The sequence below is a fragment of the Lethenteron reissneri genome, chromosome 54 (genome assembly GCF_015708825.2).
Source record: "Lethenteron reissneri isolate LAM-NWPU_2019-01 chromosome 54, ASM1570882v1, whole genome shotgun sequence".
NCBI classification, from domain to species: domain Eukaryota; kingdom Metazoa; phylum Chordata; class Hyperoartia; order Petromyzontiformes; family Petromyzontidae; genus Lethenteron; species Lethenteron reissneri.
In genome coordinates, this window is record NC_083832.1 from 511,907 (window position 1) to 656,085 (window position 144,179).

Consider the following 144,179-nt stretch of genomic DNA (forward strand, 5'->3'; position numbering starts at 1 on the left):
TTTTTATATTACATGACTAAAGGCTAAAATACTAATTTCTTAAATCATCGAACATTTTTTGGCCAGAGCTTGGGGATATTTTTAAAAAAGGTCTGCCACGGTGGTGAGATGTTAACTATCTCGCCTGATATACAGGATGTCATGGGTTCGATCCCGACCCTGATGTCTGTATATTTGTAATTTGCGTGCTCTCCCCGTGGTCGTGTGGATTTTTCTCCGGGTCCTCTGGTTTTTCTCTTCACATTTAGAATGAACATGCATTTATAGTATTTGGCTGCTATAAATGTCCACGTGATAAGCCACTTCGTTGCGCTATCATTTATGGTCAGGTCGCTTCTGAAAAATAGTCGTATAGCTTAGTGGACCTTACCTGATAAAATAAAAATAGTTTAATGGTTTCTGTATAAAAAAAAGGCTACTTTATACTTACGAGTGCTCCACAAGAGTGCCACGTCTCTTATCCATGGCCCCTTTGTCCGAGTTGTTATCCATCGCGAAGGCGATCTGTGAATCCCACTTACCCAGGCATTGCTACTTTTATCCTGTGATCCATGGCATAAAGGGGGGGAAGCTCGCCTAAAGACTCTCCGAGGAGATGACAACCAATTGAAAGATTTATCCGTGCTGTAGAGATGTAATGGCCCAGTTACTCTGCGTGTACAGGAAGCTCTCCCCTGGTTGTTTTGAGCAATCCGACACTCTTCCTGCAGTTGTTTTTACTTTACAAATCGCAAAAGTTTTATCCGTGGTGGCGTTTGCTGTGGGTAATGATTCCAGTGAAGGTGGCGTTGGGGCTTACACATTGTGGCAAGCACTTTTACAGTGTCTTCTGTGCCTTGCATTATTATCCAAGTGATTTAAAAAATATAAATTGTGGTAAGAGGAAGTAAAAAAAAAAATTACCTCTACAGCTGAAAGTTAGCCCCAGATAATGTGCCTCTGCTAAATTTGTCTGCTTGCCGGGTGCAGATTATACCCTCCCAAGATACTGTGCATTTCAACTGCTTTTTCACAGCTGGCATTATTTGACGTTGAGCCTTTGTGTCTGTTTTAACAAGCTTATGCCGAGCTATTTGATGCTGCCAGAACTCTTCATCTTTTAAAATCCGAATTGTGTTTTTCAAACGTGCTTTATCGGAAGAATGTGTTTGAAGTTAGAAAATCACTGTGCTTTTAATTGTACCCTTAGAGTACTCTGTATAGCTGTTTAAGGGAGCCTTGAGCAAGATTCGTAATGTTTTTAGAGTTAAGAATAACCACTTTAGAAAATGCACGTTTGTCTTAAAAGTTTGTACAGAACGATTTGAGAGAGCTAGAAAGAAGTTTAAGAATCAATTTTTAAACGCGGTGTGTGGTGGTGGTGGTGTGTTGTGAATTTATGATCTTAAATCCTGCTTACCTGAGAGCACAAATATACTTTGTAAAATATCCCGCTGGGCCTAAAATGTTAAATTGCATTGTGCAAAGAAATGAGTAGGTTCATGGTTCAATCCCTAGTGCAGAGGAGAACGTCACATGACGGGCACCCGGGTGCAGTGAATCGAACGATGCTGGCGGGTGGTCACGGAGATGAGACGCGAGTGTTTAGGCCTTTCTCTTCATCAGCGGATGTGGTGTGTTCTAGTGACTGTATGATACAGTTCCACTGTGCTGTGTCTTTGGCTCTCTGTAAGCCTTGTTACTGTCGATTCTGGAGGACAGGTGGCAGCCGACTGCTGGGTACTCGCGATATACAAGCCTTCTCTGTGGAGGCCGATGCTGAACTAAACACAGAGGTCCTCGCAAATATTTTTTTTTAACGTGGCACGTGCTAATAACCGAGTTTCAACTTAAAAAAACATTTTACAATGCTGTATTGAGTTTTTAGGCTGTTCACTGCCGTGGCGGAACCAATCGCAGTAATTATGTTCCCACGCCAGGACCAATCTCTGAAATCTTAACCACTGTTAGCTTCCTTGAGCCTATTGTACAGGGCTCATATTAAGAGTCACTGGGATTTGCCACAGTGGTAATTTGCAATTCATGATAAAATTCAGTCTTCCAAAAATCAATCCATCCTGCCCTTGCCGGCCTCTTCATCATTTCAGACCCAATCCACATTGAAGAATTGTGTACACGTTACACTTTTTTCTCCAGTTTCCTTCCAACAATGGTCAGACTTGAAAAAGATTTTGACTTAAAACGTTTGTGACTGCAGGAATTCATATTCTTTGGTTATTTTGATAAAAGTCACGTAGATAGAAAATAAATAAAAATAAAGTGAATAAAAAATAATAGAAACAAAACCCACTAATGTAGACTAGCCTGCTTCTTAGTGTACTGGCAGTCTATAATGTAGACTAGCAATGTTATTAAGCTAGGTGAGTGTACTGGCAGTCTATAATGTAGACTGTATCCTATTCTTAGGTTTTTTTGGTAAAGTCACGTAGGTAAAAACATTAAAAATTAAAATCAAATAAAAATTACGACGTTTCGGAGGCAACACAAGCTTCCGTCTTCAGGTGGTACCGTCACAGCCACGACAGCTGTATCAAGTAAATGAGAGATTGCAGGAGCTACCATTCCGTTTATATAATGGTTGGAGAAGGTGGTGGGGCAAGGGCCGCATACTTTTTATTAATATGGTAAGGTGAGGCTTAAGACTAAGAATAGACTGCATAACAAAGACTGAGCCTTTGTTATGGAGAGGTGCGGTTTGTGACTCAACCTGTAACAGGGAGAACCACCACTAAACATGGTAAAACTGTGATGGTTGTCTGTCAAATACGATTGGCAAATAAGTGTAGTTAAATCTTTTTTGCATGGTTAATCACATCTTTCCAATGATTACTCAGTTTGTAACCGTCATCACGGTTGAAATTATGTCTGTGTTTGTATATTTGTATGGCTTCGTGTACAAACCTTTGATGGTAGCCAGGAGGTTTGCAGAGAACCTTGGTCTCGGAAAATACAATTTCATGAGAGCCCACCGAGTTGTAGCAATGATCGGCAACGGCCGAAGAATCAGTTCTGCCGTGTTTCAGATCTGACTTGTGCTCGCGGACACGATCAGAAACATGACGTTTCGTTTCTCCAATGTAGCAATCACCACAAATGCAACTCAATTTGTAGACTCCAGGATACTGTAAGTCAGGAACGACATCCTTCACAGATGGAATCAAATCACGGATTTTATGCACTGTACTGAATCGGACTTGAATCTTATGTTTGTTTAGAATTTTGGAGATCTTTTTGGTCACGCCTGCTATGTATGGCAACGGTGAGGACACAGCAGCGGATGTGAGTGTGAAAGCGAAGGTAATAGCCTATCACGATGGGTATTACCTTCGCTTTCACACTCACATCTGCTGCTGTGTCCTCACCGAACTCTAAACAGATCTTATTTAAAGCTAGCCTATCACTAATCTCGGAGAGAATAAGGTTACTCCGATCTGAACTCGATAATTTAGACAAGACTCTCTTACAAACACATTTAATGTTAACACAAAAAATGTCACCTTCCGATTGGAACCACGTTGATTACATGACTTCTGCTTCTGCTGATTCAATGTCAGCCAAATGCAAAGCTAACCTGATTTCTAAATTCAACCTATCTAAGAAGAAACCAGAGCCACACATCGCAAAGCTGGATGTTAACAAGACCGTGATTAATCAGAGTAACATCCCAATTTCTGACAATCTAAAAACGGTACTGGCCAAAGGACTAAATTTCGCCGTCACCCCTAAATATATACCAGTAGAGGATATGATTTTTCAGATTGATGTAGCCCTCAGAGGCATAGAACACATCCATGCGGATGTAGCAAGAGCTGAAATAGCTACTATTCTTAAGAATGCTAAGAAACCCACTAGTAACATCAGCAAAAACGAACGCTCTGAACTCGCGGACCTAAAAAAGAGAGATGATATAGTCATCCTCTCGGCAGACAAGGGCAATGCCACGGTCATCATGGATAAAGATTCATACAACAACAAAATCCTGGACCTTCTTAATGATGGGAGTTACTCCAAAATTAAAAACGATCCCACTAAAAACCTAACGACAAAAACCAACAGTATCATCACGAGTTTCCCTAATCGAACCAAGCAAACGTCCCTCTCTAAAACCATCGGCGGCTAGACCTCCCAGACTCTATGGTCTTCCCAAAATCCATAAAGAAGGCACCCCGCTACGACCCATCGTGTCAACGATAAACTCTCCTACGTACAAACTAGCCCGTTTTCTATCAGATACTCTGCTCCCCTTCACAGGCAAGACCTCTTCGGCAGTACTCAACTCAACCCAATTAGTCTCTGGTTAAGGACATGGTACTATCTCCTGATGACATCCTCGTCAGCTTTGATGTAGTATCTTTGTTCACCAAAGTCCCAGTACCGGACACCCTAACAATAATTGAGGACTTAGTCCAACATGGATTGAATTCTGATGTACCTGCGCTGGTTAGGCATTGCCTCACCAACACTTATTTTACCTGGAATGGCACCTTCTACAAACAGAATGAGGGTACCCCTATGGGCTCCCCCTTGTCACCAGTTATAGCCAACATGTTCATGGAAAAGTTTGAATCAAACACCATCCAGACATCCACCCTGCGTCCTTCCTTGTGGAAGAGGTATGTGGACGACACTTTCGTCATCTGGCCACATGGCCTCCCAGCATTGAACCACTTCTTGGACCGCATCAATTCTAGACATCCATTCATCAGATTCACCATGGAAGTGGAGAAAGACGGTAAACTACCATTCTTGGATATTCTGTTTGAGAGGAGGCCTGACGGATCCTTGGGACATTCTGTCTACAGGACAGCCACCCACACAGATTCCTACTTGAAACCAGATTCCCACCACCACCCATCTCAAAATAATTCTCTCATCAAAACGCTATACCACAGAGCCCATGGCATTTCCGACCAACACCACCTGGCCGGTGAATTAAGACATGTATATCGGGCCCTCAGGATGAACGGATACTCTGACCGCACAATCCGCCAAGCTGTTTCTCCCACCATACAGAAACAGCCACATGAAACTCCGACCAAAACTATCACGTTGCCATACATAGCAGGCGTGACCAAAAAGATCTCCAAAATTCTAAACAAACATAAGATTCAAGTCCGATTCAGTACAGTGCATAAAATCCGTGATTTGATTCCATCTGTGAAGGATGTCGTTCCTGACTTACAGTATCTTGGAGTCTACAAATTGAGTTGCATTTGTGGTGATTGCTACATTGGAGAAACGAAACGTCATGTTTCTGATCGTGTCCGCGAGCTCAAGTCAGATCTGAAACACGGCAGAACTGATTCTTCGGCCGTTGCCGATCATTGCTACAACTCGGTGGGCTCTCATGAAATTGTATTTTCCGAGACCAAGGTTCTCTGCAAACCTCCTGGCTACCATCAAAGGTTTGTACACGAAGCCATACAAATATACAAACACAGACATAATTTCAACCGTCATGACGGTTACAAACTGAGTAATCATTGGAAAGATGTAATTAACCATGCAAATAAGATTTAACTACACTTATTTGCCAATCTTATTTGACAGACAACCATCACAGTTTTACCATGTTTAGTGGTGGTCTCCCTGTTACAGGTTGAGCCAGAAACCGCACCTCTCCATAACAAAGGCTCAGCCTTTGTTATGCAGTCTATTCTTAGTCTTAAGCCTCACCTTACCATATTAATAAAAAGTATGCGGCCCTTGCCCCACCACCTTCTCCAACCATTATATAAACGGAGTGGTAGCTCCTGCAATCTCTCATTTACTTGATACAGCTGTCGTGGCTGTGACGGTACCACCTGAAGACGGCAGCTTGTGTTGCCTCCGAAACGTCGTGATTTTTATTTTATTTTACTTTTTAATGTTTTTACCTACGTGACTTTACCGAAAAAACCTAGGAATATGAATCATTGCAGTCACGAAAGCTTCAAATATAGACTGTATCCTGGTTCTTAACCTCGGTGAGCGTACTGGTAGTCTATAATGTAGATTGTAGCCTGGTTCTTAACCTCGGTGAGTATACTGGCAGTCTGTAATGTCGACTGTAACCTGGTTTTTAAGCTTGGTGATCGTACTGGCAGTCTATAATGTAGACTTATTCTTGGGTTCTTTTGGTAAAATTAAAAAATAAAAACCACAACGTTTCGATCACAACACAAGCGATCGTCTTCAGGAGGAAAGAGGGGGAGGTCACCAAAGCCAACCGTTTTTTAAAGGTTTAAAAAAAGTGGGCGTGGCACAAGCACTCCGGCGGTGAAAGAATGGAACATGCAGTGCCAACCAAACGTCCTGGTGGCAGAATTAAGTGGGCGGTGCAATATGTGCCCTGGGTTAAGGTAACAAAACACAAATCAAGTCATGACTTGACCTGTGCTCCCTTGACAAGAGAACGCAAATCAAATCATTGGTTGACATTGTGTCTGTGTCTGTATGGCTTCATGAACGAATCTTTGTTGATAGCCAGTGGGCTTGCAAAGTACCATCGTCTTAGAGAAATCAATTTCGTGTGCACCTGCCGCATTCAAATAATGATCAGCCACGGCAGAATTGTTGGTACTACCGTGTTTCAAATCTGCCTTATGCTAACGAACACTGTCCGAGACGTGTCGCTTAGTTTCGCCAATGTAACTGCTGCCGCAGATACAGCTTAGTTTGTAGATGCCGGGATATTGCATGTCAGGGATATTGTTTTTTACAGATGGGATCAGATCACGATTTTTATGTACTGTGTTAAATGGGACCTGGATCTTGTGTTTGTTCATGATTTTGGAAATCTTTTTGGTTACCCCTTCTATGTATGGCAAGGTGATGGTTTTGATTGAAACATATTCTTATTTTGCCCATAATTCACATCAGCCCAACTTTTGCAAACCTGTTTGAATGTTTTCCTATAATTTCTTGCAGTTGGCTTTCATTGGTTATAATTACCATTTCATCAACAATTATGATACATTTAATCCTGTCTCTGTTTATGCCTCTATTTAATCAATCCAATGCAAAAGTGGTTATTGATCTTAATGGGTGGCAGGTTGTGGCACAGTGGTAATACTTGTGCCTCGCAGCAAGAAGTACCTGGGTTTGATTCCTGACCCGGGTGTGTTGCTGTGTGGTGCTAGTGTATTATTTGACTGTTCTGTATGGGTTTCCTCCAGGTTCTCTGGTTCTTCCCATAGCAAAACCAAAACCATAAAAAAGTAACTGCCATTGGCCACACATACCATTGCTCAAAAGAAAATATCTGCAAATTTTGACACAGCAGCAACATCTCCCCTGACTGAAAGCTTGGCAGGACCCCCCTGAAAGAAGGTCGGTCCTGTAAAGGAAAGCCTGAGCCTCAAGACTCATTTTTCAGGAGGGTCCTGCCAAGCTTTCCTTGGTAAACAAGTGGGATGATAAAATAAAAAATAAATGGACTCTCAACTGACCAAATAAAGGACATTCAGTTACACCACTGAACTATATGTGAGAAAAGGAACATTACATGCCCTAAAACCAAAACGTGGCGCACACATTTCCTAGACACACCTAACATTGGATGTCTTGGGCTGTGCTGCACCATTCAGACGAATAATTACAAACAAACGTGATCTTAGTCGGGTGGCATCCTATTGAGCTCAGATATAGTTATCTCGTGACATCAATCAAGGGTAACTGATTCATGTGAGTTTGACATATAGGCTTTCGCGAGCAAAATTCATAGTAAAGGTTTTTTGGATTAGATCGTGTAAGTATAAATTTGTCCTTAACCTGCTACCACCCAACACAGCCAATTAGTAAGGTTTGTCACGGAAACAAAACGTGCCAATTAGTTACTACTTCAGCCCACCGGTGTGTTGGAGAGTAAATCCACAACAGTTACAATTTAAGTACTGTAACATTTCTGGTACAACTCTGGCAAAATCGCCCGATGATGCTGTATGTAATTACCAGCAAAACATCACGGTACTCAAATTGTAAATGTTGTGGATCTACTCTCTAACACACCGGTGTGCTGAACTAATAACGAATTGGCACGTTTTGTTTACGTGACAAACCTTACTAATTGGCTGTATCGGGTGGTGGTGGGTTAACGACACGATACTTACGTGATCTAACCCAAAAAAACATGGTTCATGTGGACATCCATGGGGGAACAGATATAAACATTTCATGACAAAGTTGTTGCTGATATATTGCACAGACTACACAATAAGACATCCTTATACAACTTCGTGTTATTCACACTCCACATGAAATGTGCTCACGTACGTAGACTTGCTTTCCATGTGACTTTATGCAGGTCTAAGTATGTGCTCTCAACCGGCACTGCATACTTTTATTGAAAGTTGGTATTTGTGAGTTTTCACCTGGAGACTGATTATATTTACCTAAAGTAACACGCAATTCTTTATGGGTATCGGTTGGAAATAGGATGAGGAAATGAGCTGAGTGACATATGTAATGGCTTTTAATTAGATATTAAACGAGTCGAGCATGTTGTGGAAGTTATAAGTAACTAAATTAAACCAATCATTAAAGCAACGTGAAACCCACACGTGGCCCATAATGCTTACACAAAAATTCACATATCATGTTTATAGAAGCTGAGAATAAACGCTTTCGGATATACGGTGGATATTTTCTCCTGCATAATGTTTGGTAATATTGCAATAATGTAACATTTTTATTATTTAAAATGTTATTAATAGCTCATGAACATTGAATGTTATTTTCATAATTTAAAAATACATCGTATTTAAACACTAATCATGCCATTGTATGAACCGTACAGTGCTTCAGAGTTGACATTAAAGATCCCATAACGTCATGCAAAGAGTAGCTAGGCCATTGTGCCAGCGGTCATGGTCCTAATTGACCAAATTTGACACTGAGGCTTTTCTGCAGTAAATAAGCTTAATAATAAAACCGTGTTGTGTATTTGTATCCATGTGTGCCTCCTGTAGGCTTCTTCTATGTACCAATATATCTGTGGAATATAGCCTGGCTTGCAGGACAGGAATCATTTTTGCCTGAAGATTAGTTAGGTCCTCCTGGTTTTCCCTAAAGTGGCCCGATGGAAACACACCCGACTTTAAAAAAAGCATTCGCCATATCCCTCCGTTGCCCCCCTTAGGTTTCCTTTTAAGTTAATTTCTGCAACCGGCTTGCAATCGTTAAGCGTAAAGGATGAGACGACGGGGTGTGTAAAGGTCAGATGACGAAGCAGTCGATTGCAGATGCTCACCAGTTTGCATTCACAAGCAGCTGCCCACGAACGCGTGCCGGTAAATTCCCCGGCGCTCACGAATCACCCGTCGCTGGGCAGAGTGGATTGCAGACACTCGAGCGGGTCGGCTGCTGAGATGGCACAGGATAATTCATCAATGTGTACACGGCTCGTGACACACCCGGATACTGGCTGCTGTCTCCAGAAATTATTAAAGTGTTATTCTTTCCTCCCGTCAATTGCTCGTGGTTGGAAACAGAATAGATACAAAAAAATACTGCCCTTTAAGTGGAATGCTGTGCACTTCGCGTGGGAGCGAGTCCACTTTGAATGGCTTCTGGTTTCATGGGTGTGTCGGGGTGATTGTCACTCACCATTCAACAGCCTGTAGGTTCCACTTACCGTCAATAGAGTGCAGAGGCGTTACCTCGCTAGGGCACATGCCATGGGCCAGAGAGAGGCCAACAGTGGATCCCAGTAAACGGATCATGGGACACATTCCCCGGGTCCCTGGGTGGAGGGGGGAACCGGGGGAATGATGTCACCTGAAGAGTGTTCCAGAAGGAAGGCGTGGCCAGGGCGGAGCCGGCCACGAACAGGTATATAAGCCAGAGCTCAGGGAGCTCTGGCTCAGTTATCTACACGCCAAAGACTGAAGCCCGGGCTGGAGAATAGGACCCTGGACCCAAGCTCTGCAGCTCTTCTAAGGGCTGGAGCTCAGTGAGGCCAGTGGTCAGGACCCACGGACCAGGAGGTAGGCCTCGGCAAGGTAAGGTAAAAGTTAAAATTCTAGATTTGAAGCTTTCGTGACTGCAATGATTCATATTCTTAGGTTTTTTCGGTAAAGTCACGTAGGTAAAACATCAAGATGCAGCTAATCTGGCTGTGACGGTCCCACCTGATGACGGAGACTTGTGTTGCCTCCGAAACGTCGTGATCTTTATTTTATTTTTATTAATTTTGATGTTTTACCTACGTGACTTTACCGAAAAAAAACCTAAGAATATAAAAGTTAAAAGGTAAAAACAACGAGCCTACCTTTACCCTACCTTTTACTCTTACCCCATACAAATTACCCGATTACAGGGTAAATACTGTGGTACTACACATGAAAAAGGTTTATAACGGTAAATGCTAGGTAGAGCGCTTTATTCATATAAAATACGCTTGATTATTCCAATTTTACACGCTTTCTTTTAACTCACTCTGTTGTCGTTGTGTCCTCAAATATTGTAACTCAATTTTAACCCACTTTCCAATGTGGTATCGACTGCAAACTTGGTATACTTATGTCATACTGATGACAATACTATATTCTATAAAAAAAAATTGAAAACATTTTAAAACATTACTTTTTATATGTTATATTTCAGCTTGGGTCTAACTGTCCACGCTCAACTGACGTTGGCTGTAATTGGCCACGGTCCCTGACGTGGCAAGCCTCGGGGCCACTTCCTGGAGTCGTGGAGTTCTGCCATTACTAGTACATTTCATAAAAGCGTGTTTTTAAAAAAGTTTTTAAAAAATATTACTTATTAAATGGAGGCCACGGACTGTGCCACGGAGCTTTTAGCGGTAAACAAGGTACCGTATTTACCAGGTAACACTTCGCACTTTCTTTACCCTACCGGGTAATTCTTCCGAGCTACCTTTACCCTACCCTTTACCTTACCCCTTGGCATGTCGACACCTTTACCCTTTTACCCGGTAAAAAGGGTAAATTACCTTACCTTGCCAAGGCCTACCAGGAGGTCAGGGTCAGGTAGCCTCCCCTAGGTCCCAGCCGGAGGACGATAGGGAACGGGTCACCAGAGTAGGTCCTGTATAGTTCAGAGGCCATAGCTCCCTAGGAAGCGGATGAAGGGACCGATATACCCTTCATGCTAGGGACCCTGTAGTAAAAGACAATAAACAACGTGTGCCTCATAAATAAGTTTATTCGTCATTTACAACACTACAGGTGCAACATTGCTTGATTGATGCACGAGCCTGATAGCTGTGCATTCTGGTTGATAATTCCCACTCTGGAATGTAAAAGTGTTGTTTAATTTAGCACGATTGCTGGAGCTTTCCAGTGGATATTCATGATCATTACAGTTTATATTGTTTAATTTGACAGTAAAGTTACCAGTATATGTTTCAAAATATTACATTTCGTTTTTCAGTCCCACCAGGTTTTAATTTGATGTTGAGCCGATTTCAATATGCGACGGCACTTCTGATCTCTGATGGCGATGCTTTAAGAGACATCAACGTCATGGCGTTGTTCAGGTGCAGTCGCTTTACGACAAAAGGTGTAAGGCAAGCATACTTTGGTTGTGGGTGTGGATGTTTTAGGTTTCTACGATGCCTTATACTGGTAGGAACCTCCTGGTTCCACCAACCCACAGGGGATTATTGTGTCCATCCGTCGTGCATCCAATAATGGGAGGGGTGGGGCTGGGTGGAGAGGGGAGGGGCTGGGTGGGGAGGGGCTGCGTGGGGAGGGGCTGGGTGGGGCTGGTCACCCCGTGGTGCCCTTATAAAACTCAACGTTTAACCTACTCACGCCGGCTTGTGCTCGCCCTCACAGTCGGGCATATTTGCGGAATAAACCACGCCGCCGTTGACCCTGGCCATTGACCGAGCAACCCAACGTTCCTACCAACTCCCTCCGCAGGAATGTGTTATTGCTGCTGTAGATCTTAACAGAGTTGAGTGTACATATGTAATGTTCTTGTAGGCAGACGGAGTCTTCGTAGAGGAAACACGGTTTATTATACCATAACAGTTTACACTTAAACCCTAACACAAAGGGATAATGGCCGCTTCCAACCACAACCTGGGGAGGTACAGCCTCCGGGCTATCGTGCCTAGAACTCTGACTACTCTAGACCTAGGGGAGGCTGACCCACCGCTGGCCCGGTGGGTCCCTGACCGCTGGCCCGTCCGGACCTGGCCCTTAGAAGGACATCAGGCCGAGAGAACCTCAGGGTCCTAACCTCTCGACCACTGGCACCGCACTGAGCCCCGGCCCTGAGAAGGACGTCGGTGGCTTGGGGTCCAGGGTCTTCTTCTCTAGGCGGCTTCTGGCTTCAGCTTGAGGCGGACTGACTCGCGCTCTCATTGACCCACTATATATACTCTTTCTCCCTGAGGGGCGGGGTTCTGGGGGATCATAGCTTCCCCCAGCCCCCTCCCCTCAGAGGGGTTCCAACCGCCGTTGGCCCGACCAGTCCGGACCGGTTTCTACCGCTCCCCACCGAGGGGCGGGGGATTCTGTGGGATCGTAGACACTGGCCACAGCCCCCTCCCCCCGGCGGGTCCCGGCCAGGAGTACACAACCATCCCATACCGGTAAGCCCCCTGGTTGTGGCGCGTGTGTGTCAACATGACCACCACATCACCCCCCCCCCCCTGTACAGCACGCAGCCGTCCCAGCTGCAACACAATCCACAACCCCGACAATAATAAAAACTGTGAACCAGAAAAATCCGTGAGCCTCAATGCAACAGTAACAATAACAGCATAACTACAATAACCCAACAACACCCGCAATAATTTACCCCAACCCACCTGTACATATGAACACTGGACACCACACACCAAGGACCTGAGGCCAACCGCACACCCGCACCACCGACCGAACTCAGGGACCGAAGGGAGAAGTGGGCAGTGTGTTTGCGTCGGAACGGGCCTCAGGAGAACCGGGGAAGCTTCGAGCTGGTCCGTGTGGCGGGTCCATTGTAAGAGTTCAGAGTCCCCGGTGGAGTGTCAGGAGGGGCCAGATGACGGGCATCCGGCATGTCACTGGAGGTAGGCGACAGTACCCGTGGGCCGTCTTCCTGCAGGCCGGGCGGTCGGGCAGCTCACCAATCCTTCGGTGTGGCCACCCTCGGTGGACTCACACCTGCAACATCCGAAGGAGTGGCAGGAGGGTGCGGAGCAACACAAGGGTCAGGAGAACTCTCCCCCGGCATGTCACATCACACGAACGGCCCCTGCGAGATGAAGGAGATGTGTGAGTGCGCGGTGCGACGCAGGGTTTCAGGCGCGATGGATGAACGTACCACGAGCGCCGTTCGCACATGACTCGAACACACTGGTCCCGAACGATAAATATGATTGTTTGGTCGGAGAAGTGAGAAAAGATAAAATATTAAAACTGAAAAATACATTAACAACTCAGCAAAATACTTTTGTGCAGCAGAAGCAGCTAAATATTTCATCACTGCAAGCAAGTTTTCAAGTTGCCAAGCTAATAGTGTGCACTGGCAGACCATTCGTTGAGGGAGAATTTGTAAAATAATGCCTTCTTTCTGTTGCCAAAGAGATGTGTCCAGAGAAGGCCGATTTATTTAGTACAGTGAGTCTTTCAGGACCTACAATTACACGGAGGATTGAAGAAATGGGAGACAATTTCCATCAGCATTTGCAAAACTCCCCAAAAAAACTTTCCTATTTTTCCTTGGCACTCGACGAAAGCAATGATGTTCGTGATTCTGCACAACTTCTAATTTTATTCATGGGACGAATGACTATTTCGAAGTCACAGAAGAGCTTGCTGCACCTGCAAAGCATCAAAGGAACAACTACAGGAGAGGATATCTATGAAAAGGTTTGCCAAACTGAATGGTTTGGAGCTGAACTGGGCTAAACTAGCCAGTGTGACAACTGATGGTGCTCCTAGCATGGTGGGGTCTAAGAAAGGAGTAATTGCTCGCATTAACCAAGAGATGGACAAACATAACCATTTTCATCCAATAGCCATACACTGCCTCATCCACCAACAAGCGCTGTGTAGTAAATCACTGAAGTGGGACTGTTAACTTCATTAGAGCTCATGCACTAAACCACAGACAATTTCAGGAATTTCTGTCTGAGCTAAATGTTGACTATGAAGATGTTCTGTACCACACAGAAGTCCGTTGGCTGAGTCGAGGGAGAGTTTTGAAACGTTTCTATGACTTACTTCCACAGATTACAGCTTTTCTGTTTTCAAAAAACAAAGAAGTACCAGAGCTCAATGATGCAGAATGGAAATGGCACCTTGCCTTTCTGACAGATGTAACAGAGCTACTCAACAGTTTCAATGTGCAACTTCAAGGAAAGGGGAAGCTCATCTGTGATATGCAATCACATGTCAAAGCATTTGAAGTAAAATTAGGCCTCCTCATCAAACAAGTGAAGGAGGAAAACTTCTGCCATCTCCCCACAACTCAAAATCTGTTATCGGAAAAACCATTGGTTGCATTCGCAAACAAAACATGTGTGGATTCATTGGAAAAATTGCAAAAGGAGTTCCAATTTAGATTTAAAGAGCTTCATCTCCATGAACAGGACATACAGCTTTTCCATAACCCATTATAGCTCATCTTCATCCGTCTCGACCTCTTCCTCCGATAGAGGCACGAGCAGGTTCTTTTTTCTGGGGTGCTTGGATATCTTGACGATCGTCCAAACAGTCGCAGAAGCACTTCTGACACCAATGTAATAATCCTTCGGAGACGGCTTCGGAATCGGTCCTCTTTATTTTCACCTCCACGATGCACTTTATTCACTCACGCTCCGTTGTTGGCAGACAACAGAGAGCGGGCAACTTCACACCAGTTCCCACCACGCACGTGGCACCCAGAGCCCCTGTACGCGCGTGGCTCTCCCTCTGTTCGGTTCCCAGTCTGCTCTCGATCGTTCTCTCTCACTCTCTCTTAATACCTTCGTCACGTGGTCCCCCCAGCCAATCCTCCATGGACAGCCTCGACCATTCTCGATGGTTCCCTGTCACTCCCGGGACCACGCCTCTCATCCGGATCCCCATTAGCTGGGGCCCCGAATGGCTAGGCCAATCACTCCTGATGACATGCCGTGATCACGCCGGGCCCACGCTCCCTATCTCAACCCTTATTGGCTACAAAGCAGGACCGGCAAGCCAATCCGCACGTGAACCCTCTATGGCTGTTATTACAGATGTAACAGAGCTACTCAACAGTTTCAATGTGCAACTTCAAGGAAAGGGGAAGCTCATCTGTGATATGTAATCACATGTCAAAGCATTTGAAGTAAAATTAGGCCTCCTCATCAAACAAGTGAAGGAGGAAAACTTCTGCCATCTCCCCACAACTCAAAATCTGCTATCGGAAAAACCATTGGTTGCATTCCCAAACAAAACATGTGTGGATTCACTGGAAAAATTGCAAAAGGAGTTCCAATTTAGATTTAAAGAGCTTCATCTCCATGAACAGGACATACAGCTTTTCCGTAACCCATTATCTATTGACATTGAAAATGTGGATACAATTTACCAAATGGAATTGGCTGAACTGCAGATTTGTGACTCTCTGAAAGACACATTCAAGTCAAGCAGCTTTCATAATTTCTATGCATTTCTCCCCTCTGAGACATATCCTCATCTCAGGAACCATGCACTAAAAATGGCAACCATCTTTGGCAGCGCTTATGTCTGTGAACAAACTTTTTCCAGAATGAAACATTTGAAATCTCCAACCAGATCTAGACTAACGGATGCACACTTGCATCACTTGTTACGACTAGCAGTGACAAATATGGAACCGGACATTGACCATCTCATTAGCCAAAAGCAGGCCCATAGTTCCCATTGAAATACTGGCAAGTTTGTTGATTTAACTTTACTTGTTCTTCATTTTAAATATTGTATGTGTTCCCGTTTTGTTTCTTCCCTTCAAAATAAGATATATGCAGTGTGCATAGGAATTTGTTCATAGTTTTTTTTAACTATAGTCCGGCCCTCCAACGGTCTGAGGGACAGTGAACTGGCCCCCTGTTTAAAAAGTTTGAGGACCCCTGGCTTAGATCGCGACGTAGCCGCCTTGACCTGCAATTGCACATCCATGGGGGGGTCAACGTCCCTGCCGTACATCAAGTAGAAGGCCGAATAACCCGTGGCCGCATGAGGTGCCAATCGATATGCGGCCAGGACTCCAGGCATACGTAGGTCCCAATCAAGTTGAGCATCATCCACCTGATGGCACAACATAGAGGTAATTGTCCGGTGCAGGAGCTCGACCATACCATCGGTTTGCGGATGGTAGGGGGAGGTTTGCACCTTCTGCATACCCAGAAGGTCGCAGACCTCCCGCAGAAGGGTTAATGAGAAGTTTTTTCCCTGGTCGGTTAGCAGTCGTTCCGGGGCGCCCTTATCCAGGACATAGCCCTGGAGAAATGGCTGCTGCCGACTGGTTGGGGAGGGGCCAGGCCATGGGCCAGCGGATAAAATACTCGACCCCAACCAGCAGGTACTTATTACCTCGAGCGGTGACAGGGAAGGGACCCAGGATGTCCAGTGCCACCAGCTCATTGACACAGGACACCTGAATTGACTGAAGGGGCGGGCAGGCCGCCCTAGCCGGGTGTTTCCGCCGCTCACACTGCGTGCAACTGTTCAACAAATCGGCGACATCGCGTGCCATTCCCAGCCAAACAAAATCCAATTGCAGTGTGGCGAGCATTTTGTGAATACCCAAGTGCAAGAGCCGTTTGTGCGCGGCCCACACGGCCCTGCCCTACAGAGCGGTAGGAACGATGATCTTATAACGGCGAGAGCTGGCGTCCCAGGACATGAGAAGACCATCACGCATAACGACCGCCCCAATACCCTCTGGACAATCGCCAGCACGTTTGACACGACGGCGTAACCTAAGGAGGGAGGCGTCCTCCATCTGAAAACGTCCCCATTCATCCAGAGGCAGGTCAAGCAGCGAGTCACGAGCGACCAAATCATGCGAGTCGGCAATAGAGACAGGCTCCGCGTCGACAACCCCTGCCGCCACCACAATGGAAGAAGCAGGTGTAGCCACAGTGGCCGACTTGCACCTCCCAGAGCCCATAAAGCATGCACAGCCCTCCCCCACGGGAAGGCGCGATAGGCCATCAGAGTTTGAATGGCGCGTCCTGTAGGACCTCAAGCCATCGTAACAACTGGTCGGATGGCTGGTCTATTTTTAGTGCGTACTGCAGTGCCGCATGATCAGAGCGAGCCGTAAAATGCCTGCCGTACAGGTACAGACGATACTGTTGTACAAAAACAACAATAGTGAGCAGTTCACGGCGGGTAACGCAATATCGCTGTTCTGCTGGGGACAGTACCCTACTGCCGTAGGCGACGACGCATTCGACGCCGACCATGATTTGCGAGAGCACTGCGCCAATGCCTGCATTGCTGGCGTCAGTGTCTAGGATGAAGGGCAAGGTGAAGTCAGGGTAGCACAAGGGAGGGGCACCAACAAGGGCATCGTGAAGCACCTTGAACGCCCCGTTGTTGGTATCCCCCCAGTGGAACTTGGCACCCTTAGCCGTTAAAGCATGAAGAGGCTTCGCTATCGACGCAAAGCCCTCAACGAACCGGCGGTAATAGGATGCGTACCCTATGAAGCTGCGGACCTCACTCACAGACGTAGGTGTCGGCCACGTCCTTACACAATTAGTTTTCGCGGGGTCGGTAGCGATGCCCGTACGGCTGACAATGTGCCCAAGATACCGCACCGATTCCCGCAATAGAAAACATTTCTGGGGCTTGAATTTAAGGTTAGCGGTCTGCATCCTGACAAACACAGCCTTTAATCTATCCAAGTGTTCCTCGAACGTACGACTGAAAATAATTACATCATCCAGATAGATGAGGCACGAGTCCCACTGCAGCCCAGCGAGGACCAGCTCCATTAGCCGCTGGAACGTCGCCGGGGCTGAGTGCAAACCCATGGGCAACCGATTAAATTGAAAAAGGCCCTGCGGCGTGCATAACGCGGTCTTTGGTTTAGATGCCTCGTCCAAGGGCAGTTGCCAAAATCTGGACAAAAGGTCCAAGGTGGAAAAGTACTGCGCCCCTGCCAAGGCATCCAGCGACTCGTCCATGCGAGGAAGCGGATACGCGTCTGCCAGCGAAATTTTGTTGAGTTCCGAAAATCCACGCAAAATCGCAAACTGCCATCATGTTTCTTTATGAGCACAATCGGTGCACCCCATGGGCTGGTGGAAGGAGCCACAATGTCAGCGGCCAGCATGTCATTCACAGCCAACTGGACATGTTCTTTCTCTGTCGGGCTCAGCCGAAACGGATTCTGCTGAATGGGAGCGGAATCGCCCGTATCAATGTGATGGTTCAATAGATTAGTGCACCTGATATCAAATTTGTGCTTGCTAAAAACATCGGCGAATTCACGGAGTAACATACGCAATCGCGATCGCTGGGACTCGGGAAGATTTCCAGCCCCCGAACAGAGAGAATCCAACCAACGATCGTCGGTGTCAGAATGCGCCTCGGACCTAGGCGTACCATCCACATGAGCCACGATGGAGTCAGTGTGGAGTGGCAGTAATTCATGAACAATCACAGCCCCCTGGTGCACGACCATTGTCCACATTCAACACCTGAATGAAGGGTTGGCCCTCAGCAGGCACAAGCGTCTGTGCCCCCACCAGCTCCAATCCCCGTACGGCCGTGTTGGAAGGAGCCAGCAAAATACCTGACATCGTCTCCGACCCGAGCAGTTTCCGCAACCGAAGCGGAATCAACATTTGCGCGCCCGGCGGAATCCGAACGGTCTGGGATGCCATCGCTTGAATGGTCGCGCAAGCCGTGCGTAGCCGGGTGGGTGAGGGCAGGAACGACATCCGATGGCCCGAAGGGAGCTCAATGCAGCCTTTGTCGATCAAGATTTTAATGGGCATTTTGCCGAGGAAATCTGTACCCAGCAAACAGGGGACGGCAAGGGTCTCTGAAATCAAAAAGGGGACCCGTTAATTTAATATCACCAATACAATTCTGTGCCTTTATTTGGCCAATTATTCCCAGGGAACCTCTATTTGCTGTGGAGCAAGGGACGGAAACCGGGGTGAGCGACTGACACCTCTGGGACAGCACGTTGTAAATGAGGTCCAAAATATTGGTTGCCAAAGCGCCCGTATCAACCAGTAACTGAAATTCAACTCCCTCAATGGCGCCTGTAGCCGTGGCGACAACCCTGTGGGCCAACTCCGACCACTGAACCGGTCGGAGTGGCTGCCAAAAATCAACCCTATCCCGGCCCTGATCCTTCGACTCAACCGGACGGAGCGGCACATTAGAATGAGTATGAGATGAGGGCAGGGGCTGAATGCGTGAGGTGCCGCGACTTTCCTGTGGCTCCCGTGAAGCAGCAGGCGTGCGGAGGGACGACGGCTGGGCAGCCTGATGATAGATGACCTTGCTGCCCGCAGTTGTAGCACGTGACGCGGGCCCATGCCCGCGGGAAACCGTGTCTCCGCCGAGGCTCACCCTGGCGAGGTCGGTTGGTCGCCCTCCAGCTCGCGGCGTGCTGTGATGCGAAGGCCTGGTTATCCAGGGCCTCATCTTCCGGCGCGGCAATGTGCGTGGCACACGCCGCCACCTGCCTGTTGTGCTGGAGGAGCAGCTCCGTGTGTAGGTAGTGGGCAGCGCGCAGTGAGGAGAGATTCGCCTCATCCTTGGCGATGCGCAACTCACGAGTCAGCAGCAACATCTTCTCAAGCATGACGGTGTCAAGACCCACGTCGTCCATATGAGGGTAGGCCACTTGAGCCAACGCCATCAGCGCGCTTTGGTAGGCAAGGGGGTCTTGTCAGCCTCCCTCTTCCGGCTTGCGAAGCGATGCCTGGTTTCCGACGGGGGTCCGTACACCAAAGTCATCCGGTCGAGGGGTTCCTGTAGCGTGGAGCGATCCTTCCGCGGGATGATGAGGAACGTAGCCAGGGCGGTGTCGTCCAGCGCGGAAGGCAAAGCTCGAAGAGCAATGTCCGCAGTCCACCCTGCCGTCTCAGCATTTGCTACGAATTGACGGGCAAAAGCTGCCCAGTCTCCGCCTCTAGCTGCGAAGACTTGAAGAGATGGCAAGCGCTGTTGCAGGCCAGGAATGTAGTCCCCCACCGAGGCAAGATGTGCACCAGGTGTGGCGTTTGTAGGGCCGTCGGACGCCAGAATGTCCGCCAGAAGCGGTGGTCGCATCTCCGATGATGCGGCAGCCTTGGGTTGGAGGGCGGCAAGAGTGGAAGTGACACGCGCCCCCTGGGGCACGTGACTTCCGGGGCAGATGACGCCATTTCCGGAGGAAGTGGCGAAACACCCGGCGGAAGTAACGTCGCTTCCGGTTGTGGCGTTCCCGGCGGCAGTGACCTATCCCCGGGCGGAAATGACGTCATACCCGGTAGCGTTTTCAAAATTTGGCGCGGGAATCCCTCGCGCACTGGCGGGAACAGCACCTGACCTCCGGCCAAGCCCCCCACCCGCAGCAGCTGGCCGACCCAGCGTGAGCTCATCGAGGATGGCGGCAGCGGCAGGTAGGAGATCGGCAAGACGAGCGTGTGCCGACTGAATCGCCCATCCCGACGGGCCCGGAGATTGCAGGCCTGTCGCTGCAGACCCGTCCTCCGGGAATGGCACCCCCGCCTCCGGAGCAGCGTCAGCATCGACCTCCCTGTCCGGAGCCCTGGTAAGTGCCTTCTGTCTAGTCTCCATGTAGGCAAAGTTCTTGGCCACTTCTGTCACCAGTTGTAATGTTCTTGTAGAGAGACGGAGTATCTTCGTAGAGGCAACATGGTTTATTATACCATAACAGTTTATACTTAAACCCTAACACAAAGGGGTAATGGCCCCTTCCACCCACAACCTGGGTAGGTACAGCCTCCGGGCTATCGTGCCAAGAACTCTGACTACTCTAGCCCTCTGGCTGGCTAGACCTAAGGGAGGCTGACCCACCGCTGGCCCGGTGGGTCCCTGACCGCTGGTCCGTCCGGACCTGGCCCTTAGAAGGACATCAGACCGAGGGAACCTCAGGGTCCTAACCTTTCGACCACTAGCACCATACTGAGCCCCGACCCTTAGAAGGACGTCGTTGGCTTGGGGTCCAGGGTCTTCTTCTCCAGGCGGCTTCTGGCTTCGGCTTGAGGCGGATTGACTCGCGCTCTCAGGGACCCGCTTTATATAATCTTTCTCCCTGAGGGGCGGGGTTCTGGGGGATCATAGCTTCCCCCAGCCCCCTCCCCTCAGAGGGGTTCCAACCGCAGTTGGCCCGACCAGTCCGGACCGGTTTCTACCGCTCCCCACCGAGAGGCGGGGGATTCTGTGGGATCGTAGACACTGGCCACAGCCCCCTCCCCCCGGCGGGTCCCAGCTAGGAGTACACAACCATCCCATACCGGTAAGCCCCCTGGTTGTGGCGCGTGTGTGTCAACATGACCACCACACATACACAGTGGAATTTGTCTGCGATGACCCAATTTCCGCTTGCTTTGGATTCTGCCATTCACATTCAATGGTGGCAACCACGTAAGAATCGGTGACATCAAGGCGAGTGCAAGATGGTGTCGTGTCCCAGCTTTGGGCGGAGGAATACGACGAGGACAACTGAGAGAGTGGAAGTGGCATTGCCTGTTTTAATACCTGACGTGGCAACGTCCGGGTTTGGTTTGTGTCGGAACGTAAGCCACTGGGAGATCCGCAGCCCTAACGGTCTGGGTCACTGTCAGAAGGAAACTCCCACGACTCAGGACTTCACGCGTCTGGGGGTGCAGCTTTTCAGTCGAGAGGGTTTGCTTTTCTCGCGTGCGCGCTTCGGACAGCCCGACGTGCAAGGCTGCTTTGTGTGCAAATCGACGAGCGCAAGTTCTTATTTTTTTATTCAAATGGACGCCGCTACTACTGTATGCCGCCACGTAAAGAGAAGAGTCCCGATGGTGCGTTGCTGTGCATTTTATTCAACGTACATCATGTACCGTTGTCTTATTTAAATACTCACGATATAACTGTTCATAATGATGCTACAAAAAACCGTAACAATAAATGCTTATAGAGTACCGTGGAGAGTGAATTACTTCATTATTGTGCCCAACATGAAGGCGGCAGCCTGCGTGCAACGATTTTTATGGGAAAACATCGAAGGCCGCTGTTCGTAGTCATGGCTCGGCCTCCCAACACTCAGGGGTCTGGCTCAGCGCTCGGCTCACAAAAATCCCCGGGCGCGGCTGGGAACCACGATCAGCCGGCTCAAGTGCAGCATTCAGCCATAGCTCACTTTGAGCCAGTGCCAGAGCCTGAGCTATGGACGAGGAATGCGAGACCGAGTAACGCCAGCATTAAGCAATCAGGTGGACCGACAGTCGAGTTGCACGGCTTACGATGTCACCTCGCCACAGAGCACCTTTAGCACGCAAGAAAGGGGGATAGATCCAAGGTCATTAAAGCGCCCAGCTGTCACCGACACCACTACGTTGTAGAGATTATTCATAAAAGATAGAATATTGAACAATAACAAATACCGATCGTGGGTGTGGACCAGTAGAAAATGACGTACAGGAAAAAAAAAGTGTGAATCGGCCCAGGCATAATTGGAGATATTGACGTCGTTTTATTCCAAATGTGAGCTCGCCAGATGGTGTAGTGTGGCATTTTGGATAGCTATCAGTTCGACACGTAGGCTTTAGGTATGTTGAGACAAGAGGTTGGATAGATGTGTTGATAGAGTATGGATTTGACTACACAGAATATATTAAACATAGAAAACGTAACGTGCATTTATACATATAAAATATGTCTATATACAAATGTATATGTGCTATGTACAGGGATGTATACGCTGTAAGAATTGTATATAACAATACACGTGTTTTATGAATATGTAAAAAAATGCCCCAGCACGCAGACAGGGGGATATAAATGGGGATTAATCGTGAAAATTTACACCGAATCCATCAAACGGCAGCCTTGCTCTGCTGCCTGGGCCTATTTTATGGATGCATCCAGATTGGCTGAGTGGTTCCGTAGCAGCAAGGTTACTCGCTAACAATGCTCACTAACTGGAGAGGAAAAATAAATAATAATCTGCTTCCATAAAACAGCAGTCCACTTGGATTAAGGTTTCCGAAGCCATGATCAATCCACTGCTCGATGGAGGCGATCCCAATCTGCTGCCTCCACATTCCTACGATGTAATAATTCACCTGCACACAAACCGTATTCGTCGCTCTATCTCTTTAGTGGACGCATTCCATTCCTTGGCTGTCACTTATCCTTGTCCTGCCCAAGCCCACTTTTATTAACCTGCACATGTTCTGTCATCCACGTGTTCCCTTCCCTGTGTCTCAATGCAAATCCAAGCGTGCATCTCTCCATGCCTCTTCTGTGGGCTTAAGTGTTATTCTCCGTTTCGTAACGAGCGTGTCCCTGAACCGTGCATCGTGGTACGCACTCGTTAGAAACTTCCTCCAGGAGCCACATTCGTACGTTGCTCTTCAAGTCCAGCATTCCCAAACAACTCCATCCTGCCTCTCTCCTCCACATGTTTCACCTCGTTGAATTCAGTCCACTTTCAACCGTTGGTCGAGGTATATACATTCAGCCGTGTTGTCAAGTGCAGATTTTGCCACAAATTTTCTGGCACGCGATGTCAGACCCCACTGTTGGTGGACTGCTCTTGCTCAAAACCATTGTCGTTGGGTTGACGGACTACAAAGTAACTGATGACACCGTGTTGAAGTTGAAACCTTTTCAGGGACTCGCCGTGTTCGGATGAGCACCATTGCGCTTAACTGATCCGGTAAAGATCGCTGTTCAGCAGTGACCCCACGTTGGCAATACACACACAGGACACCACATGCCCACCTTCACGTTCATTCATGTGCAGAGCACATTGGACTAGGGAGCCAAGAAACACGTCGCTAGTGATGTCTTTGAGGAGGAAAGGGGCCTCGCTGTGAGCCCGACTGAGCCCATAGCAAGGGCGCTTTAGTGTGGAGAGACACTGGGGTCATGAGAAACGAAGGACACTGCCGGTGCCAGGCAGTTTCCCCCATAACTCCTGAATTACCTGAAGAGTTAATATACTGTCTGGCAAAATCTTCCAAATGTGCCTTGTTGGCTCGCCCTGCCCGTGTGACGCGTGCCCTCTCTCCAGCATGATGCGAGTTGGCCACCTCAAACCTCACGGAGGATACGGGCACTGGGCGCCGAGATTTAAGGGAACACCGGTGGGGCCGTTCCAATCGGTGTCACTGCTGGTCAGAGCAGAGAAGCGCTAGGAGGATCTCGGAATAGGCAGCATTGATCGCTCCCTCCACGTGGAAGGTGGTGACCGGGAGAGCGCTTCCCCCATCCACACGGGACCTCGGGATTACCTGACGAGCAGAGAGGGCACACGTCACGTGTTGAACACACCGTGATACAAAGCACAAATATTCCGCGTGTAGCCTTAACAGACTGTCGGGGAAAGTGCTGTTAGCGAGCACCTATGAAGACAGGAACGTACACGAGGGGGTGGGTGGCCAGCACCATGCCCGACCGCCTTTGTCTCTCCAGTGGTGATGTTTACACGCCGCACCAGGTACTCATTTAAGGATGAATTGACCTTGGGAAGGCCAGGGACCAGTTCCGATAATAGTCACTGGTGTTGGCTGTGAGCGGGAATCGAACTCGGATCACTGGGTTCGTAGCACAGCACATTAACCGCAATACCCCACTACCCACACCCCGCTACAAAGACATAGATCCCCCGTATAGCTTTGAGAGACTTTTGGGGAAAGTGCTATTAGTGAGCACCTATGAAGGCTGGAACGGTACACGAGGGGATGGGTGACCAGCACCACATCCGGCCGCCTTCGTCTCCCTAGTGTCGATGTTTACACACCACATAAGGTACTCATTTGAGGCTGAGTCGACCTATGGGAGGCCCGGGTGAAGCGAGCGCGGGTAAAGCGAGCGCGGATGAAGCGAGCGCGGGCGAAGGGAGCACGCGGATGGATTGGGCGAGGGGTTAAGCGAGGGAGAGGTGAAGCGGGTGAAGTGAGCGCGGGTGAAGCGAGGAGGAGTGAAGCGGGCGAAACGAGCGAGGGGTGAAGTTAGTGAAGCAAGCGAGCGCACCTCATGGAAGTGGCAGCTGCACTTGCCGGGCAGGAACTCTGCAGGCCGAGCCACGGTTACGTTCCACGTGTCCACGATGGAGAATCCGAGCGTGCGCGCTTCCTGCACGATGCCTACATTGCGCTGCCACAAGGCCCTCTGCTCACTCTGCAGGGACACACAAATACAAAATCCCCTGTATAGCCTGGAATAGACTCTTGGGGCAAGTGCTGCGAGCGAGAAACCCATGAAGGCCAGCATGGTGCACGAGGGGGTGGGTGGTCAACACACCCGGCTGCCTTTGTTTCCCCAGCGGTTATACCTTTTATACACCGCATTTGTACTCATTTCAGGCTGAATCAACCTAGGGGAGGCCCAAGATTGGTTCAGATAATTGTGACGATTATAATCATCACTGGTGTGGGCGGCGAGTGGGAATTGAACTTGGGTTGCACGGTTCATGGCGCGGTGCGCTAAGCGTTCCCCAACAGACGCACAAACACGCACGCGCACAACCTGGTATCACACTTCCGTATGCAATGCACACCCTCAGACACGATAATGTCCCAGAAAAGTGTGGGTAGAGGACGTCATCAGAGAATCATCGTTGATCCCGAGCTCTCAGCCTCCTGGCTCCTCCTTTGCACAACCCTCTCCCACAACCTGTCACCTGCTTCGCCCCAGCTGATGCTGCGATTCTCATCAATGTCTGGACCACCTCTCAATATCATGGCCTCCCCAGTGGCCTCACCTCCAAACCTCAGATGATCCACGTGCCATCTGGCAAACTTCTCGCTCACACCCATGGACCTGTTTCCCCATGTTAGTGTGGAGTTCCCTGAGGGGTGCTGAGAACCAAAATCCCCTCAACCATATGGTGGGCTTCTGTCTACGGAAGTCAAATGCGGAATTCAGGTGGATGGAGCGGGCTACGGGTTGAACTCTTGGTGGCCGGAGGGCAAGCCAAGGCATCCGTGTTGGTGAATCTGTGCTACTGTGGCCGACGGCATTTGTGCAGGAGTTGTCCTTCCCACACACCTTCCGATTAGCACGGGTGGTTATACTTATGGTGCGAAAGAAGTTCCACGTACGTACATACCATAACTCTTGAATCCCTCCGCTGGCTTCAAATCCAGTCCTGGACAACATCACCCTCAACATCTTCCACGTCCTCCATTGCACTGGCCCATCTGACTCCTCTCCACGCACTCTGCCTACCTCTCCCCTCTCCTATCACTCGACATCTCTCGTATCACTGGCAGTGCTCGCTGCTACAGCAACTATAATTAATATATATAATAATTGAAACTTATAAGACGCATGCTATTCACTCTGAAAGCGACGCAAGGAGGAAACACAATTTCCCCAAGCTCTGCAGTCCTCTATATATTATGGAGCGTTATTGGCAAAGGAATGAGTGGAAGAAAACTGGAGCACTAAGAGAACCCCCACGTGTGCAAAGGGGGAGACATACCAGGTCGAGTCCAAATGTTGCTGTACTGCCTTCTGGCGTGACAGAATACAACTCTTTGACGCCCACGGGAAGGGACTTTCACAATATTCTTCGTGCGATCCACCACGTTGATAGACCCAAACGCCCAGCTACGAAGGCCTTCCATTGAAGGCCCAAGTGAACCTTTCCTCTGTGGAGAAAGTCACTCCTCCGCATTTGGAGCTTCCATCAAGCAGCCTTGCACGCTCAGCTCCCTTCCCCTAGCCACGGTCACGTGCCCGGTGGACGGCACGAACTACTTGGGATGTTAAAGAGAGGTCAAACTGCAAACACGTGCTCATTCTAAGTCTCTCTCCCACTTCCGGTCTTTTCTCTTTCTGGCTGCCATCTTGGGGTCGCCGTCACCTTGAGAGTTGTGTGTGGGCCTAGGGATAGCTGGGGCCTCGCGCGTGGCCAGTGCCCCTTGTGCCGGACGCACTCACCAGAGACAGGGAGCGCGTGCTCTCCACTGGCAGGCCAAAGCCCATGCTCAGCGTCTTCACCAGCACTCGTGCCCTGGACAAGCCCTCCCTGCGGCCACAGGAATTCGGCAACGAACATCGGGCAAGCAGCGCGCATCAATATTCCGCTCATAACTGGGGGTATGTACATTTATTTTAAAATATATATACATTGCCGAAAAATCAAAGATGTAGCTCATGGCAACGAATTTCGGTAGATACCGCCGCAGCAAGAGGTCCAGTGAGCGCAGGTGGTGGGGCCACAGCCAGTGCACGCCGCCCAGCAGCAGCACGGTGCGCCACCCGTCGATAAGGGGTCGCGAGCTGCACACCGCACGCACAGACGGCACACACAACGCACGTGCACACCACACACACACACACATCGCACGTGCACACCGCACGAACACACACCACACATGCACACCGCACGCACACACACACAACAGCCTCACACCGTGAGGCTCCTCCTGAACGAACCGAGAGGCCGTGCAGCAGCTGGCTGTTGCTGCTGCTCTGCGTACGACGATGAGTGATGGGGACACGCGGTGCCGAGGGTGCACGTTTGTGCGCAGCATGGGTTGTGCTGCAACTCGCGTTAGCGTGCATGGACCGACGAACGTCGCAGTGGCAGATGCCGCTGCTTGGGGCCACAGAGACAATATGAGGAAGGATCTTACGTCGCGCCAGTTACCCCACTCCGCTTACGTCGCACCAGTTACCCAGCTCCACTTACGCCGCACCAATTACCCCGCTCCACTCACGTCATACCAGTTACCCCGCTCCACTCACATCACACCAGTTACCACGCTCCACTCACGTCACACCAGTTACCCCACTCCGTTCACGTCGCACCAGGTACCCCGCTCCGCTTACGCCGCACGAGTTACCCCGTTCTGCTTACGCCGCACCAGTTACCCCGTTCCACTCCCGCCGCACCAGTTACCCCGCTCCGCTTACGTCACACCAGTTACCCCGCTCCGCTTACGTCGCACCAGTTACCCCGCTCCGCTTACGTCGCACCAGTTACCCCGCTCCGCTTACGTCGCACCAGTTACCCCGCTCCGCTTACGTCGCAACAGTTACCCCATTCCGCTTACGTCACACCAGTTACCCGCTCCACTTACGTCACACCAGTTACCCCGCACCAGTTACCCCGCTCCACTCACGTCGCACCAGTTACCCCGCTCCACTCACGTCGCACCAGTTACCCCGCTCCACTCACGTCGCACCAGTTACCCCGCTCCACTCACGTCGCACCAGTTACCCCGCACCAGTTACCCCGCTCCGCTCACGTCGCACCAGTTACCCCGCTCCACTCACGTCGCACCAGTTACCCCGCTCCACTCACGTCGCACCAGTTATCCTGCACTAGTTACCTCGTTCCGCTCACGTCGCACCTGTTACCCGCTCCACTTACGTCACACCTGTTACCCCACTACGCTTACATCGCACGAGTTACCCCGCTCCGCTCACGTCGCACTAGTTACCCCGCTCCGCTTACGTCGCACCAGTTACCCCGCTCCGCTCACGTCGCACCAGTTACCCCGCTCCGTTCACGTCACACCAGTTATCCCGCTCCGCTTACGTCGCACCAGTTACCCCGCACCAGTTACCCCACTATGCTTATGTCACACCAGTTACCCCGCACCGCTAATGTCACACCAGTTACCCCCCACAGCGAACCCCGCTGCTCTTGACAGATTATTACAGTGGAAACCCTCACAATGGTCAGAGGTTTACAATTCCTGCTGGAACGAACATTGCAACGGTGCTCATCTCCTCTTAACAGAGCTGAGCCAGTAATGGAAATTCCACATTCCTCTGGCAGGGGGCAAGTATATACATAGGGCAACCGCTGTTGATCTTCGCACAAAGCGGTACTAATTTTATTGACACTGGAGGGATTGAGAGGCTGCGTCAATCCCCCAAACCAGGAACTGAACTCGCAAACCTTTTCCGAATGTAAGCGGCTCGCTGTACCGCTGTGACCCGTCTGGCCAGTTGAAAGGCTGAGCAGGTGAGACGCAAAGCCCTGAGCACAATCACCAATGACTGCACAGATTCATGACTCTCAAAGAGTAAAAATGTTGCACCGACGATACCGTTGGTAGCTGAGCTGGCACGGCCGAGATCCGCAGAAGCAGCCACCCATCATTAAGCCGGGGCATAATAAAAAAAATTCTAGCAGCCAAATACACTAAATGGATGTTGATTCTAAATGTGGAGGGAAAATCCGGCGGACCTGGAGAAAAATCCAGACGACCAGGGGGAGAACATGCAAACTCCAAATATACAGTAGGTGTCAGGGTCGGGATCGAACCCATGACCTCGTGCATACCAGGCGAGGTAGTCAACATCTCGCCACCGCATGGCCAACTCTATAACAGACGGTGGAGGACAAGAAGGCTCTGCGCTGCGGGACCGCTGCGGACCTGGCGATGAGCAGCATCACCGTCTCCTCGAAGGTCCGCTGGTGCTGCGGCACCACCCAGAACTGCGGGAAGTAGGCGAAGGCGGCGTGCGTGAGTCCACGGTTCAGGAAGCGGTAGTGCTTGGAGCCGTGAATCTGCTCCCAATGGGCCAGCGTGCCGTTGAGGCGTTCCATCAGGTAGAACATCATCCCACGCGCCGTCGAGTCTCCCACCACCAGCAGCTGCCGGGTGAGAGAGTGGGAAAAACGCAACAATCCCCGACCTAGAGTTTGACGAATCCCGCTTTGTGCTCTAGGAGTCAAACCGATTGATTATCCGGTTCGGTTCGGGCAGTTGCAGTTCAGTCAGTTCAAAAAGGGCTTTAACTGTTCAGTTCCATTTAACCATCTGAAATAAATATTTGAACCAGTTCAGTTGCATGTACTAAGTTAATTCAGTATGTCACATATTATTATGTACTCATAATACCAGAAGTTAATGCTGCACGCAATGCAGTGAACAATGCCCAGTTAACGCTGTGCATAAAAGTGTGCACGTCACTCACATTATCTGGGCAGTCTGCTTCACAATCAGTCGCACAAACTCCAAATTCCTCGGCTAGTTAAGCCAAAATCGGAATCAGAATATTTATTTATAATGGATGAATCCGATGAGCTATGAAGCTCTTTTTTCAAAGATGTCCAATAGGGGCGGGTAAGAACGTTACAACTATAACAAACAATACAAATACATGATAGTAGTGCAAAGTACAAGAAAGGTAAACAAATCACCCAAACACATACAAATACAACTAAACCATCCCCATCCTACCAAACAAAGCCCACTGAGGTATTAACTTATTTTTCAGAAGTGACCTGGCCACAAATAATAGCTCAACAAAGTGGCTTATGATTTGGACATTTATATCAGCAAAATAATCTAAATAATCTCAATGCATGTTTCTAAATGTGGAGGGAAAAACCGGGGACCCGGAGAAAAAATCCATACAACCGCGAGGAGAGAGACAACGCAAACTCCAAATATACAGCAGGTGTCAGGGTCGGGATTGAACCCCCTATCTCCTACATATCACGAGGAAGATAACATAACAGCACCAATATAGATCGCAGATGGCCTCGTGCCGTTGTCCGCGAGTTCGAAGGCGATGCTGTAATACGTCATTGTGGCGAATGTAAAACGCTCCAGCGAGAATCCACCCACGTATCACGGTAGGAGAGTGACGCCGCCAATTTCTCTCCACACATCTCGCCGGATGGTGCCGTGGCCAGGCTTCTCGCTCACGGTGGCTCCGCGGCGACGGCCCACCCGGCCCATTCTGCTTGCGGTGCTGCTTATTTAATGAGCACGCCTTATACGTACGTTGAACTTCTTTCGCACTGAACGAAGCCAACCGTTCTAATCGGAAGGTGCGGGGGGGGGGGGGCTTTGTGAGAAGCGACGCTCGCTGTGTGCCAGAAAGACATCACGATACGCTTACCTTCACTCCCAGCATGCACTGCTGCAGCTGTTGCTGACTAAACCGAGGGTGGCGGCAGCCGGAGACCTCCCAGGCCGCCTGGCTCCAGTCACACGAGCTGCTGTCGGCACAACTCAGGCACGGCAACACCCACGAGCCTGCACGCGCCCGCCGGGGAAATGAATTGACACTTCGTTTTGTTATGCGCGCACTGTTGTTAAAGTAACACGCTCCGACGCATTTGCCGTTATGTAGGGAACGCGGTGCGAGATGATCGTTAGTCGAGCGGCAAAGTTCAGTAGCAGTCTTAAATTTGGAGCTCGAGCGGCAAAGTTCAGTAGCGGTGCTGCTTGAGGTGCAGCAGCAGTATAACGACCACAAGCGCGGGCAGCAGCATCAGTCAGCATCTCCTTCTCGCGTCCCATTTTGAAGATCTTGTCCGCATGAACGTTGTCTTGTGCACACGTTTGCCTACCAATATGTCTGGTAAACGTGTTAAAAAAACTTTTAGTTGTACTTTATATATATTTTACTTCCTTTAAATAGGCCGTTACTATCTTTAATTCACGTATGGTAGTATTGTAAATACCATACATAACATAACCAGTAAAATATGTAGATGTAAGAATGAGGTTAGAAAACATGCACACCTCTAACCACCAACCATTTCATTTACCTATTATGGGAAAATTACTTTAAATTTAGGCGATTTCGAGTTACGCGCAAGAACCCCCCCCCCTCCTGTACAAAACGAGAGGGTATTCGTAGTACCTTGTAAAACGAAATGGTAGCTGTACCTTGTAAAACGAGACAGTAGCTGTACCTTGTTCGTGTCCCTGGCAGGGGGGGCTCTGCTCATCGAGTTGCGCGGAACCCCGGGGAAGTGGCCTCAAGCCACATGGCTGCCTGTCCCACAGCGCAAATGCACAGTCCTGCAATGGCACCAAAAGACAAAGATCCCCTGTATAGTCTTTACCAGACTTGGGTGGAAGTGTTGATAGCGAGGGGGGTGGGTGGCCATCACACCCGGCTGCCTTTGTCTCCCTCGCGGCGATGTTTACACATAGCATCAGGTACTAATTTGAGTCAACCTCGGGGAGACCCAAAACCCATTCAGATAATCGTCACTGGTGTTGGTCGTGAGCGGGAATCGAACTCAGGTCGGTGGGTTGGTAGCTCAGAACGCTAACCATTGCACGACCGCTCCCCCCACACACACATCACGGAGGCACTAGCGCACACACACACAAAGACAAAACAAAGATCCCTCCTGCGCAGCGTGCTAGCCGCTACGCAGCCACCCCACAATCGGCGAAGAGCGGCGATTCTTCAACTGCGTGGTCTTCGGAGATCAGCAGCAGGTAGCAACAGGGCCAAGGTGGCACTAGTGCAGTGTGAGCACCCCCAATAGTTGAGCGTGGTTAAACGAGCCCCCCCCCCCACATCCCCCAAAGTAACGCAGAGGTGAGGACGCGACCCAACAGCAAACAGCATTTACCTTGTAGCTACGCGGACACTTTGCGCGTTGTGGATTGTGTCACTCCAATGTGAAGCTTCTTTATCAGGCTCGTGTTTCTCAGGAACACCGCCTTGAGCCGTGCCAAAGGGGTACTGCTATTCACGCTGTCGCATCACGGAGCTGCGCCGAGTGCTGGGTCTTTGTACATAACGGTCAGGTTTGAGAGAAACGGTGGCTTTTGTTTTTTTTCTGTCGCATTCTCAACATGGTGAACAAATTAGGGGCAGTGACACGGCCCGGCTGTTGTGCGGCCGCTGTTCATTCCAGCGGTTTCACGGTTCGAATTACGGAAGGGCTGTCCTGATTAATACCGCGGGTGTATTAAATATGAAAGTGCCCCGTTGGCTCGACAGCGGACGACGTAGATCCCGTGATCTCATGCGAAACGAGGAGGCCGTTGTGTGTTCCCGTTCACGGTATAAATTGTCAAAGTCTAAAAAGTCACAACGCAAATTGCTGAATTTGGGATCACGCGTGGCAACATTGCCCCCTCCATGTCCGTGGTGACACAGCAGCGAGCTTCCTTTGCCACGATCGCCTTGCGCTTATAACAATGGCGCGAATACCGAAATGTACTAAATTATTATCATTGTTAAACTCCTAGGATAAACGCTGCTCCTTAGTTGCTTTTTCCATGCAGTGCAACCATGGTCCATGTCTATGCTTAATAGAGTATGGGCAGGGAGGCCCAATCAGTCCAGAAAGCCTGGTAAGGGACCCGGGTAAGGAAAGGCACATGCTCCCCTACCAATACATATACAGTATTAAAATAAATATGCAGGCTTTCAAGGGGAATAATAGGAACGTGATTAAAAAATTACTGCGGTGAGTATGTTCCTCTGCCTACGTTGACAAAGGCAAGATTAATCGAGTTCCTATAACCAAACACCTCCACGCCATCAAAATAACGAAAAATCACACCACGTCAGGACCATGCTGTCGACCATGACCACACGGCCCTATCGAACGAATGGGAGGGCGCGCATCGCGCAATCGTCAAAGGCTGTTTGATTGAACGATGATGTTGTGTGCACGTTGCAGAGCCGCGTGCAAATTTACTCGCCCAGTGTTGTACCCCACGTGGAATAGAGCAACCCAAGCAATACGGTGGCTGGCAGCATTATTATTATTAGTGGCATTCATCTTGTTTACCCAGGGAAGCCTGAACGAGTCTCGTGACTCTTTTGCTGAAGATTCCTCCCAGGTTTTTGCAGTAGTGGGCGATGTTGCTGCTTGTGTGACCACAATTAATTAATTTGCAGGTGATCTTTCAGCATTGAGATTTGTTTGGCCAATACCAGTTACAAACTGGAGAACCCGAAGAGGAACCGCTTGTAAAACAGGGGGAGAACGTATAAACTCCACGTAAAAAACGACTAAGTCGGGAATTGAACCCTTACAATTGGGGCGCCGCGGTGGCGAGATGTTAACTCCCTCACCTGGTATGCAGGAGAACATGGGTTCGATCTCGACCCTGGCGCCTGCTGTATATTTGGAGTTTGCGGTGTCTCTCTCCCCATGGTCGTGTGGATTTTTCTCAGGGTCCTCCGGTTTTTCCCTTCACATTTAGAATCAACATGTGATTAGAGTATTTGGCTGCTATGAATTTCCACGTGATAATCTACTATGTAGAGATATCATTTGTGGCCAAGTGGCTTCTGAAAAGTGCTTCATAGCGCATTGGGCCTTAATTCAAATAAAATAGCTTAGTTTATTTCTTCCTATGAGGCACACGTGTTACAACTGCGCTGCCACCCATTGTACAGGAAGCCTGTGTGCCATTTTAACGTTGGCATCGTTTCCCGTACTCTTTGGGGCCGTCCATAAATGGCGTCACGCGATTTTGGACGATTTTTGACCACCCCCCCCCCTCGTCACACGGTGTCACAAAAAGTCAGACCCCCCTCAATTATGACGTCACAAATGGCTGCCCCCCCCCAAAAGAAAACATGCTTCAAATCGCTTTAAACTATTGTCATTGTAGTGCGTATTTAATGTGGCTTTGCACTCTGATTTTGTAGGAGAAAACATTTATTAAAAAGTCTATTTAATTAAGTAGAACGTGTTGTCTATATTTATTTAAAGTTGCGGATTTTGATGTGACGTCACATTTCTCAAACCCCCCCCCCTCGTCACACATCGTCACAAATCTCAGACCCCCCCCCCTAGGTGCGTGTCGTCATTTATGGACGGCCCCTTTGCGTCGCGATGGCAAAATTGATGGCGTCGCGCTGAGCTCGGGCACCTGCTGCAGGCCGCAGACCGTGCCGTTCCAGGGCCGAGTGAGGCTGGAGCTGGGCCGCGGGTCACGGAAAACGCGGAGGGTGTAGACCCTCGCGACGCCGCCCATTGCCATCACGAACACGTTGACCTGCGTCAGCCCCACGCCGAGTGGCCAGTGCGCAGCGCTGCAAGGCAAAGGGCACGGCCGGGGCCTCGAACCGCGCGCGACGACAACGAAGGTCTCCACCTGGTCACTCAGCGATCGCTGAGTAAAAAAAAACATTTTGAATGTAACCCGTTCTCAGAAAACGTAATTTGAACTGCCATCATAGCATGGCGCGCTAATTAATATCCAGATTTACGGTGCTCTGCTCTGTCATAGGCTGCCACTTCTCTAGGTATCGCAAGATTACTCTGGTAACGACTGGCGAATTGACGGTACAAACGGACTGGCATTTCAGAGCACCCACTGCCTCTGACAAAGACCCCCTGTACAGCTTGAATAGACTGTTGGGGCAAGTGCTGTTAGCGACCACCTATGAAGGTCAGCATGGCACACGAAGGGAAGGGTGGCCAACACCACGCCCGACCAACCGCCTTTGTCTCCCCAGTGACGATGTTTACACACCAGGTACTCATTTGAGGCTGAGTCAACCTAGGGGAGGCCCATGATCGGTTCAGATAATCGTCACTAGTGTTGGTCGTGAGCGGGAATTGAACTCGGCTCGCTGGGGTTCATAGTGCGCTCCCTATACTGCCTCTGACACAAACGCACACACTCACCCCCTGCTCACCCTCTGCGCCCTGTGCTCTCCCCGATGCGCACGTGCTCCTCGCAGTGCCGGGCGCTTGCGACCAGGCGCAGGAGCAGCACGGGGAACGCCGCCCTGGCCTCGTAGCGGTGCACGCGCGGCTCGAACAGCGGCCACAGCTCAAGGGGCGGCTCCAGCGCCAGCGAGCCGAGCACGCCCCGCGCCTCTGCGTCTGATGGCGCCACATGCACACGCGCGCGCGTGCTGATGATCACGAGCTCGTGACCACACGCACACACGCACGCGCTTGGGACCACTCGCTGGTGACCGCGCACGTCGACATACGGCATCACACACTCGCGGATCCGTACACGCACTGCGTACAAGCAGGCGAACTCAAGCATGCGCGAATCACCAAATGAACGTGCCAAGGGTTTGTGAGCAATTAATGTTTAAGAGAGTAGGCACAAGTGGACTAGGTAGACAGGGCACTGTGGCCAGCACCGTGCGAGGTATGCCTTTGTCTTCCAGTGGTGACCCGAACACAGCAACACGGGGTACTGCTGCGGAAGGATTAGCAGAGCTGGACACACGGCCTTTGCAGACGCTTGTGAAAGACGAATTAAAGTTATCCAAGATCGAGATGTTGAAAAAGGATCAAGATGCTGAAAAAAGGTCGGTGATTTCCTGCCAAAATGAGCAATGAAGCATCGGTGCTCGTCTTTTGTCTGTAGTCCTGAACGAGTGGTGGAAATTGCACATTCCTATGTGATTCCACATTTCCACATGACCACAACTTTTGACTTCCCCACAAAACGCCACTCATTTTGTCGACCCCTCAGAGGGATGCTGGGCCGGGTCAACCCCCAACCAGGAATTGAACTCACAACCTTCTGATCACCAGCCGCTCTCGCTCTACCTGCAAGCCACCTAGCCGGTTAGACCATCACGGCATGCGCATGTGCGCGTGTACGTTTTGTTAAAATGCTCTCGATGTTCCCTGTGAGTTCATGCTGCCCGTGGGCAAGGGCACACGGCAGTGAGAGGGCCACCACAACTGGCACGCACCAACCCTCTCAAGAGCGAGCAGACGGCCCTGAACGGCACAGCAGTGTGAGCGTCCCGAAAGCAGGAGGCAGAAAAAGCAGCTTGAGGTTCCAGTGGAGTGACAGGCATGCACGAGTGCGCATCTAGGAAGGAGAGAAGCACAACAATGCCGCAGCGTTGAGACCTTCGCTGTGGCGGCAGCGCCGCAATCGCCGCGGTTACGTCAGTGAATCATTCTGTGGAGGGATTAGCAGAGCTGGACACACGGCCTTTGCAGACGCTTGTGAAAGACGAATTAAAGTTATCCAAGATCGAGATGTCGTCGTGGCCAAAGCTGTTCATGCCACCGCACCTTGCCCCTCCGCCATATCCCGCAGCCCCTGTAGAGGTAACAAATGCGACCTCCCAAGCTGTGCCCTGACAGTCTCCTACCGACTGGCCTTAGGTCTTCCCCTTGGTAGCCGGGACCCGTGGAGACCGGTTACAATGTCTGTCTAGGCATTGGGCCCTCCCTGTCCTGATGCACAACCCCATCCAGTGTAGCCGTTTTTGCCATGCGATGGTTTCAGTATTTAGAGGGGTAGTGGGGGAAGAAAGGCAGGGGCGGTAAGGGTTGGGAGGGGGGCAGCGATATCTGAATCTACGTTGGTTTTATTTTACCAGGTAAGGCCCACTGAGCAATGTAGCTCTTTCTCAGATGCGACCTAGCCACAAATTATAGCTCAACGACGTGACTTATCATGTAAAAATGTAAAACAGTCAAATACTCTAAACGCATGTATCTTAATGTGGAGGAAAAAACTGGAGGACCCGGAGAAAAATCCACGCGAACATAGGAAGAACATGCAAACTCCAACTAATACAGGCGTCAAGATCGAGATCGAGCCTACGACCTCCTGCATACCAGGCGAGGTAGTTAACATCTCGCCACCGCAGCACCCCGTGGTGACGAGTCTGAACTGGTTCTGCCCTACAAAGTTCGCTAAACAATTGGGATATATCTGTGGGAGAGGCACAATTCGGGAACATTTACCAAGGCGACGTGGTGCCGTGGGTTGTTCGGCTGTCTCTGAAACAGACCAAACTGGGTGCAAGTCCCGCAGTGGACCCTCTGCGCAATTACTCTGCAATATTTGCGTGGCCACGTGTGCGTGGCGCAGAGGCTCCAGGCCCGTGAGGTGAACCCAGAGTCAAAAAGGGGGGTAGATGGTTGGAGTTTAAGGAACCAGAACACCGGTAAAGAGAGGATGGACAGGAAGTAAACATTTGAACGTGAGAGACATTTTTCTAATTATTTTGCACGATTCTAATACATTATTTGACCAAGATAAACGACTCATGAAGCCGTGTTCAACATTGAAGGTGTAAGCAGTGGTTTAGTGGCCAAGCCAGGGCGATACCAGCGATAGCGATCGCAAAGTGCGGTGAACACGGCGCAGCTTTGTTGGAGATGGCTGTGAAAACCGATGTTTCCGTCGAAATGGTTTCAAGAGCAAATTAAAGGATAAAACTTCGTTCACTATCAAAATGGAGGGACTAAAACTAAAACAAATGACAAGAGAAACGAATGCCCGTTGACTAACGTTGAGGAAAACCGGAATGGTCATCGGGCTAACATTTAGAAATGCCAATAAGACTACATGGTGGAAACCGGAATAGTTTCATAGCTCATTGGCTTCCTCCAGTCTAAATAAAGATTCTGATTCTGATTTCTACGTCGGTTTTTTTAATCAACGTCTCGGTTTGCGAGAGCTCTCAGACCACACCATCAGTTTCAATTGGTTCATGATGCAATTTACTACGCACGCTTTGTGCGAGCGTGCATCGAGGGGACGCAGCATAACTCTGACACGTTGAACACTGGGCGATGGTACGGCAGAGATTAACAGTTGCGTTCGGCCTTTGCAAGGAGTGAACGACAAAACGCGTAGGGAATGCGTCACCCACGTTCGTAGTTGCGCCCACTTCCCCGTGATGCCCCCCGTGTCGTGTTCACAGGCTGGGCCGGGGGTTCAACGTCGAGCTGGGCTGTCGGGCGGGCGAGCCTCCGCAGTTTCGGGGATGCCGTTTGTAACGTGGAAATGAAGGTTTGCTTTTGTGTGTGCACACAGCTATTGTCAACGTCATGTGCGCAGCAATCACTCGTCGGACTTGCACTCTTGCAGTGGCCGCTTTGTCCTCGACCGCACGCCGTCGGCGTTTCCGTATGCGGCCAGACGTGCTGCTGTTCCCACAGACTGCTGGGGTCAAGAATTGCATTCCGTAATTCTGACTGCGTTATATATCAGCAATGACCACCGTTTTTGTGGCAGGAATGCCATTGCAAGATTTTTACTGATATTCAATGCACCTTAGGGGACAGCACAGTTACACTGAAGATCATCACCGCATCATACCGAAAGCGTTTGTCTAAAAGTAACACATCGGCAGAAACATTGTTGGTCCACAGCTCCTTACATTTACGATTGCGGTTTAAATATTTGGACGTTTTTCCATCGATAACTTCACAACAAACACCTACCATTACTGCAGTTGCTTCTCAGCTGTTCATCTGTAAAACAATACAAGCACAGCATCGGTTACTGTTGTTTGAAACAAAGTTGACCAAAAAAATGCAAATATGTTAAATATACTTGAGCGGAACTGTAATGTTAGCAACGTTAAATAATATTTAATACCATTGTGTGACCTGCATTGGTGACATAGGCCTGGAGGCGATGGAGTCGGCCTAACGTATGTTGAACTTCTTTCGCACCGTACATAGCCAACCGTTGCTAATCAGAGATGCAAAAATGTGCGTAGTTGGCAGGATGATGAAATTGGATGCTAACAAGGCCTTCATACAGCAAATCAATTCATTTATGTGTAAGGGATCTGCGAGCCATCCTCACACACTCGCACCACGTAGACATAAATCTCCGCACTCAGCATAGCACGCACCAATCACACTCACGGGAATACACTAGACGCGAGTCAAGGGTTAAAGAGCACTGACGTCACACGGACCCAGCAAACGAGACCAGGAGGATGTAGATTGGGAACGAGGACGGGAATAGATGGTTTAAAGGGGCTGCGAGACGCATGTTCGGGGTTGGTTTTAGGAGCGAGTGTGGCTGTGGGTTGAAGAATAAACCAGTGCGTAAAACAGTCTCCGACTCCTCTTCATATGTATAAACTTCACTTATTTATTTTGTATGGCAGGAGAGAAAAGAACCCGTTTTGAAACACGATAAAGTTGAATGCTAAGTTTTCATCTGGTGGCAGCAGTGGGATGTCTCGCCTCAGCCGATGCAAGATCCCAAGGGGGGAGACTCAGCCAGAAGACGCTCTAGGTGCCCGTGACAAGATTTGCTCAGAAACAGAACCGACAAGTCGGGATTCGTCCCCCAGCTCATCGACGGAATCCGTGGCAGCTGCTTGTCCCGTGTGGGCACCTTCCTCCACCAACCCGGCGGTGCAGACCCAGCGCCGCCACCGCCGCTGCAGATAATCCTCTAGGGATTGGAGGATGGATCAGCTGCTGGAGGCAGTCATCGTGCTGCTTCGCCGGCTGGGTCTTGAGGTCTAACGAGCGGGGGGAACTTCAGCCACACCACCTCTCCAGCAAGGAGATGGGAGCCACGGTCAGCCTACCCGACCAGGCACTCCGCAGCATCTATCAGGGGATGGAGCAGCATCAGCGATGCCGCCGACTGTGTGTCCCGTGTGGGACCTGGGAGAAAACTCTGGTCTATCCTCCCGATATCCTCCGGCAGCAGCGGCAACTGGGGGGAAATGAGCGCAGCTGACTGGGCAAGGGGCACGGACACAGGTCGGGAGCGAGATTCAGCCCGAAACTCAGCCGAGGCAGACCGCGGAGGGAGGACCAGGATGGAGCCGCCAGCTGGGCATGATACAGAGGTTCACGTCAAAATCGGAAGAATGGCGTGTTTTCGTCCGCCGGTTCGAGATGGTCGCCCGGGCAATGAAGTGGACAGTGGAACAAGCCCTGACAATGCTGCCCACTGTGCTGGATGACCCCGCACTGGCAGTGTTCGACCGGATTTCGCCTGCAAAAAGAGGATCCCTGCAGGGCGTCTACAAGGAGATGGCGGAGGTGTTCGTCCGGGGCGCGCCAGAAGTTTAAAAACAGCCAGCGGGAAGCATCCGAATCGCTCCTGGTCTTCAGGATGGAATTATTGACGCTGGCAGAAGCTGCATTTCCGCGGCTCAACGAGATGGCCCTGGACTTGCTGGTGGCAGAGCGGCTCCTTGCAATGCCACAGACGGCGGGAGTGGTGGAGGAGGAAGCCCGCACCTCGCTATGGGTTGCACAATATCTCTGCGCTTACGAAGAGATGGCGGGACCCACGCAAAGTATGGCACACGTCGCATGGGATCGCGGTAACGTCGAGGGGTTGCCATGGCCTCCAACCAGACACGCGCCGCCGGCAGAGGAGGACGAGGGAGAGACGATGGCAGCCCTGCGGCAGTACCCGAGGATCCCGTGGGAAGCGGAGTGCCTACCCCGGCGCTGGGCACCTCGCGAAGCAGGAGAGCATCCTCGGGTCACCGAAGAAGTCATCTGCCATGGCTGCGGTCGTGAGGGACACATCGCCCACGGATGCCACAGCAGGATGAGTGCACCGGGGACGACCAGCCGGGATAGTCAGCCTCGGTCTGCGCCCATTCCGACTCAGGCGAGTGCTGACACCTTGGACACCTGGCCGAAACAATCCACCCCAGGTTCAGACCACCATGCATCTCATTCCTCGGGGGCGGCGGCTAGGGTGGCACATTAGGAATGGATCACTCTTTTAAGTATGTCATTGTGCAGCAAGGGAGTAAAGTGTGGTGCTGTGAAAGTCCTGATGTGCTGTGCAGTGCATCAATGCATGTGTGTACAGCAGCATGTGATGACTGAGTCGGGCCTGTAGGTGGCTGGCAGGGTTATTGAATGACCACGCGGATATACCAGTCACATGGTTAATGGCGGCTCGGGAGCAAGGCTGGCTGTAACACACGTGTTGTTGCATTTTACAGAGTGACGGTGCTGTTCATCCCAAGATTAATATTAACCACAATAAATAAATGTGCTTGCCCTCGATTTGGAGCACCTGCCCACGTCCTTCATTTCGAGTGTGCAACACTAGGATTCCCGCTTTCGCTCCGGGCCCGTGGCCGGACACGGTTAATAAGTGGCGTCGGTTGGCCAGAAGGGTGGTGGCTCAGTGGCAGGGATTAGGGTCCACGTGTTGGTTGACATGGGTGCGTCGGCCAGCACCTCTTTGACTTGTTACCAGAGTCACAGTGTCGTCTCGCGACCAGGTATATAGCCGCAAATGGGGGAAGTATGGGGATAATAGGCCAAGTGGTAGTGCAGGTCCGTATCGGAGAGCTGAAGGTACGTGCTCCGGTACTGGTCTCCAGTGTGCTCACGGTTCCCTGCTTGCTGGGTACGGACCTGTTGAGTCACATGCCCCTTCGCATTCTGACAGACGAAGGCTGTGTCGAAAGCCCGTCGCGGGGTCGCTTGTATTTCTTGCATCCAGACGGAGAACCAAAGCAACTTTCGCGAGCTCAGGCACTGGTCGGTACTACTGTCTCGATCCTGTTTGGTGCGCAGGCCTTGGTGCCGCTTCGATATCGCACCCTGCTCGTCACTTGCCAGTCGGATGCACTGCTTATTGTCTCCGCAGAACCGTCGGTGGTGGGTCGCCATTGCCTAGCAGCAGCTAACACGCTCGTGCACAGGAATCAGCCACTGCTCCTGCAGGTCCTTAACACGGCTGACACACCCATTACAGTTCAGGAAGGGACCTTGTTTGCAAATGTCAGTCCTATTCATGCGAACCCTGAGGCGCAGACTATCAACAATGTGCATTTGGACAGTCCATCAGTCGGCGCAGAGGATATGTCATGGATAGACGCGCTCCTGGAACAGAACACCGATCTGTCGGCAAGCGAATTGGGGGAGATCAGGACTTTGTTGCTTGACTTTTTATCCCTACGATGTTGGTCGCACGACGCTAATGGAGCACACCACATTGATACAGGCGATGCGACATCCATTCTGCAGAATACCTATAGGATGGATCCTAGCGAGAAGGAGCATGTGCAGCGGGCAGTGCAGGAGATGATGGAGTCTGATATCATATCACAATCTACGAGTCCATGGGGGGCGCAGGTTGTATTGGTTAAGAAATCGGATGGATCTTTGCGGTTTCCCGTAGACTTCAGGTGGCTGAACAAAGTTACCTTAGCGGACGCCTACCCACTCCCGCGCATAGATGAATCATTGGATGCACTCACAGGAGCTAAACTTTTCTCCACACTGGACCTTTTGGTGGGATTCTGGCAGCTACCACTAGATGACGAATCCAGACCGAAAACGGCTTTCAGAACACCTCAAGGTCTCTTTCATTTCAACTGTTGCCGATGGGTTTACAGACGGCTCCCGCCACTTTCCAGCGATTGATGGAGCTGGTACTTGCGGGATTGCAGTGGGAGTCTGGACGATGTAATCGTATTCACTCGCACATTCGAGGAGCACTTAACCCGGTTGCGACAGGTGTTTTCGAAAATTCGTGACGCGAAGCTCAAGTTAAAACCCTCCAAGTGCTATCTGGTTTGCTCCTCCGTAAAATATTTGGGTCATGTCGTTAATGCGTCGGAGGTAACGACAGATCCCCACAAAATGGCGTGTGTCCGTGATTAGCCAACACCCACGTCCGTGCCTGAAGTCCGCAGATTGGTGGGGTTTGTATCCGATTACCGCCGTTTTGCGAGAACTTTGCTACCATCGCTAAGCCCTTGCATGCGCTCACAGCGAAGGGACAGTTGTTTCGTTGGGGCCAGGCAGAGACCAACGCGTTCTTGACACTGCGCCAGCATTTGACAGAAGCGCCGCCCCTAGCATATCCCGATTTTTCAATTCCTTTCCTGCTGGATACAGATGCGAGCGACGTGGGCATCGGGGCCATTCTCTCCCAGATTCAGGAAGGTAGAGAGGTTGTCATTGCCTACGGAAGTTGTGTCTTGTCGCAGGCCGAGCAGCGGTATTGCATTACGTGGTCTGTGCTGCTTGCCGTCGTCCACTTTGTTCAGCTGCGACTTCATTGTTCGGACGGATCACGTGGCATTGCAGTACTCACCCTGCATTAACCAAGCGACCGGTCAGATGGCCCGATGGTTGGAGCGGCTGCAAGAGTACACATATCGAGTGGTGCATTGGAGAGGGATCAGGCTTACGAACGCCGATGCATTGTCCAGACTGGCAGCCCCCATTAAGTGCGCCTGCGGTGATGGATCCACGCACTGTAGACCGCCGGCCATGGCACAACCCTAGATCGTGGCACCGGTTTCTGCCGGGGACACGGACTGGGCGGGGCCGCCGGCTTTGGCATCGTGGTGCTAAGGCAGTGGGGTATCGGCGTGTGCTGACTGTGCGCGCAGAAAGCCCCCACCGGTTGTGCGCAGCGCTCCCCTGCAGTCCATTAAAGTTTTCCGGATAAATGAGCTCGTGGCCCTCGATATATTGGGCCCCTTCCCCGCCACTCCTCGAGGAAGTAGATACCTACTGGTGGGGATGGAGTACTTTACACGCTGGCCCTTTGCCTGCCCGTTGGCCGATCAGACTACAGCGTCCATAGTGGATGCCTTTGTAAATGGGTATGTCGCTGAGAAGGGGGCTCCTGAGCAGCTGCTCATGGACCAGGGCAGAAACTTTTCCTCCAAGCTTTTGCAGGAGGTGTGTGACATGCTGGGTGTCAAGAAGATACGGACATTCCCTTATGCCACTCACGAATGGACGGGATGGTAGAACGCTTTAACTGCACCATTTCGGGAATGCTGTGTCACTTGGTCAATGACCAGTAGACGGACTGGGATTTGTACATCCCTGGGGTTTTGACGGCCTATCGCTCAGTGCCGCATACATCAACGGGATACTCACGCTTTTTCTTGCTATATGAACGCGAGCTGAGCCCTCCGATTGAGGCACAGTTGCGCCCTGTTCTGTCGCGTTTGGTAGATTGGCCAGCTGCGTTCCGCCACTCGCTCAAGTAATTGCACGAGGCTCGCGAGGCGGCCTCGGCAGCATCCGCGTCTGCACAAGCTACGAACGAGCGCTTGCGGGCTAAGCCGCCGGTCTCGGATCCCTTTGCAGTGGGTGACCTGGCTTGACTGCACTGCCCACAGGTACCGTTATATACGTCAGCGAAACTGCACCGGCCCTGGAAGGGCCCGGTCACAGTGGTGCAAGTATTGCGACCTCAATGTGTTCGCATTCAGTTGGGAAAACGTAGGTAGTACGTTCACCCCTCGAGGCTAAAACGTTACGTCGCAGCCGAGCTGCCCCTACAAGAATCGTCACCTTCACCTCCTTCATCGTCAGCTTGGCCGGGTGGGAGGAGGTTGTCACATTCGCGGCCCGCTATGCATCCGAGTGAAAATGCAGCCACTGTCCATCCTGCAGGACTACAGGTGACCGGGACGCCAGCACCGGATCCATCAGCGTCCATGGCTGAAGTCGCAGCCGCAGCATCGGCCAATGACTTGGCCACAGGACGGGGACCCTTAACCCGCTCACGCTCAAGCCGCCTCGTCGCAGTTGTGGACACGGACATCCCGGCAACCCTGTTGTGTTCAGTCGAGGGATCGGATCGAGGGGGAAGTTTGCAAGAGGCAGCGCACTTGTTAACAAGATGGCGATGATGAAATGTGTCGGTGTAAATAACGTACTCGCTGTGTAGATGGTTGCACGTTGTGCTGCCTTGCCGGTAGCTGCGTCGGGATTTCTCGGCCCAGCTGGATTGGCATCTGCCTTGCCGGTGGCTGCATCGGGTTTTCCTGGCTCTGCTGGACTGGCATCTGCCTGCCTGGAGCCACGCTGCATCTGAATCGCACTGCTCCTGGAACAGGACGAGCGCAAGCGACGTCATTACCAGTGACGAGGTTAACAGTTGCTCAGTTGCGAGCCGAACCTAACACATAAAATAAGTCTGAAGTCTCAATAGATGTGTGGATGGCTCAATGCTGGAGCAAGCGGCTCTTAAAGTGAGAGGTTACGAGCTCAAATCACGGTTGAGTGTTGAATCAGCCCATCGTCCCTCCGGAATCAATGCTACAACGCGGTGGGCTCTCATGATATTGTTTTTTCCGAAACCAAGATGCTCTGCAAACCCTCTGGCTACCATCAAAGGTTTGTACACGAAGCCATTCAGATATACAAACACAGACATAATTTCAACCGTGATGATGGGTACAAACTTAGTAATCATTGGAAAGATGCTATTAACCATGTGTAGTAGAGTTACCCACTCGATGTTCACAAACTGGGAGAGCTAATCGTTGACAAGGTTTTCCCGCTCAAACTAACGGTCAGGGTCTCACAAGTTGTGAGAGCTGACCGTAAACAAGGTTTTCCCGCGCGACCTAATGGTCAGGGTCAGATAGGGTGAATTGGGATCTTAAAGCAGATTGGGAACGACCAATCACAGGGTTCCACAAGGTGGCCGGGGATTGGACAACCCGGCCACGAACAAGTATAAAGCCAGAGCGCTCAGAGCTCTCGGGGAGTTCGACTACACGAAGACCCAAGACGGCGGAAGAAGCCTAGGACCCTGGACCAAGCCCTCCAGCCCTTATAAGGGCTAGGGTTCAGAGTAACCTGTGGTCGGGGAGACATCTCCCTAGGTCCAGTCAGAGGACATTGAAAGAGCGGGATATTAAGTAGCCTGTAGGGTGCGGAGGCTTGTACGTTCTGAGTGTAACAGGTGAGGGGACAGTATACCCCTCAGTGCATAGGGACTGTGTTCATAAGACGAATAAAAGTGTGTGCTACAAAAGACGTTGAAGAGTCCGTCTGTACAACACTACACATGCAAAAAAGATTTAACTACACATTTTTGGACCATCTTATCTGACAGGCACTATTTTACTTTACCGAGTGTTAACATCCCCAGCGTTTAACAGTACTCTCCTTTTTCGTATTTGATTGTCAGCCAACACTGGTAAAAAACATGAGCATTTTCGTTCTCTTCTATCATGTGCACCAACAGGTGCTTGTGCAAAAAAAGGTCCACGTACACGTACTCCTCGTCCTCTCTTTTAGCCCCCCACCCCTTCCAATACGTAATCATGTGCATCAACAGGGGCTTGCGCACAAACACGTCCACGTCGACGTCTACGCACACTTCCTTTAGACCCCCCCCTCCCAATACGTTCAATTCATTGGCTATCACATTCTGATAAGCTCCCCCCCCCCCTCCCCCTTAACTTGTATTTAAGAACTTGCATCTTGGAATCCCTGTCTCACTTGATACAGCAAATCTGGCTGTGATGGTCCCACCTGATGACGGAGACTTGTGTTGCCTCCGAAACGTCGTGATTTATTATTACTTTATTTTTATTAAATTTAATTTCAATTTTTTACTCACGTGACTTTACCGAAAAAACTAAAAGTATAAAACCATTTTGCAGGGAAGTCAACAGTGGTTGTGCTCACCCACTCATTTACCCACCCACCCACTCGCTCATCCGCCTACCTGCTCGCTCACCAGCCCACCCGCTCACTCACCAGCCCACCCGCTCGCTCACCAGCCCACCCGCCAGGGTTGCGATTTCCGCATGGAAAATGCGGAAGGAGGGTTCAAATTTTCCCGCATTTTTGCTAAAGTCAACCGCAAACGGTGGAAAGACTACTCCTATGACCGCGCGCTTTTAACAACACGTTAATGCGTTCTATTGGAAAGGATACATCATGTACATGTGCTCGTAATCACGGCTCCGCTTTTGAATAAAGTATGTGGTTCTTGTGCGGAAATGCGGAAATCATATATTCATTCCAATCAGTAACTCAAAGCCCTACGTGATGCTGGGCCTTGCATGTATCCTTTCCAATAGAACGCATTACCGTGTTGTTAAAAGCGCGCGGTCATAGGAGTAGTCTTTCCACCGTTTGCGGTTGACTTTAGCAAAAATGCGGGAAAATTTGAACCCTCCTTCCGCATTTTCCATGCGGAAATCGCAACCCTGCCACCCGCTCGCTCACCTGCCCACCCGCCCACTCACTCATCCGCTCGCTCACCCACCCGTTCCGTGGATTGGCTCACCTGCGCCATAGGAATGTGGAATTAGATTTGTGATGAGGAGATAAGCGCATTTGGCTGAGGGTGCGATTGCTGAGACAGAAATGGTCTCCACGAGTCCGGCGATCAAGGGGAAGACCAGACGATGACATGTCTACTGAGCGGCAGCTGCGTTGTCTGGCGGGAGGGTAAAACTATTAAACTAAACAATTTTATTTTATTTTACCACAGATGACCAGACCACAAATGATAGCTCAACGAAGTGGCTTATCATCATGTGGAAATGTATAGCAGCCAAATGTGGAGGGAAAAACCGGAGAACCCGGAGAAAAATCCATGTGACCCATGGGGAAAGAGATACATAAAGTTCATATATACAGCAGGCGTCAGGGTCGGTGTCGAACCCACGACCTCTTCCATACCAGGCGAGGTAATTAACATCTCGCCACCGCGTGTGCCTCCCTATCTTCACACACAACGCACGGCTCACAACCGTGGACCTCTATGCGCTGTCTGTGAAACGCACATAGTGCTCTATGATCATTATTATTACACAACCATGACACGTGTGTATCCATTAAGACCTCTTTCAGTCTCAGGACTCTTTTTCATCAGGATCCTGCCCATTGAAAAATACCTCCTATATACCAGGCGAGGTAGTTAACATCTCGCCATGGAAGTAGGAAGCATTGGCGAGGTGCGGTTGGCATCATCAGCTTTGCGCCACGATGGCACCCTTGATGTATGTGCACGCTTGGCCACAGCACTGCACACGAGAGCCGTCCCTGGGCGGGTCGTTGTGGGGGTGCACGTTGCCTGCGATCGCCGAGCGGTGGGGCTGTCGGGACGGAGAGCTTCGCTTGCCGGTCCTCCCACAGCTGGGTAGGCAGCTGGTCAGTGGCGTACGATGGTGGGAAGGGCGGCTCGCGAGAACGGTGCTGGAGGGCGGAGCGAAAGGCGTTCAACTCCGGCAAAGACGATGGGAAGAGCTGGGGGGACACGATAGTAAAAGTAAAAAAGGCAGAAGTCCTTTCTTTAGGCTGATGAGACGATCGGAGAGAGCCTTTTAAGGTCTGCATCACACACCCTTACCACAAAAAGCTACCTTTTATTCCCCTAACAAGGCTATATATGTGTTAGCCCTACATTACTTACTGGAGCTTTTGCCAGTGCAGCTCCACTCCAAGACGATGGAAAGCATTGGCCTCTGAAAATAAGACAATTATAATCTTTAGCACTATGTAAATCTGCCCCTTATAACTCACCTCTTGAAAATGGCCTTTCCCCCCATAGTTTTGGTCGTTTACCGCTGGCTCTGTCTTATTTCCCTGCTTTCTATACACGGTGGCGCATTGGGATCCTGGGATGAAATGCGCCTTAGAAATGTATATTATTATTACTAACACTGACGCTGATGCACCGTCCCGACGCTGATGCACCGACGCTCACTTTAGACAGTGGATGGAGGCGAAATGCCAGGCTACGCTCAGATACCAATTGACCATGGTGCGCACGGCAAGGAAATGAACCAAGGTCACTAAGATCACGGCAAAGCGGCGCATGCCGGTTGAACATATAAGCGTGCACCCATGAACACAGTGTTAAAGCGTGCTGAAAGTGACATCGGGAGAGAGGAAACCGTGGATTGGAGGATGCGCGTTCGTAAGATCCTTCAAACTATCATGAAAAGCGGGGCTTGGGTAGAACATGTCACGGCTTGCTGGGGACACAGTGGCTGAGGGGCAAGAGTGGCGATGGAACGGCAGCCAAGGGGGAGATGGTGCTGGTGACAGGTGCGTGATGAGTGGTGCGTGATGAGTGCTGCATGTGTAAGCGACGCGTCTGCACGTGGCTACAACTGTGTGATGAGTTCTGCGTGCATGTGTGTCTGCGTGTATGTGTCCATGCCCAGCCACCACATGCCTAAACAGCTTTTGTTCGGCCGGATCGAGGGGGCTAAACGGGCGTGGCATGGGCTAGAGAAGACATGGAGTGATTTGGTACCGGAGGACGTGGAGCTGAGTGGACTTGCCGATGACTGGTACCAGCGGTGTCAAGATCGGCCTCTGTGGAGGAGGCTTGTGAAGGACGCTACTGGGCAGTTGGAGGCAGTCGCCCTCCAACAACAACGGAGGGCGGAGGAGCGACGCTCACAACAATGAGCGGAGCGCCGGGTGGCTAAAGCACAACAAGTTGTCACAGTAGGGGGCACAGGTGTTGCATCAGCCAGGCATCTTAGTTAGTCGACCCGTGACACCTGGGTCTGCCCCGTGACCTCCTTCCAGCGGGCATTCGACACTTCATGTGGCCTTAAGGTGCACATAGCCTGGCACAAGCGTCGTGGTGACGTAACCGCCACTTAGTGGCGAATGGCAGTTGTTGTGGGTGTTGTGCGTGCTCTCACCAGTTTGAAGCGGCCCGAGTGTTTGCTCTCGCTGTGCGTGTCCACGAGGAAGCGGAGGTCGTCTCCCGTGAGGCATGCACTCTGCTCCACGTTGTAAGACTTGCTCTGCACCGTGGGGGTTCGTCATAGTGGCCAATAAAAACGAAACCAATGGACAGACGTTGGTAAGCTTGGCATCTGCTCTCGACAACATGGTGGGGAAATATCACCAACAAGTGAGATGTATTCACGACAGTAAGAGGATCAATGTCAAACAGCAGCGCATGCAAATTTATAATTAAAAATAATGTCAACTTGTAACAATGCAGAATATTCGCTCGTAGAGAGACCGACTTAGGGGCCAGAAGGTAGCCACGTGACGAGCTGGTGCCAACAATTGTCGAAGCTCTGCTTATTCAGAACCCGAGGGACTGAAGAGATCCTAGGGAAACACTCAATTCCGTTGAGTTGTTGCTGTTTTTTGCTTTGTGCACGCAGTGTCACAAATTATTCGTCGTATTCGCAGCCTCGTGACCCTGCTCTCCTGGATGCGTTATGAACCAAGTTTCACTGGGGGCATTTCGACTTTGCGATGACGACAATCTCCTTGCTATCGCCAAAGGACCCGTTTGCCGGATGTCGACCGGTCCAATTTTTTGTCAAGAGCACTGCATTCAGTGCCCCCCCCCCCTTCCCCCCAATCAAACATTGGGCAGTGATCAACGCGAGTGGCAGATTACGAACCAGTGGCGGAATTCCATACCCTCATGGAAAGCATCGTACTCTCTGCTGGATAACCACCACAAACAACCAACGAGGTTGCTACTCGTGCGATTGCTGCCCAAAGACAACGGGGCTGGATTGACTACCTCAATGAGATTGAGCCCACTACAGCTCTGCAGCATGGGTGGGGTGGGTGGGGTAGGGCTGAGGGTGGGGAGTATGGGACACACGAGCCTGTAGCCCAGTCGTTGTGAACGAAGCGAGGCAGCGCTGCCCGGTGACTCGACGAGACGGGTGGGCAAGGAAGGCGCCGGCACCTCTACCCGGCTTAGCCCGGGCGCAGCGATTCACTCGGGCGCTGGGAGGCGGCGGAAGTGAGCAGTCGTTTCACCTGAGGCTCGGCATCCACCCCGTGGCGCTCCAGGATATCGCGCACGTCTCCCGCCAAGGCCTTGCCGACACCAGTGGTGGCGGCGCACAGCAGCGAGGCAGAGTCCCGCAGGACAGCCTCATAGGCCGGGGCCTCCTGTGAGCGAGCGGCCCCATGCCCTGGTGCATCGTCCGGTCCTGGCGGGGAGGCGCTCGCAGTGCGTGGCCTCCGAGCTACGTGAAGGCTCGGGTGGCCGCTCACCTGCGAAACGCATGACGCGACGGACGCCAGCACGGATATCCAATATACAGAGGAGCAACGCTTGGGAGTGCGCCGGGAGACAGAGAGAGGGAGACCAGGATTAGAGAATGCGCGCAAGTTCTAGACGTAATTTGGCATTCGTGCGGCCTCGGAGAGAGCATGATGAAGATGGTAATAGCCTGAATGTTTTTTTGTGGACTTGTTGGGAAATGCACATACACACGTACACACATACACACGTATATCTGTTCATCAGACTGGGGCCTGTAATCAACTCAATTCATTGGGGGGGAGGGGGGGGTTGATTAGTCCATGGCATCTTAACACCAAGGCAGAATATCGCTACCCTAACCTGGGATTGGTTGGGATTTGCAAAAGTGGAGTTGCACTAAAGACTTTCTGCAGAATGGCTCTTGCAGAAACTTACAATTAAAAACTGATTCCACCTCATTATATAATTTGATCAGAAGCCCGGTCAGTGGTAACCAGGACGAGCAGGGAAGATGGTTAAGGGTTTCTAAGTATTTTGGAGTATAAACAACAGAGGCGGAGTGTCACCAGGTGGGACCGGGATACCACAGCAGCACTGCGCTTAGAAATGCCACAATCTCAAGGAAATGAACGCTGGTGACAAGGTGGCTGTGAGACAGGCAGGCGGGGACAATTGCCAAGAAACCACAGGCGTATAGCGAGCACGTTGTGCGATGCGGCAGTGTGCCCACGTGCCGAGTCATGGTCAAAATACCTGCAGGACAAGCGGGTGGAGTGAGGTGTCGAATGTGAGAATGAACTTCAGAAGCTGAAAACACGAGGCACACCTGCAGCGTACACGGGGTCAGATGCAAGGGCATACCTGAGAGCAATGTACATTGGACTGAATGATCACACACGTTTCCCTGAGACAAACACCCATCACCATTCGAGTCCTTCATCCGTTAGCAGCGGTGTGAGACAAAGTTGCTTGTAGAGCCATTAAAACACCTACATGGCCTTCCCAGAGCAATACGCATAGACAGGGACAAAACGAGTAAATTAACTGGCATTGGCCAAACATCCAAATTGCTAAAAATACTTACAAACTCGGCCTAAACCTATTAACATCGCTTCCTTATTCCCACAAAAAACTGGGCAGTATCCTCCTTAAAGTAGAGTCTTGAAACATATTCATAATAAAGGTTTTTTGGGTTAGATCACGTAAATATAAATGTGTAGTGAGTTCCAGGGAGACTGACGACGGAGTCGAGGCACACTCTTTTATTAAACTCAAGGACAGTTACAATACTTGAAGGAGTTACGGCCCCTTCACCCGTATTAGATGGGAAAACACTCCTAGCACTAATTCCCCTGTCCTGTTCCCAGTCCTCCTCTAATAGTGCTACGGGAGGCTGTCTGATCCGGCCCTGGTAAAGCACGGATCCCGGCACCCAGCTAAGCCGGCTTTGCTCTTACAAGAGCAGAGGTCCGGAAGCTCTTGGGGCCGTGCCGCTGGCTTGCCCAGCTCGGCCCTGACAAGGGCAGCGAGACAGGGGAGTCCCAGGGCCTAGTCTGCCGGTCTTCAGATTTCACTGGTAAGCTTCTTCTAAAACTGGCCCCGAGCTCTCTGGCTCCCCGCCTTTTATAAGGATCCCCTCCGAGGGGCGGGGTTATGGGGTATCACAGAGCCCCCATGGCCCCCCAGTGGTTAACGGATGCGGACGTGGGTGTAGACACCCGTGTGTGTGGGTGCAGACACCCTTGTGTTTTCCGTCCGCCTTTTCTCCCCGTAATAACCCCTACATCACCCCCCCCCCCCCCCCCCCTGTACAGCCCGCAGCCGTCCCGGCTGCAACAACCCCTCAAACACCAACAATAAAGACTTAACACAGTCAACATGCGTGTGCCCCGTAACAAAAACAATAACAAGAGTAACAACAACCGACGGCCCCCTATAAATACCCCCGCCCCAACATGCAACATATGTACAGAGTGTGGTTCCCCACTTCCACCCAACAAAAAAATAAAAAAAAAGGTGAGCGAGCCCTCCAGCAGCGGAACACGCGCGGAAAGCAACTCACAACAACCGGCACGTCTTGACGCGTGTCCGTGCAGTGGGCCCGTCACAAGGGCCCGACCCGGTAGGGCCACCGGCAGGTGTTGAAAATGCAGGTGCACGGCCCTCCGGCTTCTTGGACGAGCCAGCGCCGACCCCCTCGGGGGAGGCCGGCGGCCGAGAGGGCGTCAGTCCTTGGGCCCCTGAAGACGGAACAGTTAGCAGCGGATCAGAGGCTGGCGGCGACCCCGCCCTCCAGGAGTCAGTGGACCCCCCACATGTTCAGCCATAGTCATGAGAGGAAGCACGTGGCGCAAAGAACGGCTTCAACCGTGAAGAGTGTACGAACCACCGACGCTTCCCCCATTTAATGCGAACACATTGGGGCCGCATAACCTGCACAATTTCCACGGGGCCCCCTCCATGGTCGCAACAACTTAGACGAGGTAGCCAATGGCATCTGGGGGCAGTGTAGCCACGCTCTGTCGCCCGGGTGCCATTCGTGCGTGTGTGACCGGCGCGATCGCAACCTTTCATTCGCCTTCTGGCGAGAGTCAGAGTTTTGCATAGCCGCCTCCCATGCCTCAGCCAACCGGAGGATGTTAAATTTAACATGGTCTGCGAACTTGGACTTAGCGTGTGGTGTGGCAATTTTCAGCTGGGTCGCGACAGGCGGGTCAACTTCGCGGCCATACATTAAAAAAAATGGCGAGAATCCGGTCGCCGCGTGAGGAGCCATCCTGTAAGCTGCCAGAACTCCCGGGATCTGAAGGTCCCAATCGGTTTGGGACTCAGATACCTGGTGGGACAGCATGGACGTAAGAGTCCTATGCAGGCGTTCTACCATCCCATCCGTTTGTGGGTGGTAAGGGGAAGTACGAATTTTCTTCGTACCAAGAAGCTCACACACCTCGTGTAAAAGGGAACTAGTGAAATTCTTTCCCTAATCGGTCAACAACCATTCCGGAGCGCCCTTGTCGAGGACATAGCCCTGGACAAAAGCCTCCGCAATGGCTGCTGCCGACTGGTTGGCGAGGGGCCAAGCCATAGGCCATCGTGTGAAATATTCCACGCCAACCAGTAGGTACTTATTACCCCTAGGCGTGGAAGGAAACGGCCCCAAAATATCAAGAGCGACAAGCTCATTAACTCGGGTGACTGAAATAGAATGGAGCGGTGGCATGGCTCCCCTTGATGGCGGCTTACGTTGAGCACACTGGGTACAAGACTGTAACAGATCGTCCACATCCCTTGCCATGCCCGGCCAAAAGAAATTAAGCTGGAGCATGGCAAGGGTTTTGTGGGTGCCCAGGTGCAGGAGCCGCTCATGAGCAGCCCATACAGCCCTACCCCTCAACGTGGAAGGCACCACCAACCTGTGGCGGTGGATCGTTCCGTCCCAATGCATGAGGAGGCCCTGGCACAACCCCCATGAGTCAACGCCCGACGTCCGCTGACCGGATCCTTCCGCGCGACGCCGTAGCGCCAGGAGGGACATATCCTCCATTTGGAGGCACCCCCACTCCGCACCTGACAAGCCCAGTAGGGAATCCTTCCCTCCCATATCAATAGGGCCAACGCCCGAAGGAGCCTCAACGGCGGCCGCAAGGACCGAATCCTGGCCGTCGCTCGCCGATTTGCAACGCCCCGAGCCCAAGAAACAAGTGCAATCCGATGCGACCGGCAGATGCGACAGGGCATCGGCATTAGTGTGGCAAATCCCCTTGCGATATGTTGTTTCGAAATCGAAATCCTGAATGATCTCCAGCCATCAGGACAACTGCCCCGATGGCTGGTGAATACGCAGGGCATACTGAAATGCCGCATGATCTGTACGGACGGTGAAACGCCGGCCGTACAGATATGGCCAGTACTGTTGAATAAAGAAAACAATAACCAACAGTTCACGGCGGGTGACGCAGTATCTTTGCTCGCCAGGAGACAATACTCTACTACCGTAAGCCACAACACGCTCCACGCCACCCACAACCTGGGAAAGCACGCCCCCAATCCCCGTGTTGCTCGTGTCTGTGTCGAGCACGAAAGGTAGAGAAAAATCGGGGTAACTCAACGGCGGGGCCCCCACTAAGGCATCACGAAGAGAGTTAAAGGCGGCCTCCTCTTCCGGGCCCCAATGAAATGTCACCCCCTTTGCCGTTAAGGCATGTAACGGCTTAGCGATGGAAGCGAACTCCACGACAAACCGCCGGTAATATGAAGCAAAACCGATGAAGCTCCTAACCTCCCCCACCGAGGTGGGAGTCGGCCAGGAGCTGACACAACGCGTTTTGGCGGGATCGGTTGAGATACCTGACCGTCCGACGATGTGACCCAAATATCTTACAGATTCGTGTAGCAAATGGCACTTTTGTGGTTTGAATTTCAAATTAGCTGCGTGCATTTTGAGAAAGACGGCCCGAAGCCTATCAAGATGTTCCTCGAATGTCTTACTAAATAAGATCACGTCATCTAGGTAAATCAAACATACCTCCCATTGCAAGCCAGCGAGAACCAATCCATCAGGCGCTGGAACGTTGCGGGAGCGGAGTGGAGCCCCATAGGCAACCGATTGAATTGGAAGAGGCCGTGCGGCGTTCGAAAAGCCGTTTTGGGCTTCGATTCGTCGTCCAAAGGAAGTTGCCAAAACCCTGACATCAAATCCAAGGTGGAGAAGAATCGTGATCCAGCTAGGGCATCCAGAGATTCGTCCATTCAAGGAAGCGGGTAAGCATCGGCAACTGAGATCTTATTCAACCGCCGAAAATCAACGCAGAACCTTAGGGACCCATCGTGCTTTTTAACCAATACTATGGGTGCACCCCAAGGGCTGGTCGAGGGAGAAATAATGTCAGAAGCCAACATGTCATCTACAGCCGATTTGACATGATCCTTTTCGGCGGGACTTAACCGAAAAGGATTTTGGCGGATAGGAGCGTTGTCACCGGTGTCAACATGGTGGCGCAGCAATTTTGTACATCCGATATCGTATTTGTGCTTACTAAAGACGTTGGAAAATTCTCGCAAAAGGGTATGCAATTTAGCACGTTGTGAGTCGGATAGGTCAGGTGTCTCAGCACAAAGCGCCTCCAGCCAACCCTCATCATGGTCTGACTGCAGTCGCGGGTGAGAAGCGGTGGCCACCTGGCCAATGATCGGCGTTTCCGCAGGTACCGGAATCGCATGCGCGAACACGGTTCCCTGGGAAACCACCGCCGTCCGTGTCCCGACATTGAGGACCGCGATAAACGGGTCCTCATCCCCTCTAACAATAGTCTGGGCCGTCACCAAATCTGGCCCATTCACCCCGGCCCTAGACGGCCCCAGCATAATGCCCTGGTCTGAGACCCCTTTAGCGAACGGTCGACGCAACCGCAGGGGCATGAGCATCTGTGCCCCCGGGGGTACGCGCACCGTTCGAGCAACAGGCGCCTGTACCATTGCACAGGCTGTACGCAAGGCAGGGGTGGAAGGCAGGAACGTTATACGTCGGCCCGATGGAAGCTCGATGCATCCCTGGTCAATCAAAATTTTGACAGGCAATTTGGCCAAAAAGTCTGTCCCCAACAGGCACGAAATTGCCAGAGAGGAGGAGACCAACACCAGGCCAGATAATTTAATGTCCCCGAAAAAAATTTGCGCTCGAATTTGCCCGATGATACCTAACGAGCCCCCGTTTGCAGCATAACACGGTATGTCGACGGGGAGCAACGGGCGACTCTGAACGGGCAGGATATTATAAATCAAATCGGAAATGATAGTCGCCGATGCTCCCGTGTCGATCAATACCCGTACTTCCACCCCATCAATGTGCCCCGTAACAACGGACGACCCCGCCGACGCAGCCACAACCCGGTGAGCCAACTCGGACCATTGGCCCGGTTGGAGCGCCCTCCCCATCACGCCACGACCCGACGCACCAGCACCTGACCCCCGAGAATCGTGTATCGGAGCATGTGAAAAGGAAGTGGGTGTGCGTGCATGCCGAGCATGTGGGGTGCCACGACTTGCCGGAGGATGTTGTGGAGGCTTTCGAAGAGGGCCGTCCTCAGCTCCAGGTCTTGCTGCAAGCTGTCGAGGAGCCTGGCATCCCGAAGCCACATGGCCCCGGAGGCCACAGTTGTAGCACACGACGAGTGCTCCCGAAGACTTGGGCTGCTCTCGGTGGCTCGGCGCGTCTTGAGCCGGTCGCCCGCCAGACCGCCATCCCGCAGAACGGCCCGCAGCGAAGACCCCCTCAGATTCGGAGGTGGTTGCCACCACGGTGTGTCCCGCAGCTGCCTTGTTGGCCTTCCTCCGTTGTGAAATCAGGTTGGCATGGACGTGCCTTGCAGCCCGCAATGAAGACATGTCCGCATCATCCTGCGCCAGGATGATGAAGTTCAAGTCGTCAGCCAACATCAAAATTTTTTCGGCCACCATCGCATCCACCCCTTCCTCGTCCATACGCGGGAAGGCCGCCTTCGCCAACGCCAACAGGGCCATGCGGTACGCGAGTGGAGACTCCTTGTCGCCCTTCCGCCGCTCGTAGAAAAGCTGGCGACAATCGAAAGGCGGCCCATAAACCGTGGCCAGCACTTGCAGCACCGACCCAAGTGTGGAGCGTTCCGACCTGGGTGCAGCGGTGAGGGTGCCAAGGGCGTCACTATCCAGCATTGCCGGAAGAGCACGCAGCGCCTCGTTGTCCGTCCACCCAGCCATCTCTTGGTGGGCGAGGAAATGGCGCTGAAACCCACCCCAGTCGCCGCTGCTCGATACGAACTCCTGCAGGGCCAGCAGGTGTTGCTGGAATGTCGGCTCCGTCTCCGACGATCGCCCAGCTCGCGTACTGTCTCCATGGACTGTATGGGGAGCAATGGCGGACCCTAATGGAGGTCGCGCCGTTGGTGACGCCCTGGTTCCGGCTTGATCGGTGCAGTTGTCCGCCGTTGATGACCCGGCGACCGCTGATAGGTAGCCACTGCGACCCGTCCCCGCCGATGACGTGGTACTTGCTGGTTGGGCCCCGCCGTCCGCGTGACGTGCTGAGGCCCCTCCCTCGGCTCCTACTGTACCCGTGGCGGGAAGTTCAAGCCTCGGGCCCATTGCAAAGATGGGAGTTTCTGGCGGGCGCTGTCCGTCTTCACGCTGCGCAGCTCCCCCCGGCCCCAGGCGAGTTATCTGCTCAAGCGTGGCGGCCGCTGCATACAGGAGCTCCGCCAGTCGCGAGTGGGCCAATGCCAACTCATCAGCCGACGTCCCGGCTCTCTCCGACTGCCCTGCAGGTGGTGGAGTCGGCAGCGGTTGCTCAGGTACGTCGGCGGTGATATCTTGCACCGCCTCTCCCTTGTTGTCATCCTCTCCGGGGTCTTGGGCACGAGTCGTCCGTCTCGTATCCATGCTTTGGACCACTTCTGATGCCAGATGTAGTGAGTTCCAGGGAGACTGACGACGGAGTCGAGGCACACTCTTTTATTAAGCTCAAGGATAGTTACAATACTTGAAGGGGTAACAGCCCCTTCACCCGTACTAGATGGGTAAACACCCCTAGCACTAATTCCCCTGTCCTGTTCCCAGTCCTCATCTAATAGTGCTACGGGAGGCTGTCTGATCCGGCCCTGGTAAAGCACGGATCCCGGCACCAAGCTAAGCCGGCCTTGCTCTTACAAGAGCAGAGGTCCGGAAGCTCTTGGGGCCGCGCCGCTGGCTTGCCCAGCTCGGCCCTGACAAGGGCAGCGAGACAGGGGAGTCCTAGGGCCTAGTCTGCCGGTCTTCAGACTTCACTGGTAAGCTTCTTCTAAAACTGGCCCCGAGCTCTCTGGCTCCCCAACTTTTATAGGGATCCCCTCCGAGGGGCGGGGTTATGGGGGATCATAGAGCCCCCATGGCCCCCCAGTGGTTAACGGATGCGGACGTGGGTGCAGACACCCTTGTGTTTTCCGTCCGCCTTTTCTCCCCGTAATAACCCCTACAAATGTGTCGTTAATCCACCACCATCCGCCACAGCCAATTAGTAAGGTTTGTCACGTAAACAAAACTTGCCAATTAGTTACTGCTTCAGCCCACCGGTGCGTTGTAGAGTAAATCCACAACATTTACAATTTGAGTACCGTGACGTTCCGCCGGTCATCACATCAACCAGCAGCATCAGGCGATTTTGCCAGAATTGTGATGATAAACTACCCGCTTCTGGTGTCTTAAACAGAGCAAGTTGACATTGTTACCACCGTGAGCCAATACAAGTCTTGAAACTCAGTGAGGCTGTTCTGGGTGAGCAGGCGTAATAATCGCTGAATAGCAGAACGTAGTGACGACAACGACGACGATGATGATGGGGCTTCTGCCAGAAGCCCCCCCCAGGGGCCTACCACTCACCTCCACGCGTCGCTGGCCCGGGCCTCAGCGGCCAGCAGCGTGCGCGCCACCACGCCCTCCACTCGCTGCAGCACCAGTGCCGCCTCGTCGTGCCCCACCGCCTGTTGCAGGTGCCGCAGCATTCGCTCGGTGCTCCACAGGCGCTCCTGCTCCGCCTGCTGCGCACGCATGCACATGCGGCCAAGCAGCCACACACGAAGTCAAAAACTATTAAACTATGTTTTATTTTACCAGGTAAGGCCCACTGAGCTAGATGGTTCCTTTTCAGAAGTGACCTGGCTATCACAAATGAAAGCTCAGCGATGTGGCTTATCATCACGTGGAAATGTAAAACAAAAGAAAGAAGTTCAACATACATACGTACACACACATGCCGGTTTCCCACCTCCCCATGCTGTGCTCATGAAAGATTGGTGGATCCTTGGCACGCACGACGAGTTGACGCCGACTATTTTACTGATAAATGAGTGAGTGATGTGTCATTGTCTCCAATGCAATTGAGTTGTAATGCGAGCGTAAGCGGGGTTCGCTGCTCGGCTCTGGGCCAATCATACGGCCCAGGGTATTGGGGGCGGGGCCCAGTATGGGGGCGTTCTGTGTGGATTCGTGAACAATTGCTCGATGACTCGCTTGCGGCCTTGCGGAGTCAGGCTGCAAAGTCAAAGGGTATCCGTCATCTGATGGGATGCTGGGAGCAGCTCTCTGGGACGGATTGTTGATGTGGAGAGAGGACTTGCAGGGTCACTGGCGCCTTGTCGTTCCGTTGTCGTTGCGATATGAGTTGATTCGGATTCTGCACGCTGAGAAGTTGTTACATCTCGGGGTGCAGAAAACCTTGTTGACGTTACAACGTGATTATTTTTGGCACGTCATGACGACTGACGTTGTCGGGCACATTCGTGCGTGCTCCGACTGTGCCCGGCGCAAACCCCCCAAACAGCTGTATTTTCCCCCAGTGCAATCGATTAAAGTGACGCGGGTTAACGAATTGGTGGCATTGGACATTTTGGGGCCCTTTCCCCAGTCCGCTCGGGGGAACAAATTTTTGTTGGTCGGGGTCGAATATTTTTCGCGATGGCCAATGGCTTGGCCTTTGCCCGACCAGTCGGCGTTGTCTATCACGGAGGCATTCCTGTTCGGGTACGTGATAGACAAGGGGGCGCCGGAACGGTTGCTCACAGACCAAGGGCGAAATTTCTCTTTGAACCTACTGTGGGATGTGTGGGACGCATTGGGAACTAAGAAAGTTCGGACCTCTCCCTACCATCCACAAACTGATGGGATGGTTGAGCGGTTGAACCGGACCCTGTCGGCCATGCTCTGCCATACGGTTAGTGAGAAGCAGGCCGATTGGGATTTGCATATCCCGGGAGTGCTCTCCACTTACCGGACGGCACCACATGCGTCGACGGGGTATTCACCTTTCTTTTTAATGTACAGACGCGAGAATGTGCCGCCTGTGGAAGTGCAGCTTGAGACGCGTACGAAGGGTCCTGTTAAAACCCTCCCCGATTATATTCGGCGCGTGGCGGAAGCGCGAGATGCGGCCCGATTGGCTACGGCTAAGACCCAGGCCCGGAACGAACGGTGCACCCGGCGCTCTCATCGTGCATCCCCTTGGCGTGTGGGGGACATGGCCTGGCTCCACTGCCCACAGGTGCCAGTGGGGACCTCCCCTAAATTGCACAAACCCTGGCAAGGCCCAGTGGTGCTGATTGAGGTTCCTAGTCCCCAGTCTGCACGCGTTCGTGTCGGGTCGCGCCATTGGTATGTCCACACGTCCCGATTGAAGCCCTACGTTGCCCCTCGTGTTGATGCGTCATCTCCTAACGTTGCCTTGCCGGTGTCTGTCGCGTCCGACGTGCCACTGCCCTTGCCTGTTCAACCTGCAAGCGCCTGTCGTGCCTCCTGTAGACGGGCCGGCGGTGATCCTACCAGACACAGGCATTTTTGCACCGGGTGGGCCTACAACGGCGACGGGAGTACCTGCTTCCGCTGCCCCTCAAACCCCGCCGAGGTTGCGGCTGGAAGGAGCCCCGATTTTGGGCCTCTCTGATGCACGGGTTTCTGCAACGGACGGGCCTCCACCAGCGGCGGATGATTCCGGTTCCGTCGCTCCTTCAACCCCGTCCGGACTGCGGTCTCCGAGGGTGCCTGTTCTCGTGAAGGACGGGCCGGCAGCCTGCACTCGTTCCAGATCCCTTCCCTTTCGTTGATTGTATTCATCATTATTGTTATCTTCTCCGTTGTGTCTGTTGTGGTTCTTGGGGGTGTTGCCGTCGCTCGCATTATGTTCATCCTGATTCATCAGGGGGGGGGGGGGTCATGTAATGCGAGCGTAAGCGGGGTTCGCTGCCCGGCTCTCGGCCAATCATACGGCCCAGGGTATTGGGTGGCAGGGCCCAGTATGGGGCGTATGTGAAGGTCCGCCACTCACCTCGGGTCCAATCGGATGTGAGGTGAGCAGGGGCGGAACCTAAAGGCGGAGCCAGCAAGGCGCTATGCGGAGGCCGGATCTGGAAGGTTCGGTGAAGGGCGTGGTGAGAGGGAGGAGAGGATCACGTGGTAAAGGGAATATAGATGGGATCCCGGAAGGGCTCCGGGTCAGTTGGTAGAGTCACGAAGCTGGACCACGTTGGGTGGCCGGAGGGGATCCGCGCCATCAGCCACGTGGCTGGAGGAACTTCGAGCACACCGTCGGCCAGCGGTGTGCGGGAGCGGGGGAGCGGGGGAGCGGAGCGACTGACGGGGGAGCACGTGCGGGGCGCGCGCGAGGAGCAGCTGGTCCGCTGTCGGGACCAGCGGAGTGCGAGCGTCAACGGGAATAAAGAGTGACGGAGACCAAGCAGTGTGTCGGCGAAGTCCTTTATTATAGTGTAGGCCGGACAAAGTGGACTGGCATTGGAACAGTACTGGTTTCAATGAAGAAATAAACTATAATCTATGTTTCAATTTACCAGGTAAAGTCCACTGAGCTCTATAGCTCTTTTTCAGACGCGATCTGGCAATCATAAATGACAGCTCAATGAAGCCGCTTATCATGTGGAAATTTATAGCAGCCAATTAATATAAACGCGTGATGTTGTTCCTAAATGTGGAGGGGAAAACCGAAGGATCCAGAGAAAAATCCATGCGACCACGGGGAGAACGTGCAAACTTTAAAACATGAGTCATGGTCGGGATCGAACCCACGATCTTCTGTATACAAGGTGAGGTAGTTAACATCTCGCCACCGTGGCGCCTCCCCATCTCCACGCACAACGCATGGCTCACAACAGTGCATCGCAATGCGCTGTCTGCGAAATGCATGTAGTACTCTATAATTATTATTTCACAACCATGACACTTGTGTACCCATGAACGCCTCTTTAAGTCTCAGGACTCTTTTTCATCAGGATCCTGCCAAGTTTTCACAGTAGGGTGCTAGGTTACCACTGTGTGTAATCCCAATTGAGTAATTTACAGGTTCATTTTCTTTCTGAGCAATGGGATATTTGGCCAATACCAGTTACATCGCACGTTGTTTTTTTAGCTATGGGTGGACACCGCGGAACCCGGAGGAAACTAATGCAGAAGAGGGGGGAAACATATATTTCCATGCCAGAAACGAGGCACAAGTCTTACAACTGCAGCCTAAGCAGTTTAACCAAGCTGGCAACAGTTTATGAGGATGAACGGGAACTCTACATGTGAGAACATTCAAGTGCGCGAGTGAAGGAGATGCGAGTGAGTGAGTGCACGGGTCAGTGAGACGCGGGTGAGTGAGAGCGCGGGTGAGTGAGACGCGGGTGAGTGAGACGCGGGTGAGTGTGCGGGTGAAACGCGAGTGAGCGAGACGAGTGAGCGAGACGAGTGAGCGAGTGAGCTGGTGAGCGAGTAAGTGAGGCGGGAGTGAGCGAGAGGCAAGTTAGCGAGACGGGAGCAAGAGAAGCGAGTGCGTGGGTGACCAAGACGCGAGTGAGTGAGTGCGCAAGTGAGAGAGACGCAAGTGTGCGACTGCACGATTGAGCGAGATGCGAGCGAGTAAGACGCGAGCGAGCGACTGAGCAAGACGCGAGTGAGCGACTGCACGAGTGAGCGACTGCGCAAGCGAGCGAGATGCGGGTGAGCGAGACGCGAGTGAGCCAGTGCGCGGGTGAGCAAGACGCAAATGAGTGACTGCGCGAGTGCGCGAGACGCGAGCGAGCGAAGTGAGTGCGTGGGTGAGCAAAACGCGAGTGGGCGAGTGCACGGGTGAGCGAGAGGCGAGTGAGAGCGCAGTGAGAGAGACGCAAGTGTGCGACTGCACGATTGAGCGAGATGCGAGCGAGCAAGACGCGAGCGAGCGACTGAGCAAGACGCGAGTGAGCGACTGCACGAGTGAGCGACTGCGCGAGTGAGCGAGACGCGAGTGAGCAAGATGCGAGCGAAACGTAAGCGATCGAGTGAGCGAGACGCAAATGAGCGACTGCGCGAGTAAGTGAGGTGGGAGTGAGCAAGACGCAGGTGAGCGAGACGCGAGCGAAGCGAGTGCGTGGGTGAGCGAGACGTGAGTGAGTGAGTGCGCAAGTGAGAGAGACGCGAGTGGGCGACTGCGTGATTGAGCGAGACATGAGCGAGCAAGACGCGAGCGAGCGAGTGCGCGGGACAGCGATACGCGAGTGAGTGCGCGAGTGAACGAGTGCGCGGGTGAGCGAGACACGAATGAGGGAGTGCGCGGGTGAGCGAGACGCAAACGAGCGAGTGCGCGCGTCAGCGATACGCGAGTGAGTGAGTGCGTGGGTGAGCGAGACGCAAGTGAACGAGTGAGCGAGACGCGAGTGAGCGACTGCATGAGTGAGAGGTGAGACAAAGTCAGTGAGATGCGAGTGAGCAAGTGAGCGACTGCGTGAGTGAGCGAGACGCAAGATGCCAGTGAGTGAACTGCAAGTGCGCGGGTCAGCAAGATGCGAGTGAGCGAGAGGCGAGATGTGAGTGAGCGAGTGAGCGACATGCGAGTGAGCGAGTGAGCAAGATGCGAGTGAGCGAGGCGCGAGTGAGCGAGTGAGAGGCGAGTGAGCGAGATGCGAGTGAGCCGCGAGGTGAGCGAGACGCGAGTGAGCGAGACGCGAGGCCGTGCACGTGCCTGCTGTGAGCGTGGCGCGTGGCGGAGGCGCACCACCCAGTCCCCGTGCAGGAACGCGTGCAGGGGCCGCGTTGAGCTGAGCAACACAAACGCCTCAACCTCGACATGCAGGCCTAGCACCAATAGGGGGCGCCAGTCCCGTGCCCATACCACAACGCGTGCCCTGCAAAGACAAAGATGCGCCCGTGTCGCCTTAACCATCGCGCTTCCTTCCTTTCTCAGCCGTTATCGTCGAATAGGGCGCGTTACAGATCTTGCATTTGCTCGATTGGAAAGCAAGGTGAGCCACAACAGGAGCCATTCTACTTTTACCGGTAAAGGCACAGTTTGACTTCTATATTGGGGGGAGGGGGGGCAGGGGTTCGCTTTGTCCCACACATTAGGAATCGCGGGTGCATATAATTACTTTCAAATCTTAATTGTAAATTACTAAAAATAAATGTATAAAGGTGCCCAGTTTGGGAGGGGACGTTGCCCCCCCATCCCGTGCGCCCCCCCCCGCAAACCCCACCCATTGTCTTAACAGACTGTTGGGGTAAGTGCTGTTCGCGAGCGGCACCTATGAAGGCCGGCACGGAACACGAGGGGTTGGGTGGCCAGCACCACGCCTTTGCCTCTCCAGTGCTGATGTTTTACACACAACATCAAGGTACTCATTTTGGCTAAGTTGACAGGGGGGAGACCCAAGATTGCGCTACCGCTCCCTAAAACTCGTTATCACAAACTCACACAATGGATTCCAGGATGCATCCTTATAATCGGGTAAATACAAGTTTTAACAAACAAACACAGAGGTTAGCCCTGTGCCTGAAACACAATAATCCTAAACTCGTGCAGACGGGCAGAGCGCGTGAGAAGCAGATATAAATACATCGCTAGACCAGGGCACAACTTACGTTTTGACTAGCGAGCATTCCCCGCGCGTCTTTATTTTTTACCTGCCCAGACCTGCTGCTTGGTTTCAGCTGATGTTTTGGGTCAGGGTGTCTAAGTGGGGTCTTCTATTCTTGCGCACAATGGCGGAAATATGTTCAGGAGCTCAATGCCAATGCGGAGGTCCACTGGCCATGACGAGTGGGCTTTCGCAAAGAGTTCGTGTAGTTTTGCGATTCCTCCGCTGAAGGGGCGCAGACGACAGCGGTCAATAGTTTGGATTGCATGGCCATGGTCGCACCGTTGTGGCAACATTTTCTAAGTGGCTTAGGTGAGAGGGAGGAAGAAGAGCAACAATGAGAGATTCAGTGGTGAGTGATTTAGCCGTTCAATTGGTTGAGGTGCAGACACGCACCACCAGGTGTGTACCTGCACCGGGTGGGTGCATGCTCAAATGTATATTCCCAACAGTGCACGGCTATACATCAGGGACGTGCGGTCAGGGGAGGTGTGATGCCGCCACCACAAAGCCGCTCGGCGGGCGCCCCATCCCCGACCTCGCCACCACCAAGTGACGGAGCCGACCCCCGCGTCCCCCCACCTCACCTCACATGAACACACCCGCACGCATTTCCCCCCCCCCCCATAGAGCTCCGAGGGGAAGTCACCTGGCCGACCGGTTTTAATCCGAGAAGCCCTTATCGGGATAACTTTCACGGTTTCCGGTGAACAGGGAATTGGACGACCTCCCCCGATGCTACTTCGCGGCGCTGCGACCGGCATTAAGATTGCAAGGTCGCGGCGAGGGGCCACTCGGCCACTGCGGTTGAAACGCACCCCCCACACCCACGCACGTATCGACGAGGCAGGCAGGGGAGGGACAGGACGGCATGATTAGCATGGCCGCAGGGGCCCTTGCGCGTAGTCGCTGATGGTTAGGATAATTACACTTGAGTGCGTAGGCACCATTATTAGGGAAATTAGGGAAGTTGGGGAGTAAAGGCTGAAATTACGAATAATCAGAGGTATGCGGAGGCCCGTGCATGAATTCCCACGGCAAGCCTTTGTGACGGATGCCGCTGCATAATTGGCATGACAAAGGCGTGCACCGGCGCAGTCAAGCCGACCACCCATTGTGATGGGGAGGCATGAGAATGGTGCTGATTAGAATATGCGCCGTGCATAAACGCGAGAAGGAGCGAAGAGTGCTGGGGGAGGCCGAGCCCTGGGACGGGGAGATATGATAAAAAGCGAAGGTAGCAAGATAGAGGAGATCTCACTTCAAGAGGCCCGCGTTCAAGACGGCTCCCATCTCTGCCCTCCGGACGTCCGCGGGACGTGTCCAGACGAGCATCGAGGAAAAGCCACAGGACGCCGAATACTTCGAACCGTGAGTAGCAAGGTGAAATAGTATCGTAAGCAGATAAATCGGGAATAGGCATAAAGGTATCAGCGTAGGCCAGCCTCGTCGATTCATACTGACTTAACAACAAGTCCCAGGTAGCAGACAATAAATCATTAATAGCTGATCGTAGCCTTGTGTGATCTCGCTGAGAAGTGTGAACGCGTGTGGTGCTGTGTATACAGCGGCTCGCCACGTGGGAGCGCTGCGCAGAGCGGCGCAAGAGTGGGTGTCGCGTGTGGAGCTGTGGGTGTGTGCGTACGTTCGCTACGTGTCGGATATAGGTACGCATTGGTAACGTGGTTATTCGACGTGGAAGCGAGTGCCGCACAGGGCTGTAGACGGGCACACGCTCGCAGCGTGCGAGAGCTGTACGTAGCGGTGTAGAAAGGGGGAGTATGGCGTTTGATTGATGATGCTGTGCGTACATATGCTCGCAGCGTGGGAGCGCTGCGCGAGGCTGTATGAGTAGGGGCGTCGCGTTTGAAGGCCGGCGACACCCTAGCGGGTATTAGCGCGGTGTGGCAACGCAACCGGAATAGGGGATGGGTGAGGAAGAGACCCCGGGGGCCAACGGCCCCCACAGAGGCAGGGGAGGCACAGCCTCACCGGTCATACTCCAATGAAAATAGCTGTTACGAAAAGTAAAAAATAATAAACAATTTATTTTTTATTTTTCCACTGATCTGTTATAAATGTAATTTCTGTACGATTACAATCATTTTTATGGTCAAAAATCGCCTAAATTTGCAGAGCTCCGCTGCAAATACAGGAAGAGACGAGAAGTGAGGCAGCGACTAGTTCAGCCTCCCCTCTGATTACGCAACCCCTTATATACTGGATGGAGCGCGGGCAATAAGCGCGTGCCTGTTACTATCTCTCTGTGTGTCACCAATGTAATATTTGTAGACCCCTTCATTTCATGTCCTCGCCTTCCATACTCCAGGTAACTTATTTCACGTATGTGTATAAATATATTTAGGCTCGCTGGTCTCGTCATGAAACTGCAATGAAAAAGCACCAGGGGAGGCAGCTATCACATCTGCCTCACTGAGGGGGCATGATAGACACGCCCCCTCAGTGAGGACACGCCCCCCTCGGTGTGTAAATCTGGCACTGATACCAGCCAGTGCCTTCCCAGCCATTGACCTCACCGCACATCACTGCTATACATGTTGCATGTTTTGGAGTTCACCTTCTCGTGGGCTACCCCGCGAAGTTGACAAACCCCGCCCCCCTCCCCACAATGAATGTCGCACAAAAAAACGGCGACCGAACGTTCTTAGCACCAGAAGAGCAACGTCGAGCAAGCATTGCTGCCTCGCGCTGCAAACAAAACCAACCATGGCCGCCGTGCTTACTCGGCCCGGGACTCCGTCCTCTGCAGGGCCTCCGTGTCCAGCCAGAGAGGCGAGGCGCCCAGCTCCGTGGTGCTCACGGCCCAATCGCCACGGGGAGGCAGCGCGGCCGCCGCTCTCTGCCACGGCGCTCGCTGTGCGGGCAGCAGCCAGCACCGAGGGGAAAGCCAGGCTGAGGGCGCGGGCAGAGAGAGGGGGGGGGCATCACTCTCAGTCTGCCGTCGTCACCACAATACGCGCCTCTCTGTGGGGTCCACCATCGGGGCCCGGCACATGTTCGTGTGACATGGATGGGCCTTGCGTGCGGGTTTAACACAAGGGGACGGATGCGTTCAGCCGAAACGTTGCTCACTCGAACTTGCAAGATCGCGAGAAATCTGCGTTTTCTCGATGATTTTTCTCTGCAACTCGTTCAAGCGATCCCGAGTACGACGAGCGATGCGATGCGTTTCCACCGCGGGTGTGCGTGAATTAACGTGGAGTGGGCGGCGAACGCTGGGGACGGGCCTGGCTGTGCGCTAATTCACCCGAGCCACAAGGGGGCTGCTCAATCAACGCCGTTCCCGGTCCACACCCTTTTGTGCGGATGGAACGTGGCCATGAAGGATGGCGCGCTTGAGGAGTGCGGTCGGGCGGCGCGCTTGAATGGTCGGAGCGAGCCGGGCGATGGGTTTCTGCTCGCGCAGTCGTGAGCCCCGTAGGTGCCACACCGATTCCCCGGTCCGAGCCCCATTGATGCCACACCGATTCTGCGGTTCGAGCACCGTAGATGCCACACCGATTCCGTGGTCCGAGCCTCGTAGGTGCCACACCGATTCCGTAGACCGAGCCCCTCATGTACGACGCAACCAGGGTTGGGAAGAGGTTCCTCCTCGGCACCCGGGAGGGTGGGACTCGGCGCCGGACGGTCACGGCTGCATTTGCTATTAGCGAGGTTGGAGGCGGGGCATCTGTAAAAATTCCAGGTCGGCTTGACCACGGTTGAGGTGATTTCGGGGTCCGTGGGCATCGAGCGGAGTAAATAGGGCTGGGTGGGTTTGTGCGACTAATGGTATGGGAACCCGAGTGCCACTGTAGTTGATTATTGGCTTTCATTGTCGCTTGTTCTTCACGTTATCTCTCTTGCCAGTGCAGTTGTCATCTTTATCTTGGGAGTGTCATTATTTTACGCGATCTAGCCCAAAATACCTCTTATGGATAATATTGGACGCGAAAACCTACGTGTTAAACTGAGTGTCGTTTTGTTTTTAATGTGCAGCATTTAAGAGATAATTCATGATGAAATTCGCCTCATAAAACAAAGATAATTAATCTTCTTGGTTCTTTCGGTAAAGTCACGTAGAAGGGAAGTAAAAAAATAATAAAAATAAAACATAATAACATCACGTCTGCGTGAATTTTGGGTTTCACCGTTGGCGTGGCGGCCGTGTGGGCACGCCGCCCACCCAGGACGCACGAGGCACGTCACGCAAGGCGTGGGGAGGGGGGCGTGCACGCTGCGCCTCACCGGACAGATTGCCGACGTGCTGCATCAGCCAGCAGAAGGCATCGGGCTTCAACAGTGAGTCGCTCACTCCTGGAGCCTCGTTCACCTTCAAAAACGGCGCACACAAGAACGACGGCGAGTGTTCATTGCCAACCAACGCGTGGTTCGTAGTAGCGGGGCGTAATCATTATGGGCCATGATCAATCCACTGCTGGATGAAGGCCACCCCAAGACAAAAGCAATCTTTCACGATCCTGCGATGCCAGAATCCAGCTCGTGCTTGCACTATCCAACAAGCACCTTGGGAGAGTTCCGTTCCTTGGCATCGCGTTCCACCCAAGCCCCCTTCGCTTTCTTTGAATAATTTTGAATGATTTATTAACCCTGCACGTGTTCTCCAATCCACGTATCTCTCTTTCCGTCTCTAAAATGAAAATCCAAGCATGCATCCTCTCCGTGCCCGTTGTGCGCACGTTTCAGTTTGTGTCTCCGTTAATAATCCACGACATGGGCACACGTTACGCATGGATTAGAAATAATTCAGTTTGAGGCCCATCACCGTGTGGCTTCTCATTGTTCACCATCTTGACTGGTCCACTCCAAATCGCCTCCCAAAGGTGCATCCATTCCGCTGTTTTTTCATGTGTGTACTTTTGACAAGTGCCTCATTGTTGTACACCTGAACGATCAGACCAAGGCAGTTGAGCAGTCAGCGGCCTCCAGTGTGATCAGTGGTAAGAAAGCCCAATTTGTTGCAGCCTTTGCTGCCCGTGCCGAGATAAAATGCCACCGAGAATCGGTCCTCGCACAGGGCCCTGGCTGTCCAGTGCGTTTACACTGCTCACCCAACTCGCATTCAAGCTTTCCACAAACTCTGTGATGTGGAGATGCAGAGGCATACTACTACACATCAGTACTAACGCGACGCTGGGGAACTTCACAATCCCACCGTTACCTGCGCCACCTAATATATAAAGAGGGGTCAAGGGGTTGGGATCGAACCCACGAACCTCCTGTATACCAGGCGAGGTAGTTGTTAACATATCCTAGCCACCGCCAGCACCTTGTGGCGTTGAGAGAGATGCGGCAGACATGGAGGAAGGCAGCCGCTTTCCGCACACAGCACGAGGCTCCATGCCGCCCCCGGGGAGCCTGGCACGGGGCCTGTGGGGAGGGGCGACGAGTGGCACAGAGCAAGGGCCCGTCAGGTGGGACGGGCTCACGCACCCGCTCTGCTTTCTCGGCGCGCATTACGGGTGCTCGCTCCGGGTCGAGTGCGATTCCCCACGTCACTGGGTTTGGGTGTGCAGCAGCGATGTTGTCTTGTCCAAGTTCGCCTGTATGTGTACATGTTAGCGGTACGATGCAGCATAACACACCGGTCCTCATGAAACAGGTCTAAAATCAACATTTCAGCTGACATTCGTCTTCTGACTGCTTCGACATCACGATAACTGATTTTGAGGCACCACCACCATCCCGCAAGAACTTCTGACCGGGGTTGCGAATCGCGGCAAAATACATGATTATTGCGAAATATTAGCTTTTTTTATACCGCGCACCACTGGTGCACCGCCAACACGTTTAGTTGTTGCCTCATACGCTCCTTTATTCTCCAATCTAAGCATTTCCCCAATCTTATCTTAGGGTTTTGAAAGTGTGCAACAGACCCCGGAGCCGGCCCAGGACACACTGCTGGCGGGACTATGTAGCTCAGGCGCTCGGCTTGCCTGGGAACACCTGGGAATTCCCAGGAAGAGCTAGTCTGTGCATAGTAGTGTTGTGTATAGTAGTGTAAAGTGTAGTGTAGTGTATGGTAGTATACTGTATAGTGCAGTGCATAGTTGTGTACAGTGTAGTAATGTATAGTAGTGTACAGTGTAGTAATGTATCGTAGTGTATAGTAATGTCGTGCTGCAGTCTGTCGCCAGGGAAAGGGAGGTTTGGACCGCCCTTCTCAAAATGCTGCTGACACGACCCTCACTAGGACAAGGGGGACTGAGAAACGAACATACAGACTCCTTGACAACAAGAAGAAAATAAACTGTGGTGCCACAGTAAGAATAATTACTGAAGGGTATTTCTGCAATTTCTACTTTCCTGGATTCTCCAAAATAGTTGGAACAAAATCCTCCAGTCAGTTACGTTGTCTTTTTATTTTCTCCGAGGTTTGCACGAGATTTTCATACTACAGTGATCCCTCGGTTCACGATGCCATCGATCAAATATAGTTTCAAATGACGATGTTTTTCGTGGAACCAATTAATATCGTTCACCGAGGGACCACTGTATATTCCAAACAAGCGTTGCCGGCTGGAGAGAGGGACGGACGGCCACATCCTTTGGACGTGCTGGCTTGCGAGTTATAATGACACGAGTAGCCCCTGAAACCCAGCGGGAAGCCACTGCGGCGAGAATCCCCGTGTCCCCAAGGATCGGCCGCGCCTCTGTGGACGCTCTCTCGCCCGTCGCGACGCAGCCTCACGGTACAAACCCAATGTTCCTTTGCAGGTGTTGCCATTGCGAAAGTATCGTCGCAGTGGTGAGATGTTAACTACCTCGCCCGGTATACAGGAGGTTGTGGGTTCGAGCCTGACCCTGACTGGCGCCTGTATATTTGGAGTTTGCATGTTTCTCTCTCTTCATGTTCTCATGGGTTTTTCTCCGGGTCCTTCGGTTTTTCCCTCCACATTTGACTGCTATAAATTTCCACGTGATAAACCACCTTGTTGAACTATCATTTGTGGTCAAGTCGCTTCTGAAAAAGAGCTGTATAGCTCAATGAGACTTACCTGGTAAAATAAAATATAGTTTTAATAAATCTTGACGTAAAGCTTTTGTAACTGCAGGAATTAATATTCTTTGGGTATATCGGTAAAGCCACGTAGATAGACAAAATCATAAAAAATAACAATATCACGATGTTTCGATCGCAACACAAGCAATCGTCATCAGGTGAAAACATATAGCGGGGAGAGCTGCTCTCTTTCACCTGATAACGATTGATTGTGTTGTGATCGAAACGTCGTGATTTTTGTATTATTATTTTATATATCTACGCGGCTTTACCGAAAGACCCAAAGAATATAATTTGAATAGGTTATATTGCAGGGAGGGCTGTGTTTAACTCACTGTGTCATGCTTCTCCATTCAATTACCGTTTGACGTTCAATAAATGGTTTAACTATCTTCACATTAAATATCTACACATTATGTTTTGTGTCGTCACTTTTACACTTCCGCTGAGTGACACAGAGGATTACCGATGCAATACTATACAGCAGTTGCTATTACTGGTAATAACCACCTGGTTCCACCAGCCCACAGGGGAATTATTGTGTCCGTCCGTTGTGCATCCAAAAATGGGAGGGGTCGGGCTGGGTGGAGAGGGGAAGGTGGGGAGGAGCTTGGTGGGGTGGGTGGGGAGGGGCTGGGTAGGGAGGGTGGGGCTGGGTGGGGGGTGGGAGGGGTGGGGCTGGGTGGGGAGGGGCTGGTCACCCCGTGGCGCCCTTAGAAAACTCAATGTTTAACCTACTCACACCGGCTTGTGCCGGGCAACCCAACGTTCCTACCAGCTCCCTCCGCAGGAATGTGTTTTACCTCTACATTACTGTACATTGCTGTATATTGTTGAGGCCCAATATCGAAAATTGCAGTTCAATTCGAACCGTTGGTCCCCTCCTGTGAAACTTGGCAGGAGCCTTCTGGAAAGCCATGAGACTGGACCTTTCGTGGGTAAACAAGCGGAATAATGCAAAAAGTAAGGCTCTACGCAACTTAACTCGTGGCAAATGTTCACCGTCCAATTAACTTCAGCCGCAGCGTGGGAATATTCGAGCGACAGGAAACGTTCGAACGTCATCGAAAAGGCTGCCAAGTTAGGGATAAACACAACAAAAATCACGTCCGACTCGTTCACTAGACCATCAGGGATATCTGGCAAATATATTAAGCTGTAGTGTACGGAGAGCAGCGATTGAATGAACGCGATGATGATATAAAGAGGCACACTGAAATGGATCGGAGCGCTGAGTGGGTCGGAGCGCTGAGTGTTCCTTGAGGTGTTGCTACCTTTCGATTTAAAGCTTTCGTGACTGCAGGGATTCATATTTTTGTTCCTTTCTGTAAAGTCACGTATTTCCCTTCTACGTGACTTTACCGAAAGAACCAAGAATATGTGTTGCTACCTGCTATAGGGGGGGAGCGGTGGTGTAGCGGTTAGCGCTACGAACCCGACCGGTGGCGATTATCTGAACCGGTACTGGGTCTCCCCAAGGTCGACTCGGTGTCAAATGAGTACCTAGTGCAGTAGTGCGGTGTGTAAACATCGCCACTGGGCGTGGTGCTGGGCACCCCACTCCCTCGTGTGCCCCTGCCAGCCTTCGTAGGTGCTCGCTAAAAGTATGTTAAGACGATACGGGGGATCTTTATCATTGTCTTTGTCTGTCTGCTTTTCAGTGTCTCTATCTGTCTGTGTGTGTGTCGGCGTGTCTGTCTGTCTGGAACACGGGGTCACGATAACTCTCGTCAGTCCCCCTTTGATCAAAAGGTCAATGTGATTATGATGTCTCTACCCTGATGATGCCAAAAACAGTCTAAGGTGTATAATAGGGAGTGTCTTTGTCTGTGCGACCTGCTTTTGACATGCGGGTCACAAACAGTCATGAACTCAACGTGCTGACAGCACAACATCCGAGAAGCGCAGAGCATGGAGAAAAGCAAGCTTCGAATCGCACTGAGAGACGGTGGGATATGGTAAAGGCTCGACATCTGCAGGGGTTGGGTTCTTGAACGTCTGTGCGAAAGTAGAATTTGCGACTTTACTGCTGTACTACGTTTATATTTGGCGGGAGGCCGGGTAGCTATCCGTGTCCGACTGAACACATACGGGAGAAAATGATGTTTCATCACATTAATCCTGTACCGTACACATAAATACCATCCATGTACTTAGCTAAATTGTACAATGATACAAATAAATAACACGAATAATACAAAACACGTGGATAAATTATCCTGTAAATGTGGAAGTTGGATTTAGCGTGGCTGATCGTGATGTGATGATAGTCAGTTCTGCTATAACGCGACGGGTTACTACTTCAGTGTGTCGGAGTAAATCCACAACATTTACAACGAATTGATCTGTTTTGTTTATGTGGCAAACCTTACTAACTGGCTTATCGGGTGGTGGCGGGGTTAACGACACATTTATACTTACGCGATCTCAACCCAAAGAAAGAGAGAAAAAAACCTTAATTACGAATATGATACATTATTTATTATAATGCGATTTTCCCATGACGTGGTGTTCCTTCAGGAACGCAACCACGAGCGCCACAGGATAATAGACTACGTGATGGCGGTCATCGGTGCCCTTGCCGCCACACTTTTTATGAATGCGCCTTCTCGCGTTTTTCTCTCCACCCAACTCTTGGACTCGTCTCGCAATGCAATGGTGGGGAGGAGGGTGTTTTGCCTCACGGCACCACTATCCGAGTAGATAACCATACACAGGAATTTCATGTATTGATGTTGCGTTTGGTCACGTGACCAGGAAGTTACGATTTGCCATTCTCTAAGCCATGCGGCAGGGTGTCAGCCATTATATAGTACAAAATGGAGGCACAAATAGCGTCTCAGTGAAGACAGGTGCATCTGTTCATTGTGGGACTTTAAGAAGCATTGTCTCCTGCTACACTTCTTACCCAGAAGACAGACGTGCTCACAGTACCCACCAAGGAGATCAGCACTGCAGACCTCTACAGACGTCAATGGAGATAAGTGCAGAGCTTCGTCAACACATTCTGGCGTCGCTGGAAAAACGAGTATCTTACGATACTTCAAGTGCGCAGCAAGTGGCAGTCGAACAGACCAGACATCCAAGAAAGTGACCTCGTCCTACTGAAGGACAACCAAGTCAAACGGAATGAGTGGCCAATGGGCTGCATCCTCAAGACGCTTCCCAGTGCCGATGGAAAAGTTTGAAAGGTTGAGGTTATGATTGCGAAGCAAGGTGTCGCAAGAACTTTCGTCAGGCCTATAGCTGAGACAGTACTACTTCTCTCTCGCACAGATATGGACAAATAAGTTGACCTGTTGAAGTTTGTTATACATTTGTTAATGAAATAAAAAATAAATGGTGGTATCTCCTAAATACCAGACGGGGAGTGTTCTGCCTCACGGCCGGTGTGGGGGTGTACGTACACAGGAATTTCCTGTATTGATGTTGAGTTTGGTCACGTGGCCAGGAAATTACGATTGGATATTTCTCTAAGCCACGTGTCAGGGTATCAGCCATTACACAAAGTACAAAATGGTGGCACAAATAGCGTCCCAGTGAAGACAGGTGCAACTGTGTATTGTGGTACTTTAAGAAGCATTGTTTGTAAGTTCGTTTATGTTCTTATAATACTGGGAATGCTGTTATAATGTTAGAATGGCCGTTATCGTGCTGTAAATGCCTTTATAATGTTAAATTGTTATGATAAATATGAGGCCTAGTTAACAACGAAGCCTGCCACTCACCTTATTGTGAATGTTACTTATAATTGAATAAGTCGAGTCAGACTTGTACCCATGTAACCTTATTGCGATCTTGAGAGCAAGGATTACGAAATATCTCATCCACAGTTCAGTGTTATGTGTAGTGCTGTACATTTAGGCTGCAGTATGGTGATTACACAATGTGCCCTTGTTTAACACAGTAGCTTATTCTCTTGTATAGCTGTTCAGTACTAATGTGGGTGCCTGGTTCATCCATGATCTATTGTTGAGTTTCATGTTATCTAAGACAATGTTATGATGCTGTAGTGTTCATTCATTGTATTGATATTTCCAAGTATTAACAGATGCTGTACTTGTGCTGTGTTTTTCCATCAGTTTTACCTCGTTCAATTTATTAAATATGTTTGGAGTCGGATGTTCACCCTGGCTCTGAAGGTTTATTGAATGCGAGGTTATCTACTCAGATAGTGGTGCAACGGAGCGCACAGTGAGGCTGAGACAACTACATACTATTACGTACTATGACATACTACTACATACTACGTACAACTGAGTACTACTACATTCTACTATGTACTATTACCTACTATTACTATGTACTACTACTTCCCTTTGCCAAACCCCATGCCTCCCACCCACCCACGCCATACCTCTGGTAACCCTTCCCCTAACGTTCGTGATGTTCCCATGGAAAAAACAACTCACATCCCCCCCGCCCGCCCTCGGACACGCAGACATTCTTGGCAAAAAAAGAAGTAAGATGTACTTGCAATTTACAAGGACTTGCAACAATAATAATTATATAAAAAAACTCGGGGAAACATCCAGAGGGCGCGGATAATAAACGACACTGGGGCTTTTATGTGTGACTCGCGGAAACGTACGAATGTGCCGCAGCGTAAAACTCTTCGTACATCGACTTTCCAAAATCCCCCCCCCCGGGGTCGTAGAGACATTGCGGTGTGCAGTACAACCCGGACATCACCGGAGCCATCGCCGTGCGCATTGTGAGGGAGCGCTCACGACGAACGCCGAGAGAGTCCCTTTGAGTTTGTGCGGGGTCAACAAACGGAGACTTCATGCTCACTTGCTCGATGTTACATTCGCACAATAATAAAACTATTTAAAACTAAACAATATTTTATTTTACATTTTAACCAGGTCAGGCCCCACTGAAGTGCTATAGAGCTGTTTTTTTCAGAAGCGGACCTCGCCACAAATGATGAGCTCAACGAAGTATGGCGTATCGTGTGCAAATTTATAGCAGTAGCCAAATACTCTATAGCAGTAGCCAAATACTCTAAACGTATGGTGATGTTTATTTTAAATGTGGGGGGGGGGGGGGGGGGGAACCGGTGGACCTGGAGAAAATCCATGTGACCACAGGGAGAGAGAGACACGCAAACTCCAAATATACAGCAAATATACAGCAGCAGCAGCAGGCGTCGAGGGGTCGGGATGGAACCCAGGACCTCCTTCATACCAGGCGAGGGAGTTAACATCTAGCCACCGTGATGATAATGATGAGAGAGAGAGAGACACGCAAACTCCAAATATACAGCAGCAGCAGGCGTCAAGGGGTCGAGATGGAACCCACGACCTCCTGCATACCAGACGAGGGAGTTAACATCTCCTAGCGCACCAGCGCCGACCCCTGATAGCGAAAGCGTCCTTGGCAGCGAAGGGTCAAATGGACATTTGCCGCTCACCAGGCGACAAAGTCTTGCACAAGTAACGTCTCAAACTCAACTTCTCTCCTCAATCCTCGCGCCGCTTGCCTCCCTAACGCCTCCCGTTGAGATGTCGACTCCACTGAAGGCGACCGTCGCAATCCGAACCGGGCACAACCGATTTGGCGCGCAGCCTCTCGCGTCCGATCCTACCCTCCACGAATGGTATCATCTGCGCCAGCTCGCGTGAGTTGCAATGCCCGAGGGTGTCGTCGTCGCCCGCCCGCCTCGCACTACTCACGGTCAAACAAATTAAAGTTGCGGGCCTGAATAAAGCAGCCAGTAAAGCATCGCCCTGAAGCGCAGCGGTGTGCCGGACCCAACAGACTGCGTATTCGCCTGTGTCTGGTGGCCGGAGGGGCGTGTGGCAACACACACACTGGCATTGTACTCACACGACTTGAACCTTTAAAAAAATATATAAGTGACTGTTTATTAAAATGTGTGATATGATGTTTACCTCAGGGTCGCCTTCTAATGTTTAATTTAAAGTCGACACAATCCGTAGGCCACAGTTCACTTATGGTGAAAAGAATGTCGCCTGGCTTCACAGCAAAGCCGGTAGCAATGCTCACTTGTGGTTGCATGGTAGGTTGTCTATCTAGAGCAGGAGTCGGCAGTCTTTCAAATAAGATGCCTTGTTTTTGTCTGTGATCAAAATAGTTCGAGAGCCGCATCATATGCAGAGCCACTTGTACACAAACACAGCAGACGGCAACAATAACACATTCGGACTCAAATAAACAAAATAGATGGAATAAACTGCGTCTACTTATTTCCTAGTTTGACTGTCGTACATTTTCTTGTCACCAAGACATTCCACAGTGACCCATTCACTGCCATATTTAATTAATTATCTTGACGTTAAATTACGTTGAAGATTTACATTTTTAAAAACCCGGCTGCTCGCAACGAGGAAGCCAATGAGCGACCGAATGCGGTTCCGCAGACCACAGGCTGCCGACTCCTGGTCCAGACGGCCAACTCTGTGCGTCTTCTTTGGGCCTTTCGGTAAAGTCACGTAAATAGGTAAAAAATTATGAAAATAAAATAAACAAACTACGACGTTTCGATCACAACACAAGTGGTCATCATCCTCCTGATAACGATCGCTTGTGTTTGTGATCGAAACGTAGTTTTTTTTTATATTTTTGATTAATTTGAACCTATTTACGTGACTTTACCGAAAGACCCAAAGAATATGAATTCCTGCAGTCATGAAAGCTTTAAGTCAAGATTTAACTCTGTGCATCCTGCCAGGTAGAGAACGCCTGGTCAATTGTACCCAAGCACAGACGAAATACTGTTCGAAGCAGGACTTTGTTTTTATCAAGCCCCTGTTCATCAGAATCCCCTCCCCGGTTACGAGAATCCCGTGCCTCTTCTGCACTCAGTTGCTCCACCCGCTCTTTCACTGATTCCTTCTGGCGCCACGGTGGCCAGGAGATGTGAACTACCTCCCCTGGTATACAGGAGGTCGTGGGTTCGACCACGACGCCTGCTGTATATTTGGTGGCGATCACTACTTGAGCTCGACCACTGGCAAGGCAAAGTGTTTGCTGACTTTGTGGGTCAATGATTGAGCTGGCTAATGGATCGGCCCCAGTAAAGTAGTGGCGTATACCATTCTCCACGTGCAGATCGGACCACGCCGACTCCGGAGAACCGTGGTCCAGCCTCACTGCACCGTCACCTGCCAGGGCTCTACCTCCCTGCTGCTGCACCTGCACTCCTCCACCACCACCACCACCACCAGAGAACACACAGGGGCAACACGCACGGGGTTGAGTTCACGCAATGGGCAACACTGAGAAATTGAGTAGCATCGCCACTGCCGGCCTGTGCCACGCGCTTCCATGGTTCGCCGGGGAGCGTGCCGCCTCAGTGATGCAGGCGGCTTGGCTGAGAGACTGCGCTCGGCGGGTGTGTGATGATGTATACATGGAGCGGTGGTGTAGCGGTTAGCGCGCCCGCGCTACGAAACCCAACAACCCGAGTTGGATTCCCGCTCACGGCCAACATCAGTGACGTATATCTGAACCGGTCCTGGGCTGCCCCTAGGATAGACTCAGCCTCAATTGAGTACCTAATGCTACGTGTAAAAACATTGCCAGGAGGGAGACAAAGGAGGCCGGGCGTGGTGCTGGCCACCCATCCCCTCGTGTAGCGTTCCGACCTTCATAGGTGCTCGCTAACGGCACTTGCCCCAACAGGCTGTTGAGGCTATTCAGGGGATCTTTGTACTTTTTGTATGTATGTTGAACATCTTTCGCACCATACATATCCAACCGTGCCTCCTTGGCCCAGCCAAGTTCACTCTCCCTTAGCGTAGATTTATCGTCACGGTGGCTCCCCACACAACAGCTCTCTTCCTGCTCCCCCCTATCCGAGAGGAGCTGGAGTCCAGCCTGGGCTGATTTCGTGAGCCCTGCCAGGCCGCTCTGACTCCATCGAGCCTGACACCAGGGCACAGTTTTCAAGGCGTGGGTCAAGGACGTACAACGAGCAAAGAGGTGAGAGCATTAGGGAGAGGGATGTTTTGTGGCGAGAGCTGTGTGACAGAGACAGGAGACTAATGTATCAGAACGAGAACCATGTGCAATGTGCAGTGGATCGCGAAAACCTTGCACCGCAATTGGCGGAGAGCGACGTTGGTGAGGCTTGAGAGTGTTTGCTCGGAGTCTTAACTCGGGGAGCCCACAGTTTATGGAGGAGTCTGCAAGAAAGTGCCAATAATTTGCCCAATTTGGATTTGAGTACAAATGATGGTCATTGCACACCGAGCGGTAGTTAGGGTGACCGTGGGAGCTGTTTGGCGCCAGTGAGCTTGGTGGGGAAATCGGCCACAGCCGGATTGGCCTCGGGTTCATGGGGTCAATTATTACCGCATTGGGAGCGCTGTGGGTCAGGGTCTGCATTCCTCAAGTCCCCCGGGTCGTTCAGCGGCGCGCCTCCATGGGCCGCCTCGTCCCTCGCTCCCCCTCCAGCGCGAGAAATGTGCACCCCTCAGGGGAGTTCTCAGCACGTGAGCAGCATTCGCGTGCTGAGTGTTAGATTTTCCAGTAGGTTCCCCTTATGTTGCGTGTATTATGTTGCTTGTTTGATTGATAAGTGTCATTGCAACGGCGAGTTACTGAAGAAAAAAATTATGAACATGGACTCTGAAAGCTAAAATGGTTTTATTTTACCAGGTAAGGCCCACTGAGCTAAATATATTTTTCAGAAGCGATTTGGACACAAATGATATCTCAACGAAGTTGCTTATCATGTAAAATGTTTGAAGCTACCAAATGCTCTAAACGCATGTTTCTAAAAATGGAGGGGAAAATCGTAGGATCCGTAGACAAATCCAACCGACCACGAGGAGAACACGCAAACTCCAAATATACAGGCGTTAGGGTCGGGATTTGAACCCACAATCTCGTGTATACTAGGCGAGGTTGTTAAGATCTCGCCACCGTGTCGTCCTTTTAATGCCAGTTTACCCAGTGCCAGCGCTGGTTGCGCCACCGTGCACATCACGTTGGGATTGTCGCTGATATACAGGCAGCTTCTCCTACAAGTATAACCCGTTTTGGTCAAGACATTCCAATGCTGAATAAATACCTGCAAATTACTCAATTGGGATTACACAGCAGCAGCAGCGACATCGCCCCCTACTCCGAAAAACTTGGCAGGACCATCCTGAATGAATCTTACTACTCAGTGAGGCTTTCCTGATAGATACATGAATATGTATTTGTTTGCAATCGAGTAATGTCTCTGCTTCCAGGATGCGACTTTCCAGCAGCTTTGTGAGAGACGAGGCTTTAACATGAAACAGATGTGACAGCGCGAGGAACTGGCATTGCGGAAAGCGCCCAAAGCAGTCCATCACACTGGCCTGGTCCTCGTAAGCAGCAGCTGCTGCTGCTGGCTGCAAATGTTTCCTCCACATTTTGTATGAATGACGTGACGTTGTCATTAAAAAATACCCTATAGAAATAAAGCACCCCTTGCCATGCTCATCGATGAGTGAACAGCGCACGCCGTAAAGGTATAAAGTATCGTGCACACAGTGATGGCAGAGAACAGGTCTCGCTGTGGCATCGTTGCCAGAATCAAATGTCAAGCAGTCAACCGGTGCTCCTATTCCCGAATGAGAATGAGCATTAATAATAATGATCTCTACTTTAAAATAATAATAACCTCTACTTTATAATAATAACCTCTACTTTAAAGTAATAATAACCTCTACTTTATTATAATAATAACCTCTACGTTATAAACCGCCTGTCATATTGAAGTACCTCAAAGCGCTAGACGTAAAAATAAAACTACACTCACAAGTAGAGATACAATATAAGCGAAATACAAAGCTGACAATAACAATATTAATGATGACTCAAAATTGCCATCAAATGAAGAACTATGATAAAAGCCAATAATAATTTCAGAGTAATCCAATCAGACAACGGAATTGTTTTTTTCATGTTAAGTTACAGGGAAAGCCTGCAAGTACAAATCGGTGAGTTTTAAAAAGTGAGACGGACGAAGGGGGTTCCACAACTGCGCAGCCTGGCTGCAGAAGGCTCCGTGTCTCCCCTAGAACCTCAATACCACCGCAGTCTTCTTGTCTTTGGAATGATAAGCAGACCAGCATCAGCTGATTTAAGTTGTCGCAGTTGTATATACAACTTGAGCAAATCGGCGAGATAGTTAGGAGCCAGCATTCGGCACTCATCCACCCCACTACGCGTAGCATGCGGTGGCTGGGCATGCCGGCTACGTGACCCAGGCTACGCAACCCAGGCTATGATCCAGCCTGCTGGAGGAGCTCACTGATGGGGCTGTGTTCACACATACACGCACATACAACAAAGCCACATGTGTAGCCTTTAACAGGCTATTGGGGAAAGTGTTGTTTGTTTAATGCCGACACGGCACACGAGGGTGTGGACGGCCAGCACCCCGCATGACCGCCTTTGTCTCCCCAGTGCTGATGTTTGCACACCGCACCAGGTAACTCATTTTACGGCCAGATCGACCTAGGCAAGGCCCAGTTCAGATATTTGTCACCGATGTTGGCCGTGAGCGGGAATTGAACTCGGGCCGTCGGGTTCACAATAGCGCAGTGCCACTACTAACGCCGCATGTCACTCTGTCAAGACACTTCCCAAGTGGCAGTCCATCTATCAGACAACAACGTCTACACGTGGAGGAATCTTCTTTCACGTCGTGAGGGCCTCCGCTCGCGAGAGATGAATAACTCCTCTGGAAGACAGCAAATGGTGAAACAACCTCAACGCCATCATCAAAGGCGAAACGCCCTTGGAGGAGCGCGAGTGGAATTCCTCGTTCTAAAAACCATCCGATGACATTTGTAAAAAAAATAGGATGTCTGCTGCACGCTATTCAAAGTGTCTGAACAAGTAACATATGTGTATGAGATCTATAGCTAAATATATGTTTAGCTATTTACAGTCGATCATCGATTACTCGGCGGCTTGGGGGTGCTGAATTTTCAAAAATGCCCAATAATCACGAAATCATTATTTAAAAAAAATGTTTTAGCACATTTTTATACACCGTTACGTTTTTAGGTGTTGTTATATATTTGTTTAGTGTTTTTAATTTGTTTACTATGTGAAATGGGCATAAATAAATATACAAATAGACAACTAAAATCCAACTTTAAAAGGTTACCTATTTACTGTACCTTACCTACCACTCCAATCTCTAAGACTCTGAGTGGGGTACTTTAATTGTTAAATTGTATTGTTAAATTGTATGTAGTGTATAATGCACTGTATGTAATATTTAACACTGAAATTAAGCACAGCTACAGCCTTTGGAGCGGTTTGCTCGGTTCGCCGAATCTGCCCGGCACCACCGGATAACTTTATAAGCAGCCGGATAATCGCACGGTTAATCGATAATCAACTGTATGGAGAGACCTGTGTACCCGTATATTGGTAAATACATTGTTATACATTTCGCTGATTAGAATAAACACAATCCACCCCATTTGCCCATTCTCAATTCACCGGAGATGTAACACCAGCGTGCGCCCTCTGTAATATCTCTGATATTGCATTGTTGGTAATGATTGTAGGGGGTGGTAGGTGTCCTCCCAGAGCTTGTTGAAAAATGATCTTTGTTTTGCTAGTATTCATTGATGTAAACATGTTGACGACGTCCTTTATGTCAGCTTCTGAGCAGGCACTGACTTGGGCATCATCAGCATATTGGAATTCAATAACGGATGTGATTGGTGTTTTCGACTTGGCTCTGATACGGTTGATGTTAAATATGTCCCCGTCTGTCCTATATGTAAGATGAAGCATTACCACCAGGATGATGGAGAAAAGAGTTGGTGCAATAACACAGCCTTGCCTCACACCGGCCCTTACTTCTATTGGCTCTGAGGTTTCACCATCAGATAGGATGACAGCCTTCATACCGTCATGCAACAGATGGAGGACATTAACACGTCTGTGCTGTAAAGCTTCCTGACAATCACATAGTCCAGTAAATGCCATTGGTGTGATCAAGGGTGGCACCAGGAGGTCTTAAGGCTATTCTTCTGCCTGAATAGGGTGTTGGTGATTGTTAGGTCGTGCTCAGAACAGGTTGTAAGAAGAAGGTGACCTTTGGAGTTGGACTTTACAACTCCCTCTTTACCAATTACACCGTTCCACATTTGATGGTTTCTCCCAACTCGAGCATTGAAGTCGCTGAGGAGAATCAGCGTGTCAGTTGTTGGTGTACTCTGAAGGATTTGGTTGAGTTGACTGTAGTAGGTCGCCTTGGTGTCTTCTTCACAGTCCAGTGTTGGTGAATAGGTGCTGATGATGGTTGCATGTTGGTCTTTTGCGAGTTTCAGGCACGCTCATTGATACCAATAGTAAGCTCACTTGAGCTGCTGATGAGCACGTTGTCTATTGCAAACCCTACACCGTGCAGGCATCGTTCATGCGCTGGTTTACCCTTCCAAGAGAAGGTGTAGCCTAGATTTGAAGCTTTCGTGACTGCAAGGATTCATATTCTTAGGTTTTTTCGGTAAAGTCACGTAGGTAGATTAAAATTAATAAAAGTAAAATAAAATAAAAATCACGACGTTTCGGAGGTGGGACCGTCACAGTCAGATTTGCTGCATCAAGTGAGGCAATGATTCAAGATGTAATCCCTTAAAAGTAAGTTGAGGGGGGAGGAGAGGGGGGGGGGGCTCATCAGAATGTGGTAGCCAATAAATGGAACGTATCGGGAGGGAGGGGAGCGGGGCTCAAAGACGGCACGAAGTGCCACGTACAACGCATCGGGAGGGGGAGGGGGCGGGGCCAAAAGAATGTACGACGTGGTACACGAGAGCGGCGGCGTGGACGTGGTTGTGCGCAAGCAACTACTGCTGCACACGCCAACGCATTGGACAGAGAGGGGGAGGGGAGGCCAAAAGAGAGTGTGTGGTGCAGTGGACATGTGTGTGTACAAGCACATGTTGATACACATGATAGAAAAGAACGAAAATGCCCATGTTTATACCAGTGCTGGCTGAACAATGAAGAGAGTGCTGTTAAACACTGGGGATGTTAACACTCGGTAAAGTAAAGTAAAATAGTGCCTGTCAGATAAGATGGTCCAAAAATGTGCAATTAAGTCTTTTTGTGCGTGGTTGATAACATCTTTCCAATGATTACTAAGTGGTACACGTCGTGCATTCGGGATGCACTCCTGCCTAATCCGAGTGCATGACGACTTTCTAATAGCTGCCGCCTTGGTGCTGGGTTGTGATTAGGAGCTTCTAGCTGCATAGGCCTGCCAATCGCCCAAGGGCTTTGGGTGTGTAGTGTGGTGGTACGATGGCACAGTTTCCCTAGAGGGTGCCAGTGCATGAATTGATTTACGTGCAGTGAGTGTCTGTTGCACACCACCTACCGCACGGGGCTTAACCAGGAACCAAGCCTGGGTCCAATGGCAAGACGATTGAAAGGCTTGTCCTGAAGCACCAGACATCCAGTGGCTCCTCCGCCATATGCCATTGGCCATCTGGACCGTAGCTCATCCGCCCCACCGAGGTGGTCCATTTGCCACTTGGTATCCACCCGGGATTTTATCAGGGTTTACTCCCTTAGCCTAAGTAGATAACCAGAGCCCCGTTAGCCAGCTGCATTTCAGGTGAGTCCAGACAGACTTTTTTGGTTACCGAAGCGGGGCAGGTGGTCGAACCACCCACCATACTTCGCCCTGTCTTGCAATCCTGTTCTTTACTGTAGGCGTGTCTATATTTTTCAGTGAGCTCACCTTTATCTTACTGCATATCCTAATAACTCGAAAAACATCTTCAGACGGAGTTAAGAAGCTGTGAAGGACTGTTCCCACAGTGCTTACACACTTGTACCTCAGCAAAAAGGGCCTCGGTTCGATTCCCGACTCGGATGCCTTTTTGTGCGGAGTTTGTAACATGTGTGTTCAGAAACTGTGTGTTCACAAACTGTGTGTTCAGAAACTGAACACACAGTTTGTAACACAAGTGAAGATATATTTGGACCAAACTAGGAGCTCGCACATCCTCTGGACGTGACCATCTGTCTGTATCACATACTCTCCAGCCAGCAAGATTTGTTTTGTTCTAATATAGTATGACATTAAGTGAACATGTAATGCCCACAGAGTAAAGTTAACACGTTCATGTCCCTTTTAGCTGGGCCCTGCACCCCTGCTCCTTCCCCTCCCCTTTCCTGTGCCTCACCTGTGCGTGGATCGGCGTTGACGAGTCGAGCGGCGCGCGGTTCGCGGCGAGGAGCAGCAGCAGTAGGAGGAGGCAGCAGAGCGCAAACGCGGGCTTGGTCGGTGGATGAAGCGGCCGGGTCCACCAGCCAATCTGGGACATGCTTCTTACGTCCGGACCAGCTCTATCCAAAGCGGGCAGTTAACCCGTTATACAGTTCAACGGAGCAATGCCAGATGTCGGATGCACATCAATTCATGGCGATTCAATCTCTTGCCACTCGAGCAAGACGAGCCTCGGGAGAGACCCCCCCTACCCATGGCGCTTCATGGGTAAAGGAGGCTGAGGAGGGCGCAGGTCCAAGGGCTCAGAGGCACACGCTCGACCCGGCGGTTAGCAGCGCTCGTGTGGTCCCGGCCATGGGAGCGACGCACATCCTGCCCGTTTCGCGGTAGACGCACAGGCGAGGAGGGGTCGGGAATGCAGCTCCAGGGGTCCAAAATTCACATTCGAGGTCCCACTGCGCTTTAGGCGCAGTGTGTGTGTCTTTGGTTCTTGTCGTGTTATCCGTAGTGCTGTAGATTTGTGTTTTGCGATGTATGCGCTTTATGTGCGTATGATGGTCATGCTGCTGCTGTGCCCGTGCGCTCTGTGTGTGTGTGATGGTGAGGCTGCTACTGCTGTGCCCGTGCGCTGTGTGTCTGTGTGTGCGATGGTGGAGTGAGCTGTCACCGCTGTACGTGAGCATGCACCCCTTTTTGGTGTGAAGCTGTGGGGCGGAGAGGCTGTAAGTAGAGTGTCTGGTCAGAGCAGGATGAGGAGTGGGTGGGGGGTAGGGGCCCCGAAGGGGGAAGTGGGGAGAGTTGGACAGAGTTGGGATGGGGGAGGAATTTGGATCCCGAGCCTTTTGGAGCGGTGCGAATGTTGATTTTAACATGTGCACCACAGCTCTCAATCAAACCATTAACGGCTATACAGGATTACAGCTCGAGTAAGACAACCAGCCCTGTACGGCACGGGGCTCAATGCTCTGATAATGACTGACTCTGGATGCGCAGAAGAGTGAACATATAAAAAGGCAACTTTTAATATAGTACAGAATTGCAGCTATGCGCAGACTGTACTCGTCGTAAACGGTGGAAATGCCTCCTATTACTCGCAACTCGTGTTTATCCACGTGTTATCCATCGTGTTATTCATCGTTTTATCCACGTGCTATCCATCGTTTTATCCACGTGTTATCCATCGTGTTATCCACGTGTTATCCATCGTATTATCCACGTGTTATCCATCGTGTTATCCACGTGTTATCCATCGTGTTATCCACGTATTATCCATCCTATTATTCACCGTATTAGCCACGAGGTTCGGTCGATCTTGGAGTGTTTCATGTGATCTGTGGTGCCACGACCGCGGAGCAACTCCGTAAGCGCCGCGACTCCCTCCTGCCCCTCGCACTAAACACACACCCGCATGCAGCGCACCCACGTAGTGTCCTGGTGGGGGGTTGCCTGGCATATCGGGTTTTAATCCCAAGGGCCCCTAGGGGGAGAGTCCCACGGTTTCCCGGTACGAGGAGGTTGGCCGACCCCCACAGGACAGGTTCCATTGTGGTGCCCCTAAATTGGCTTAAAATTGGATGGGCGCAAAAAGAAAAGGTTCCCTGGGCCAACCGCAATGAGTTATTCACAACATTGGGGGAGGACAGAGGGTGCAATATTAGGTGTAAAGAGAAAACCCGAAGGCTTAAACTACTGGGCACTGGAAAACAATGGGTAAGGGGTGAAAAGAGCAAAAAAAAATCGAAGGCACGAACTAAGAAAACGATGGGTGTAGGCGTAACGGACGCTCCAGATAAGGGCGGCGCATCAGTTGAAAATCAAAAGGTAGGCGCGTCATTGGCTGCGCGACGTGACGCGACGCCCCCCCCCCCGGGCCTTTGAAGTTGAGAGTATAGAGGTGGGAGCCCCGGGACGATTGGGTCAGTTGTCTACAACCTCCGGGCCGTCCAGACCGACTCCCTGCCGTCGTGTCTCCTCGAGCCGCTCGCAGCATCCGTGTGATGCCAGCGAGTGCTGCTACGAGGCAGTGATAGGTGAGGTTTTCGCTCATCCCTCCGACTCTCACAGTGCCCGTGCGATGCCGGGAGTACAACTACGAGGTACGTGGTAGAACGCTTTAGTGACTTTGTTCATAGGCTAGGCTCTCCTCGTGAAATACTCCTCCTCCAGGCAGTATGTATTGGCGCAATTAATAGATTTTAATTCAGAATATAGCTGTAGTATATCTGTGTGCAAGCGGATTATGGTTTAACCCCCGGAGGTGCACGCGCATATTCATACTGCCGTTTTGATTAGCGCCAGCCTTTGTGAGGGAAATACGCGCCTGCTGGGGCGCTCGTGCACGCCTTTGCGTTCGTTTTTGTGTGGTGTGTGGTGGGATACGTGTGCGTGGGGGAGATAACCCCGGGCGGTAGTGAGCCAGTCGAGTAGCGATGGCCCTTAAGAGAGGGCGCTGGCGCGGGGGGGGGGGATCACACGATCGGCGGGGGCCCAGCGAGAGGCGGCCGAAGAGGAGGTGGGAGCGGAGGGGGTGGACATCGCGCCCCGCTCGCTCACGGGGAGCAGGGAGGAGGACGTCGGCCCCCACAGATCCATGGACCAGCCCTTACTTGTCATCCACACTCTCTCACACGTGAGAGGAAGGCCAACATTCGTGTTCGAGCCACGTGCAACAACATCTACCGGGTGAGGGTTGGTGGATCAAAGGTAAAGACTCACGTGTTGTGAAACTCCCTTCCCGTGACCATCACGACTGTACAAGCTGAATAAGCAACAGTACCAGGAACAATGTTAGTGTATTAAATTCGCTTTAATCTACGAAATTGGCAAACGTCAACATACAAATAGACAAAAATAAATATCCTGCTGCAAAGAGTTACCGTATTTACTGTAGCGTACTTACCACTCCAATCACGAAGACTCTGCATGGGGTGATGTGCCGTACGTACTCTGCTCTTGTTTCAACACAACCACGATGTGTGTTTGACGATCGCTGGACTGGAACGGTTTTGCCAGTTTCGCCGAATCGGTCCGGGACCGCCGGGGTTAATGTCGAAAGCTGCCGGATAATCGCGCGGTGTCGGACAATCGATGATCAACTGGAGTTTGATATTAAGCATGCAATGCCCACAGGGTTAAGCACGCACGTTAGTGTATTAGCTGGGCCCTGCTTGGTGGGAGCGGGTGGCACCCCTCCCCCGCCCTCTTCCTTCCCCCGCACACTCCGATTAGTACGCTTGGCTATGTATGGTGCGAACGAAGTTCGACATAGATACGGTACATACATTCTATGGCTCGCCTGGAAAAGGCAGTACAGCAAAGTGCGGACTAATCGCCATCTGTTTCCATCTGTACAGGGATAAAGCGTTGCCCCCTCGTGCACGTGGGTTTTGTCCGAGTGCTCCGGTTTCCTCCCACTTGTATAAACACTCATAAATTAGCTCAAGCACATCTTAAAATAAAAATCCCAATGCAAGACCCTGCAGTCATACGACTCGGTGTGGATCTCCGTGATAAAAAATATATTTTTAGCATTATTGTCAATGTCCGCTCAACGTATTCCGCGGGTGGCACGAGCTCTCCCCTCCTCCTACTCTGCTGAATCTCCACCCCCCCCCCCCCCAAGGCCGAGACCGCGAATGATCCGGCACGCACGGAGGAGGCTGTGGTCCCGTCAGCGATGGCGCGCGGCTCCGCTTCCATCTCTCCCCGGGGATGGGGGGGCGCCGCAGGGCTGGGGACGAGGCTGTCCGTTGCCTCCCTGCGTCAACTTTGATGTTAAGTCGGCGTAGAAGGGGGGGGGGGGGGGTCAAACCTCATGCCGAGTCATTTTTTGTTGTTGTTTGAAGAACATTTGAGGAATAAAAAAAGTTGTTGTCGTAAGGGTCGCGCGCCACCTTTGCCGCAGAACAAACTCGGGACGATTTCTCAGTCAACATCAGCGAGGGTTGGTGGATCACCACACACGCAGATGTTGCGAAACGTCCTTCCCGCGGCCGTCAAGAAAGTGTCATGCCCTGACTTCGCAGGAGAATGCAGTACAGCAAGTTGACTATTCGCCACTGTGTTTGTTTCATCTGCACGAGGATAGGGCGTTGCCCCCTCGCGCAAGGCGTGGATTTTCTCTGGGTGCTCCGGTTTTCTCCCTACTTGTAAAACAAACACAACGCATCATACATTGGCTGACAACATCTTAAAATAAAAACCCAATGTAGCAGGACCGTCATGCTACGTTGTCCTACGACTCAGTGTGTGACTCGTCAAGATAAATAACTACTCTACATTATAAGTCGTGGCTGAATGTGTCTCAGGCTAGTGGGAGCTGCCAAGATAACATTGCGGCGTTACCGCTGCACCACATTGCCACGCAGGCGTACAATCGTGCCAAGTGCAATGGTTCGCTTTCCTTGCAGGCTATTCACAAAATAAAGCAGTGGTCAGTCTTAGACAAAGTAAAAAGCTACCGCTTTCCTAACACCCGCTGTTCTGGCTGCTGAAGTGTCGGCTCCCGCCTTCCCCAGACGGTGAATGCGTTGTGTGCGCTCGCGACCTTGCAGGGTGAGTCGCGTAGCGGTGAGAGCGATGCACTACGAATCCTCGTGATCCAAGTTCCATTCCCGTCTACGACCACCAACACCAGTGACGATTATCCGAAGCAGTCCTGGGCCTCCCCTAGGTCGACTTGGCCTTAAATGAGTGCCGAGTACGATGTGTATAACACGTAGGCTTTCGCGACCAATATTATTCATAATCAACGTTTTTGGGTTTAGATCGCAATTGCTAGATGCAATTACCAGCGAAACATCGTACTCAAAAATTGTAAATGTTGTGGTGTCACGCCTCAACACACCGATGGGCTAAATCAGTGATCTATTTGTCTTTTGTCAACGTGACACTTTTTTACTGATTGGCCGTGTCGGGTAGTGGAGGGTTACGACACATTTATAAATAACGCGATCTAAACCCAAAAACGTTGATTATGAACGATGTGTATACATACTAACTAGGGAGACAAAGGCGGCCGGATGTACTGACCACCCAAACCCCTCGTGTGCCGTGCGGACTTTCAAAGGTTCTCGCTTGGAACACTTGCCCCAACAGTCTGTTAAGGTTTAACGACACATATTTTCGCGTTATAACCTAAAAAAACCTTTAGTCTAGACTTCTTTAAGGCTACACGGGCGATCTTTGTCTTTTGTGGGGATTTACTCCTGGTCTGCGCGCACACACCACTTCGTCTAATCGTTTATATAATTGCAGGTAGCAGGTCTGTAGGTGAAATTGTGCGGTGGGCTCCTGTTGTGATCCCAGTTTCTCAACATCACTGGCCACGGTTTCTGTTTGTGCACCGCTGCCAGCAGCTCCACCACATGTTCTGTAGTAGCTCAGCGTTCTTCATTCATGATCAAAGGGGGAGCTAATGAAAAAAATTGGAACGTTTTGTGACTAACGCGACTTGCTGCTGCTGGAGCAAGCACACCACGTGGGCCAACGGGGGTGAGAGTCAGGGCAACGCCAGACTCCAAGAGGGATGGTCTCCATATATGAACCTTATTGCGGGACCCCGAGGTCCCGAATAAACGGAAGTCAAAATCTGAATTAATAAATAGCTTTTTGGCGACTCGGTCCCACCACGCACATAAACGCCGCGACCCACCTGGCGCGGATCATTCTGTTGTCATGTTGTCCAAGCGCAGCGAGGACGAATGCGCAGAAGAAACAAAACTTTGAAACTTTTATTTGCGCATCGTGTAGATCTCGTCGAGAGGAATAGATTGCCGTATCGTTCGCCTTCAATAGACATAAAATTACGTCGCAACACAGTTTATGCGAGAGCCGGGGGCTTATGGGAACCCAGGATTCCGCCATAATGTTTTGTCAAACGCCTCGTCGGTGTTTGCGCAGAATTGCGGGGTACGAACTGCACGCGTGTGTTTAGATCCGTCTCAGAAGCGACTCTCCTCGTCATGCCGGGTGGCTTCGCCGCGCACGTGGCTCATTCGCTCCCCTCCGCCGTGTCCATAACAGGCGCTGCTGGCTTGCTGTTTGTGAGCAGCTCCATACTTGGCGCTCGCTCGCTCGCCCGCTCTGCAGGCATAAAAAGTCGAGCGCCTGAATTACTACGACCGTGCAGGGGACACTAGACGTCGTCGTGTGTGCCATGGGGGGGGGGGGGGGTCTACAGACGGAATAGTCCCAGCGATGTGGCTCGTCTCGATGTTTTTGTGGGGCTGCTTCCGACGTCGCATGCCGTTGAGGACAGAGCCCTTTCTGCTTTCCCCTACCGTAAAAGCGTGGGTGGAGTTTGCCGGGCACTTTTATTAATTTACTTTCATTAATTTACAATTAAAATGTATAAGTAATTAATTATATGCACCCGCGATTCCTGTGAGGGACAAAACTAACCACTGCCCCCCCTCCCAAATATAGAAGTCAAACTCCACCTATATCGGTAAAAGTAGAATGGCTCATGTTGTGATTGACATATTGCGATTTGATTTGCGATTAATTTTTTTTAAGTCAAGCTTCAGTTCAATATTCACTGTGTAATAGATTTAAAACATGTGTAATAAAGGACTCTTTCACTGTGTCTGTCTCCGTTGTCCTTTATTTTGGTTCTTACAACTTTGCCCCACACGGCCCTCGCTCAGAGCCTTTCTCCACCTTCCGCTTGGCAGCCCTTTTGCTGCCGTTGCTCACGTAGCCTTTTCTCCTCGCTCCCGATGCAGCTCCGCTGCTGGCTTCCCTCTCAGCCTCTCCGCCCTTAGGCAGTCTCTCGGCTGCTCTCTCTGCAGCCCCACTGTTGCTCTCCGTCTTCCCCGTGCCCGGACACCGCTGGCCGACGGTGCCGAGTCCCGTTCTGTGGCGATCACGCCACTCTCCACTCTCTGTCCCGCGTGGCCTCCTCCCATCTTTATTCTTACACTCTCCCCCCTCTTCCGGTTCCCGCCCTTAAGAGCTTTCCCTTCTCCCCGTTACGTTATATCCGCGAGGCCGTTTACGCCCGCATTACACAACCCTCCCCGTGGAGAAAATTCCAGCCGTCCTCGGCTGAACAACAACAAGTAATGCGAGCGACCACCAACCATCAGACATGCACGGACAACGAAGCATACAACAATATAACAATAACAACAAGAACAAGAACAACATTAATCAACGAAAAGTAAGGGACTTCGACTGCGTGCGGGTCGCCGGCCCGTCCCGGACGAGCGGCGGCCCCCCTGCAGACTGAGAACGCGACGGAGTTTTAGGAGCGACAGGTTCAAAACTGCCTGTCGCTATTGGAGGCCCGCCAACGCCACGGTCCCGTTTCCCCGAAGGACCAGAGTCCGGGGTGTCCCGCAATCGTGTCTGTGGTGGGGTCGGAAGGGCGGCGGGGCTCGGTGTCCCCGCAGCCGTGGTAGGCCCACCCCGAGCAGAATCCCCTGTCTCCTGCGGTGTCATGGCCGGTTTGTCTGTAAAAGGCACGACAGGCGCTCTAGCAGGGTCAACAGGCACAGGCAAGGGTGCGTCGGCAGCAACAGACACCGGCAAGGCAACATCAAGAGATGGCGCATCCGTTCGAGGGGCCACGTATGGTTTCAAGCGAGACGTATGGACGTACCAGCGCCGAGATCCGAACCGAACGCGTGCGGACTGCGGGTTGGGAACCTCAATTAGCCGCACAGGCCCCTGCCATGGTTTATGTAATTTAGGGGAGGTCCCTGGCCGCACCTGCGGGCAATGCAGCCAGGCCATGTCCCCCACCTTCCAGGGGCACTTCCCCTTCGAGCGTCGAGCGCACCGTTTGTTCCGGGCCTGGGCTTTGGCCGTAGCCATGCGGGACCCTTCCCGCGCCTCAGTGACTCGGTGAACGGTGTCCTGAATATAATCAGGAAGAGGCTTAGTAGGTCCCCTCACTCCTGTTCCCAACTGCACATCCATCGGCGGCACGTTTTCGCGACCGTACATAAGAAGAAACGGCGAATATCCTGTAGACGCATGCGGCGTCATTCGGTATGCCGAGAGTACCCCAGGGATATGCAAATCGCAATCCGCCTGTTTTTCATTAACCGTGTGACACAGCATGGCGGACAGAGTCCGATTCAGCCGTTCAACCATGCCATCCATCTGCGGGTGGTAGGGAGATGTCCGGATCTTTTTAGTTCCCAGAGCTGCGCACACCTCCCCCAACAACTTAGAAGAAAAATTTCGGCCCTGATCCGTGAGGAGCCTCTCCGGCGCCCCCTTGTCCATAACGTACCCGAATAGAAAGACGTCCGTAATGGACGCCGCCGACTGGTCGGGCAAAGGCCAGGCCATCGGCCAGCGGGAGAGGTACTCCACCCCAACTAGCAAGTATTTATTCCCCTTAGCGGATGGCGGGAAGGGTCCCAAAATATCTTACGTCACCAGCTCATTAACTCGAGACACTTGAATAGACTGTATTGGCGGCACATATGGGTGTTTAGGCGGCTTCCACTGGGCACATTCGGGACACACGCAAACGTGCCCGACGACATCCGTCGTCATGCCGTGCCAAAAGTAATCTCGCTGCAACGTCAATAGGGTCTTCTGCACCCCCAGATGTAACAGCGTGTCGCAATGCAGAGTCCTAATCAATTTGTACCGCAAGGATGCCGGTACAACAAGACGCCAGCGTTCCTGTAACCCTTCCCTCCACATCAGCAGTCCGTCACGGAGAGCGGTTCCCGGCGTTCCCCCGGAACCCGGTCCCCCACTCTCCTTCGCAGCCCGACTCCGCAGGGTCCCCAATGAATCGTCCAGTATTTGTTCACGAATCCATACAGCCCGTGGAAGGTTAAAAATCCCATCGGCCGGTCCCGGCCACATTGGAGCCTCAGGCACCTCGACCGCCAACGCAACAGGCCGAGGGGGCTGCTGAATCGGTGCACACCTATGCGTCCCTGATGCGCACGCGCAAGGGGATCGCTGCGGCAACCTAGAGAGCGCATCCGCATTCGCGTGATGCACCCCCTTCCGATGTTGAATTTGGAAGGAAAACTCCTGCAGCGTGTCCAACCATCGCGCCAAACGGCCGGATGGTGGGTCCACCTTCAGGGCATACTGCAAAGCCGCATGATCCGTGCGCACAATAAACAAACGGCCGTAAAGATACGGTCGAAATTGGCGAAGAAAATAGACAATAGCCAAAAGTTCCCGGCGAGTGACGCAGTAGCGGGTTTCGGCGGGGGACAAAACCCAGCTACCGTACGCCACCACGCGCTCCACACCGCCTTTGGACTGTGACAACACGGCCCCAATGCCCGTGTCACTCGCGTCCGTATCCAGAATGAAGGGGCGATCAAAATCTGGATAGTCCAACGTCGGCGCCGTAGCCAACCGATCGCACAGGCCTTTAAACGCCGCCTCCTCCGGTGGTCCCCAATCAAATTTCCATCCTTTACCCGTAAGGAAGTGCAGAGGCCTCGCGATCGTTGCGAAATTGGGAACAAACCTACGATAATATGAGGCAAACCCCAAAAAACGACGCACATCCCCCACCGTGGCCGGGGTTGGCCAGTCACAGACGCACGCCATCTTCTCCGGATCCGTGGCAACCCCGTCTGCACTAACTATGTGTCCCAAATAGCGCACGGACCGTTGCAGTAGGTGACATTTCTTAGGTTAAAATTTCAGATTGGCGGAGCGCATCCTGGCGAACACCGCCTCCAACCTCAGTAAATGTTCGTCAAATGTGCGGCTGAAGACGATAATATCGTCTAAATATATCAGACATGTCTCCCACTGCAACCCCGTTAATACCAGTTTCATCAACCTCTGAAATGTGGCAGGGGCAGCATTTAAACCCATCGGAAGACAATTAAATTGAAATAACCCCTGCGGCATACGGAAAGCGGACTTTTCCCGCGAGGACTCATCGAGGGGAAGCTGCCAGAATCCCGAAGAGAGATCCAGCATCGAAAAGAACTTCACCCCCGACAAGGCATCGAGGGAATCGTCCATACGCGGCAGGGGGTATGCATCTGCCACGGACATTTTATTTAATTTCCGAAAATCAACGCAAAATCGCAATTTCCCGTCTTTCTTTTTAACCAAGACAACAGGCGTGCCCCATGGGCTGTTAGATGGAGATATTATGTCCGCAGCCAACATGTCATCCACTGCCCCTCGAACATGATCTCGCTCCGCTGGACTCATCCGATGCGAGTTCAACCGAATAGGAGCAGCGTCCCCTGTGTCAATATGATGGGAAAGCAGGGAGGTGCGTCCCAAGTCCAGATCGTCGGAGCTAAACACGTCGGAATAACTCAACAATAGCTTGCGAAGCGTGGAACGTTGTTCCCCGGAAAGGGAAGAATTTTCCCCGCACAATTCGGCGATCCAGCGATTATCTGGGGCCGCAAGGCCCGAAACACCGGCAACCATCTCCCGGTGGCCCAGATAATCCTGGGCCGTAAACGCCGTAGTGGCATGTGCCACAACCGTTCCAGCCGGCACACACACATTTTTTGTACTCCCATTAAGCACCTGCAAAAATGGCTGTTGGTCCGGCCGGACAATAGTCTGCGCCCCGACGAGCGCCGATCTGCCCGTTATGGTAGCGGACGGCGATAACAAAACCCCAGTTGCTCCCTCCTGACCAGGCACAGGTTTCCGATATCGCAAAGGGATAAGCATCTGTGAGCCAGGTGGAATATCAACAGATACCTCGGACAGCACCTGCACCTGGCCGACCAGAGCAGGTCGCCCCCAGCGCGACGGCAGAAGTGTAATTTTTCGACCCCCCAGTAATTCAATCCAGTTTTGATTAACTCTAATTAGAATGGGCATTTTGGCCAGAAAATCAGTTCCCAACAAACACGGAACCGCAAGGAACCTCGAGATTAACACAATTCCCGAGGCCGACACTCCCCCGATAGATATATTGGCGTCCACCTGGCCCACAATGCCCATACTTCCCCCGTTCGCCGCAACGCAGGAATCGTAAACCGGACGCACGGCCTCTGGTGGGATGCCCAACAGATGGAAAATTACATCCGATATAATGGTCGCGGACGCACCGGAGTCCACTAAAATGCGCACGTCAACCTCCTGTATAGAACCCGGTACAGTAGACGACCCAGTAGCGGCCGCGACAACCCGCCGTGCTAATTTACGCCACTGCGTTACCGAGCGACATGGCCCAGTCGATGGCCTCCCGTTATTAGCAACACCCGGATCGCGCGGCAATGGTGATGAATCAAGCCTTGCCGGGTGTCTGGTGCGCACCGACTTGCCTGTCCAGGAGGGTCCTTCCGCAGCACGTCTGCTGTCGAGGCCTCCTGCTGAGGCGGTCCTGGGATACGGGCCCAGCAGTCCCTGGCGTAATGGCCCTTACGACCGCAGTGGAAGCACTCGATGTCGTTACGCTGCACCGCAGGCCCCCCATCCCGATGCTCCCGCGTCGGTGGCGCAGATCGCGGCCCTGGTCCACCGCGGGCCGACCATTGCGCAAAGGCAACTGTTAGCTCTTGCGGGCCCCCCCCATCAGGAACGTACACCGCCTTCTTGGGATCCCAACCCACTGCACCTCCTTCGACGATGGGCCCCCCCGTCCATGCTGTGACTTGCTTCCAGCGGTGTAGATTAAACTGGGCATCCAGACACTTCGCGGCCGCCCGGGATGTCAGCTTCTCATGGCCACACACCGGCATAGGGATCCCCAAATCCCTGGACAGCTCGAGCATCTTGCCCAAAATCAGGGGTTCGAGTAGGTCAGGCTCCGTCTCCGGGTATGCGGCCATGGCTAACTCCAAGACAGCATCCCTGTATGCCACCGGCGACTTTTCGGGTGCCCGCTGGCGTTGAACGAACCGGCGGTGAGCATCATCTGGCGGCTCGTACGCATCCGCCATCTCGTCAAAAACTCCTCTCAGCGTCTTCTTTTTCTCAGCCTTGATAGAACGGAAGAATCGTACCGACTCGTCATCGAGAAGAGTTGGCAGAACTTCCAGGGCCTCTGCGTCAGTCCACCTGGCGGAGCGCACTGCTGCCAAAAATTTGCAGGCGAAAGCACTCCAGTCGCCACCGATGGAGAATTCTTTAGCAGTTGTCAAGTGACGGCTGCGACTCCTTGCTACGCCGTCCTCCGCAGGCGACTCGTCACGTGGCATATTCAAGATGGCGTCGCACCGCAACGTGTCAAAAATGGCGGCCCCCCGCCGCGGAGGGAGCAAGATGGTGGCTTCCCGCTGTTCCTCCCCTGCCACGCCCAAGATGGCGTCTTCGTGCCGCGTGGCAGATGGCGCTGGCAGTGCAGGCAAGACCGTGGCCTGCCGATCACCCCCGGGCCTCCCCGACGCCATCGCTGGCGTGACGAGGTCGCACAGTTGCGCCAGTACGGTTTTCAAGGTCTCCAGCTGTGCCGCCATCTGCCTCCATCGTAAGTCCGCGTCCTCCGGCGCGGACGGGTCCACCGACGCGGCGACATCTTGAACTCCCGGACCCGTACTCGTTCCCGCTCGGATCTCTTCCTCCATCGCAGGCAGGTCCACTGCCTGAGGAAGGTCGTCGTCGTCGGATGATGTAGCAGACGATGGTGCAGGAATATTCTTTCTTCTGAGCTGTTTTGACATGCCGTTTCACTTCTGACACCAGTGTAATAAAGGACTCTTTCACTGTGTCTGTCTCCGTTGTCCTTTATTTGGGTTCTTACAACTTTGCCCCACACGGCCCTCACTCAGAGCCTTTCTCCACCTTCCACTTGGCAGCCCTTCTGCTGCCGTCGCTCACGTAGCCTTTTCTCCTCGCTCCCGATGCAGCTCCGCTGCTGGCTTCCCTCTCAGCCTCTCCGCCCTTAGGCAGTCTCTCGGCTGCTCTCTCTGCAGCCCCACTGCTGCTCTCCGTCTTCCCCGTGCCCGGACACCGCTGGCCGACGGTGCCGAGTCCCGTTCTGTGGCGATCACGCCACTCTCCACTCTCTGTCCCACGTGGCCTCCTCCCGTCTTTATTCTTACACTCTCCCCCCTCCTCTTCCAGTTCCCGCCCTTAAGAGCTTTCCCTTCTCCCCCACGTGACCTAACCCCTCCCCCCGTTACGTCATATCCGTGAGGCCGTTTACGCCCGCATTACACATGTGCTGGAGTATTACCACATGATATCAAAATATTAATGCAAGGATGAGAACCTAAAACACATTCCTGCGGAGGGAGCTGGTAGGAACGTTGGGTTGCTTGGTCAATGGCCAGGGTCAACGGCGGCATGGTGTATTTCGCAAATATGCCCGACTGTGAGGGCGGGCACAAGCCGGCGTGAGTAGGTTAAACGTTGAGTTTTATAAGGGCACCACGGGGTGACCAGCCCCACCCCACCCAGCCCCACCCTCCCCACCGTCCCCACCCAGCCCCTCCCTACCCAGCCCCTCCCTCCCCACCCAGCCCCTCCCTGCACGACGGACGGACACAATAATCCCCTGTGGGCTGGTGTAACCAGGAGGTTCCTACCAGTAAGATATGAATTACTTCCAACATGTATTTATTAAAATGTTTTAATTGAATTAGAACAATCAAACATAGAACAATTGTTAAGTTAAATAAATAAAGTTATAAGAATAAAAAAAACAGCCTTTGTGATTTGCTAATCGCATTGTTTCAAATTGCGTTTTTGATTTGAAATCGATTAATCGTTCAGCCCTAGTTTCCAATAGAGCAAATTCAATATCTGCAACGCGCCCTATTCGACGGCAATGGCTAAGGCTTCGGAAGGCAGCGTGGATGGCGCCGCCGAGGCGAATTCAAACTGAATGCGAGGAGCGGAAGGAGAAAAAAATATTTTTGGGTGTGCTCTCAAAAAAACAAACAAGCCACCATAGTGGTCACGGCCGGGCGGACCTTCGAGTCGACAGAGTTCCACTTCCAGACCGCCGCGGAGGCTGCAGACTCCTGCTATGTGTGTGTGTGGGGGGGGGGGGGGGGGGGGGTCGCAACGCGGCAGCAGGTGAACGTCAGTGTTATGCCACAGCAGCGAAGCCGCTCCGTCGGCGCCATGCCTGCAACACCACCACGAGAAGGCGTCCGGGCCGACACTGCTTCCCCCCCACAACCCCCCATATGAACACACACACCGCCATGTAGGACCTCGAGGGAAGTCACCTGGCCTCCAGGTTTTCACCCAGGGGCCCTCCTCGTGGGAACTTCCCCCACGGTTTCCTGGGGCCAGGGAATTGGCCGAGGCTTCCCCGAAGTTAAATGTCACTGCAGCGCCGTGAATTAGCGAGCACAGGTCACGGCCAGGCCATCTGGTTACACCAGCCCACAGGGGATTATTGTGTCCATCCGTCTGTCGTACAGGGAGGGGCTGGGTGGGGAGGGAGGAGCAGACAAAGGTGGTCGGGCGTGGTGTTGGACACCCACCCCTTCGTGTGTCATGCCGGCCTTCATAGGTGCTCGCTAACAGAACTTGCCCCAACAGTCTGTTAAGGCTATATGGGGGATCTTTGTCTTTAGTGCGCGCAATAAGAGGCTGGAGCGGACGCGTGGCACACAGTCGGGCATATTTGCGGAATACACCATGCCGCCGTTGACCCTGGCCATTGACCGAGCAACCCCACGTTCCTACCAGCTCCCTCCGCAGGAATGTGTTATATGTGTAGTGACATCTCTGGATGTCACCATGTTGTGGGTGCAGTACCGGCCCTAGAGGGGCACGGTGTGCGTTGAGTAACATCGCTGGATGGCACCATGCTGTAAGCGCAGTGCCGACCCTACAGGACACGGTGTGTGGGTGCCGACCTAAGGGGAAGGTCATATGAGGCCATGGTACTCTGGTTGACCCGGGAGGCCACATGACCGGTTAAGATAACAGGGGGGCCCCCAAGAGGGGGCTAGGGAGCTCACATGATTGGGACCCAGGTCCTTCCCGATGGTTCTAAAAGGGGGATGTAGCCAAGGGTGGAGCCGGCCACACCACAGAGAATATAAGCCGAGGTCCGAGAGGGATCGGGGTTGTTCATCCCGGGAAAGAGACCCTTCGTCTATGATCTCTGTATTACGAGTCTTCCAGCACGTGGACCCGGGCAGTATGCTGTTGGTCCCGGGTCCGTAGTTAACAGTTACGTGGTAACTAGTGTAGTTAGCCGAGTGGTCACCACCCTAGGTTGTTATTGTGATAAGGGGAGAGTTTGCCCTGTGTGTTGGAACTAATGCAGGCGTGCAACAGGCGCCAGGTTGAAGGGAGATTGAGGCGATAACGGCGGAAGCCACCGGCATGAGGCGACAGGAGGTCGCCAGATTAATTAGAGACGAGTTAATGAGAAGAGGGATAAATACGGGAGCGTGTGAGGAGAGAGTTGAGTTGGTCGGAGTGAAGACAAGACGAACGACAAGAGAAGTCCAAGGCTCCGCTTTCCACACCTCGCCCTCTCCAGCGGTGATGGCTGTGTTGGGTATATGCCCCTTTTTCAAAAATTTATATTAAGAATAATTCTGCCAATAATATATTTTTTAATAGACACGGGGGAAACTTGGTAGCAAACAAAGGAAAAGAAAAACCTGTTTCCCCGCTTCCACGGGCAGATGCACATACACCTCGCTACAACAGGCCAGAGAGCATGAAAGAGACAGCCATAAAATGTCACAAACCCTCCCCGAATTGCACACAAGAGAAAAGGGGGGGGGGGGAAATTGCAAAAGGGTGTTAAAACCATACCCACACTACAAAAGGCCCCCTCACAATACAAACAATAGGCGCCACAACAATATATAATTATATTCTTAACGGCTAAAAGTTCAAATTGGCAACGAGGGTTTTGAGCCATATTAGTTCAACAAAGTTACCAACTTAGCCATGAAGATTAAGCAAACATTATCTATCCTCACTCCAATTGAAAACCAGACTACAGTCTGCACCAGGGGGTCGTGAGTCTGTGATGCCGCCGCCACGAAGCCGTTCGGCAGGCGCCCCACCCCCGACCTCGCCACCACCAAGCAACGGAGCCAACCCCCTCGTCCCCCTCACCTCACCTCACATGAACACACCCGCACGCATTCCCCCCCCCCCCCCATAGAGCTGGAAGGGAAGGTCACCTGATCGACCGGTTTTTATCCGAGAAACCCTTATCGGGATTAACTCTCACGGTTTCCGGCGATCAGGGAATTGGACGACCTCCCCCGACACTACTTTGCACCATGGTGCTGCGACTGGCCTTAAGATGGTATGGCCGTGGCGAGGGGCATTCGGCCACCGCGGTTGAAGCGCATCCCCCACACACACCACCCACGTGTCGACGGGGCAAGCAGGGGAGGGACGGGACAGCATGAATAGCGGGACCGCAGGGGCTCTTGCGCATAGTCATGGAGGGTTGGGATAATTACGCTTGAGCGCGCAGGCACCATTGTTAGGGGGGGTAAGGGATTAATTAGGATTTACGCCGCGCACGCCGCACATTGATTAGCATATCAAAAGCGCCCGGAACCGCCGTGCGCGTGCTAGGGGGCGCGAGCCAATTGTTAAGGAAAAACTCAGAGCCGCATCCCTTTGATGTAGGGAGGATAAATAGGGGGCGCAAAGGGGAAATCGCTCTCTTACTCCAGCGCCAGAGGACCAGACCCAGCTCCAGCCAGCGACCCGGACGTCCGTGAGACGCACCGAGGTACGCTGTTAGCACAGGGATCAGCGGACCGCCGTGGACACTTAACGGTGAGTAAGGAGGTAAAAGTAGGGTCATAACCGATAAATAGGGAATAGGTACAGGTTTTGTGGAATAGGCCAGCCTCGTCGACTCACTGATTTAACATTAATTACCAGGTAGCAGATAATAAATCATTAATAGCGAATCGTGGCCTCGTGTGATCTCGTGAGCGGTGTGAACGCGTGTAGTGCTGCGGCTCGCCTCGGGGGAGCGCTGCGCAGAGCGGCGCGAGAGTGGGTGTCGCGTGTGGAGCTGCGGGTGTGCGCGTGTGTTCACTCCGTGTGTGATACAGGTGCGCGATCATAACGCGAGTATTCAGTGGTGAGTGAGTTCCGCGGGGAGCTGTGTGCGTGAGTGCGCATACGTTTGTTACGTGTCGGATACGGGTGCGCATTGGTAACGTGGTTATTCGACGTGGAGCCGAGTGCCGCACAGGGCTATAGACGGGCACACGCTCGCAGCGTGCGAGAGCTGTATGTAGCGGTGTAAAGAGGGGGAGTATGGCGTTTGATTGATGATGCTGTGCGCACGTATGCTCGCAGCGTGGGAGCGCGGCGCGAGGCTGTAACAGTAGGGGCGTCGCGTTCGAATGCCGGCGAAACCGTAGCGGGTAATAGGGCGGTGCGGCAACGCAACCGGAATAGGGGATGCGTGAGGGAGAGACCCCGGGGGCCAACGGCTCCCACAAGTCCTCATTTGTGAATTCAATACTGATATTATTTACCTTTAATAATTCTCTACGCGGCCTGACCGAAGCATCAAAGAATAATTATGGCAGTCAGGGTCGCTCCTAAGCCAAAAACTAATTCCCTAGCCCTGGGATATCAGATAAAAATAATAACAGGCTAAGTCACAAATCGTGAATAAATACAAAACCAAATAATAAGAATGAAATTAGAGAGGATCTCCTAGGAGAGTTAAGGGCGGAGAAGTCTATCATAACTAACCAACATGTAACACTCCAGGGAAAGGGGGCTCACAGCCGTCTTTGTCTTCACGCAGCACGGACAGCAAGATTTGTGCACACGAGCAAATAACATCTCCCCATAAAGAAATCAAACCACGATGGAAATACCGTGAACACGGCTACAACATACCTTGAATCACTTACAATCAAATCACAATTATACAAAGCAGTAAAATGAGTCTCATTTTAACTTCCAAACCAAACGAACAGCTTAAAGCTGTGTCAAACAAAGAATAACGCCCAGAGCGAGGGAAGGGATTATATAACTCGCTTAACGCGTAGGCTTTCGCGACCAATATTATTCATAATCCAAACCCAAACGTTGATTATGATTTTGTAAATCTCGGTGCGAACGCGAATCGTCAGTCTGGTTTAGCCTGATGACCCATATGTGACGCCGTTTCGCGAGGAAACCCCCCCCCCCCTCTTTCCAGAATTATTACGGACAGCTGCTTCTTTGAAGAACTTTATTCCTCCAATAAATCGCACACACGGACACACACACGACACACACGGACGCAGTTGTGTCCACGCACACGAACAAAAAATAATTATATGGTTCCGGCCTTTTGAACAACTCGAAAAAAACAGAGTGGATTTTCCCGATATAAGCCGAGGCAAAATCCCGTCAACGATATACCACCGGGGGTCAGCGTCCCACCGGGGCTCAGCCCCTCACCTCGTCTCGTCACCGCCAACGAAGAAGCTCTCTCGTCATCCAGAATGGCGATGTTCGCGGAGTAGCGACGTGCATTAACAAGCTGAGGTCTGCACCACCTAAGAAGAATCGCTACACTGAGCCGCCGAGCTGCGAGTGAAACTGACGGAGATTCCAGTTATCATTCTCGAGCCAACGAAGACATCCAACGTCCACCCACCAACGAACGAAAGCATCGTTCATCGCCAGAGCGACAACCAGCAAGCAACCTGGAGAAAGGGCGGAAATCGCCAAGCGTCGACCAAGCGAGCAAAGCACGATTCCTAATGTGAGGGTCAAAGCAAACCTCTGCCCCCCCCTCAAATATAGAAATCAAAATCCACCTATCATGTACGTTGAACTTATATCACACCACCCTACGTAGTCAACCATGCTAATCGGAGGTACGGTGGGGGGGAGACAACAACACAAAAAACATCAAGCTTCAGAGGCATGCTCGAGTCATTTGGAGTGACCGTCGATTGGATTTAATTCGTATAACGCTTATAGCTCCGCAGCAGCCAGCCTCGCAGCAGCGAGCTGGGCAGCAGCAAGCTGCTGCAAGCTCCACAGCAGCAGCCAGCTCCGTAGCAGCCAGCTCCGTAGCAGGAGCATGCCCCGCACCCTCACGCGTTAGCACGGCCATCTTTTGGATCGCGAACACGGCTGCTTTTGTCACACATGGACATGCAACCACCGGCATGACTGCATCGACTTGCTAATCTCTCATTGACTTTAACATGATATTCTCTTTAACTTCGCTCATTGACTTTGACATACTTTTCTCACAAACTTTAACATGATATTCTTTGTTACGCATAGACTGACATTAACTTGCTAATTAAAATACATATTATAATCCTACATGCTAATCTAAGTTAATTTCCTCTAACATGCCACGCTATTTATTACCTTTACACTGATATCCCATTAACACTACTTCGGCTGCCTTTGTTCTGAAAAATTATATAAACTCTTGCTGGTGACAGCTTCTCTGCACAAGGGACCAGACATCGTGCTGCTCGCAGCAGACATCGCAGCTGTCGCGATTTTCACCTGAAGACGGGCACTGTGTTGCGTTCGAAACGTCGTGATTTATTTTATTTTATTTTTACCTACTTGACTTTACCGAAAGAACCAAAGAGTAAAGCTTATAGCCATGGGTCAGTGGTGGAACATTCCACATATTCTTGGTGGGGAGGGGGGGTGTGGGGGCAGTTTCTCTATGGTGAAAGAAATTTATTACTTCCCACGAAAGCTTTCGCGACCAATATTATCAACTCGCCTATAGCCCGTCCAAGGACGGGTGTATTGCAGCTACTCTGAAATATTCAATCGAAAATAATGTTCCGCTCATGATTAAAGTTTGACTTAAAACTTTCGTGACTGCAGGAATTCATATTCTTTGGTTCTTTCGGTAACGTCACGTAGATAGTAAAATAAAGATAAAGTTAATCAAAAATAAAAAAATAATATGAAATAATAACCACTAATGTAGACTGTAGCCTGATTCTTAACCTTGGTGAGCATACTGGCAGTTTATTTAAATTATTTGTACTTTTGATGAACTTTATTTCTATTACCGCTCATGATTATTAATGAGGGGGTGGGGGCGGGGTCCACATGAGTGACGTCATCAGCTCATGATTATTGAGAGGGGGGAGCTCCATGTGGAGTGACGTCACCTGCTCATGATTATTAATGACGGGGGGGGGGGGGGAACCTCATGTGGAGTGACGTCATGCGTGGTACACACACACACAGCCGTTTTTGGCTCGTTATATTAGTTGCTGCGTTGATTTCTTTATTATCTTTACTTTCCATAAAGAAATGTCAAAATGAAAGATACATTTGCTTAAACAAATTTTCGTTTACGCTCCTCCTTCTTCATGCGGAGTGACGTCACCTGTTCATGATTAATAATGATGGGGGGGGTCCATGTGGAGGACTCCACCTGTTCATTAATAAAGGGGGCTGGTCGACGTGGAGTGACGTCACGCGCGTTACACACAGACATTCTTGGCTCATTATATTAATGACTAGCGGAAGTACCCGGCTTTGCCCGGGTGAAAAATATATTTCTTAAAAACCTTACATATATATACACAGATACTAAGGTATTGTCAAAGCCCGGTGGGCTGTTTGTACATTTCTCCACCAACAAATATATAAGAGGCTTTCACAAGTCCAAAAAGTTTTAGAAAGTGTGGGGTAAATAATTGATGTCAAAAGGTTTCCGAAAATTGTGGTCTCCCCCCCCCTCAAAAAATATCTTTACCCCTCGTAGGTATATATATTAACAACACCTTACATACAATAAAGGAAGTGGTATCTATTGACTGTAGTAGTATCTACTGACTGTACCGTAGTATCTACTGAGCCGGTAGTAGCTACTGACTGTGTAGTAGTATTTAGTGACTGTAATAACTACTGACCATAGTAGTATTTACTGGGCCTACAGTAGTATTTACCGACTATATACTCCTAACGACTAACTGTATAGTATCTGCTGACTCTATAGTTGTATCCACTGACTATAGCAGTAACTACAAAATCTATAGCAGTATCTACTCTATAATAGTATCTACTGACTCTAGTAGCTACTCACCGTGGTAGTATGTACTGACTGTATAGTAGTATATATTGACTGTAGCAGTATTGACTGACTGCAGCGGTATATACTGACTGTTTTAGTATTTACTATAGCGGTATCTACCAACTCGATAGCAGTATCTACTATCACTACAGCAGTGTATACCGACTGAGGTCGTACCTGCTATCACTACAGCAGTGCATACTGCTGTGTTGGTACCTGTTATGATGACAGCAGTGCATATTGTGGTGGAACCTGCTATGATTACAGCAGTGCATACTGCTGTGGTGGTATCTGCTATGATGAGAGGAGTACATATTGTGGTTGTGGTACCTGGTATAATAACAGCAGTACATACCGAGTGTGGTGGCACTTGCTATGACGACAGCAGTACATACTGTGGTGGTACCTGCTATGATGACAGCAGTACATTCTGTGGTGGTGGTACCTGCTATGATTACAGCAGTGCATATTGACTGTACTCATCATTCACCCTCACCATTCACCACTCACAACTCACCCTTACCACTCATCCTCACCACTCACCACTCCCACTCACTATTCACCATTCACCCTCACAACTCACCAATCTCCCTCACCAATCTCCCTCACCAATCTCCCTCATCACTCACCCTCACCACTAACCCTCACCACTAACCCTCACCACTCTCCCTCACCACTCTCCCTCACCACTCACTCTCACCATTCACCCTCACCATTCAGCCTCACCACTCACCCTCACCACTCACCGTCACAACCACCACTCACCCTCACCACACAACCTCACCCTCACTACTCACCATTCATCCTCACCAATCACCACTGACCAATCACCACTCACCACTCTCCACTAACCATCACCACTCAACCTCATCACTCACCCTCAAAACTAACCACTCTCTCACCACTCACCCTCACCACTCAGCACTCACCCTCACCACTCACCCTCACCACTCACGCTCACCACTCACCCCTCACCACTCACCACTCACCCATCACCACTCACAACCGCCACTCACCCTCACCACTCACCCTCACAACAACCACTCACCCTCACCGCTCACCACTCACCCTGACCACTCACCACTCATCCTCACCAATCACACCCTCACCAATCACCACTCACCCGCACTGCTCACCCTCACCACTCACCGCTCACCCTCACCACTCACCCCTCACTAATCACCCCTCACTAATCACCACTCATAACCGCCACTCACCCTCACCACTCAATACTCACCCTCACTACTCACCACTCATCCTCCCCAATCACACCCTCAACAATCACCACTCACCCTCACCACTCACGCTCACCACTCACCCTCACCACTCACTCTCACCACTCACCCTCATAACAACCACTCACCGCTCACCACTCACCCTCACCACTCACCACTCATCCTCACCAATCACACCCTCACCAATTACCACTCACCCTCACTGCTCACCCTCACCGCTCACCACTCACCCTCACCACTCAACCTCCCCTCACCACTCAACCTCACCCTCATCCCTCACTAATCACCACTCACAACCGCCACTCACCCTCCCCACTCACCCTCACTACTCACCACTCATCCTCACCAATCACACCCTCACCAATCACCACTCACCCTCACCACTTGCCACTCACCCTCACCACTCACCCCTCACCATTCACCCTCACCACTCTCCCTCACCACTCTCCCTCACCACTCACCAGTCATGCTCACCACTCACCACCACTACTCACCACTCACCCTCAACACTCACCCTCACCGCTCACCACTCACCCTCACCACTCACCCTGACCACTCACCACTCATCCTCACCAATCACACCCTCACCAATCACCACTCTCCCTCACTGCTCACCCTCACCACTCACCCTCACTACTCACGCTCACCCTCACCACTCACCCCTCACTAATCACCACTTACAACCGCCACTCACCCTCACCACTCACTCTTACCACTCACCCTCACCACTCACCCTCACAACAACCACTCACCCTCAATACTCACCCTCACCACTTATCCTCACCAATAACCACTCACCCTCACCACTCACCCTCACCAATCACCACTCACCCTCACCACTCACCCTCACCACTCACCCTCCCCACTCACCACTCATCCTCACCAATCACACCCTCACCAATCACCACTCACCCTCATCACTTGCCACTCACCCTCACCATTAACCCACACCACTCTCCCTCACCACTCTCCCTCACCACTCTCCCTCACCACTCACCAGTCATGCTCACCACTCACCATCACTACTCACCACTCACCCTCAACACTCACCCTCACCGCTCACCACTCACCCTCACCACTCACCCTGACCACTCACCACTTATCCTCACCAATCACACCCTCACCAATCACCACTCACCCTCACTGCTCACCCTCACCAGTCACCCTCACCACTCACGCTCACCCTCACCACTCACCCCTCACTAATCACCACTCACAACCGCCACTCACCCTCACCACTCACTTTTACCACTCACCCTCACCACTCACCCTCACAACAACCACTCACCCTCACTACTCACCCTCACCACTTATCCTCACCAATCACCACTCACCCTCACCACTCACCCTCACCAATCACCACTCACCCTCACCACTCACCCTCACCACTCACTACTCACCCTCACCACTCACCCTCACCATTCACCCTCACTATTCACCCTCACTACTCTCCCTCACTACTCTCCCTCACCACTCTCCCTCACCACTAACCAGTCACGCTCACCACTCACCCTCACTACTCACCACTCACCCTCAACACTCACCCTCACTGCTCACCACTCACCCTCACCATTCACCCTCACTATTCACCCTCACTACTCTCCCTCACTACTCTCCCTCACCACTCTCCCTCACCACTCTCCCTCACCACTAACCAGTCGCGCTCACCACTCACCCTCACTACTCACCACTCACCCTCAACACTCACCCTCACTGCTCACCACTCACCCTCACCACTCACCCTGACCTCTCACCGCTCATCCTCACTAATCACACCCTCACCAATCACCACTCACCCTCACTGCTCACCCTCACTGCTCACCCTCACCACTCACCCTCACCACTCACGCTCACCCTCACCCCTCACTAATCACCACTCACAACCGCCACTCACCCTCACCACTCACCCTCACCACTCACCACTCATTCTCACCAATCACACCCTCAACAATCACCACTCACCCTCACCACTCACTCTTACCACTCACCCTCACCACTCACCCTCACAACAACCACTCACCCTCACAACAACCACTCACCCTCACTACTCACCCTCACCACTCATCCTCACCAATCACACCCTCACCAATCACCACTCACCCTCACCAATCACCACTCACCCTCACCACGCATGCTCACCACTCACCCTCGCCACTCACGCTCACCACTCACCATTACCACTCACCCTCACCACTCACTAATCACCACTCATAACCGCCACTCACCCTCACCACTCTTCCTCACCACTCACCCTCACCAGTCACGCTCACCACTCACGCTCACCACTCATCCTCACTACTCACCCTAACCACTCACCCTCAACATTCACCCTCACCACCACCACTCACCCTATTCCCGTTTTAAAAACGTACTTACGTGTCGCCAAGTATGCTTGAGGGTGATTGGTGATTGGTGAGGGAGAGTGGTGAGGGTAAGCAGTGAGGAATAGTGGTGAGGGTGAGTTGTGAGGGTAAGTGGTGAGGGTGAGTGTGAGTGGTGAGTGGTCAGTGATAGTGAGTGGTGAGTGATAGTGAGTGATAGTGAGTGTTGAGGGTGAGTGGTGATGGTGAGTGAGGGAGAGTGGTGAGGGAGAGTGGTGAAGGTGTATATATTTTTACCTATGATGACAGCAGTACATGCTGACTTTTGTATGTTAAATGTAAACGCTAAATGTGTGAATGTGTGTGTGGGAAATGTTAAGCAAACGTGGCAGAAATAGGGCGATTCTAAAGGAATCTACAGCCTTCGATGATTCGTTTGTGCGATTCAAAGAATCGATTCCTGGCACGTAGGAGGTTTCCATATTTAATTACAGAGTTTTATTTTCATTGGTATGTTATGTTTTAAAGTTTTCAGGAGTTTTTAATTATATTTTTGCCCCGGTCAACGCCGGATATTTCCCATTCGTAGCAGTTTACATCGACTCTATAACAAACTTATATTAAACTGGAACAGGGCGATTCTAAATGAATCTACAACCTTCGATTCCTTTTCGCGATTCAGAGAATCGATTCTTGGCGCGGTCAGGTTTAGAATTTTAATTACACAGTTGTATTATCATTGGTATGTTATGTTTTAAAGTTTTCAGAAGATTTTAAATGTATTTTTCCCCCGGGCAACGCTGGATATATCGAGTTTATACCACAAAGTCGTCACCTGACAGAGTTGCGTGTCGAGGCCTAGTACCGTGCAGAGCCTCCGGCCTCGCCTAGATTGCCCACCTGGCTGAGGCTGGGTACTGGGGCCGTTACCCCCCCCCCCGCGCTACAATAATACTGTCTAATCGCTATAATTTTATTATCTACCGACCCTATAATAGTAATTGCACACATTGGGGTGGGGGGAGTGAAGAGGACGTGAAACTTTGATGTATTTACCTCAGAGTCGCGTGTTAATGCGTGCGCATATTTTTAACGGGAATTAAAAATGGCGTCCACCCCGCAACAAAGGCGTTGCTACCCGTTGCCAGGGGCAACTGCCGTGGTCCGTGCCGGTCGGCAATATTAAATAAATAAATGAAGAATTATATAAATAAAGAGAAATCACACTAAATCGATAAGCGGTCCGATTTAAAGTTTAGAGACGAAAAATCGGAAATGCCTAAGTTTACCGTGGAGCCGGGGGCGTGCCCACCTGCAAAATTTAATCTCGGCGAACCCCACGGTCCGAGAGCTACATCCCCCGGAAGGGAGCGTACGCAGACGGACGGACAGACAGACAGATACAGACAGACAGACAGACAAAAAATGAATTATATAGGTTAGATAACAGAGGTTGTTTTTCGGTTTTGGTCACCTGATGATGCTGGTTGTTGTAGTAATTACCGGCGAAACGCCACAGTACTCGAATTGTAAATGTTGCGGTGGGTTTACTCTCTAACCCACAACCGGTTCGTGCTGAAGTAGTTACGAATTGGCACGTTTTGTTTACGTTATAACCCCTTCCTGATTAGCTGTCGGGTGGTGGCGGGTTTAACGACACATTTATATATTAACGTGATTTAACCACAACATTTACAATCTGAGTACGACGTTTCGCCTGTAATTACAACATGCTTCATCAGGTGGCTCTTGTGCCAAGTGGGGAAGGGGGGGGGATTACTCAGTCAACGTCTGCAAGCCCTTTGATCTTGTCTTTCCTGTCTATTGTGTATTAAAATTGCCATACCAACGGTAACGCCTATTGAAGTATGCTGCCTTTTATACGCATGCATTTAAATATTGTATTATTTGATTATTCGCTTCCACACGGCACTTAGGCGGTAGCTATCCGAACGGTTAAAATGATTTTTATTTCTTTCAATTTCAATAGATTCTCTAATTAGCCTTGGCCAGTAGTAGCTAGTAGCTACTACTACTACTGTAGCTACTACTAGCTACAGTAGTAGTAGTAGCTAGTTTTGCACAGAACTTCAACATTACCAAAATCAATCGAGTATCCATTTGGTACGCGTGTTCTGCTACTGCTGACAGTTGTATTTGGGAGACTTTAATATTTCTCTGATGTTCTTTAGTCTTGTGCTGATCATTCGTCCTGTTTGCCCAACATAATATTTAACACACGTGCAGTTAATCCAGTACACACCTTCTGTTGATAGCTTCGGTTTTAATTACTTGGGCAGTTTCAATGCTCGTGTTATTTGATTTGGTTTTGGCATTCACGTGAAATATTCTAATGGTACACACTTGACAGTTCTGCCATGATAATTGGTTCTTTACCCTTCTATCTGGCAACAAAACTGACACCTTTTTGCAAGGAGTCATGTTTGCATAGACCGCAATACCTGCAGTCATAATACAAACAAAAGAACATAACTCTGATAATGTGCACTGTCCTTGAAGTTGATTGGTCCACACCCGAGACAGCTTTCCTTCGAGCCTAGTCTCATATGGGTTGGACCAGATGACGCCAAAAGGCGCACAACTCAAGGACAATGCACCATCAGAGTATGAGAGCTCGGGGCAAGCATCTACACTATGGGGACCTCATTTGCCAGTAAAAATATGATAATTGGTTCTTTACCCTTCTATCTGGCAACAAAACTGACACCTTTTTGCAAGGAGTCATGTTTGCATAGACCGCAATACCTGCAGTCATAATACAAACAAAAGAACATAACTCTGATAATGTGCACTGTCCTTGAAGTTGATTGGTCCACACCCGAGACAGCTTTCCTTCGAGCCTAGTCTCATATGGGTTGGACCAGATGACGCCAAAAGGCGCACAACTCAAGGACAATGCACCATCAGAGTATGAGAGCTCGGGGCAAGCATCTACACTATGGGGACCTCATTTGCCAGTAAAAATATGATAATTGGTTCTTTACCCTTCTATCTGGCAACAAAACTGACACCTTTTTGCAAGGAGTCATGTTTGCATAGACCGCAATACCTGCAGTCATAATACAAACAAAAGAACATAACTCTGATAATGTGCACTGTCCTTGAAGTTGATTGGTCCACACCCGAGACAGCTTTCCTTCGAGCCTAGTCTCATATGGGTTGGACCAGATGACGCCAAAAGGCGCACAACTCAAGGACAATGCACCATCAGAGTATGAGAGCTCGGGGCAAGCATCTACACTATGGGGACCTCATTTGCCAGTAAAAATATGATAATTGGTTCTTTACCCTTCTATCTGGCAACAAAACTGACACCTTTTTGCAAGGAGTCATGTTTGCATAGACCGCAATACCTGCAGTCATAATACAAACAAAAGAACATAACTCTGATAATGTGCACTGTCCTTGAAGTTGATTGGTCCACACCCGAGACAGCTTTCCTTCGAGCCTAGTCTCATATGGGTTGGACCAGATGACGCCAAAAGGCGCACAACTCAAGGACAATGCACCATCAGAGTATGAGAGCTCGGGGCAAGCATCTACACTATGGGGACCTCATTTGCCAGTAAAAATATGATAATTGGTTCTTTACCCTTCTATCTGGCAACAAAACTGACACCTTTTTGCAAGGAGTCATGTTTGCATAGACCGCAATACCTGCAGTCATAATACAAACAAAAGAACATAACTCTGATAATGTGCACTGTCCTTGAAGTTGATTGGTCCACACCCGAGACAGCTTTCCTTCGAGCCTAGTCTCATATGGGTTGGACCAGATGACGCCAAAAGGCGCACAACTCAAGGACAATGCACCATCAGAGTATGAGAGCTCGGGGCAAGCATCTACACTATGGGGACCTCATTTGCCAGTAAAAATATGATAATTGGTTCTTTACCCTTCTATCTGGCAACAAAACTGACACCTTTTTGCAAGGAGTCATGTTTGCATAGACCGCAATACCTGCAGTCATAATACAAACAAAAGAACATAACTCTGATAATGTGCACTGTCCTTGAAGTTGATTGGTCCACACCCGAGACAGCTTTCCTTCGAGCCTAGTCTCATATGGGTTGGACCAGATGACGCCAAAAGGCGCACAACTCAAGGACAATGCACCATCAGAGTATGAGAGCTCGGGGCAAGCATCTACACTATGGGGACCTCATTTGCCAGTAAAAATATGATAATTGGTTCTTTACCCTTCTATCTGGCAACAAAACTGACACCTTTTTGCAAGGAGTCATGTTTGCATAGACCGCAATACCTGCAGTCATAATACAAACAAAAGAACATAACTCTGATAATGTGCACTGTCCTTGAAGTTGATTGGTCCACACCCGAGACAGCTTTCCTTCGAGCCTAGTCTCATATGGGTTGGACCAGATGACGCCAAAAGGCGCACAACTCAAGGACAATGCAGGTATTGCGGTCTATGCAAACATGACTCCTTGCAAAAAGGTGTCAGTTTTGTTGCCAGATAGAAGGGTAAAGAACCAATTATCATATTTTTACTGGCAAATGAGGTCCCCATAGTGTAGATGCTTGCCCCGAGCTCTCATACTCTGATGGTGCATTGTCCTTGAGTTGTGCGCCTTTTGGCGTCATCTGGTCCAACCCATATGAGACTAGGCTCGAAGGAAAGCTGTCTCGGGTGTGGACCAATCAACTTCAAGGACAGTGCACATTATCAGAGTTATGTTCTTTTGTTTGTATTATGACTGCAGGTATTGCGGTCTATGCAAACATGACTCCTTGCAAAAAGGTGTCAGTTTTGTTGCCAGATAGAAGGGTAAAGAACCAATTATCATATTTTTACTGGCAAATGAGGTCCCCATAGTGTAGATGCTTGCCCCGAGCTCTCATACTCTGATGGTGCATTGTCCTTGAGTTGTGCGCCTTTTGGCGTCATCTGGTCCAACCCATATGAGACTAGGCTCGAAGGAAAGCTGTCTCGGGTGTGGACCAATCAACTTCAAGGACAGTGCACATTATCAGAGTTATGTTCTTTTGTTTGTATTATGACTGCAGGTATTGCGGTCTATGCAAACATGACTCCTTGCAAAAAGGTGTCAGTTTTGTTGCCAGATAGAAGGGTAAAGAACCAATTATCATATTTTTACTGGCAAATGAGGTCCCCATAGTGTAGATGCTTGCCCCAAGCTCTCATACTCTGATGGTGCATTGTCCTTGAGTTGTGCGCCTTTTGGCGTCATCTGGTCCAACCCATATGAGACTAGGCTCGAAGGAAAGCTGTCTCGGGTGTGGACCAATCAACTTCAAGGACAGTGCACATTATCAGAGTTATGTTCTTTTGTTTGTATTATGACTGCAGGTATTGCGGTCTATGCAAACATGACTCCTTGCAAAAAGGTGTCAGTTTTGTTGCCAGATAGAAGGGTAAAGAACCAATTATCATATTTTTACTGGCAAATGAGGTCCCCATAGTGTAGATGCTTGCCCCGAGCTCTCATACTCTGATGGTGCATTGTCCTTGAGTTGTGCGCCTTTTGGCGTCATCTGGTCCAACCCATATGAGACTAGGCTCGAAGGAAAGCTGTCTCGGGTGTGGACCAATCAACTTCAAGGACAGTGCACATTATCAGAGTTATGTTCTTTTGTTTGTATTATGACTGCAGGTATTGCGGTCTATGCAAACATGACTCCTTGCAAAAAGGTGTCAGTTTTGTTGCCAGATAGAAGGGTAAAGAACCAATTATCATATTTTTACTGGCAAATGAGGTCCCCATAGTGTAGATGCTTGCCCCGAGCTCTCATACTCTGATGGTGCATTGTCCTTGAGTTGTGCGCCTTTTGGCGTCATCTGGTCCAACCCATATGAGACTAGGCTCGAAGGAAAGCTGTCTCGGGTGTGGACCAATCAACTTCAAGGACAGTGCACATTATCAGAGTTATGTTATTTTGTTTGTATTATGACTGCAGGTATTGCGGTCTATGCAAACATGACTCCTTGCAAAAAGGTGTCAGTTTTGTTGCCAGATAGAAGGGTAAAGAACCAATTATCATATTTTTACTGGCAAATGAGGTCCCCATAGTGTAGATGCTTGCCCCGAGCTCTCATACTCTGATGGTGCATTGTCCTTGAGTTGTGCGCCTTTTGGCGTCATCTGGTCCAACCCATATGAGACTAGGCTCGAAGGAAAGCTGTCTCGGGTGTGGACCAATCAACTTCAAGGACAGTGCACATTATCAGAGTTATGTTCTTTTGTTTGTATTATGACTGCAGGTATTGCGGTCTATGCAAACATGACTCCTTGCAAAAAGGTGTCAGTTTTGTTGCCAGATAGAAGGGTAAAGAACCAATTATCATATTTTTACTGGCAAATGAGGTCCCCATAGTGAGTTCTGCCATGCTACAGCAGAACTAGACACGGTTCGTTATCCCGGTCCGGACCATAAGCTGGGTCCCAGACCGCGTGGCTAGAGGCTTCTTCTCCCCGATGTGGATCTTCATAACACCAGCACCCAAAGAACCTCGAGCTCCTCACGGGGCTCTCGTTATATGCCCGCGGGCTGGGGCTGGCTCCACCCTTCGCTCCGCCCATCTTCCAGGTCTCTCGAGCTCCTTCTCGAAGGTTCCCGAGAGCTCTTTTGGACCAAGTGACAGCCCCGCGGCCCCCGTCCTCCGGTGGCCCCCCTCCAATATCATCCAGTCACGTGTCAGCAGGTCAACCAGTGTATCATGCCCCAACGTAACCCTGGCTGGCTGATGCTCCCTCTCGCTCCCTCACCGGGAGCCCTCACCACACACTGCTCGCGGTGCATCCACGCTAACCAGCGCTCACCCAAGCCCCGTTAGGGCTGGTACTACACCCCGTAACCCGGGCTGCCCATAATGACAACACATTATCCGCCGTGGCTTCAGAAGCCCCGGCACCATACAGTGACAACTGCAGTCACTGCACATGTCCCATTGATCCAATGGAGCTTCACTGCCAATTAGAAATGAGAGAAACCCGCTTATTTTCCCCTGCTGATTTTAATGTGCTCCTTACCGTTCAATGGTGTTTACAAGTTACTGTGAGCCCGTTAAAGTATCAGACACTGGAGCTGCTTCAACGTAAACATATCTCCCAGATGCCCTAAAAGATACCGCGATCCTCAGCTCACCAGCTAGAGCGCAGTCTACATGAGCAGGCTCTGTGAGCCAAATCAATTATGAACATGCAAGTGTGTTTTGACCGGGGAGTGATTATTATATATATAATTATCATTGTATCACTGGATTAGATTTAACATGTTTATAATGGACTGCATTACATGTATATTTGCTATGTCTGGATAATCGACGCCAGGTGAAGTTTTTTTTTACAAAAATAAATATGTGCTTCCTAGAATGCAAGCAACTGTTGAATTGTAGCATAAAAATCATGGTTTCAGTAATCCATTGTTTGTGGTGACACATTGCTCCGTGCGTCCGTCTCTGACAGTTGACTTATCTCATCCCACCCGCGAGTTGTTCATTCACCTCAACATTCTTCCCCAACGACTGATTTCCATGTTTCCACTGAACTCCCTTAAATAACACCTGACTCGCCATCTCCTCGAAAGATCCGCGCCCTCCCACATTCATATTCCTCACACCTCCACTGGATTCCCAGACACCTCCACCGGAATCCCAGACACATCTACCAGACTCCCAGGCACCTCCACCTGACTCCCAGACACCTCCACCGGACTCCCAGATTCCTGCATCGGACTCCCAGACACCTCCAACTGACTCATGAACACCTCCACTAGACTCCCAGACACCTCCACCGGACTCCCAGATATGTCCACTGGACTCCCAGACATGTCCACCGGAGTCCCAGACAGCTCCACCTGACTTCCAGACACTTCCACCTCACTCTTAGACGCCTCCACCTGACTCCCAAACACCTCCACCGGACTCTCAGACATCTGCACTGGACTCTTAGACTCCTTCACCTGACTCCCAGGCTCCTCCACTGTTCAGGACTCCCAGACATCTCTAACACCTATTACTGTATCTGTGGAAAGACACTGTACTGCATGGAAATAGCATTTAAAAATCCCAGCTATAGTCATGTACTCTGAAATTGCTAAAAAAGTTTATTTATTTAGAAGCATTGGGGGTTCGTGAACTATATATGTTAAATTTTAACACGTAGGCTTTCGCGACCAATATTATTAAATAAAATATGTATTACAATTACAATTCCTTATAGGGGAAACAAATACTAATTAATAACAATTGAATGATTACCAATATATTATATAATTACAATACCCTCCCCTTTTCTGCCTTAAATCACTGCACCGGATTGGGTTAAATGATGACGTCACCGTGCTGCTCTATTTATGGCCGGAAGAAAGTGGAGGGCTTCACCATTCTGGCAAATTGCCCGATGATGTTGGATGTAATTACCAGCGAAACGTCGTACTCAAAATTGTAAGTGATGTTGATTCACTCTTCAACACACCGGTGTGCTAAAGTAGCGAACTATTTGTCTTTTGTAAACGTGACACATTTTTTACTGTTTGGCTGTGTCTGGTGGTGGAGGGTTACGACACATTTTCAATAACGCGATCTAACCCAAAAACCTTTATTATAAAATATATGTTTAACTTATTTGACATTGTACATAGCGTACCGTGCTAATCGGAGCTGCGGGGAAAGGACAACAAACTATCTTCTTGGTTCTTTCGGTAAAATCACGTAGAAGGGAAGTAATAAAATAATAAAAATAAAACATAATAAAACAATTCTCACGACGTTTCGGCCACAACGCAAGCAGCCGTCCTCAGGTGAAAACCAGGTCCGTCGAGGCGACAGAGTCTGAATGAAACAGCACACGAGCTTGAAGCATATATATAAGCTGGGCGCATTGACAAAAGAATTTGCATATCAAAAGGAATTTAGCATATTTATGGAAAATGCAGGAATGTGATTAGTACTGCATATGCATGTGCATTATGCAGGATTAACAGCATCAAAGGGAGCTGCAGTTACTGCTGCTGCAGCAGTTGCTGCTGCTGCTGCAGTTTCTGCTGCTGCTGCAGTTGCTGCTGCTGCAGTTGCTGCTGCTGCTGCACTTGCTGCTGCTGCTGCACTTGCTGCTGCTGCTGCAGTTGCTGCCTTATCCATTTTAATATAACACTATGTATTATTCTACCCACCCTAATGTGTATCATACTGCTATATGTTTACTGTACAATTACGACACCATACATTACTCTGCACACTGCACCATGCCAGTGAGTGGAACGCGGTCTGAAAGTCACCGTAAACGTGAACACAATCAGTTAAGATCCGAAATGGTTTATTACGTCCTTCCAATGATTGCTAAGCCAGAATCCATCTTCTCGGTTGAAATTGTCTCTGTGTTTGTATATGTGGATCGCCTCATGAACGAATCTCTCATGATAGCCAGATGGCTTGCAGAGAACCTCTGTCTTGGAGAAGTCAATGTCATGTGAGCCCACTGAATTGTAACAGTGATCTGCCACGGCTGAGGTGTTTGTCCTACCGTGTTTCAGGTCTGCCTTATGTTCACGGATGCGGTCCGAGACATGTCGTTTGGTTTCTCCAATGTAACTGCTACCACAGAGGCAACTTAGTTTGTAGACGCCAGGGTACTGTATGTCTGGAACCACATCTTTTACAGACGGGACCAGATCACGGATTTTATGTACTGTGTTGAATCGGACCTACATAAAATCCGTGATCTGGTCCCGTCTGTAAAAGATGTGGTTCCAGACATACAGTACCCTGGCGTCTACAAACTAAGTTTCCTCTGTGGTAGCAGTTACATTGGAGAAACCAAACGACATGTCTCGGACCGCATCCGTGAACATAAGGCAGACCTGAAACACGGTAGGACAAACACCTCAGCCGTGGCAGATCACTGTTACAATTCAGTGGGCTCACATGACATTGACTTCTCCAAGACAGAGGTTCTCTGCAAGCCATCTGGCTATCATGAGAGATTCGTTCATGAGGCGATCCACATATACAAACACAGAGACAATTTCAACCGAGAAGATGGATTCTGGCTTAGCAATCATTGGAAGGACGTAATAAACCATTTCGGATCTTAACTGATTGTGTTCACGTTTACGGTGACTTTCAGACCGCGTTCCACTCACTGGCATGGTGCAGTGTGCAGAGTAATGTATGGTGTCGTAATTGTACAGTAAACATATAGCAGTATGATACACATTAGGGTGGGTAGAATAATACATAGTGTTATATTAAAATGGATAAGGCAGCAACTGCAGCAGCAGCAGCAAGTGCAGCAGCAGCAGCAAGTGCAGCAGCAGCAGCAACTGCAGCAGCAGCAGCAACTGCAGCAGCAGCAGAAACTGCAGCAGCAGTAGCAACTGCTGCAGCAGCAGTAACTGCAGCTCCCTTTGATGCTGTTAATTCTGCATAATGCACATGCATATGCAGTACTAATCACATTCCTGCATTTCCCATAAATATGCTAAATTCCTTTTGATATGCAAATTCCTTTGTCAATGCGCCCAGCTTATATATATGCTCCAAGCTCGTGTGCTGTTTCATTCAGACTCTGTCGCCTCGACGGACCTGGTTTTCACCTGAGGACGGCTGCTTGCGTTGTGGCCGAAACGTCGTGAGAATTGTTTTATTATGTTTTATTTTTATTATTTTATTACTTCCCTTCTACGTGACTTTACCGAAAGAACCATGAAGATGAATCCCTGCAGTCACGAAAGCTTTAAATCGAAAAAAAAGACAACAAACTAAACGCAAAAAGCATTTCTAAAGAAATGAGTTTTCAATTTAGATGTAAAAGTGCATTTATACAAGTGACTCTAAATCAGCATACGTGCTTTGACATATGGTGTGATGCGGTGTTTTTGTATTTGTCCATCGCTTTGGTTGCTTTTGCTTTGATCACTCTGGTGTGTGCACATTATTTTCTCTGTCCTGGTCTCCGGAGTTCTCATCCTATTAATAAACAAAATTAACCTAACACTTCACACTGGAGGCATGTGCCGTACCTCTCTGCAGCTTGGGACATCTGTGAACCCGTGCTATTGAGCTTTGGTTCTTAACCTTTTACTGCAACCTGCACCCCTTTGGTCATCAATCGTTAAATAAAATGTATGTTAATAAATACATAGGTTTGATTAAATTAAATCGTTGTACTCACATGCCCGTGCTTAATTTGTGTTTTCGATTATTTACCTTCTAAAAAAATCTGTCCATGTCTCGCACTCCCAGAAAGGGCAAATTTCACCTGCAGTTGGTAGCGTGCACCCCGAGTTCAGAACCACTGCTCTTGAGTGCCACACTGGCACACGGGGAAGATACTCTGCTCCTTACCACCTCACTCGGGGTTTAGTACCCTTACAACCCCTCTGCCTCGCACAGTTCACCCCCTCCCGCTCGCCAACGCCCCGCTAACGCCAATGCGCTCACCCGAGTGCCGGCTTCTGTGTGTTGCTATCTTGCATTATGGGTGTGTCTAAATTTATCTATGGGTCGCTGTGTGTATTATTATCTATGGGTCTGAGTGTACACTTTCCAATTGGACTGTCAGTGTAAAATGTATCTAAGGGTCTGTGGATGTATTATTATCTATGGGTCTGTGAGTGCAAATGTGTAGTCGGTCCAACTGAGTCGCAGACGTGTGCCTCCAACCCCGGCGTCCAAGTCTCCTGGAACATTATTACATCTGGTGTCAGAAGTGATCTGCTACGAACATGGACACGCGATGGACGGCTCGTGCCAGGGAACCGGGGGTGGAGGACACTGCTGCCGAAGTTGAGCCCGAGATGGCTGAAGGCGACGCCGAGCAGCCGGGGCCGGGTCCATCCACACCGCAGCATCTGGATGGAGGGGAGCCGTCAGCAGATGGACTGCGGCAGGCTCACGCGAGACTGGCGGAGCTACTTTACGCTGCTGCCGCCACGCTTGACCAAATTACGCGGCTGGGGGCTGGTGGACCGCTACGGAGCGACGACAGCCGACGGGCAGCATGGGTTCCCGCCATTTTCACGGAGCCGGATTTTGAATTTCCCGCCATCGCCGCAGCGACTGCTGAGGGCGTGGCCGGGCTGAGCCTCGCGTCCGACGTTGGGCGTACAGTGGCTGCTACGTCATCAGGAGCGGCCAGCGCGTCACCAGTGGTGCGACCGGCGATGCCACTCGTCGTTCACGCCGAAGCCGAGCCGAGTGACGGGAGCAACGGGGGCGACCTTCGACTGCGGCCGCTGCGTTGCACCAACGTTTACCTCCCCTCAAGGAGTTCGTGGGCGAAGATGGTGACTGGGGCAGCTTTCAGCGGCGCTTCCTCGCATACCAGGAGATGGCGCAGTGGACAGATGCCGAGGCTCTCCGCGCGCTGCCGGTGATGCTCGACAGCGATGCCCTCGCCACTCTCACCTCGGCGCCGAAAGCCAAGCGCGCCACGCTGCAGATGGCGCTTGAGCTGCTGGCTGCAGTCTACGGACCACCTTCTGACTACAGACAGCTATTCTACGATCGTCAGCGAGGTGCCAAGGAGTCGCCCCTGGCGTATCGCACAGCTCTCCTGGCACTGGCAAGAACGGCTTTCCCGCGAATGGATGACGAAGGTGTGGATGCCATGGTAACGGAGAAGATCCTCTTGCTGGCTGACGAATTGGACATTGTCGTCGTGGCGCAGGACGACGCTGAGATGTCTTCCCTCCGGGCCGCACGACACCTCCACGCCAACTTATTCTCACAGCGACGAAAGGCCAGCAAGGCGGCGACCGGCCGTGCCGTGGCTGCAGCCACCCTCCCGGCGGAGGAAATTTGCGCCATCGACCGTCAGCTGGAGTGGAGAGCGGGAGTATGGCCGGCTCGGGACGGACCGAGCCGCCTCGACCAGTCAAAGTCATCGGGAGCGCTCCCACGCTGCTACAATTGCGGCCTCCGGGGTCATGTGGCCTCGGAATGCCGGTCTCCTCGGCAGCGCGGGGCGACGCCTCGACAGGACGCCGCGCCTCTTCCCAAGCTCCAACAACATAACCCGGCGAGTCGCGGCACCCCACATGGTTGGCCTACGCACATACCCATCACACACTCACGCACCGCAACGAACGGGGGTCTGAAATTGCACACCGTCGCGCCAACACGTACCAGTGTGGGGACTAATATCCAACCCAGCCAGTGGTCCGTGTTGGCCCATCGCGTTGTGGCCGTGTCGTCGGGGTCGTCAGTCGTTGTGGGGCACATTGATGGGGTTGAGGTGCGCATCCTGGTCGATACGGGAGCATCGGCGACCATTATTTCGGAATTAATTTACAACATTCTTCCTGTTCAGAGCCGTCCTTTGCTGCCCGTTGATGTTCCGTTCTATGCTGCTAACGGGGGCTCACTTGGCATCATTGGACAAATTCGAGCACAAATTTGTATCGGGGATATCAAATTTTCTGGCCCAATTTTTGTCTCCTCCTCGCTGGGGGTTCCGTGCCTGCTGGGGACGGACTTCCTGGCCAAAATGCCGATCCGTATCTTAGTCGACCAGGGCTGTATTGAGCTCCCGTCGGGCCGACGTATGTCATTTCTGCCGTCTCCCTCTGCGGGTCGGACGGCGTTCGCGATGGTACCGGCGCTCGTTGATAGAACGGTACGCGTACCGCCGGGGGCCCAGATGCTGGTGCCTCTTAAACTACGTCGGCCTTTCGCTAAGGGGATTGGGGACCAGGGGGTTCTGCTGGGACCGTCTAGGGTCGGGGTTAGCGGACCTCACTTAATTCCGGCCCAGACCATCGTTAAAGGGGACGGGGACCCTTTCATTGCGGTCCTCAATGTGGGGTCGCGGACGGTGGTGGTTCCACAGGGGACTGTGCTTGCGCATGCAACGCCGGTGCCCTGTGAGGAGCCCGTCGTAAATCACGTAAGCGCTGCCCCTCTGCCGCGACCACATACGGACAGTGATGAGGGGTGGCTCGAGGCGCTTTGTGCGGGATCGACGGACCTGTCAGACTTAGAGCGTCAAAAGCTTAAAACACTGCTGCGTGAATTTTCCGACGTTTTCAGTCGGAACAAATACGATCTGGGCTGTACTCATCTGCTGCGTCACCATATTGATACGGATGACAGCGCGCCAATACGCCAGAATCCTTTTCGGTTAAGTCCTGCCGAAAAGGACCATGTCAAATCGGCCATTGATGAGCACCAATTGTCTTAGTTAAAAAACATGAAGGCTCGTTGCAGTTTTGCGTCGATTTTCGTCGCCTCAACAAAATTTCTGTTGCCGACGCATACCCGCTCCCACGGATGGATGAATCGCTTGATGCCTTGGCGGGGGCGCGATTCTTCTCCACATTAGATTTGCTTTCGGGATTCTGGCAGCTTCCTCTGGACGATGATTCGAAACCCAAAACTGCATTCCGTACACCGCACGGCCTGTTCCAATTCAACCGGTTGCCGATGGGACTCCACTCAGCGCCGGCAACTTTCCAGCGATTGATGGAATTAGTCTTGGCTGGGTTAAAATGGGACTCGTGCTTGATTTATTTGGATGACGTTATCGTCTTTAGCAAAACATTCGACGAACATCGCCAGAGGTTGCTGGGCGGTTTTCCTCAAAATGCGGGCTGCTAATTTGAAATTTAAACCCCAGAAGTGTCATTTGTTACGCGAATCTGTGCGTTATTTGGGACATATCGTCGGACGCTCAGGTATTGCTACCGATCCCGCCAAAACGCAGTGTGTCAGCTCCTGGCCGACTCCCACCTCTGTGGGAGAGGTCAGGAGTTTTGTTGGATTCGCGTCGTATTACCGACGGTTTGTCGCGGATTTTGCAACGATTGCAAAGCCCTTACATGCTTTGACATCGAAGGGGGTCCGGTTTCACTGGGGACAGGAGGAGGAGGCTGCTTTCCGATCCCTCCGGGACGCTCTGGTAAAGGCTCCTCCTTTGGTTTACCCTGATTTTTCCAAACCCTTTTTGCTCGACACGGACGCGAGCAACACGGGAATTGGGGGCGTGCTTTCGCAGGTGGTTGACGGCGTGGAACGGGTAGTAGCGTATGGTAGTCGGGTGTTGTCTCCAGCGGAGCAAAGATATTGTGTCACCCGTCGGGAACTGTTGGCAATTGTTAACTTTATCCAACAGTATCGCCCATATCTGTACGGTCGGCATTTCACCGTCCGCACAGATCATGCGGCACTATAGTACACCCTGCGAGTTCAACAACCATCGGGACAATTGTCTCGATGGTTGGAGATTCTCCAGGACTTCGATTTCGAAACTACGTACTGTAAGGGCGTTCGCCACACCAATGCGGACGCTCTGTCACGGCTGCCAACCACCTCCGAATGCGCATGCCTCCTGGGGTCGGGGCGTTGCAGGCCTCCGAGTGACATGTCCGTTCCGGTCCTGGAGGCCGCCGCTGATGCAACGTCGATGACGGGTTCGATTGCACAACAGGGAAAAGATTCCTTGCTGGGGTTGCCTGTTGCTGAATGGGGCCGCCTCCAGATGGAGGACACCTCTCTCCTCGCGTTGCGTCGTGGCGTTGGAAGTGCTGGGTGGGAGAGGGGTGATGTCGACTCATGGGAGATGGTCCAGGGTCTGTTAATGCATTGGGATGGGAGATCCCATCGACACCGGCTGGTGGTCCCTTCTGTTTTGCGGGGTAAGGTGGTGTGGGCCGCGTATGAGCGTCTCCTCCACCTGGGGACTCAAAAGACCCTCGCCATGCTCCAGCTGGATTTTTTTTGGCCGGGCATGACAAGGGATGTCAGGGATCTGTTGGGGTCATGTCCTCGGTGTGCGCAACGTAAACCACCAGCACGGGAGTCTAACCCGCCTTTGCAATCCATCAGCGTTTCCAGGGTCAACGAGCTTGTCGCGCTTGATATTCTGGGCCCATTCCCCGCTACCCCCAGGGGCAACAGATACCTGTTGACCGGGGTGGAATATTTTACGCGCTGGCCTATGGCCTGGCCCCTTGCCAACCAGTCGGCAGCAGCCATCGTGGAGGCCTTTGTCCAGGGATACGTCCTGGACAAAGGTGCTCCGGAGCGGCTGCTGACCGACCAGGGCAAAAACATTTTCTGGTAAACTTCTCCAAGAGGTCTGTGAGCTCCTGGGAACGAAAAAAATTCGTACCTCCCCATATCATCCGCAAACTGACGGGATGGTGGAGCGTCTGCATCGAACCATCACGTCAATGCTGTCCCAACAGGTCTCGGACTCACAGACCGATTGGGACCTTCAAATTCAAAGGGTGTTGGCAGCATATAGAATGGCTCCCCATGCGGCAACGGGATTTTCCCCCTTCTTCCTGATGTACGGCAGCGAACCTGACCCACCTGTTCAGACCCAGCTGCAGATCTCCACGCCACGGGGTAAATCTAAATTGGCCGCACATGTGAAATTCAATATTGCTAAATTAACAGAGGCACGGGAGGCTGCTATGCAAAATTCCGACCTCCGCCAGAAGGCTAACGAGAGGCTCAGGCTGGGTCAGGCGCACGTGCTGCAGTGGAAACCAGGTGACAGGGCATGGTTACACTGTCCCCAAGTACCACTTGCAACCTCCTCTAAACTGGTGCGGCCGTGGCGGGGTCCTGTGGAGGTGGTTCAGGTTTTGCGGCCTCAGTGTGTACGTATCAAATGGGGGAAGCGGCGGTGGTTTGTGCACCCCTCCAGATTGAAACCGTTCGTTGCGGTCCGAGTTCCCACTTCACACACGCGTGGCCAAACATGTGGGGGGTCCGCCGACTCCCAGGGTCCGCCTCCGCTGCTCTCAGCTAACGTGCTGCCGGCTGTCCCGCCCCCAGGTGCACCGGGAGTGACGGGCTCACGCCCGCCAACCCCTCCTGGGGATGCCGAGGGTCACGCGGCAACAGAAAGTGACTCACTCGGACACGGACGGTTGCCACCCAACAGTCCGCCATCCGGGGTTGCCCCATGTGACGGGCCTGCTGCAAGAACGCGCGCGAAAATGCGCAGACTTTTGTGATGCCCGGAGGATTGTATATATGTTGTGTTCACTGTGTGTTGTGTGTGTGGTGTGTTTTCCTGCTAATTGTATATATGGTGCTCTTACGGAATTCGTATTTATTCGGGGGTGGGGGGGTGCGTCGGGTTATTTTCTCTTCTTGCTGTTGTTGTTCTTGTTGTTGTTCTTGTTATCGTTATTGTTGAAAAAATTGAGGCACACGCGGGTTCAAGGGGTAAATACACTTTTATTGTCGTTTTGTTGCAGCCGGGACAGCTGCGAGCTGTACAGGGGGGGGTGATGTAGGGGTGTTACGGAGGGGCTGTTATACAATGGGATCACACGGGAAAGAAACAGTGGGCGTGGCTATGTCGGTGCACGGGAAGGTGCTCCCAGCGACGTCCGCATCGGGCAGCCTGGGGGGCTGACTCGGAGCTGGGATCCCCCGGGGCCCCACCCCTCAGCGGGGGTTTTGGTATAAAAGGGGATGAGCCGGAGGGCTCGGGGAGAGATGTTGAAGCTAACCAGTGAAGACAGAAGATCGTCTAGATAGAGCCCTGGACTCCCCTGGATCGCCGCCCTTATCAGGGCCGAACAGGATCGAGCCAGCGGCGTGGTCCCGAGAGCCAGAGCCGGTGCTCTTGTAAGAGCTGGTCTGGGACTCCGGGTACCGTGAGCCCGACTTACCAGTGTCGGGCTAGCTAGCCTCTCCTAGCCCGTTAGTGGAGGACCAAGAGGTAGGCTAGGCGTAGCTAGAGGATGTATTCCCAGTTAGACGGGTGAGGGGGCCGATACCCCCTCCAGTGTTGTATGTCCAGTGTTGTGCTGTACCCGACACGGAATAAATACGTGTGCCTCCAACCCCGGCGTCCAAGTCTCCTGGAACATTATTACACAGGTAAAATAGGTGTTTGGTGAGGCAATGCCGAACCAGCGCAGGTACATCAGAATTCAATCCATGTTGGACTAAGTCCTCAATTATTGTTAGGGTGTCCAGTACTGGGACTTTGGTAAACAGAGATACTACATCAAAACTGACGAGGATGTCATCAGGAGATAGTACCATGTCCTTAACCATAGAGACTAATTGGGTTGAGTTAAGTACTGCATGTGAAGGGAAGCAGAGTATCTGATAGAAAACGGGCTAGTTTGTAGGTAGGAGAGTTTATCATCGACACGATGGGTCGTAGCGGGGTGCCTTCTTTATGGATCTTGGGAAGACCATAGAGTCTGGGAGGTCTAGCCGCCGATGGTTTTAGAGAGGGACGTCTGCTTGGTTCGATTAGGGAAGTCGAACTCGTGATGATATTGTTGGTTTTTTTAGGCTTTTAGTGGGATCGTTTTTAATTTTGGAGTTACTCCCATCATTAAGAAGGTCCAGGATTTTGTTGTTGTATGAATCTTTATCCATGATGACCGTGGCATTGCCCTTGTCTGCCGAGAGGATGACTATATCATCTCTCTTTTTTAGGTCCGCAAGTTCAGAGCGTTCGTTTTTGCTGATGTTACAGTGGGTTTCTTAGCATTCTTAAGAATAGTAGCTATTTCAGCTCTTGCTACATCCGCATGGATGTGTCCTATGCCTCTGAGGACTACATCAATCTGAGAAATCACATCCTCTACTGGTATATATTTAGGGGTGACGGCGAAATTTAGTCCTTTGGCCAGTACCGTTTTTACATTGTCAGAAATTGGGATGTTACTCTGATTAATCACGGTCTTGTTAACATCCAGCTTTGTGGTGTGTGGCTCTGGTTTCTTCTTAGATAGGAGGTTTAATTTAGAAATCAGGTTAGCTTTGCATTTGGCTGACATTGAGTCAGCAGAAGCAAAAGTCATGTTATCAACGTGGTTCCAATCGGAAGGTAACATTTTTTGTGTTAACATTAAATGTGTTTGCAAGAGAGTCTTGTCTAAATTATCGAGTTCAGATCGGAGTAACCTTATTCTCTCCGAGATTAGTGATAGGCTAGCTTTAAATAAGATCTGTTTAGAGTTCGGTGAGGACACAGCAGCTTGTTTAACCAGGTTTAGTTTATTTTTTCACACTTTTGTTATGTAGGATAGGCGTAGTCACAAACCGTACCTCTCCATAACAAAGGCTCAGCCTTTTGTTATGCAGTCTATTCTTAGTCTTAAGCCTCACCTTACCATATTAATAAAAAGTGTGCCGTACTTAGCCCTTCCCCTCTTCAACCATTATATATACGGAGTGGTAGCTCTTGTAATCTCTCATTTACTTGATACAGCTGTCGTGGCTGTGACGGTTCCACCTGAAGACGGAAGCTTGTGTTGCCTCCGAAACGTCGTGATTTTTATTTTATTTTACTTTTATTAATCAAACATATTTTACCTACGTGACTTTACCGAAAAAACCTAAAATTATGAATCCTTGCAGTCACGAAAGCTTCAGGTCTAGAATTAATGACAAGTCTCTTTGCTCCTTTGTGAGCGCCTTTGATGCGGGGTTCTTCCATACTTGCTGGTTTACTGCTCTCTTTACCCCTGCCACCTCCTCGCAGGCCTCCCCTTTATTCACTTCTGCCATCACTTTTTTAGGGGTCCATGGGCCCCTTTCTTGGTGCAAGCCATACTCCTTCATGTAATCCCCCACCACCATATGTAGCCATCCCTGTGGCCAGGCCAGAGGCGTGCCCCTCGTCAACTGGGACATCCCGAGCCCCCTCATTAACCACTCCAGACGGTACCTCAAGTAGCAGGCTGCCTTCCCCCGGGGTGCTCCAGAGTAGAGCAGCCTCAGCGAGTTGCACACAAAGGTTGAGAGCAGGACCCGCGGCACATCTGGGGCCCCCCTCCTCCAGTTCTCTACACGTTTGCACATCACTACCCTCTTTACCCTCTTTACCCTATTCACCCCCCCCCCCCCCAGATGAACCTAAATAATGCTGACATCAGGCTCCTTATCTACCCCTTGCCTGGTGGGTATACATATGCTAGATAATTAAGGGTCGGCATCACCTCCGTCCTCACTACCATGATCCTTCCATCGACAGCTTCCTCCCTGCCCACCTTCGCAGCTGCTCCCTCACCTGTCCTATCTTCCTTCCCCAGTTCCTCTCCACTGACTTTTCTCGACAGAAGTCTATACCTAATATCCTGACCTCCTCTGTCCTCATCTCCAGCTCTGGTGGCCGCCCCTCGAACAGTCTCGAGTCTCCAAAGACCATCAGCACACGTTTCTTGGGGTTTACCTTCAAACCAGAGGACCATCCGAATCGTCTCTTCCCCGGCCCCCCATACCGATGCCACTTCCCTGCAGAGGATGACCACGTCGTCCATGTACAGCACTACCTTCCCCTGTTCCTTTTTCTCTGGGACTGTCACTCCCCTGATCCCCTGGCTATTCCGTATCGCCTGTGCGAGAGGTTCCATGCCCATTACGAACAGCACCGGGGACATCGGGCAACCTTGCCTTACCCCCGACTCCACTAAGATCGTCTCTGAGAGTTCTCCGTTCACCATCACCCTGGTCCTGAGTCCTTGGTATATGCATCTCACCCATTCCACCAGGGGCCCCCTCACTCCCATTTTGTCTAGCACTGCAAAGACGTACTCGTGTGAGAACCGATAGAATGCCTTTTCCAGGTCCAGACTTAGGAGCCCCAGGGAGCACCCTCTCTCTCCCTCCATCCTCGATTGCCTCCCGCAGTAGCACCAGTGAGTCCGAGATCTTTCGTCCCGGCACCGCGAATGCTTGGTCGGGCTCGACCACCTCTCCCACCATCCTCCCCAAGCGTGTCGCGACTAGCTTTGCAATGATCTTATAGTCTGAGTTCAGAAGCGTAATTGACCTCCAGTTTCCCAAATCTCTCCGGTCCCCCTTCCCCTTATACATCAGTGTGATGAGCCCCTCACTCATGTCTTCTGGCACCAGGCGCCCTCCAGCGTCTCCCTGCACATTTGCAGAATATCCTCCTTCAACAAATCCCAAAAAGTGATGTAGAATTCCGCCGGGATTCCATCCAGTCCTGGTGTCCTGTTCCTGTTTTGCCTTCTCACGGCCTCCCCCATTTCCCCCATCTGGATCCTCTCTTTCAGCCCCTCTGGGTTCCTAACTTCATATCTCCGCAATCCCAGCAGAGCCTCCCGCATCCCCTTATCCGTTTCCTTCCTCCCATACAACTCCCCATAGTAATCCCTCGCTATCTCTATAATTCCCTCAGTCGTTACCTGCCTGCCTCTAATCAGGCTCACCAATTCCTTAACTGTGTTATCTCCTCCATTGGAACCTCATTTGCCAGTAAAAATATGATAATTGGTTTTTTACCCTTCTATCTGGCAACAAAACTGACACCTTTTTACAAGGAGTCATGTTTGCATAGACCACAATACCTGCAGTCATAATGCAAACAAAAAACCACAACTCTGATAATGTGCACTGTCCTTGAAGTTGATTGGTCCACACCCGAGACAGCTTTCCTTAGAGCCGAGTCTCACATGGGTTGAACCAGATGACGCATTATGACTGCAGGTATTGTGGTCTATGCAAACATGGCTCCTTGTAAAAAGGTGTCAGTTTTGTTGCCAGATAGAAGGGTAAAAAACCAATTATCACTGTTATCTCCTGTCCTGAATTTCTTAAAGAAGTATCTCATACACTTTTCCCCCTCTTCCATTGCCCTGACCCTTGCCCTGTATACCAGCTGCCTGGCTCCTCTCTAATACCGAGGATAGCCTTCCCATCAACCTCTCTATGTCCTCGTCCACGGGGAACCCCAGCTCCATTAATCTGTACTTCTCCTCGATCCTGGCATTCCATAACTGCAGCTCCCTCTTCATGCTCCTCCCCCTGCTATATGTCTGGAAGAGAGCCTTTATCCTGCCCTTCACCATACTCCACCACTCAACCCTCGTGGCGAAGCATTCCTGGAGGGTCGTCCAGTCTTTGCACCGCTTTACGAAGTCCTCCACCACCTTTCCGTCTGCCAACAGGCTCACATTCATCTTCCAGGTCCCCTTCCCTATTTTCAGGCCGCCTGGAATGCCGAGTTTTTCCTTTACCAATTGTGGTCTGAAAGGGGGAAAGGTTCCAAATCTGCCCCTTCCACCCTCACATCGGCAGACACAAAAAGGAAGTCTATTCGCGATTGCGTTCCACCGCCCTTATTCGACCACGTCTATCCTGGTCTCATTGGGTGCATCTTTCTGAAGGCATCCGTCATTTAAAGTCCTCCATCAACTCTTTCAGCTTTCGGGAGGATGGGTCAAGCTTCCTCCTCGCAGCAACCGATAACAAGTCTGTCAGGTGCAATGGACAATTAAAATCGCCCCCCATTATGATCTGCCGTCTCGTGGCCAGCGGGGTCGCCACATTATTCCACATGTCCATCCTTCCTGCACATGTCATGGGGGCGTACACATTTATCAGTCTCAGTTCCGCATCCCCATAGGATACGTCCACATAGTGGAGACGTCCCGGGATCACCTCTTGGGACCCCGTTATTTGTGTAGGGGTGTTAAAAAGAGGGCCCGTTATGCATGGCAGCCTATGGAAAACAAACACAGTGGGCGGGGCTACGTAAGTGCACGAGCAAGTGCCCTCTACGACGTCCGAGCCAGACACCCTGGGGGGGGCTGGTTCGAACGTTATGATCCCCCGGGGCCCCACCCCTCAGGGAGGGGTTGGGTATAAAAGGGGATGTTCAAAGGGCTCAAGGCAGTTATGTTTAAGCTAAGGGAAGAAGATTGAAGACGTCTTAGATAGAGCCCTGGACTCCCCTGGTTCGATGTCCTTTTCAGGGCCGGACAGGATTGAGCCAGCGGCGTGGTCCCGAAAGCCAGAGCCGGTGCTCTTGTAAGAGCTGGTCTGGAACTCCGGGTACCGGGCCCGACTTACCAGTGTCGGGCCAGTTAGCCTCCCCTAGCCCATTAGTGGAGGATTCGGGGCTAGGACAGAGTTAGCTAGGGGTGTATCCCGAGTTATACGGGTGAGGGGGCCGATACCCCCTCGAGTGTGTATATGCCCACTGTCATATTGTGAATAAACATACGTGTGCCTCAACCTCGGCGTCAAGCGTCCTCACCGGTACTTCAACTGGTGTCAGAAGTAATTCGAACATGGACACGCGGAAAACAGCGCGGGCCAAAGTACCGCAGGAGGAAGACACTGCCGAGATCGTTGAGCCCGAGACGGCTCCACAAGACAAGGTGCAGCCGGGGCCTGACGCCTCCTTACCGGGGCATCGAAATGAAGAGGGGCCGCAGCCAGACGCGTTACGGCTGGCTCACGGGAGGCTGGCGGAGCTGCTGTATGCCGCTGCCGCCACGCTGGAGACCATCACGCGACTAGGGGCCGGTGATCCAACACGGGGCGAGGCGAGCCAACGACCAGGGTGCCTTCCCGCCATTTCGGAGCAGTCCGAATTTGAAATTCCCGCCATCGACGCTACAGCTGTTCGGGGCGTGGCCAGCCTAGACATCCGCTCCGACATCGCCGTCGCTGAAGCTGCAACGTCATCACAAGCGCGACAGGCGATCCCATCGGCCGTTCGCACCGACGCACAGCCGAGTGGTGGTGACATCAGCCTGCGGGAGTCCACAACGACCGCTGCGCTTCATCAGAGACTGCCCCCGCTGAAGGAGTTCATCGGCGCGGAGGGGGACTGGGCCGGTTTTCGCCGACGTTTCCTCGCCCATCAGGAGATGGCGAAATGGTCCGATGAGGAGGCTCTCTGCGCGCTGCCGGCGCTCCTCGACGGCGACGCGCTCGCCGCCCTCACATCGGCGCCGAGAGAGAAGCGGTCTACGTTACCGATGGCACTACAGCTGCTGGGCGGGGTCTATGGACCATCGGCTGAATGCCGACAGCAATTTTACGACCGCAAGCGGGGTGAGAAGGAGTCGCCCCTAGCATATCGGACGAGCCTCCTGGCGATGGCTAAGTCGGCCTTCCCTCGTATGGACGACGACGGCGTGGACGCGATGGTCACGGAGAAGATCCTCCTCCTGGCAGACGACCTTGACATCGCGGTCGTCACCCGGGAGGACGAGGAGATGACATCGCTCCAGGCGGCGCGGCTCCTCCACGCCAACCTCCTGTCACTGCGGCGGAAAGCCAGCAGGGCATCGGCGGGGCGTGCGGTGGCTGCAGCCACCATTCCGACGGAGGAGCTCTACGCCGTCGACCACCGACCGCAACAGGCGACAGGAGCACGGTCGGGCCGGGACGGGCCGGGCCGTTTCAACCGTCCGTCTCCTCCAACGGCGCTCCCGCGGTGTTTCAACTGCGGCGTCCAGGGCCACGTCGCCTCGGGGTGCCGCGCTCCTCGACAGCGCGGGACGACACCTCAACGGGACGACGGGCCTCATCACAAGCTCCACCATCATAACCCGGCGAGTCGCGGCACCCCACATGTTTGGCCCACGCACACACCCGTCACGCACTCAAACACCGCAACGAGAGGGGGGCCGATATCGCGCACCATCGCACCATCACGCACCACCCCGGGTACTCATATCGAACCCGGCCAGTGGTCCGTGCTGGCCGATCGTGTGGTAGCCGCATCGTCGGGGTCATCGGCCGTTGTGGGGCACATCGACGGGGTTGAAGTGCGCATCCTGGTCGATACGGGAGCATCGGCGACCATTATTTCGGAGTTGATTTACAATATTCTCCCTGTCCGGAGTCGTCCTTTGATGCCTGTTAACGTACCATTCTATGCGGCTAACGGGGGCTCACTTGGCATCATCGGACAAATTCGTGCCCAAATTTGTATTGGGGAAATTAAATTGTCTGGGCCGATTTTTGTTTCCTCCTCGCTGGCGGTTCCGTGCCTGCTGGGGACGGACTTCCTGGCCAAAATGCCGATTAGGATATTGATCGACCAGGGATGTATTGAGCTCCCGTCGGGCAGACGCATGGCGTTTCTGCCATCGCCTGTTACGACTCGGACGGCGTTCGCGACGGTGCCGGCATTCGTAGAGAGAATGGTGCGCGTCCCTCCGGGGGCGCAAATGTTGATTCCCTTGAAACTTCGGCGGCCCTTCGCTAAGGGTGTTGGGGCCCAAGGGGTTCTGCTGGGGCCGTCTAGGGCCGGGGTTAGTGGACCTCATTTACTTCCGGCCCAGACCATAGTAAGAGGGGACGGTGAACCCTTCATCGCGGTCCTCAATGTGGGCTCGCAGACGGTGGTGGTCCCACAGGGGACCGTGCTTGCTCACGCAACGCCGGTGCCATGTGAGGAACCCGTCGCAAATCACGTCAGCGTTGTCCCTGCACTGCGACCGCATTCGGACAGCGATGAAGGGTGGCTCGAGGCGCTTTGTGCGGGATCGACGGACCTGTCAGATTCAGAGCGTCAACAACTTAAAACACTACTGCGGGAATTTTCCGACGTTTTTAGTCGGAATAAATACGATTTGGGTTGTACTCACCTGCTGCGTCACCATATTGACACGGGTGACAGCGCGCCAATTCGCCAAAATCCGTTTCGGTTGAGTCCCGCCGAAAAGGACCATGTCAAATCGGCTGTTGATGACATGTTGGCCGCCGACATCATTTCTCCTTCCACCAGCCCTTGGGGAGCGCCGATCGTCCTGGTTAAAAAGCAGGACGGTTCGTTGCGGTTTTGCGTTGATTTCCGGCGTCTTAACAAAATTTCGGTTGCCGACGCATACCCGCTCCCTCGGATGGATGAATCGCTGGACGCCTTGGCGGGAGCGCGATTCTTTTCCACACTGGATTTACTTTCGGGATTCTGGCAGCTTCCTCTGGACGATGATTCAAAGCCTAAAACTGCTTTCCGTACACCGCATGGCCTGTTCCAATTCAACCGGTTGTCGATGGGCTTATACTCAGCGCCGGCAACTTTCCAGCGTTTGATGGAATTGGTTTTGGCTGGATTGCAATGGGAGTCGTGCCTCATTTATTTGGATGACGTTATCGTCTTTAGTAAAACTTTTGACGAACATCTCCAGAGGTTGCGGGCGGTTTTCCTAAAGATGCGGGCTGCTAATTTGAAATTCAAGCCCCAAAAATGCCATTTGTTGCGCGATTCGGTGCGTTATTTGGGGCACATCGTGGGACGCTCAGGTATTGCTACCGATCCCGCCAAAACGCAGTGTGTCAGCTCCTGGCCGACTCCCACCTCGGTGGGAGAGGTCAGGAGTTTCATTGGGTTCGCGTCGTATTACCGACGGTTCGTCGCTGATTTTGCGACAATTGCAAAACCCCTGCACGCTTTAACATCTAAAGGGGTTCGGTTCCACTGGGGTCAAGAGGAGGAGGCTGCTTTCTGCTCCCTTCGGGACGCCCTGGTAAAAGCCCCTCCCTTGATTTACTCAGATTTTTCTAAGCCCTTTTTGCTCGACACCGATGCGAGCAACACGGGTATTGGGGGTGTGCTTTCCCAGGTGGTTGATGGCGTGGAACGGGTGGTCGCGTACGGTAGTCGGGTGTTGTCTCCTGCGGAGCAAAGATATTGTGTCACCCGTAGGGAACTGTTGGCAATTGTCTATTTCATCCAACAGTATCGCCCATATCTGTACGGTCGGCATTTCACCGTCCGCACAGATCATGCGGCACTACAGTATGCCCTGCGAGTTCAACAACCATCGGGACAGTTGTCTCGATGGTTGGAGGTTCTCCAGGACTTTGATTTTGAAACCACCTACCGTAAGGGCGTTCGCCATACGAATGCGGACGCTCTGTCGCGCATGCCAACCACCTCCGAATGTGCATGCCTCCTGGGGTCGGGACGTTGCAGGCCTTCAGGGGACGCATCGGTTCCGATCTTGGCAGCCACCGACGACGACGAACCATTGGTTACTAATTCGATCGAACAACAGGGAAGAGATTCCCTGTTGGGGTTGCCCGTCACTGAATGGGGGCGCCTCCAAATGGAGGATACCTCCCTCCTCGGGTGGCGTCGTCGCGTCGGGGGTGCTGGGCGGGTAAAGGGTGATTCGGATGCATGGGAAATGGTGCAAGGTCTGCTGATGCATTGGGACGGCAAATCCCAGCAACATCGGCTGGTGGTCCCTTCTGAGTTGCGAGGCAAGGTGGTGTGGGCCGCGCATGAGCGCCTATTACACCTGGGGACCCAAAAGACTCTTGCACTGCTACAACTTGATTTTTTTTGGCCTGGTATGACGAGGGATGTTGGGGATCTATTGGGATCATGCCCTCGGTGTGCGCAACGGAAACCGCCGGCGCGGGAGTCTAACCCGCCCTTGCAATCGATCAAAGTATCCAGAATAAATGAGCTTGTCGCGCTGGACATTTTGGGCCCATTTCCCACCACCCCCAGGGGCAATAGGTATTTGTTGACAGGTGTCGAGTATTTTACGCGCTGGCCTATGGCCTGGCCCCTTGCCAACCAGTCGGCAGCAGCCATCGTGGAGGCCTTTGTTCAGGGATACGTCCTGGACAAAGGTGCTCCGGAGCGGCTGCTGACCGACCAGGGCAGAAATTTTTCCGGTAAATTACTCAAACAAGTCTGTGACCTCTTAGGCACGAAGAAAATTCGTACCTCCCCGTATCACCCGCAAACTGACGGAATGGTCGAGCGCCTGCATCGCACCATTACGTCAATGATGTCACAGCAGGTCTCGGACTCGCAGACTGACTGGGACCTGCATATTCAAGGAGTCTTGGCGGCATACCGGATGGCACCCCATGCAGCTACGGGATTTTCCCCCTTTTACCTCATGTACGGTCGCGAACCCGACCCGCCTGTTCGCGCCCAGCTGCAGATCCCCGACCCGCAAGGGAAAACTAAATTGGCTGACCACGTCAAATTTAATCTGGCCAAATTAACAGAGGCGCAGGATGCTGCTATGCTAAACTCGGACCTCCGTCAAAAGGCGAATGAGCGCCTCAGGCTGGGTCGGGCACACGTAATACAGTGGAAGCCGGGGGACAAGGCATGGTTGCACTGTCCCCAAGTGCCCCTGGCTACCTCCCCTAAGCTGGCGCGGCCGTGGCGGGGCCCTGTGGAGGTGGTCGAAGTTTTGCGACCACAGTGCGTGCGCATTAAATGGGGGAAGCGGCGATGGTTCGTGCACCCCTCTAGGTTAAAACCCTTCGTTGCGGTACACAAACCCACTTCACACATGCGTGGCCAAACGTGTGGGGGGTCGACCGACTCACTGGGTCCGTCTCCGTCGTTCTCACCTAATGCCTTGCCGGCCGTGCCACCTCCAGGTGCATCAGGACTGACGGGCTCACGCCCGACCACCCCTCCTGGGGATACCGACGGTCGCGCGGCATCGGATGAGGTCTCACTCCGGGACGGACAATTGCCACCTTACGGTCCGCCACCCGGGGTTACCGTGTGAGGGGCCCGCTGCAAGGACGCGTGCAAAAATGCGCAGACTGTTATGAGGCCGGAAGATGTGTACATAGGTTGTGTTCATCGTGTGTTGTGTGGGTGGTGTGTTCCCTGCCCATTGAAATGTACATACGTTGTGTTCATTGTGTGTTGTGTGGGTGGTGTGTTCCCTGCCCATTGAAATGTACATACGTTGGGTTCACCTGGTGTTGTGTGTATGGTGGGTTCCCTGCAAATTGTATATAGGTTGTTTTTTTTACGGAATTCGTATTTATTCAAGGGGGGGTGCGTCGGGTTGTTTTCTCTTCTTGCTGTTGCATTTTGTTGTGTTCTTGTTGCTGTTCTTGTTATTGTTGAAAAATAGTGAGGCACACGCGCGGTCAAGGTGTAAATGCACTTTTATTGTCATTTTTGTATGTTGGCAGCCGGGACGGCTGCAAGCTATGCGGGGGGGGGGGTGATGTAGGGGTGTTAAAGAGAGGGCCCGTTATGCATGGCAGCCTATGGAAAACAATCACAGTGGGCGGGGCTACGTAAGTGCACGAGCAAGTGCCCTCTACGAAGTCCGAGCCAGACACCCTGGGGGGGGCTGGTTCGAACGTTATGATCCCCCGGGGCCCCACCCCTCAGGGAGGGGTTGGGTATAAAAGGGGATGTTCAAAGGGCTCAAGGCAGTTATGTTTAAGCTAAGGGAAGAAGATTGAAGACGTCTTAGATAGAGCCCTGGACTCCCCTGGTTCGATGTCCTTTTCAGGGCCAGACAGGATTGAGCCAGTTTAACACGTAGGCTTTCGCGACCAATGTTATTCATAATCAACGATTTTTGGGTTTAGATCGCGTTTATTTATAAATGTGTCGTAACCCTCCACCACCCGACACGGCCAATCAGTAAAAAATGTGTCACGTTGACAAAGACAAATAGTTCACTGCTTTAGCCCACCGGTGTGCTGAAGCAACAACATTCACAATTTGAGTACGACGTTTCGCTGGTAATTACAACCAGCATCATCGGGCAATTCGCCAGAATGGTGAGGCTCTCCTGTGTCTCCCGTTCTTATATAGAGCAGCAGCAGGATGACGTCATCATTAACTCATTAACTCATCAGGTGCAAAGATTCAAGGGGGGAGTGATTGTAATTATATACTAGATTAGTAATCAGGCTATTGTTACGATGCGAGTTGTAGATTAGTAATCATTTGGAATGTGTTTTATTGTGATTATGCTACATTAGTAATCAGTTAGTGGTTGTTTCCCTTATAAGTAATTGTAATGTATCTTATTTAATAATACGCTTCCAGGCCGCACTAAGCCTGTAGCTGTCTGAGCGATTAAAGTTATTTCTGTTTCTCTCAATTTCAATCGATTCTCTAATTAGTCTTTGCCAGTAGTAACTAGTTTTACACAACACTTCCACGTTGTCAAAATCAATTGAGTGTCCCTGTTGGCATGCATGTTCTGCTACTGCCGACAGTTGTGTTTGTGATAGTTTAATATTTCTCTGGTGTTCTTTTAGTCTTACACTAACGTTACGCCCTGTCTGTCCAATATAGCATCTGCCACATACACAATTAATCCGATATACACCTTCTGTTGATAATTTAGGTAATTCGTCTTTAGTGCACGTTACTAGTTGTTGAATTTTGTGTACTGTACCAAATCTTACTGTAATGTTTTGCTTTTGCAAAACACGGGCTAATTTATCAGTTACTCCTGAGATAAATGGTATTTTTATTGTTTTAATAATCTGATCGCTTTCAGCAGTGTTGCTTTGCGATCGTGATTTGGCTTTTAGTGCTCTGTTAATTTGAGCATTATTGTAGCCATTCTGTCTTAGTGCTTCTTTAACATGTTTAATCTCTCTCACTAGACTTTCACCATCTGACACTGTTTTAGCCCGATGTATGAGCGTCTTGATAAGAGAGGATTTCTGAGCTGGGTGATGAATGCAGATTCGCATCATCACCCAGCTCAGAAATCCTCTCTTATCAAGACGCTCATACATCGGGCTAAAACAGTGTCAGATGGTGAAAGTCTAGTGAGAGAGATTAAACATGTTAAAGAAGCACTAAGACAGAATGGCTACAATAATGCTCAAATTAACAGAGCACTAAAAGCCAAATCACGATCGCAAAGCAACACTGCTGAAAGCGATCAGATTATTAAAACAATAAAAATACCATTTATCTCAGGAGTAACTGATAAATTAGCCCGTGTTTTGCAAAAGCAAAACATTACAGTAAGATTTGGTACAGTACACAAAATTCAACAACTAGTAACGTGCACTAAAGACGAATTACCTAAATTATCAACAGAAGGTGTATATCGGATTAATTGTGTATGTGGCAGATGCTATATTGGACAGACAGGGCGTAACGTTAGTGTAAGATTAAAAGAACACCAGAGAAATATTAAACTATCACAAACACAACTGTCGGCAGTAGCAGAACATGCATGCCAACAGGGACACTCAATTGATTTTGACAACGTGGAAGTGTTGTGTAAAACTAGTTATTACTGGCAAAGACTAATTAGAGAATCGATTGAAATTGAGAGAAACAGAAATAACTTTAATCGCTCAGACAGCTACAGGCTTAGTGCGGCCTGGAAGCGTATTATTAAATAAGATACATTACAATTACTTATAAGGGAAACAACCACTAACTGATTACTAATGTAGCATAATCACAATAAAACACATTCCAAATGATTACTAATCTACAACTCGCATCGTAACAATAGCCTGATTACTAATCTAGTATATAATTACAATCACTCCCCCCTTGAATTTTTGCACCTGATGAGTTAATGAGTTAATGATGACGTCATCCTGCTGCTGCTCTATATAAGAACGGGAGACACAGGAGAGCCTCACCATTCTGGCGAATTGCCCGATGATGCTGGTTGTAATTACCAGCGAAACGTCGTACTCAAATTGTGAATGTTGTTGCTTCAGCACACCGGTGGGCTAAAGCAGTGAACTATTTGTCTTTGTCAACGTGACACATTTTTTACTGATTGGCCGTGTCGGGTGGTGGAGGGTTACGACACATTTATAAATAAACGCGATCTAAACCCAAAAATCGTTGATTATGAAAGGATTGAGCCAGCGGCGTGGTCCCGAAAGCCAGAGCCGGTGCTCTTGTAAGAGCTGGTCTGGAACTCCGGGTACCGGGCCCGACTTACCAGTGTCGGGCCAGTTAGCCTCCCCTAGCCCATTAGTGGAGGATTCGGGGCTAGGACAGAGTTAGCTAGGGGTGTATCCCGAGTTATACGGGTGAGGGGGCCGATACCCCCTCGAGTGTGTATATGCCCACTGTCATATTGTGAATAAACATACGTGTGCCTCAACCTCGGCGTCAAGCGTCCTCACCGGTACTTCATTTGTATACCCCTCCTGCCTAGGAGGGTTTTCATTGCCCCCTGACCAGAAGTAGTACCCGTCCCAGCCCTCCAACAGCTCTTCCCAGCCCAGGGTATATGGTAGGTGACATTCTTGGAGGAAGACCACCTCCCTCTTGGTAGCCTGCAGCAGTTGCATTATCGCTCCTCTCCTCCCCTTTCCCTTCAAACTTCTCACATTCACGGATGCCACGGTAAGTTCCATGTCGGGATGTATCTCAGTCCGACTCCGCCCTCTCCGCTCGTCCTCCGTAACAGCTTTCATTCGCCAGCTCTCGCAGCTTCATCTTGCCCCTTGCGCCGGCTCCCCATCATTTCCTCCATCCCCTCCCTCGAGGCCTCTGTGTCCGGCGAGGAGTCCAAGGCTTCAGCGCTGCCTGAAGGGGCGACTCTTTTTGGGGCTTTCTGTAGTTTCCTTTTCCTTCTGGTTGGTCCCTCCCATGTCTCGCTGCCACCTTCCTCCTGCTGTTGTTCCCCTTTTCCTTCATCCTCCTCCACCGCCTCCGCCCAGTCTTCCACGGTCGTCTCGGAGATGCTGCCCATGCCGTCGCTCCCCTCCCGCCAGCCCCCCCCCCCCCTCCTGCTCGCTCGATGTCGATTCCTCTCTTTCCGCGGGCCTCTCCCCTTCTCCCGCTCCGCCCGTCGCCGGTGGTCACTGCTCGGCCACCTCCCCTCGCTCCTCCCTCTCCAATTCCCTATCCGGCCCCAGTCTGGTCCCGCCCCCCTCCTCATCCCCCCCCCCCCCCCCCCATAGATTCCGGACAGTTTCTGTATAAATGTTCTCTGCTACCGCGGAGATTACATTGTGCCGGGACACTGCACTCTTCCACCACGTGGTCCAGTTCCTTGCATCTGTAAAGTAGTAACTCGGCAGGAGACGACTTCACGGGTAGCACACTCTTTATTTTCACCAACTTGTAGTTACACGGATGACTAACACCCTACTTCGTTACACGGGTGACCAACACCCACTTAGCTACACGGGTGACGGACACCCACTCAGCTACAACTTCGTTACACGGGTGACCAACACCCACTTAGCTACACGGGTGACCAACACCCACTCAGCTACACGGGTGACCAACACCCACTCAGCTACACGGGTGACCAACACCCACTCAGCTACACGGGTGACTAACACCCACTCAGCTACACGGGTGACCAACACCCACTCAGCTGTACTGACACGGGCTCTTACGCCCTGTAGCCTTCCGGGACACA

The 144,179-nt window shown here is 51.3% G+C and overlaps 1 protein-coding gene across 6 annotated transcripts; it reads right to left on the reverse strand.

Annotated features, from left to right (window-relative positions):
- Positions 1-21,356: 21,356 nt before the first annotated feature.
- CPED1 (cadherin like and PC-esterase domain containing 1) lies at positions 21,357-87,569 on the reverse strand. 6 transcript variants are annotated; one of them, XM_061573946.1, is made up of 22 exons: positions 86,013-86,103; positions 79,723-79,822; positions 70,928-71,028; positions 69,886-69,970; positions 68,382-68,550; positions 64,746-64,908; positions 59,642-59,799; positions 52,007-52,079; positions 51,022-51,261; positions 49,929-50,033; positions 48,341-48,513; positions 45,177-45,346; positions 38,977-39,006; positions 35,451-35,640; positions 34,679-34,841; positions 31,738-31,846; positions 30,936-31,072; positions 29,459-29,679; positions 27,246-27,347; positions 27,006-27,093; positions 25,092-25,238; positions 21,357-24,349 (listed from the first exon to the last, which is right to left on the reverse strand). In XM_061573946.1, the coding sequence occupies exons 1-22, from the start codon at positions 86,088-86,090 to the stop codon at positions 24,224-24,226; spliced, it is 2,928 nt and encodes a 975-aa protein (XP_061429930.1). In that variant the 5' UTR covers positions 86,091-86,103; the 3' UTR covers positions 21,357-24,223. The 6 variants fall into 6 exon arrangements, with proteins under 6 accessions (XP_061429930.1, XP_061429929.1, XP_061429931.1 ...); XM_061573945.1 differs by lacking the exon at positions 86,013-86,103 and adding an exon at positions 86,827-87,569 and having other exon boundaries at positions 21,358-24,349; XM_061573948.1 differs by lacking the exons at positions 68,382-68,550; positions 69,886-69,970; positions 70,928-71,028; positions 86,013-86,103 and adding an exon at positions 86,827-86,857 and having other exon boundaries at positions 21,384-24,349.
- Between the last annotated feature and the right edge of the window lie 56,610 nt (positions 87,570-144,179).

Bases quoted from the DNA above. Each gene is read 5' to 3' on its own strand.
- CPED1 (XM_061573945.1), bottom strand. From the start codon at position 86,967: ATGTCCCAGATTGGCTGGTGGACCCGGCCGCTTCATCCACCGACCAAG. The intron at 64,909-68,381 runs GTAAGCACGGCG...TTGTCTTTGCAG, and splicing joins AGGACGGAGTCCCGGGCCGA to GGCACGCGTTGTGGTATGGG. The intron at 51,262-52,006 runs GTATTTTGACCA...TGCGTTTCGCAG, and splicing joins TCCACCCGCTTGTCCTGCAG to GTGAGCGGCCACCCGAGCCT.